Here is a 143,877-nt window from a genome sequence, read left to right as displayed (position 1 = left end):
ATTCTCAAGAGCAGATTCACAAGTTATTGGGGGTTGGGCCCCCTTTGGCAGGTAACCCTTATCAAAAACCCACCATTGTATTCTGAAGGAATGTTTGACATTGCATTTCAGCTCTGGGAGGCCTTGACTTTTGCGGACTGAGTCCCATGTTCCCTGTGGCTTTGAATGTATCTTGGTTTTCTCAATAAGAAAGAAGTATATGCAGTTTTACTACCAAATTTATTCCAGCTCTATGCCGTATCACCCTGCTCAGTAAAAATCCCAAACAACGAAAAGGAAAACACAATTTGCCTTAATTTCTGACACTGTAAAGATTGTTTGTTTTTAAGAACCAGTCTTCATGTTTAATTCTATTCTAAGAGAATCCTCAAAGTTGTGTTATTTAGATCCCCTATGCTGGTAGCTCTCACATTTGAGCCTACAGCAGAATCACCGGAAAACTGGTTAAAACACTGCCAGGATGGGTGAGGAGGATTTCTATTTCTAACAGGTTTCCAGGGGACGTGGATGCTGCTGGTGTGGAGACCACACTTTGAGAACCATCGACAGTCACTGAGGCTGGTTAGGAAGGCTCTGAGTAACCAACGATGGGCAAACTCCTGGACTGTGCCTTTGGAAAAGCACGAGCAGGTGGGGAAAGGGCTCTCACAGTTATTACGTGCAGGTAGAAGACACTGGCTGCACGTCTGCACTCCCTCCTCCCCGACTACATAATAGGTCACCTGAGGCAAGTCAGGGAAGTTCTCTAAGCCTCAATTTGACCTTAAAAAAATAATAGTAATATGCCCTTACTTAACCTTGCAAAGTTATTATTCCAATTAAGTAAGATAAACTGTGTGAGGCTGCTCAGTCAGCGGGAATAGCCATACAAATACAAATCGTTAAGAGCTTTGCTGCCAAGACTGATTATTTTTATAAGAGCTAAAGTGAAATTCTAGTCATCCTTCAAGGCTCAAAGGTTATCTTCCAGGGGCGCCCGGGTGGCTCAGTCGGTTAAGCGTCTGCCTTCAGCTCAGGTCATGATCAAGCCCCACACTGGGCTCTCTGCTCAGCAGGGAGCCTGCCTCTCCTCCCTCTGCCTGCCTCTCCCCCTACTTGTGCTCTCTCTCCCTCTCTGTCAAATAAATAAATAAAATCTTTAAAAAAAAAAAAAAAAAGGTTATCTCCTCAGGCACATGGTCCCTAATGCCCATGGAGAGAACTGATATCCTTTCCTCATCCAAACGCTCATGTTACCTGATTTATACCTCCCTTTTGATGATTTTTGTCAGGTGTAAAATGCAATGTTAAATGCCTGTCTCTCCCATATAAATTCTGAGCTCCCTGAAGATGTGGCACTTGGAATTTTTTACCTTTCTGTGCCCCAGACTCCAACTTCCTTCTTAGTACAGTGTTGTACACTCTTAAGCATTTAATATACTTGTTTGAACTAATAAATAAATGAGTGAAAAGCTTAAGATTACATATCCCTGATTTCAGATGAGATTGTGTCTACCTACATTCATCCAAACTCACCATCCAAATATATATATAAAATATATGTGCTAGATACAAAATTATGTGTGTGTACGTGTGTGTGTGTGTGTGTGTGTGTGTGTGTACATACACATATACACAAATACTAGAGTGAGCTCAAGAAACAGAAAACTGTGGGCATCATGGCTGGCCTGACCTGGGCTTCCAGATCCAGCATGGCTCCTCTCCTAGTTGCTACGGCTCAGGCACCCTCAAGGTAGACTTTTTGGAAGATGGAAGCAAGCTTGATAGTAAGCAACTCCCGTCCCCAAACCAGGTGATTGACCTCAACCAGGACCAGCTCTGGGCATTGGCCTTGCTATGCCGTGGGCATTGGCCTTGACCATGCAAGCCTAAGTGGGGTCAGAGAAACTAGAATTAGTGAGGACTATGGTTTTCAGCTGTCTTTGCCACTAGAATTCTGCAAATGCAGAACTCCACCCCACCCTCTTCTTGAGGATCTTGGTTATAAGAGAAGATTGAGTGGAAAGTGAAGATCAAAACACTGTAATTAACATGAAGCCCATCCAGGAGTTACCAGATGCCTCTGACTAAACCAGGAAGCTCCCACATCTTGTCAGCATATTGGCTTATAGAGAAGAAAAGCCTGATGAGGCCCTCCCATGAGCAAGTGTAGATGACTTGCCAATAACCTTGGCCTCAAACTCATTAGAGAACACCAGCTCAATTTACACAGTCCTGACATAATAGGGGTTGCTTCTTTCTCTCCATTTCTGGAAACATCTTCCCCTAGGCAGCATGTTTATCTGGAATGTTTGGCCTGGGGTTCAGAGGTTAGAGTCTGATGAAAACCTAGGCAATGCTGGCCACAGAAGTTTGAGAAGTAGGGGAGATAAGTCCTTCCAATGGCCCAGTCAGGAACCTTACCTGAAGGAAGCCACGGGTAGACCAAGAGGGGTAGACCAAGGGCCATAACAGTGGACAACAGAAGCACCTGCTCCTCATCCTTGCCCACAGAATTATGCAGGGGTAACCTCCACAGTCCTCCCTTCCACAAGGCTATGAACTATCCATATGCATAAGTCTTCTGTGGATTTGTTTTTTATGAGACTGTCTCTGACTTTTCAGCACACAAAGACCTAGCCATGGACAGCAGGGCCTAACACCTCTGGGACCCTGACCTGAGGACCTAGATGGCCTTCCTCCCTCTCACTCCCACTGCCATCCTGTTTAATGGCAACAATGAACAGAAACTACTTAAACAAAATTTACAAATCTGATTTACATTTTTTTATATTTTAATTAACCCCATTTTTATCACCTAAAGTTGAGCACTGCTGTGTTACTATTGTATAAATATTCCCAGAAATACATTTCCACATTTAAAAGACCAGAAAATTGAATACCTAGGAGGTAGCTAGGAGGGCTGTCATTTGTAACTGTCACTCGACCCTTCTAAATCCAGCAAGATAAATGAGTTATGGAGAATTTTCTTTATGTTCTGTACTTTCAGTATCTGTTCACCTAAAATAATTCTTGCTCTGTGCTGTAAAATATGAAGAAAGAAAATGTTCTGGTTATTTTTTTTTTAATTTAAATTTTGTTAGTTACCATACAGTATGTTCTAGTTATTTTTTCAAGTACATTTCTGGTAATATTTAGTATAAAAATCTCTATAAGATTCTCTCCCAAAAAAACGTGTTGACTGGGGCCCTGAGGGATTTTTTCAATCATCCTCAGTGTCCTGGGTCCTCTGACACTTGTCCAACTTTGGTAGATGCATTCCCTGCCGCCTTGTCTGCCATTTTACAGCCTTTAAGGAACTGGCCAGAGGGATGCACAAAGCCTTGTGGGTTGTCAGAGCCTTGATTTTTTTATTCTATGAAGTAATTTGAAAGTTGTTTCTTCAAACCAGCTAGAAAGCTATTTCTGAATGTGACCCAGATAAAAGAAGATAAAAGAGAGCACTTTGATGGTATCCATGAGAAGAAAACTCATCCAGTCCAAGGCACTTTTGATCAGCTACACCCTACTTGGCCCAGAAGAAATAAGGAAGAGAAATAAAATCATTAGAGATAGATAAAATGAGCGGCATTTTCTGGCATTTTGCCTGAGAGGAAAGCAAGCATTAGATAGCTACTTGATACTTTAACTGTTAGAGCATTTCTGGCTTTCCAAAGTCATTTTACATGTCTTATTTCTTTGTATTCTTCTAGGAAGAATGATTGTTATCATCCATGTTATTGTTGTCCAAATTGTTATTTCTGTTGCATGGAGACCAAGGTCGGGACCAGAAGAATCTGATAAATTACCTAGCGCACCTCGGAGCAAGTGGCTTCATCCTCAAGAACTCTTCTATTTGATGCTTCTGTTTTACACATTATGAAGTACGATTTTCCCCAGGTCCCTCTTAGTGAGCTCAACTAAAGATGGAACATGATTGGAAAGGGAGGAACATAAAGGACTGGGCAAGAAATGGGGTGTAAGGAGAGCAGAACAATGGTTCAGCATGCGGGCTATGAACAGCAGTGACCCAAGCATGGCAGAGGCCGTCACGTGGAGCCAGATCAGCCCATGAACCTCACAGCCAGCTGGACAGGGGATGGTCAGGTTGTCTAGATCTAGCCAGGAGATTCTAAGAAACATGGGGTTTGCTGGGAAATGGTGATATACCACTCACTGTGCATCCATTTGTGGTCCCCCACCCAGACTAGGGTATATTAGTGAAAACTCTTTTGGTGACAGACAGAAATTTTTCATCATTATAGAACATTTTGGACAGTGCTGGTTTAGACCATGTTTGCAATTATCTAGGCAGTAGATGATAACAGGGCTTGAAGGCAGTAGGGTGACTCAGAGCTAAGTCATAGCACTTGCTCATAAGAGAGTAAGTAGCTAAAAAGAAACTACGTAGTGAACACTGGAGGGACATCTTTCCCTTTTGCAGACAGTGCAATTCTAATTCAAAAGTCCTTTTACAATCTCTGCATTGCTGGTGCCCATCCACTCCTTAAAGATCTTAGAAGGTCATCTGGCCATCCCGACAGGGAGGGAGAAGGGATAAGGGGCTCCTCAAGGAAGGAAAAGGAAGGAAGACTCTGCTCTTGCACCTGCCTCAGGATGTGAACCTTTCCCCCCAAAGCCTTGCGTTTTCTTCTCTCAGAATGAGGGTGAATGGTAGAAAGGCTCCATTACCCACTTACTGGGAGTCTGGTTTGGAGACCACAAAGAGGTGCTTGCTGGCATAGCACCAGCCTTTTTTTTTTTTTTTTTTTTTCATGAAACCCTATATTTCTTAGACTCTTCTGGCTAGATCTTCACAACCCAACCATCCTGTGGAATATAACATCTCTCCTTAAATCCTAGTTGCCTTTCCCATATGATTTTAACTCAGCTCAGGAAACTCTTTGGCCTACGAGATCTAAGCAAGTGCCAAGACACCAGAGCCAAAACCCATGATGGTCTGTGACATGACTATGAAGGGTGGAGTCAGAAGGAAGCAGGATGGTACTGAAATAAATAACTAAATAAAAATACGTAGCTATCCAGGTGTGAATGATTAGAAACAGAAGATTCAGTCAACAAATCAGAGTCCAGGACCAAGCATGGAACATGGGAAAAAAACGGTATGGGCAGCCTAGATGCAAGGTGGGCAACCAAACAGAGAGCCCAGGACCCCTACACAACGGAGCCAGGGTCCAGTATGTCAGGGTTGTCATCTGCCCACAGTGCCTCTTCTATGTCTGTGGCCACACTGCCCTTTGGCCATAACAACTGATCACCTCCTGGGCCCAGTACAACCAGTCAGTGATACCAGAAACTACATCGGGGGTTTCTCTTTGCTCCCCGCATCTCCTCTCCGATTCCACCATAGCCATGTTCCTTCAAGAGTACATAGCCCAAACTCCTAGATTATTTGGCCACCTCATCTACTTGGAATATAGCTGAAAGTCAAGTCTGAGAAAATATAACCACACACAACCAAAATAATAAACAACCAAAATAATAGTGTTAACATTAGCTCACTCTACTTATGGGACTAGTCTTCAATCTCTCACTCAGAGTTCATCAATCTTACTCTACACCGTACAGTAACAAGCTCACCTGTCTGAATTACCAGTCCAGAGCAAACAGGAAGCAAAACATCAGGAGAGAAAATCCAGCGTTATAAAAAGCCAACAGGAGGTCAACTCGAAAAACGCAAGTTGAGGCCATTAGCCGATCATTAAACTGTTCCACTTCACAACAGTAGCTCCTGGTAATTAATGCACAAAATGACAAAACTACCTCCAGTTTTTTCTGCCCACATCACAGATTTGGCATACATAGTCATTCAGAGATTACAGATACTGGCTTATATGCTAAGCTATATCTCTGTTTTGTTTTGTGTTTGGTTATGTTAATCTCGAAGACAGGAAGAATAAGCTGCTTGGTTCCATCAAGATCTAGAGGGGACGGAAGCTCCAACACTGCATATGGAGACGTCCTGAGCTACATTCTGTGAAACGAGGCCCCAGCCACAGAGAGCGGGATCCACAGCACCTGGGGGCTGCGGGGAGGGAGGTGTGGGCAGTTACTGTTTAATAGGTGTAGAATTCTACACAAGATGATGAAAAAATTCTGGAAATGGATAGCAGTGATGGTTGCACAGCATTAGAATATAATTAATGCCACCAAATTTTATACTTAGAATAGTCAAAGTGGTAAATTTAATGCTATGCATATTTTACCACAATAAAATTAATTAATTAAAGATAAAATAGTGGCCCGGCCAATGGGCTAGAGACGGAGGTGGGGGAAGAAAGAAACCTCCAGGGAGGAGACCTGCAAGGCACGATCTCTACCATGCAGTTTGAATGCTCCTTTCTGTACGGTAATTACTGCCTCTTCTCACTACATTTCCAGTGAAAGCCTGCCCTAAGCTGGGGAGCAAAAGTGGGCCGCTCTGGGGCTGTCACGTAACAGAGTACAGTGGTCACCTGGGGAAACCGTAAAGAGATACTGACCAGCAGAGCCTCTTTGCACAGGGGCCAGAACACAGGCTGAAGCTGCAGGTAGGAACAAAGGGCTGCGGAGGACACATGGGATTCCCTGGAACCTCATGGGAATGTTAAGGGAAAGGATTATTTCACAGGCTACACCCCCAGAGCCCCACAGGCCATGAGCCAGGGACTGAAACCTGCACTCACTGGCTAACATCCTAACCTCGTCCCTGGCTCCAGCATCTTCTCAGATCTTACCAGCTGGGGCCCCACTACCCGCCTCACTTGCAGTCTCTTGGAGATGCCCTGAACTTAAATCTAACGTTGCCCAGTTCTCCTGCAGCTGAAATATTCTGGTAACCTCCCTCCCCCAGCCATGCCCTCCCACTCATTCCCCAGCCCTTCTTGGGTCCTTACTTCCCTCACTCCTGGCATAGCCCCCAGAGCCAGCTTTGCCTGAGCCCTAAGAAGGGCCACAATGCTGCACAGTGGCTGTCACCTCTTCCTCAAACACTGAACACCTGTTGGTCCAGAACTCCATTTGATACGACCCTCTCAGCTCCGTTGCTCACCAAGGGCTCATGTGCACACTGGACCGTCCCGTGGCCCAGGTGTCACAGCCTTTCTCCGCTTGGTCCTGGAAGCTCTCTGGAACAGCATGGAGCTTACTGGTCCCTGGTACTACTCTCTGTGACCCCTCCTGGGTGTGGCTGAAGCCTCTAACACAGCCCTAGGTGCTGTTCCATCACTTTTCTTCCGACTTAGGTCCTAATGGATGCAGCCAACCACAAGGTGCCTGCATCAGTCGGGGTCCCTAAACTGAGAGGACACTTCCAACTTCAGACACTCTGTGAGCTGTTTGTTAGGACTATTTATGAAGGTGTAGGTGAGGGGTAGGCAACTCACAAGGAATAGAGTGATATCCCTAAGTCACCAACAGCCTCTGTCTCGCCCCTAGGCCTGGAAGGGTGAGGGAAGATGTGGTTAAAGGAACCCAAAGATGGGGTGGCTGAGATGCAAGGGGGGCTGCCAAGAGCGAAGACATTTGGCAGCCGATGGCAACCCCACATGGAGAGAAGAAATGTATACTGGCTTCCCTGTTCTTCCGCTCTCCTGTGGGGCTCCTCACCAACTGAACCCAATCAGTAGCTGGAGGGCAAGCAGCCCAGTGAGGTGGGACATGAAGGCTGGCTTCCCAGGGCACAGGCGAGTTGGGGGGGAAGGGTCCTGCCCGGTGCCCCTCCACTGGCACCTGACCACTACTCACCTGCATGGTTCTGGCTCCTATGGACCCAGAGGGCTTAGTGCCAGGTAGGAGGGGGACAGAAAAGTAGGGAAATCAATGCTTTGCAGAATCTCAAACCCAGATGTCTAGATACAAACCCAAAGGACAAAGGAAGGAAAGAAAGCAGATTAAAGATCCTGGCCACATTCCAATGTCCCCTCGTGGGCTTCAGCTCACTCTCTCATTCCTCACCCACTTACTCACTGGCTGACTCAAAAACCTAGCTAGCAACACATTTTTTAAAAATTAATCTATAAAGACATATATATGCAGTTTCTAGAAAAAGAAATACAAATGACTTACAAACCTGTGAATAGATGCTCAATCTCATTTATTATTTATGAATCGCCAAGGTACTATTTTTTTTAACCTCTCATACTGGCAAAGATTAACACATTTGATGATACACAATAGCTGCATGGTTATGAGGAAACCGTTGGAAGCAATACAAATTGGTGCAATTTCTTTGGAGGATCATAAATTTAAGATTTACATAGTGGTTAATTCAGTCATCTTACTTCCAGAAATGTATTCAATAGATACCCTCCCCCATGCAAGCAAAAAAATGAACAAAGATATTCACTGCAACATTGTATGAAAAGCAAGGGTTGGAAAAATCCTCATTGTTTACCAATATAGGAATGGCTAAATAAATGTTTGTACAGACAGTTGAACACTACATAACAGACATAAAAATAGGCACATGGGTGTGCTGGGAGGGGAAGGGAAGATCTCTAAGACAGAGTACTAGGTAAAAAGTAAAGGGCATAATTGTGGGTATGATATGGCCCTATCTGTGGAGGCTTTTGGGATTTGGGGGAATAGGGGTTGTTTTTTAGATGGAGCCAGAGTCAGTTGAAATAGGGTGCATGAAGAAAGTAAGTTAATTCTTTCCCACCACTTCTGCCTAAACTCACACAGTGGATTTCTTCTTACTCTGCTCTTCTCGAGCCACTACTAGATCATCGAAAAGCTACCAGTCACATTCACTTCTAAGGAAAACCTCATTTTGAAAATTTAACAATCCATTCAGTGTAAAACTTCTTGTCAGGCCCAGCTGGTTGTCTGCAGGTGGGTACTGTTGGGAGTGGGGGTGAATTTGATTATTTCCCTTCCCCCCATCTCACCTCTCCAAACCACCACTGGCTACAGCTACTGCATCCCAGGGATGCAGGGGAAGAGGGTCTAGAGTGAGAGGGTGGTTTCCACAGCCGGTACAGAGGCTCAGGAGCCAGTTTCTCTGAGTGTGACAGAGACAGAGCTTCCAGATGCTGGTTTTATAGAAAGCTGTTATGGGTTTTGATTTTTCTTTTTCTCCCCTCCTTTTTGGAGCATCTCTCACCGGGGACCCATGGGCGTGGAGCCCTTGAACAGGAGCTGCATCTTGTCTGGCTCCGGACAACCCTTCCCTCTCACAGACTCGTTCTGTTGGGATCACATAGTCCCACCAGAAAAGCCTCCAGGGTGGGAACCAAACAACCCCAGGCTGCTCCCCAAACACAGCTGTACCCCCAAAACATGCACCTTTGTCCCACAGCTACTGAAAATGCATCTCAACTGGAGCATAGCTACCCCTCTTCACTCAATGCCCTGGTAGACAGTTTCAAATTAGCCTTTGCACCATCTCCAGGGAGAAATAGGTACTACCTTTCTTTCTAATAAATGGCAGGCAATGGGTCCGGCTCCCTGGGAGATGGTCTTAAAGCCGTGCTCACTTGACCAAGCACACTGACAACACTCTCCAAAGAAATCTCTCAGCCTCTACACCTTATTGTCCAGAGGGAGAGTTGCTGAAGCAGCAACTTATGATCTTATGATCTCTTAGCATGACCTACAAAGGCAGTTAAACCACTGCAAACACAAGGCATCTATGGTGCTGTTGCAGGCTTCGGGGATCTCACTCAAAAGGGAGAAAGAGAGCCATTTCAAGATCTTTTTGCATGTGCATATACCCATGCATTTTTTTTTAAATGTTCTGAAAGGATTATACAATAAATAATCCACAGTAATCAACTGGGGGTGAATTAGGGGACCAGGATGAGAGGGAAATTTACATTTCATTGTATCTGCTTTTATATTTTTAATAATTTTTATGTTATTAAAAATTTAATAAATTTTATGCTGTTAAATATTACTTTTCAAACTAAACAAAAATCTAGTTGATACATTTTAAAATATGAAGGAGATTTATACACATCAAGATCAAAAAGACTCCTGTGATAAAATGGTAAGTGAAACACCAAACAGTTACAAAGTATATAGAAGAAATGATCTCATTTATAATAGCAGTCAAAGAGACAATATAAGACATGAGCAAAATCTGAAGGAAGCACACTTTCAAATTCTAGTGAGGGATATAAAAGAATAATTGAATAAATGGAAAAGTATATTCTGTTCTCAAAAGACTCAGTAATTTAAAGATGTCAGTTCTTCCTAAATTAAACTATAAATTTATATGATCTCAGTAAAAATGCCAATGGCTTTTGGGCTCAGACAAGCTGATTATAAAGTTCATATAAAAAATAACAGTGAAAGACAGACTAGGAAAACTCTTTTAGACCCAGCAGATAGCAGAACGTTTGATAGCGTCCTGGTAATTAAATCATTTGGGAGACTCCTGAGCAAATACAGCCATTGAAACACCACCAAAGGACAGTGAAATAGTAAACAAATGTGTAAACTGAAATCCAAAGAGAATGGTAGGAACAAGGGAAACTATAAACTGGGTAGGCCTTTATGGAGTAGAGGGAGTTAAAAATGAGAAGGGTTTGCCCCTACAGACCCTGGTAAAGCCTCAGGACACAGAGGAACAATTCCTGAGGAAAACGGAAATCAGGCAAAGGGCTGAAAACATGCAGCTTGGTTGAAAGTCTATTTACAGTAAGGTTAGCATCCCCTGGGTCCCTTCCCCAAGCCTGCCAAGATAAGGAATGTCCCTAATCTCCCACCAGATGCCATTGATTTATTCTCTAGGAAAACTGAAGTTAAAAATGAAAATGATTTTCATCTAGCTGAGCATCTAGTCTATACCCAGCAAAACTATCAAGTCAACATGAGGCTAGAATAAAGATATTTTAAGACATCCAAGGACTCAGGGAACTGAGGAAGTGCCCGTGATATTGTGATTTATGAGAAAATATGTGTTTTGTTTTTATCTCTGTTCCTGGCACAGAGTTCCTAAGACCCTTAGAATTTCCTGAATGAAAGCAGGATCTTTGTTCTAGTGAGGGCACTCTTGGTGAGCTGCTGCATGGGAGCTGGTCACCAGAAAGACAAAGCCATGATTAGAAGCTTGGAATTTCCAGCCCCATCCTCCTTCTCCAGAGGTGGGGGAGCTGGAAATAGAGTTAATAATTGATCAGGCCTATGTGAGAAGCCTGTGTAAAATCTCAATAGTAGGGGTTCTGAGACCTTCCAGGCAGGTAAACACACCGACATACAGGAGGGTGACACACAGGACCCTCCCAGACCGTGTCCCATGCATCTTTTCATCTAGCTGTTCATCTGCATACTTTATCATATCCTTTAATAAACAGGCAAACATAAGTGTTTCCCTGAGTTCTGTGAGCCACTCTAGCAACTTAGTCAGACCTGAGGACGGGTCATGGGGACCTCAGATTTATAGCTGATCATCGTCAGAAGCACAAGACCTGGGCTTGTGATTGGCATCTGAAGTAGGAGGCAGTTTGGTGGGACTGAGCCCCCAACCTGTGGGATTTGATGTGATTTCATGGTAGATAGTGTCAGAATAGGAGGACACCCACCTGGTGCTGGAGAATTTCTTGACAGTACCTCACACACACCTCCCCGTGTGGGACATGAGAAGGGCTCTGAGTGTGCTAGTGTGTGAGAGGGAAGAAGACACATGCAGGGGGAAGGACTGAGGATTTTCCTCAAACAGGGCCTCTCAGGCTTTCCTGAGCATGGGAACGACCTGATCATCTTATTAAACTGTACGTTCTGATTCAGAAGGTCTAAGAGTCCACATTCTTATCAGATCCTGGTGATATTGGTGCTGCGGGTCCCTGGACCATATTTTAACAAGAGACCACAGTAGCAGTAGTACCAAAGCATGGCCAAGGGACTTCAGGGATCCCTCAGAGCATTTTAGGAATCACTGAGGTCTTTGTTTTTCCAGCTACATCTGTGTTGAGACCAGATTTTCTTCAGATGCTTCAACTATGAGCATCTAGCTGTCTTCTACCAAGCCAGACATCAAAGAAATTTTCAAAAACTATAAAACAAGGGCTCTCTTCTCAGTAATCGTTGTTTTTTAAAAAACTATATTTTCATAAAGAATGTTCTTATATTAGTTATGCAGTGTTTTTTATCACTGTTATTTTGAAATGAACTAATGAACATTTTAAAGATCTCTCTGTGGGCACCTGAATGGCTCAGTTGTTAAGTATCTGCCTTTGGCTCAGGTCACAATCCCGGGGTTTTGGCTTAGGTCATGATCCCTGGGTCCTGGGATCAAGTCCTGCAATGGCCTCCTTGATCAACAGGGAGCCCGATTCTCCCTCTGTCTATGGCTCCCCCTGCTTGTGCGCTCTCTCTTTCTCTGACAAATAAAATCTTTTTTAAAAATAAAAATAAAGATCTCTCAGCTTTAGCTTCTAACATGGTAAATATTGATAGGCATAACCACACTGATGAATGTTCTTTTGGGTCCCCAATAAGTGTTAAGAGTATCAAAGTCTCCTGAGAACACTACATCTGAGAACAGCTACACTACAGAATACGTTCTAGGAGGAAGACAAGAGCTCTAGGAAATGGGGACCCCAACACAAGGAAGATGAGAGGAAGCCCATGGCATTTTTTACATGATGAGAGCTGTACTACATTTTTCTTGCTGATGTACCAAATTACCACAACTTTCATGGCTTAAAGTAACACAAGTTCGTTATCGCCCAGTTCTTACAGAAGTCCGAGCACAGTGTGGCTTAGCTGGCTCTCTGCTCAGATCCTCATAGGCCAAAACCAAAACACTGCAGGATGAGTTTCTTTCTGGAGGGACTCTGCTTCCAAGCTTACTGAAGCTGTTGGCAGAGTTCAGTTCCATCTGGTTGCAGAACTGAGGCCCCTGGCTCCTTAGGCTCAGTCTCAGCTTCCAGACCACCCTCCAGAGACCATTCCTTGGCTCCTGGCTTCCCTCCCTCACCTTGAGAGCCTGCAACAGCAAGGCAAATCCGTCACGCTTCTAATCTCTTTGCCCTCCCTGTGGCCCATCTTTCCTGCCACATCTCTTTCTCTGCCCCCCCTCTTCCGTTTTTTTTTAAGATTTTATTTATTTGCCAGCCAGAGAGAGGAAGAGAGAGAGAGAGAGAGAACAAGCGGGGGAAACAGCAGGCAGAGGGAAAGGTAGAAGCCGACTCTCCACTGAGCAGGGAACCCGATGCAGGATCCTGACTTGAGCTGAAGGCAGATGCTTACCCAACTAAGCCACCCAAGTGGCTTTTAAGGGCTCATGTGGCTACATTGGGTCCACCAGGATAATCTCCTTATGTTAAGGTCAGCCGATTAGTGACCTTAATAATACCTGCGAAGTCTCCCTACCTTGAGTTGTATTTGCCTGAATAACCTGTGCATGGGAATCTTGGGGACCGTCTTTACAGTTCTGCCTACCACAACAGTGAAGGGAAAGTTCCAGATGACATCAGGTAGCTGGTCTAGGCCCCAACGTTTCCAGATTGGAACAGGAAGACAGAGAAATATAAAATAAAGAAACAGATATGTTTGAGCATATGAAAAATTTTAAAGAAAGTCATGGTATATAGATGTTACAGTGTCTGGATAAACTTAGTAAGAAACTTGTAGACAGCTAGGCAAATGAAAAACCAAAATGCTTATTACTACAAAAGAAAATGAGGAATTCAAAAAGAAAAGAGGCTCAAGCATCACAAACCTCTTGGCGTGGCAGTGAACAATTTTTGCACACTCATAATACTATAAGCACTGTCTATTGACTTAACAACAACAAAAATATATAATTATGATGGGAGAGAAAGAATGGGAAAAGGTAGAAAGGACGTCAATTGATACATTCTTAAAAATTGTTTAGAAATATGGAAATAAATACTAAAGAGAGAAACTAGAATCACTGTGGGTGGCTGTCTCTGAGGAACAGAGCTGGAAGGGCGTGGATGGGCACGGCTGTTTCTCATTAGAAGTCTATCCCTACCCTCCACTCTTCACCCTACTCTGAGACCTACTCTGAGCCCCAGGAAGCTGGCCTTGCTGTTCTTTGCCCCTAATTCTGCTTGAACTCAGCCAGTGGGAGTAACTGCAGAGATAAAAGTTTGGAAGGAGGGCAGAGGATCCTGCAAACTCCCTGCTCTGAAGGGTGTTTCTGAGCAAAGGATGCAATTTCTCCGCCAAGCTTTGGCTCTCACCAGCTCTCATGAAATGTCCCCTCCCCTACCCCCTTCAGGCCTAGGGATGGTGACAGTTTCTCAAAGACCCTTGTGTCATTTAATCCTGCCCATACCTCTGAAAACTGTCCCTTTACTAAAGTCTCTTGAACTTCCTGAGGGCCTTTGTTTTCCACCAGGACCTGACTGATATGAACACTATATTATGTGACTTTTTAAAATTTTGTAGATGACCACATAATATTCTAAAAAAACAAAAACAAAAACAAAAAAATGGGCCGTTTTTTTTTAAAATGCCAAAGTCATGAATAACAAACCTGAAGATCTGACACAGATCGAAAAAGACAAAAGAGGCATGAAAACTAGATAAAAGGAATGATCCTGGATTGCATCTGGATGAGAAAAAATGATGATGAAAATTACCTTACAGGACATTACTAAGACGACTGACAGAATTTAAATAAATCCATAGATCAGATAATACCATTGCAGCAATGTTAAACTTCCTGATGTTTGTCATTGTCTCCCGGGAGGTATCGTGTCTGCAATCTACTCTTGAATGGCTCCCAATAAAAATTATACAATACTAACATGTAATAAAGAGAGTGATTAAGCAAATGCGAGTCCAGATGAAGGGAATATAGTTCTTTGTACTAACCTTGCAACTCGAGTCTGAAGTCACTTCAGAATGTAAACTTCCAAAAACATAGATGGGTTCTTTTCACAAAAGTTTTAAATACACAATTTGGAACTAGTACACAAATAGATGGGTCAGTGGAACAGCACAGAGAATCCGCAAATACACCTATCTATCCAAACACGTATGAGAGGTCACACATTTAAAGGGCGGCATTTCAAAACACCGTGTGCTGAGGGTGGGGATGGGGATGGATAATTTTTTACATGGCATCTGGAAAACCGAGTAGCCATCCCGAAAAAAAGTAATGATGGCTCCCAAGTCCCTCGATGGACCAAATGCCAGATGGATCAAAAACTCAGGCACTAAAAGAAGACAGAAACTACTAGAAGAAAAACCACGAGAGGAGAAGACGTAGCGGGAGGCAGAGGCCACCTTCCTAGGAGACAGCGTGCAGACGCCTGCAGTTCCCGTGCCTTCGCAGCCGGCAGCCGGCTCCCACCAAGCCACAGTCAGTGCCCTGTCAGGGCGTCTGCACAGAGAATGAGGGAGTGGAAGAGCAGAGAGAGGCAGCATTTCGTGGTAGGGGCAGCTCCAGCAGCAGTGAGAGGCGCTATTGGAGGCGGTCGGGCCCAGTGGAGGAGTCGTGGCTCAGGGGACAGCCACTTGTCCCCAACAGATCTGCCCTGTGGGGGTCTCTGACTGTGATGCTAGTCATCCAGCTTCCCATTCTTCCCACTTCTCCATGCTTGCTTCTTCAGCCTCTCATCAATTCTATGACCTACTTGACATTAAATTCCTTTTCTGTTTAAAATCACTCCATTTTATTTCTGTTGCTTAACAACTTAGAACGTTAATGGCACACACACACACACACACTTATAAATGGTGTTTGTTCCATATATATATCCTACAGATCACAGCTGTACTATATTATATGGTTTGGTTTTTCCCTTTTCCGCCTTAAGATTACATCTGCATGAACGAGCATGCATACAAAATTGGCAGGCGAGCACAGCAAACCGGCCACAGTGACCCCTGCGGGGATGGGGAGCTCAGTGGTGGAGCTGGACTAAAGGGAATGAGACTTTTGAAATGATCTTCTGTGTTGTTAAGGGTTTTGTTTTGTTTTTTTTTTTATCGTAATCATAGATTTACATACGCTTTTTTAAACTATAAATATTTTAACACAATTTTTTCAAACAAATCTTTTACCTGTCTCACACCAGAGCCAGAGTGGGGGCACTGAGGCCAGAACAGAGTGGCAGGCAGACGCCATCCCCCCTCACAGAGCAGGCCATCTAACGGGAACACAGGCAGGGCACCAAGCACTGATTCCAACAGTGTGATGAGCCTTAAGATGGGGAGAGATGGGCCCTGTGAGAGCCATAGAGGAAGGGCACCCACTGTCACCTAGAGGGAAGCCAGGAAAAGTTTCCCAGCCATCCACGTGGGGCCAGCAAACAGAGAGAAGAGGATGAGCAGAAATGTACAGCAGGTAGAGGGAACAGCACCCACCGAGCCACAGAGACCACAGCTCCCTCAGGAAATGAGGAGGCTGGAGCCAAGGAGGGCAAGGAGGAGCACAGAGGGACAGGCAAGGTGGATCAGCCCAAAAACCTCATGACGACCTTGTAAAGTCTACGTAAGCAGCTCGGACCCTACCCTGAGGGCCAATAGTCACAGAGGCTTCCGAGCAGAAGAGCTGGTCAGACCTGGCCTTTGGCATGATCAGCCCTAGGATTTCCCCTCCAGTTTACATCCGCCGTAACAATTCTTATTATCAGTGGAGCACACCTTCAGTTTCCTCTTGTCTTCCAGAATACTGGGCAGGCTTTTCATTTTTTTCTTTTTTTTTTAGATTTTATTTATTTAATTGACACACAGAGGTCACAAGCAGGCAGAGAGAGACAGGCAGAGAGAGAGGAAGGGAAGCAGGCTCCCCACCGAGCAGAGCCCGACGCGGGGCTTGATCCCAGGACCCTGGGATCGTGACCTGAGCCGAAGACAGAGGCTTTAACCCACTGAGCCACCCAGGTGCCCCTGGGCAGGCTTTTCTTAGTGTCACCTGGAGGAGGACAATGCAACCATCCCAGCCTGTAACCCCTGGCTCCCCCTGCCAGCCTCAACAGGCACCTGCCTCAGGGCTGATTATACCATCATTCCTGAACCACTAGCTATATAAAGTGATGAAATCAAACCTCAGATAAATCTAGGCCCTTTCCAGAAGCTTAACACAGAGGAAGCCCCTTGTGAAATCCTCTGAGGGGAGGGCTGTTCGGCCACTCAGGGCCCCGTAGGCTGCATTCCTGAACCTTAGGGCACACCACCATCAATACCTCACTCATCCTTTAAAAAAAAAAAATATACATGTATGTGTGTATACACACATACATGTATTTTATATATATATATAATATATATGTGTATTATATATGTATATATATACACATGTATATATACATATATACACATGTATATATACATATATACATATACACATATACATATATATACATACATATACACACATATATATACATATGTGTGTGTGTGTGTGTGTGTGTGTATATATATATATATATATATATATATATATATATATATATATAAAATTTATCTTACAGAGTGAGAAAGAGATATCACGAGCAGGGGAGGAGAGGTAGGGGGAGAAGCGGTCTCCCCGCTGAGCAAGGAGCCCAATGAGGACTCAATCCCAGGACCCTAGGGGATCATCACCTGGGCTGAAGGCAGACACTTGATGACTGAGCCACCTAGGCACCCTCACTCATCCTTATTAGCACAAATACTGATATGCTGGCACCTGCTGGCATATTTGCTCTCCTCTCCGATCTCCCAGTGCCACCCTGGCTTAGGGTTTCCTCTTGTCCTATGTCTAAGTGTCTGCTAATAGGCCACAGTCTATGTCGTATGCTCTGAGCTTGAGGGTTTCCCATGACAATGAGCTCTTCAGGATTTTCTCTCCCCAACTCAGTTATGTCTGGCATTTTTCTCTATTAGGACACACTTCTGACTTACAGACCTTTTCACATTTACAAAATGCTTCATGAAATAACTGTGATTCATGTCATTCACAGTTAAGGATGACAATTAGGTGAAAAAACAATTTGGTTTCTTGCTTTTAGCTGCACCATACAGCAATAGTGGCATGAGGAGGAACCCCAAAATTATCCCTAAGATTTTCAGCCAGCAATCACCTGGTGAGTATTTTACTATTCCAAAGCACCAAAGGCTCAACGTTTCTTTTTGTAGGTAAGGCAAATAAGCAATGCAATTGCCCATCATTTTGAAATACAGTTTCACAGTTACTTGCTCTGAAAGGGCACATTTCTTTAAAATGCACTGAGAGTCTTTAGTAAGTTCATTCGTTTTAGTGTAATTTAAAAAGTCAAACTTTGATCTCTGCTTTGTGTCACTCTGACGTGACATCCCTGAGATGAGGACAGATGATTTCTACAACTCTCTCTGCCCAGAGGAGGCCTGGTCAGTCTCCATTTATCATCTCTAATAAGGTAGAGATGTGCTAATTAGCAGCGCCTCAAGAAAACACCATGAAATGATGGGCGCAGACACATTTGAAAAAGCATGTCTTTCTCCACTCACTGTACTAGACTCAATTAGGGAGCAGAAAGCAAAAGGAGCTTGTTGTCTGTCTTGGGTAACAGCTCCCTGGCATCTCCAAAGAGGTCCTTCACATTGACATTAATAAGCTTAGTGAGGATGTCTCAAGCTAAGAAACCTGGGATCGTCAGCACATCAAAATGAACCTTTTCCTCAGAAGCAGACTCTCATTAATGAAGCTTGATGGTGATATGGAGACACATCTGTTTATGGTATTTCCCTCACGTGTGCTTGGTGGAGCCCTCATTTCTTATTTAGAGCTTTTGTTACCATAGGTGAGCAACGTTCAGAATAAAAACGGCTTCACTGCTCAGTAGCATTGCTGAAGACGCTAGTTGGCGAAAGCTTTCGTAACAATGTCTAGTGTTGACTTAGTACTATGTGCCCCACAATGCTGAGGGCTTTACTGCAACAATTTTGTGACCCTCCTTACGGAATAGTGACTGTTATTGTCACTGAGGCTTAAAAACGTTATTGTGCCCACAGTTCCACAGTTTAGAGTTCCAGGGAGAAGATGCTGTGGCTGAGACTTCTGGCTATTTACATGAAGTAAAATATAAAATTTATACTCCTAAAGCCAATATTACGCTATGTGTTAACCAACTATAATTTAAACAAAAACTTGAAACAAAATAAATTTTTAAAGTAAAAAAATTACGATTAGGTTTAGCTCCACATTTCAACTGCTCAGTGGCTACTGTGGCAGGTGGCTACATTACAACCACCTGGATGGACAGAGAACATTTCCATCACCACAGCAAGTTCTCTTGGACAGTACAACATAGAAGGCAATACAAAACAGTAAGATGGAAGGAGCCCAGATCCCACAGTGACCCCACAGACAATGGGAGTTGGATGGGACTACAGTGCTGAAAGGCACCTGATGGGACAGGCTGACACAACTTATCAGTGGGACCGTAGGACTCTGAGCACTGGCTAAGTTTCCAGCTAACCCTACCTAGCAACTGGTCTCTGGAACTCCTTCCTCTCTTCCATAACTAACCACTGCCCTCTACTGACTGGTACACTATTCTTCATATATTTGATCAGATCTAGTTGAGTTTTGGAGCATTTCAGCCTCTGAAATGTTTGACTTAGAGGTTCTACCTTCAAGGGGCAATGTTCCTAGTTTATGTCCAAATTCCTGGGGCGATCTACCATCGCTCACATACTGGAGCTTATCATTATGAGAAAAGGGCTTTGATCTTACACTTCTATGCAGAGCCTCACACTTGTTTCCATCACATTTTACCAGATCTTGCAAACAGGAACAACATGTTTCTGAGGTTCAAGCAACCTGCAGTCAAAGAGCAGCGAGAATTCTGTATTGCGATGGATACACTGCTTAGAAAGAGTCTGGAGGCTTCTGGGCCAGAATCCATAGGAAAAGTGTAATGATCATTTCTTAGGAAACTCAGAGTTAATCCCTAAAATTGTCACAGCCTCAACCTGATCTAGCAGAACAGAACATATCCAGGAAGTCGTGGTCTAAGGGTGGCTGCCTTCACCAAGGGTTCGGGGAGTCAGCCTCCCCCTGCTGCTTACAGCCCAGGAATGCAGGAGCCTCTGAACTCCTAGGCCACCTGAAGGCTTTATGACAGCATTCCAAACCACTTTTTACCAGACATGGCTACTTTATAAATGATGAATCAGTTCAACCATGAGAGGCCCATGAACCAGGCACCAAGCATTATGAGGATTGTACAGACAAGGAGTGTTGATACACTAGAGATCACACTGAGTAGATTCAACCAACAGCTTTGCTGACAGTTATCACTGAGGTCCTCCTTTGGTTTTGAATCTTTCTCCACACCATTGTGCCCAGTCCTTTCCTTGATGACCTTCACCAGATGACCTACAAAATCTGGTACTCCCCTCTTACTTCTTAAAGAGTGGTGGTTATTTTCCTTGACTTCCTTTCTAATCCAGACTTTCTACATTCATACTTTACTGCCCTCTGCCCTCCTGTAGATCTGTGGACAAATGGTAGGAAGGAAATTACTTGGGGAAATTTATTTGAAAAAACTAAGAGATTCTTGGGGCTCCACCCTCTGAGATTCTAATTTATTAGCCTGGAGTAGCAAGGTCCAGAAATGGGCATTTCAAACAATGGCCACAGATGAATCTGAAAAATGGTCAAGTGTTTCAGTTGGTTTCCTGGTGCTCTCCTTAACCACTACTTTCCAAGTACTTTGCCTCCCTCTTGCTAGATCACCCAGACCTTCCCTTAAAAACCAAAATTTAGCCAGGATCTAAGTGGGGGAGGCTGGGAGTTATTGTTTAATGGCTACAGCTGCAGTTTCAGAAGATGAAAAATGTTCTGGAGATGGATGACAGTGATGATTGCACAATAATGTGAATGTACTTGATGCCATAGAACTGTACACTTAAAAATAATTAAAAAAGCAAATGTTAGGTTATGTATGTTTTACCATAATTTAAAAGATAAAAGTAAAGGAATGGGTACTTCTACATGCTATAACATAAACAAACCCTGAAAACATTACCTAAGTGAAAGACACCAGATACATAATACAACAGATCTTGTGATTCCATTAATATGAAATTAACTGTGGTAGTAGTTGCACATATCTGTGAATACACTAAAATACACTAAAAACTATTGAAATGTACACTTTAAATGGGTGAACTGTATAGTATGTGCATTATATCTCAATAAAGCTATTAAAATTTAACTGATTTTAATCTAGGATCACATTTATTTAAACTTCTGAAAACCTTAAGTGACATCCCATAAATTCTGAAATCACATTCTGGTGACATATTGGGAAAAAGCATATAAATCAAAGGACTGGGGTTTAGAACAGCTGGCAAGAAAGATCAGATGGTCTGTGGGCATGGTGGCTCTCCAGTCATCATGGCAAGGACAAAGGCAAGATTATAAAACACACTAGGTTGAAACTGATCAGAGACCTTTATTATGGTCCTCATCATTCATTAGGCAACCTACACAAATCATTTTCTTTTCCTCTGCCTCAAAAGAGGCTGCATCCAAGCCTGAAATGGAAGACATAGTAGTGGAAGACCTTGTAAAGAAAAGCTAACAGGTGAGACCTCTGTTTATCCCAGTTTAGATGATGGTAGAACAGGAAAAGCACGTAAGTACAATATTCCAAACAGTCTGTTCTTCAAGGCAGAGGCCTGCAGGAGAGGGGCTGGCCAGAGGATGCAGGTGAAAGCTCACAAAACTGCCGAGCTCAGCCATCAATCCAAAGTTCCTAAAAACAAAAACAAAAATAAAAACAAAAAAAACAAAGAGCAACAAATAAAGCAAGGTGCCTCAAGAACTGGGTAAGTTTAACAGACTGGGCAAAGTTCAAGGGGAAACTGCATTGGTACCAGCAGTTCTCTAAGACCAAAATACTCATTTTGAGGAAGAGCCATTCAAAAGATCTCAGAGGATAAACATGTCACTATGGAAATTGGGCAGCTGGGAATTAAGCACACTGGTCCAGAGAGTTAGAATTAGAGGTAGGGAAAGGGCAAAGAAGTTGCCATGTTAGTTAATGAGCACTTGAGAATTCCATACAAAGCATGATACAAAATAAAAATGAGATTAAGTTTTCTAAGCAAAAAGTTTATAATCTTCTGAGAAAGTTCCAGATCAAGATGGGAGACTGAGCCCACAAGTTTGTATGTCCTCCCATCCAAGATTCCATTCAAAAGAAAATAAGGTTTTAAAAAGTATAAATAATAATGGGGTCTATCAGCAATTAAGAGATTTCATCAAAAAGCTGAATAACAGAAATCTGATTGAAGTATGTTTATAAATAGAGCAGGGAAAAAACATAAGCCTAGAATGAATAGAAGGAGCAGCAGAGGTGGGAGCCCATCTGCCCAAGAGACTCATGGACAGTCTCCAGGCAGACACAGACACCAGGAACGACAGAAAGCAGCACAGACTAGGAAGGATTAATGACTTAAGGGCCGACATGAGAAATAGTTGGCCCCACTTCCCTACATCCCTTCCAGCCTGTAGCACTACCAGAAGGACAAACATTTAAAGCTAAATGGAAAAAAAATCAGATGGCTCTCTTCCAATAAACTAAATAAATTATCTGCAGAACTGGAGAAGCCTCTGAAATGCTACTGTCCCATAGTAAGGCATTCAGGGCCCCAGCATAACATCTGGTCCCACCTCTGCCCACCCTCAAGTCCCAGTGCCAAGCAAAAAAAAAAAAAACCACCTTCCCATGTATATACAGCTTCCAAACAGCCTTCTTACTCCCTCAATCCTAAACAGAATGAAAATTACTGGGCAAACTGCAAAATGAAAGGAAAAACTAAAATTCATTTAAAAAAAAAAACCTAGAATAAAACAGATAATGCAGAGAAAAGAACATATAAGAAAACAAAGCAAAAATACCTCTAAGTTAAAAAAAAAAAAGAAACAGCTTCTTCTTGTGATAAAGGCCAAGTTCCCGCTAAAATCAAATGATAAAGCTGACTGAAATAAAATCCTTCAAGCACTGAAAGCATCAATAAAAGTGAAATCCAAGATCTAGAGAAAGCAAGAACACAAAGTAAACCCAGCCTACAAATCTGCTTTTACCCTGAGGTCATTTGCAGTCCAAAAGCCAGAGCTGAGAAATGTTAGCTGAGTCAAATCTAAGATTCTGCCCAAGTGGGAAGGTCAGATTTTTTAAAAAGTGCAGTCCCAAAAGGTTATACCCCCAGAGTAAAGCTAGATTAGAATTAAATCAGCCCCCTCACAGACTTACAGTCAGGGTTCACATGTATTTATTAACACAGTGAACCAAGAATCCTCAAGTCTTGGATTAGGATTAAAGAGATCCTGAATTTGGATTAAGGAGATCCTGAATTTACACACTCCCCTAGGTGCCTTGCAGCAGCAACTGAAAATCTTTGGAGAAACATTTCATCATACAGGCCTCAAACTAGCCAACAAATAATTTTTTCAATTACAATGACCAACACACCAAGATAACTAAGTATAAAGAGGAAAAAAGACCATGAAGCAGTATCAAAAGGAACAAGTCAGGAAAAAAAAAAAATAAGCAGCCTCAAGAGACTGTGGATATTAAACTGGACAGAGACTATAAAACAACTGTATTTACTTTGCTTAAAGAAAAAAAAAGACAAGCTTCAAAACATCTGGAGTGAATACAGTAACAAGGGACAAAATAGATTTGAAAAAAAAAAGCAAATGGAATTCACAGAACTGAAGATACAAAAACAAAAGCAAACTAAGAAATCAATAGGAAAATTTAAAGGAGACAAGACCATGAGAGAAAGAATTAAGCTAGATCAGAAAAAAAAAAACTACACAGAATGCAGCATGGAGAGGCAAAATTATGACTGTGCTTTAATATACATTCGATGGGAATCCTAATGAGAAAGAAGAAAGAACAAAGCAGAGCCATTATCTGAAAAGATACTAGCTGACACTTCTCCAAAACAGATAAAAGATATTAATCTATAGATTTAAGAAGCCTAAGCAGACCAGAAAGGGTAATATGCACATAGATACATCCAAGAGAAACTACAGAGAAATCAAAGACAAATACAAAATCTTAAAAGTAACCAAAAAATGGGGCTCCTGGGTGGCTCAGTTGGTTAAGCATCTGCCTTCGGCTCAGGTCATGATCCTGGAGACCCAGGATTGAGAAGTCTGCTTCTCCCTCTGACCTTCTCCCCTCTCCTCTCATGCTCTCTCTGTCTCTCTCACACACACTCTCTCTCTCTCAAATAAATAAATAAAATCTTTAAAAGTTACAAAAAAGGACAAATTAGCTTCAAAAGATTAACAGATTAACAGTGATTTCTCAACAGAAACAATGGAAGCCAAAAAATAGAATGAGAGCTTCAACATGATAAATAACTTTCCACCTAAAATTCTATATTCAGCAAGACACCTTTTTTAAAGACTTTATTTAATTTATTTATTTATTTGACAGATAGAGATCACAAGTAGGCAGAGAGGCAGGCAGAGGGAGAGGGGGAGGCAGGCAGAGGGAGAGGGGGAAGCAGGCTCCCCACCTGACCAACTGAGCCACTCAGGCACCCCAGCAAGATGCCTTTAACAATGAAAAAAAAAAAAAAAAAGGCTTTTTTATACCAACCCCCCACAAAAACACAGTCAGCTACCAGCAGACTCATACTAAAGGAGTTCTAAAGGATTTACTTCAGAAAGAAAGAAAACGATCACAAAGGGAGAAACAGAAATATAAAAGGGGCAAAGATAGTATAAATATGTGGATAAATTCATATATCCTTGCCTGTACAATACAGCAGTAACAGTGCCTTATGTGGATTGACAAAAACAAAACAAAAATGCATGACAATAATAGCAAGTATGGGGAAGAAGGCCTTGTATAGAGTTAATAGTTCTAAGATCCTGTTTTCTTGAGGACAAGTATAAAGGTACTACCTTTGGGCTCTGATAAAATAAGAATGCATACAGTAACTGATAAAGTAACAATTAAAATAAAGTATATAATTTCCTCAGGGAGGAAAAAAATGAAATAATAAACTACACTTAAAAAGGGCAAAAATTTGGAAGAAAAAATGAAACGTATACGAGGACAAATAGGAAGACAAAATAATATGGTAGATTTAAACCCATATATATTAAAAAAAAACATATATATTGCTAATTACATTAAACATAAATGAACAAAGTGCTCCTGTTAAAGAAAAAAAGACTGTAAGCCTAAATTCTAAAAAATAACCCCATTATCTTCTATTTACAAACATGGACAGGTAAAAATAGAAAGATTAAAAAAAAATACATACTATGCAAATACTAACAAAGAAAGCTGGTAAGTTTTAAAAGTATTAGACAAGGTGCCTCAGTGGAGTAGGTAGCGTGTCAGTCTCATAAAAGTATTAGAAAAAGTACTCTTTAAGGCAAAAAGCACCATCAGAAGTAACAATGGTTAACTTATAAAAAGTCTCAAACACTTAACTACTAATAGCCTACTGTTGACCAGAAGTCTTACCAATAACATAGCCAATTACACATATCTTATACATTATATGTACTACATACTGTACTATTACAATAAAGTAACCTAGAAAAAAGAAAATATTAAGAAAATATGGGGAAAAATACATTTACAGTGCTATACTGTAAAAAAATCCCCACATATCCACACAGTTCAAACCTGTGCTGTTTGGGACACCTGGTTGGCTCAGTCAGTAGGGTATATGACTTTCTTCCTTTCTTCCTTCCTTCCTTCCTTTTTTTAAAGCATTTTATTTAGAGAAAGAGTGGGCAAGTGAGTGGGGGGCTGGGGGGAGTGGGATCTCAAGCCCCATGCAGGGCTCAGATCTTACAGCCCTGAGATCATGACCTGAATTGAAATCAAGAGTTGGGCACTTAATAGACTGAGCCACCCAGGCGCCCCAAACATGCGACTTAGCCCAACACTGGGCAAGGAGCCTACTTGAAAGAAAAAAAAAAAAAAAAAACAGTCCACTTGGGGCGCCTGGCTGGCTCAATCAAAAGAGCATGCACTTCTGAACTTGAGCTCATGAGTCTGAGTCCCATAGTGGGTATAGAGATTACTATAAAAAATAATAAAATTTAAAAAACAAAAAACCTATGCTGTTCAAGGGTCAGCTATATTATGAAGAACTTTATGCCAACAAATCTGAAAATTTAGATAAATGTAAAATTCCTAGAAAAAGCATAACTCAAGTGGGGGGAAACAGGACAGGACTGCCTCAAAAAATAAAATAAAAACAGAAAGATCCCAGTATCATCCAAAAAAATTTAATCAATCATAAATCTTCCCACAAGGAAAATTCTACCCCAGATGACTTCACTGGTGAATTCTACCATTCAGATAAGAAATAATGGGGTGCCTGAGTAGCTCAGCCAGTTAAGCATCTGCCTTCAGCTTAGGTCATGATCCCTGAGTCCTGGAAGCAAGCAGGCATCAGGCTCAGCAGGGAGTCTGATACACAGAAAACTCAACTGTAGTTTTACCAAAGACAAGAAAACTAAAAAAATTTTAGCATATAGGAGAATGACTTCATGATCTTGGGGCAGGGAAAAAAGTCTTAAACAGGAAACAAACAGCATTACCTATAAAGAAAAAACTAATACATTTGACTATGTTTAACTGAGAACTGATTTATCAACAGATACCCTAAAGGGTGAAAAGACAAGTCATAAACCTGGAAAAGATATTTGCTTCCCATATGATGAAAAAGATTCACATTCAGAAAAAATAAAAAACAAAAAGCATACACACATACACACACACATATAATCACAGATACAGTTATAAATCAGTAAGGAAAAAGACAAAATATCCAAGATAAAAATAAGACACCACCCCACCTCAGAAAAAGGACATGCATATGAAAAGATGTCACCAGTAATCAGGACAATGGAAAATAAAAGTACTATGCAATTATCATTAACATCCCTACCAGACTGGAAAAACTAAATACCAAGTGTTGGTGAGAATAAGGAGTAATGCGAATTATCATATACTCTAGGTAGAAATGTGAATCAGGTATGCAGGAAGTTCAGCAATATCTACAAAAGAGGGAGATATACATATACTATGTCCCAGCAATTTTATCCACACACACATGCACACACCCCTAAAGAAATATGTGTAAGAATGTTCATAGTCATGAGGGAAGAGAAGGCAAGCTGAGTACAAAGCATCAACAGTGCACTGTTAGTAACAGAAAAAAAAAGTTATCCAAATATCCACATTAAAGTGGTTCGACTGTAATACTGTCACACAATAGTATGTCACACAGCACAGAAAACAAGAGATATGTGCAACCACACAGATGATCTCATAAATGCATTAACCTAAAGAAAACAGCCCCAGGACAGAAGATGATCAATGAATACATACAGTGGTCTGGTTACATTTTTAGGAAGTTCAAAAAAATATTAAACCAAATCAACTGTTTAAGGATGCATGCATATGTGGTGAAACTATAAAGAAAATCAAGTAATTACCAAAAAGTTAGGATACTGTTATGTCAGGAAAGGGGATGGAAAGATCTGCCATGAAAAAAGAATATATATGGAGTTTCTGGGGGCTGACACTATTCTATCTCTTGACCTAGCTAGCGGTTGCAATGGTGTTCGTTTTGTTATTTATTGACTTTACATTTGTCATCTGTGTTCATAAGGAAAGGCTTAGAAAAAAATATACACATAGGGGCGCCTGGGTGGCTCAGTGGGTTAAGCCGCTGCCTTCGGCTCAGGTCATGATCTCCAGGTCCTGGGGTCGAGTCCCGCATCGGACTCTCTGCTCAGCAGGGAGCCTGCTTCCTCCTCTCTCTGCCTGTCTCTCTGCCTACTTGTGATCTCTTTCTGTCAAATAAATAAATAAAATCTTTTAAAAAAAAGAAAAAATATATACACACATAAACTCATCTGCATAAAATATCTGGAAAATTACACAAGAGACTAATAACAGTTGCCTGCAGGGAAGGCACCTCTATGAGAGATGAAAGGATAGAAGAGGTAAAGGAAGTTTTCCATGTTTGGAGAACTGTTCACAGTACTGTTTTTCAACTACTACACTCAACTGATATGTAAAGCATGGGAGATTTAGCTAGGATAACACGATACATTATCAGTCTTCACGATGTCAAAGTATAGTATAGATGACACCAAGTAAATAAAAGCTACAAGTTGGCTAAAAAATGTGAAAGGAAAGGATGGGTCCACTAATAGTCATACCTTCCAAAGTGGGGAGTTAACCAAAAAAAAAAAAAAGAAAAAAAAAAGATATTTTAGTATGTTATGTAAACTGTAAAAGTAATAAAGGAACTAAAAATAATGATATAACTTCCAAAAATCAGAAAGGAAGGATTTATGGAGCAGTATAGGTTACCTAAATCTTCATTTATCACAGCAAGAAGTTAATATATAACACCTGGAGTTGAAAAATCAAGGATAAATCATATTATTTAGAAATTTAAGTCACCATCTGAAAGCTAAAAACAAAAACAAGAGTGTGGAGCAGCAGCTGTCTTTCATTATAAGCCATTAGATAACTGATTTTCAAGCATGGATATATATTGCCTTGATAAAAAAAGAAAAAAATAATTTTCTACTTAGAGCATATACATCTAAGGACATGAGAACATTTACTTTACCAGGTACAAAATATAATACTGACTAAATCTGCAATGGCTAAAATGGCCAAAATTCAGATCTACTAATATAGGCAGAGCAGATGAATGTAATTACTGAGATTATTGGATCAGCAGATGAGTGAATACATCCACCACTCAGTAAGTAACCATTTATTAAAAATCCAAGCTAAGTACTATGCCATGGTAGAGACCAGAGTAGAAAACTACCTGAGATCTCTCCACTTCTATGCCTGGCACCTTCCAATTCATTATCCAGAGGTCTGCAGTGTTAAGTCTTTAAAATGCAAATCGGATTGTATATCCTTTGAAAAGCTGGTAATTAAAAATGAGGAGGTACAGTAGGCTCCGAACAAGTTTGGAGAACTGATGGGAAGTCAGTCACAAGAAGCTGCCTTCCTCAGGGAGGCAATTAACAAGTTCTTTTTAAGAAAAATGAGTAAGTAGGGACTCCTAGGAGCCTGCTTCTCCCTCTGCCTCTGCCTGTGCTCATTCTCTCTGACAAATAAATAAATAAAATCTTAAAAAAAAAAAAAAAAAAAAGAAAGAAAGAAAAATGAGTAACCAGAAAAGTGTTAAGAAAGATCTACAAATTGGGCGCCTGGGTGGCTCAGTGGGTTAAGCCTCTACCTTCGGCTCAGGTCATGATCTCAGGATTCCGGGATGAAGTCCCGCTTCCTCCTCTCAATCTCTCTCTCTCTCTCTGCCTACTTGTGATCTCTCTGTCAAATAAATAAATAAAATCTGTTTAAAAAAAAAAAAACAAAAATTGAAAGAATACTCAATAATCTAGACTTAAAGCTAGCCATGGGAATGTATCTTCAAACACATTTAAAAGAAATGTAACAAAAGAGTGAGAGGCCCAGGCTGATATACAGAACAAACGAGGAGAAATAGTGAAATAAATATATCCAGAAAGGATTCCTGAAGGTAATGAGGCTTTAAGGAGATAATGAGAATGCCCCGGTATTGTAAAGGTGAGAACGAACTAAAAGTGCATGGCTCTCTCATATTCAATCAGAATATGTGCCGGGAAAAATAAGCTGATCAGATTTAGGAATTATCAGAGAAACAGATATCCATCTGAGAAAAGATAGCTAAAATAAAGTATCTCAAAAATTTTTTACTTCAATGACGAGACTTAGTACATGAGTTAACACAAAGTTCTTAAGAACAGACAGAAGGCAATTACAATCTCCAGTGGCAAAATAATGACTTTATATAGATCGCTGAAGAAGAAAAAAGAGCAAGAAGCAACCCTTTAAATGTTGGCAATTGTTTCTGATCTCTAGCATTATGGTGAAGGGAAGATTATATATAGCATTATATGAGGGGAATGGTGATCAAAGTAAGAATCTTCTTAATCCACCTAACCCCACCAGGATCTTTATATACCCTCTCTTTTTTTGTAATTAGCAATTTTCAGGGAAAAGTTCTAGCTACCCATGAGAATCAGAATTGCTAAGTCTCACTAGATTTAACATTAGTTTTTCCCAACTTAATAGAAAATAGACAGAAAGAATTATCCCTAAGAAGAACCAGGTAGTTTTATGAGGTTTTGAACTCAGATCACGGGGCATGGAAGAGACAGGTGGAAATGGTTACCAACTGACAAAGAACTCACCTTCCAGAAAAGCAAATTCATCCACAGCCTCTATTGCATTATCTGAAACACAGAGTAAAAGGACACTTGACTAATTCTGGTCATTTGGACATCAACCCCTTTAAAAAGCCACAACCCACATAAAAAAAGGGCATGACGCTTTATGCAAATAAGGGCATTTATAAATTTTGTCCCTTGCTGTCATGAGGTCCATTTCTACTCCACCACCAAATCTTACATATCAGCTGTCTCTCTATAAAAGTAGGAAAACTCTAGGTAAACCCTGTTGCGTGGGGGGAACCTTTTTGCTCTGAAAGCCATCAAAGAAGAATCTAGCAAAATAGAAGGGAAAGCAGGATTAAGGTATACGAAAGCTTACACAGGCACAGGGGTTACCAACTAAAGAGACAGAAATCAAACTCCCGGCTTCTAGGGGAAAAAGAAGTGCCCAGCCTGGTACAACATGGCAAAAGGTACAAAGCGGTCTAGTTAGCTTTAGCAACACTTAGACTCCCTTCATTACCTACCCCACCACCTCTCCTGCCACTCAAAAGCATAGGGACTCTAAAAGCTAGGTCTTTCTCTCACTGTGGCAGTCCAACAGAAGACATCAGAGGGAGAGACCTCTGACCTTACAGTGATGGCTTCTCCAGCAGTGAGAGGGAAACCTGCCCCAGCCCTCCTTTCTTTGCCCCCAGAGACTGAATACTGCAGTGACACTCTACCCAAATCTCTCCTCTGGAGGGTTTTCCTTTTTCCTTGTTGAGCACAGCAGTAGGCATCTTTTGCAATGGTCTCCACAAACAGTTCCTATGAGGGGAACAAGGAGAATTGAATCAATGGGTTCTAGCACAATTCTGGTGAGCACTTCTATTTGAGTGGTGGGAAGGGAGTAAGGGCGGCTCTGGAGAGGTTTTCAGTCCGGGACTTCATGAGCGTCTATTATTCCCTTTCCCCCTAACGTGGTAGCCCAAGACACGTCCCCCCCTCGCCTACAGATCCCCACTCCTTCACTTGACACTCTTACAAGTTAAGTTAGACGCTTGAAATGCAACTTGAAGTCGTTGTGCAAACCCCTTATGACGAGGCAGGTCTGTCACGTCTTTCTCCTAGTCTTCCCTCCGACGCTTCGTCTCGGAATCTGACCCGGCACCTTCCTCACCTCCTTACCCCCAGTCCAGACCCTCTCCTCCTTCCTCGCTTCCCCGCCTCCCCAAGTCGCCCCAGTCGCCGCTACGCCCCGCCCCGCGAAAGCTACCCGAGGCCCCGCCCCTGGCCTCCACTCCGCCCCGCAACCCCGTGTGGCCCCGACGCTCCCGCCGCACCGCGGCTCGTGCCAGAATGAAGATGGCTTCCTGTCCCGCGAGGGTTACGTCGGGGTCGGCCTTCACCAAAGCCTTCACTCGCGCTAAAGGCAGCCTCGAGAGACGAGCCCCGGGCGCGCTCGTCGGGGCTTGTGGCTGCGGAGCAGCCGCCTCCCCGCTGGGCCCCTCCTCCTCCCGGGGCGTCCCGCTCCCCGCCGCCGCCGCCGCCATCCGGGCCCCGAGCGTGCTGCGCGCGGCCGCCGACTGTGCGCGCGCAAGCGACGCCAGCCCCTTTCCCGCGCGCGCTGGGGGCCACGCCCCCAATGAGCGCGTGGCTCCGCCCTTTACGTGGCTGGTCGCTCCCGGGACTCCCGCAGGGCGGGGACCGGCTCAAGGCGTGGTGGCTCTGAGTGTACTGTGCCGTTAGGCTCGCGTGTACCTTTCTTCCCGGTCCTGGTGAGCGCGGTCAGGCCTAGTTGACCCCGGGCACCGTCCTTTAGTGACTGAATGTGATTGAGCCGAGCTAGTGCCTGGAGGAGCTCGTCGGTCTGGAGAAACCCAAGACCCGACCTTCAAGAGAGTCTCAGTCAAGTGATAAGCGAGTGACAGAGAGGACTGAGAAGGTCAGGGGCGCGTGCGAGGCCCGGGTGTCCCCGGGAGGTCCAGCGGGCGGAAAACAGGGTACCGAGAGGGGCGTGAAATCTGGACCAGTGCTGAAGAGAACAAGATGCCCTCGAAGGAGGTAGGACCTTGGCAAGCAGAGATCGAAGAATTTCAGTCCTGACAGGAAACCACAAATAAAAATCGTAGAGGTCACAAGCCGTCCACGCTTGTTCAGTCACGAGTTGCACCAGAGCGTTGGCTCTCAAACTTTGGGTTCGCAGGCTCCCTTTACGGTCTTAGAAATTACTGAGGACCCCGAAGAGCTTTGGTTTCTGTGGTTGTATCTGTATTTATTGTATTCGAAATTAAAAGTTTCAGAATTCAATTTACGATAACTAATATACGTTAACATAAATAACATTTTAAAACAGGCTTCCCCCCACCCCCAAAAAAAGTCTTTAATAGAAGACCACTGGTTTCTCCAGCTGCTTCTGTATGTTAACGTTAGCACTTATCCCATAGATCTGGAAATTCCTCTGCATGTTCTTGAGAAATGAGAATGAAAAGGGCAAATAACCTCTTAGAATTGTTAAGAAAATAGGTGTGACTTCACAGACACCTGAAAAGGGCCTTTAGAATACACTCCACCCCTGATTAGTCCCCACACCAAAGTCTGAACCGGACATAGAGGAACATTCATATTTGCAGTAACAGTTTTAATCTAAGTCAGTTCTAATAGCTCACATTTTTTAGCATTTTCTGTGTGCATGATTCATTCTTTTTCATGTGCTCCTACATTTATGTATTTATGTACTGAGTAACATTCTCTTAATACCCTTTTTGGAGTAGGTAATATTTTAACTTTGCAGTTGAGGAAGTTAAAAGACACACGAGGTGGTTAATTTACGCACAACAGAAGGCAGTCAAGCCAAAATGAGGTTGAATTAGATAATCTCTATCTCCATTCATCAATAATGTAGTAAACTCTACATGACTAAATTAGCAGAGGCTCCCCTAGAACAGAACAAGAGGCTTGGCCAAGATTAAAATATTCAGAAATGAGGTTGTGTCACTGAAAATTTCACCACAACCTCCTTTAGGACCTCAGTCCTGAATCCCCCTTCAGATAACATTTGTGGACACTCCTGCACAGGGAAAGCTCCACACAAAATTCCTAAAGGCACAACAGACAGATTCTTGTGTCCCCTTGCAGTGGAACACTAAATGGAGCAAAAGTCTAACAGTGTCAAAGTAGTTAAGTACTAATGGCTGTCTAAATTCCGAATTAACACAAAACACGAACACTGTGGGGACAGGAATTTGTTCAGACTTCCAGAAGGATTGAGTCAAACTGGCTTTCTGGGAGGATTCTCTTTAACCTCTTTTTCTTCCCAGTTTTCCCTGTTATCCATTTATTCCCTACCTTTCTTCCACTGCTCCTCTTCCCCTCTCTTCTCTCCCCCAGTTCCTACTTTTTTTTCCTCAGTAGTTGTGTATTTTACCACTTGGCCCAGCTCCATCTTCCTTACCCTGGTTTTACTATGACTAATAAAAAGAGGTTTATTTAGACCACACAGGAGTTCTTGACTATGAGCCATGAAAGGGACTAAGTCATGTTAAAAGGGGGAATCATGGGGCGCCCGGGTGGCCCAGTTGGGTAAGTGTCTGCCTTGGGCTCAGATCATGATCCCAGGATCACTTCCGTTTAGGAGATGGCAGTGATCTATCAGGCATATTACTTAACTAATTGATCAGGCAATTCCTGACTGACTAGTTTAAGATTCCATTTCAGGGAGAGCCAGAAGTGTCTTGGTCTGATGATGTAGGGCTTAGCAATAGTGACTCCATTTGGGGCCTGTTGTCTTGTTTTTAACAGTGTGTTAAAGAGCAAGATTCAACTGAGTAAATATAAAGGTCTTACTGGCTTTATTCAACAGTTCATGAATTGTGTAGCATCCAACCCAGCAGATAGACAGAAAGCTGCTCTGAAGAGCTGTACAAGTCAAGAGATTTTTATAGACAAAAGTGAGCAGGAATAAGGAAGTTTTACTGGACATCTGCTAATTGGTTAAAGCGGGGTTAGTTTCCCTATATGGAGCAAAGGGAAGTTTTAGAGCCTGGTTAGATAACTTATACTGATCAGGCAAGCATTGACTGGTTGACCTAAGTCTTCCTTTTTCTAGAAGAAACAAGCATGGAAACTAATTAAGTTTTGATTTGGTGACATGGGGTTTATCATGAGGAACTCCATCTTGAGCCTAATCTGGTTGCTTTAACAAATGTACATATACATATCTATATATATTTATGTGTGTCTGTGTACGCATTACACACACACACACACACACACACATATTTATAGGGTCAAATGTTAAATAAGCCATAGGGAAAACATAGGGAATGCTAAGGTAAATTTAAAAAAAAAAAACCATCGGACTGTTTAAAAGGGGAAAAAAGTGTCATGAACTGGGCTGTAGAAACCTCAGGATGCAGGAATCGCTTAAATACTTAAAAGTCAAAAAGAGAAAAGCATTCTCTTTCTCAGAAACAGAAAGCATATGGAGAAATAAAAGGAAAAGGTTTTTTTAGTCTTAAAAAGATACAAGAAAATTTTACCCTTAATTTGGTATTTAAAGAAATTGTTTCGGCAGTGGTTCTCAATCTTTCCCCTCCAACTTTGACTGAAATGATAAAAACCCATGCAGTCTATAAAACACTCCATAAGTGGGCTCCTTTTAACCTCTCCAGGCCCATTTCATACCACATCCCCTCCTGTTGTGTACCCAAGCCACAGATTTTGTTTCCAGCTCTACAGCACTTCTGCCATGAAAGCTTTATCTTACCTTCCTTCAGATTGCAAAAGCCTTCCATCACTAACTCACCCTCCCAGAGAAGAGGCTAAGTTGCTCAGACCACTGAGCACCTGTCTTTCATAGTATTGATCACAGGTTGCAATCCTGCATTTACTTTTATAATTATTTGATCAGTGTTTGGCTCTTCTCTTCCCCCCACACTCCTTAGACTGTAAGCTCATTAGGGGAGTGCCTCTGTCTACTTTTGTTCATTGACTTTATGGTACAGTGCCTGGCACTTAGTAGGTACTCAACAGGTATTTCATGAATGAATGAATCATTAACTGTAGCTCATCTGGAATTGCCATCCCCTAATGAAGCATGTCAGAACCTGGAGAGAGAATTGTTATTTGAAAGTATCTACCAAGAGTTTCTAGAACAGTTGACCCTTGAACAACGTGGGGCTTAGACGCACCAACACCCCTGCACAATTGAAAATCTACACAGACAGCACCTGTACACAACAGTGCTAAACTTGCCACCTACATCAATAATGTTTGCCTCAACTAGACTAGAGATTGTGAACCCATGTGCCTTCTTGGGCCAAGCTGATAATACAGATCAGAGCCCAGCAAGCTATAGACTGGAGGCCACTTTTTTAAGCCTGCTACTTTTTTTTTTTTTAAGTAAATAAAGGTGCTTGGAAATAGACCATAACCGTATGTATTTTCTGTATAACCTAAAGGTGACTGTAGCAGGGATTTAGCATTATGGAAAGAAAGGCACTCTGTCTCAGGATTGCCCTTACTGCCATTTATACTATTTTTATGTAATCTTGTGACCAAGAAGAATCAATCAATGAGCCAATTAATAACATGTGGCAATAAGATGAAAATTACAAATGAAGAAAGTAAGTAATTTAGCATAGTACAAAGATGGGATAAAGGGTCCCTGATAAGTTGCCCTCAAATACATATTTTGAACAAAGTAGGGTAAAACTACAAGAATAGAAGATAACGTGTGTGGCTATTGAGAAACTTGGTGGGACCTCCCTCAAGTATGTGTAAACTAAAGAAATAAAGTTATGCTCTTTGAGAGTTAAGTTCTACAGCTACATAGAACAGAACAGGTATAAAGTCATCTTAAGGAGAAAGAATAAGTCTGAAAATGTAAGCAAAGAAAAAGATAAAAAGGGCCATCAAAGCAAGGCTGGCTGGCCATGAAAGCATAGAAAAAGGAGCATCACAGTGGTGGACCTCAGCAGAGCCTTTTAAGAAATGCCCACTAGAGATGGGCCCTCAACTAATGTCTGTGAATATTCTGGTGTCATTGGTATGGCCATTCTTATAGTCAAAAATGGCAGTGTCAGGCTTTCCCAGCTTAATGCCATTATAAATTTGAATCATCTAACCTGCTCCCCTTGTTCAGATTCCATGCTCACTCACTAAGCAGCTTTCTGATAATTTGCCTTTCTCAGAGGTTTGTCTTCAGTGAAAGAATGTAGCCAGGGCACCTGGGTGTCTCAGTGGGATAACTTCCTTATTCCTGCTCACTTTCGTCTATAAAAATCTCTTGACTCGTCTCAGTGGGTTAAGCCTCTGCCTTTGGCTCAGGTCATGATCTCAGGGTCCTGGGATCGAGGCCCGAGTCGGGCTCTCTGCTCAGTGGGGAGCCTGCTTCCCCCCTCTCTCTCTGCTGCCTTTCTGCCTACTTGTGATATCTCTCTTTCTCTCTCTCTCTCTCTCTCTCTCTCTCTCAGATAAATAAATAAAATCTAAAAAAAAAAAAAAAAAAAAAAAAAAGAATGTGCTAGCCATGTGGCAAGACAAGTAATCCAGACACACAAGTGGTTCTGATCCTCTTGTGAATTGGTAAGTAGACATTCCGGCTTCATGCATCTGCTCTCTGAGCTTATTTAAGAAGAAAGCAATGAAATGGATCCCCATTCATGGTATGCTGACAGATCCAGTTTCTAAACGTACAGGATGGAGACCAGACTCTTGGCAGAGGGAATGCCACCATGTGAAGTACGGGGAGACGCCAAATCCTCATCCTTTTTTTTTTTTTTAAGGCACCTAGGAATGTGCATTTTTAAAAGATTTTATTCATTTATGTGACAGAGAGAGAGATCACAAGTAGGCAGAGAGGCAGGCAGAGAGAGAGAGAATCAGGCTCCGCTGAGCAGAGAGTCCGATTCGGGGCTCAATCCCAGGACCCTGGAGATCATGACCTGAGCCAAAGGCAGAGGCTCAACCCACTGAGCCACCTAGGCGTCCCCAAATCCTCAACCTCTGATAGCCCTTGACTGCCTTTCCAGTGAAATTCCACTAAGTTTCATATCTGTCTGCCTAACTCTGAGAGCATTGATTTACAGGGAAAGAACTAGATGCAGATTGGCAAATCTCTGATCCAGGTTAGAGAAAGGATGATAGGTGAATTCAAAGCATATATGACCATTTTCAATAACCAGCTACACTAACTCCTAATACAATTGGCACCGGAAGATGTTTTTTATCTTGGCCCATTTTTAGTTAATTTGGGTTAGTAAAATGCCATTTGTGTCTCTGGGTTGTGATTACTAAATATCTTTTCATATCTTTTAATTTTCTCCACCATATAATGACGACACTAACACTTCTCATCTCATTGATTTACTAATCATTCATTCAACAAATATTTATTGAGTGCCCACCATGTGAGAGGCACCATGCCAGGCACTGGTAATATTGGGGAAATAGAGGTGATGTTGGGGAAATCAATTTCTAATGGGGAAGACATAGTTTAAATCAGTTGGGTTGGTCTGCTTGGGCTGCTATAACCAAATAATGTAGATTGGTGGCTTTAACAACAGAAATTTACTTCTGGAGGCTGAGAAATTCAAAATCAAGGTGTCAGTTGATTTGGTTCCTAGGGAAAACTCTCTGCCTGGCTTGTAGACAACCACCTTTTCACTGTGTGTGATCTCTTCTTTGTGCATGCACACAGAGGGAGAGCTCTTTGGTATTTTGTCTTACCTATCAGATCAGGGCCCCACTCTTATGACTACAGTTTGTCCTTAATTATTTCTGTTAAAGACCCTATCTCCAAATATAGTCACCTCTCTAAAGACTCTCCTTCCAAAGAAGGTCACATTTTGAGGTACTAGGCTTTAGGGCTTCAGCATATAAGTTTGAGGAGGACACACATCATTAATGGCAACTGAATCAACCATGGCAACACCTTGAATTTTGATTTCAGATGTCTAGCCTTCAGACCCAGTTTATGGTACTTTGTTATGGCACAAAACTAATACACTAGTGTTCTAGAGTCCAACCGCAGTATCAATATCCTCTCTACCAATTTTACTCAAGTAAACAGAACTCCCAAAGGCCTGCTGATACACCAGCACTCTCAAAGTCCTCATGTGGATCAGCCTTCCTCTCCACCATGGCTGTTACTTCTTTGTTAATGCATTCCCCTTAATATCTATATGATAATCATCTCCTTGGGAACTAGGGATTAAATAAGACCCAAAGTTTTGAAAATTTAATGAAATCTTGGAGTATTTTTTTGTTCTTTATTTCTGAAGCTAAGATGGTACCAAGGAAAAAAGTAGAAATGAAAGCTTAATATAAAAAATTACTGATTATAATGGGCATTGACTATTAAGGATTAAAGACAACTAAAGAAGAGAAGAATTACAAGTATAGGGAGCAGCCACTACCCCCCAGAGCTGGGGCAGAAAACCCAATGATGGAATGAACATAGGAGAGCAAAAATCAAAACCTTGGTGAAGAGGGTATAGCACTCGCTGAGCAGTGAAGTCACCGAAGTGCCTGCTGGCGGACTTGCTGGCAAGTCACCGTCCGGGTGCTCTGAGAAGATGCTTTTGAAGAGGTGTTGCACACTGCCTGCCACTATGCCCTACACAAGCCTGCTCTGGAAAAAGCACACTGGAACCAGGAAATGCCACCTTTTCCCTCCAGTGCCCTCTACTGATGAAGCACAGCATCATGTCATCTGGCCACAGAGAAATATCCCAACATCACCAGCAAGCAATGAAGTTGGATTTCATTACCAAGAGGCAATGGACTGATAACAGCATGTTAACCCCGGTGAAATCGAATCCTATGCCTGTTCTACACTGACAGCCACCCATGCAGCTATGCGTGACAAGAGAAAACACCAACAACAAAAACCAAACTGACAGGTCTCACTAGTCTTGTCAGTCTCAAGAGTGTATCAGGGCAGCCAGCAATCCTACCACATTTCCCTGGCCTGCTCACCCACGCAGTGCTTCCTGTCTCCCACCTCTTCAAACACACATCACCTCACTGTCCACGTGCTCTCTCTGCTGATGATCTCACTTCCTATTTTATGGAGAAAATAGAAACACTGAGAAGAGAGCTTCTGCCCACTCACCACCACACACCTACACACCTGGCCACCCATGCACCCACATACTTTGCCTTCCTACCCACTACTATGCTAAGATGCCCAAGCCCCTCTTCACGGCCAACCCCATGACCTCTCTCCATGAGGTTGCCATCCCTTCTTGCCCACTCAAGGAAACTGCTCTTGCTCCTACAGCATCGACTTTTCCTCCCTCTGCTGAACGATGCCCATCAGCATACACCTAAAAAAAAAAAGGCATATTCTTCACCCCATGCCCCCTCTAACTTCTGCCTCATTTATTTGCCTCTTATTTACAGCAAAAGTTTTCTTAAAACTTAGTCTATATTCATTGTCTCCAATTTTTCTCTTCTCAGTCCCTCTTGCACTTACTGCAATGAGATACTTATCACCACCAGTCCACTGAGACCATTTTCAAGATCACCGATGACCCAGGACACCCCTGGTGGGCAGAACCCTGGAAAGATATTTTTTTCAGGGTTCTTGTCCACCTTAACAATTTGATTTTAAAATGCATTTCCAGGGGCGCCTGGGTGGCTCAGTGGATTAAGCCGCTGCCTTCGGCTCAGGTCATGATCTCAGGGTCCTGGGATCGAGTCCCGCATCGGGCTCTCTGCTCTGCAGGGAGTCTGCTTCCTCCTCTCCCTCTCTCTGCCTGCCTGTCTGCCTGCTTGTGATATCTGTCTGTCAAATAAATAAATAAAATCTTTAAAAAATAAATAAATTAAATAAAATGCATTTCCAAAAAAAATGTGTTTCAGAATTTGTGGGCCCATGTGAGATGTTGACATTTATCAATGAAGATTTAGAATCATCAGTAGCAAAGAGGGACTTACGTGTTTATTGTTCTATCACTCCACATGAAGATTCTTTATAGAGTCCAGGCACCAAGTACTTCTGTTCAGATGCAGGAAGCATCTCTTCTTGCTCTTTGGGCTAACATTCTATCTCTTGCAGCAAGAACTATTCACAAGGTCATGCTTTGAAACCTATTTGTATTGAAACAAGATGGTTTGGGGGTTGGGTTTTTTGTTTTGGGGTGGGGTTTTTTTGGTGGGTTTTTTTTGTTTTGTTTTGTTTTGTTTGGTGCCTCTGCAGTTCTCTAGTACTATTAATTTAGTGCTGATCGCATCATTAGTTATGACATTGCGCCATCCATCACAGCAACCATGCATGTTGGCCTCCAAAAACTCTATTGAAGGTTGTCTCTGTGCTTCACTGATGATGACCAAGAATGTAAGTCTTACCCAGAATGTGCAGAAAAATATGAATGATAATCCATTTTCTGATTATGTTAAATTTTCTGGTTGGAGTGTTATAGTGTTAGGAAAAAACATGTCTTCAAACATGTATTCTCTAATTCTTTAGGCCATAATCACATTACATGGTCAGAATATTATTACTTCTAGTCGTTGCCTGTATCCCTGCTTTCACACACCACTACCAACAGGGAGGAAAGGCAAGAAGACATGGAACGAGCAAGAAAAACAAGTCTCACTCATGTAAGGAATGTCCATTCCTTATTCAGCATAGCCTCAAGACAGACTTGGGAAAGCACAGCATGACCATATCAGTTGAAGGCAAGAGAGGACATCGGTTGGAAGAACCTACAGGTGTGGCAAAGCAACAGTCTTAGTATCCCTCAGAGGAGCTAATGCATAGCCACCCCTGAAGGCCTTCCTCAAAGGTGGTGTGAAGCCTGTAGGGGGTGACGACCTCAAGAGGCAAGGGAGTACACAGAGTAAAGGAAGCCTGCCACTATCCCACACCTTTGGGTGACATAAATCAGAGACAGCACTTAAACACAGACTTGTGTAAGCTGAGGCATGGGCCCACACACACGGCTCAAGTGCACATGTTGGACTTGAATTCACTCTGTGTCTTATGTGAGAGTCACCCTCAATCGGTGTGTCAGTGCCATTCTGGTGACCCACCCTAACACAATCCCACACCAGCGAGCAGAAGGAATCCCAGTGCCAGACTATCCTCCCAGACCAGGGTCTAGCTGAGAACCCTCCGATGACTCCACTGACACAAACCTGGAGTGCCTTGCCTAACAAGTTAACCCTGCACATAGAGTGCAGATTCAGAGAGTGCTCCAAAGGGGAGAAAACAAGGGTTGGGGTCCACACAGGTCCCTATATAAAGACAAGGGCTGCCATTTGTCTCTAGTCACCTGTGGGGTCTGCTATGACTAAACCATCTCTCCTGGAATCAGATATCAGAAAACCCCACATTATTTTTCCACTGCCATTTATGCCCTAGCTTCCTTCCAGGCATCTCCATTTTTGTTCTGGGCTTGACTGCACCCACAATTGCTTTAAGGCCCAGATACAGAATTTCTTATTTTCAAGAATTATTTTTTTATGGTCTTTGGAGAGACAGAAAAATTCACCAGGAAGTTTGTTTTTTCAAAGATGCAATACAGTCACAGAATTTCTTAGCTTTAGGGGATTTGAGACATTCATGAAATCATAGACATTCAGACCTGGAGGAGCCTTAGACCAAGTCTTTCTTTCTGAATTCACTCTTTCCAAGCCTCCTCTCATTGTTTCTGTAACATCCAGTGCTCTGATTTCCCTCTTATCTCTTTGTCCACTCTTCACTCTTTTTCAGGCTACTCTTTCTAGGACTAAATCCTCATACCCTTGCTCACTCTAGATCCCCAAGTGATCTCATCCAGACCCATGGCTTTAAATACCATCTATACGCTGCTGATGATTCCCAAATTTGTATTTCCAACCCCATACTCTCCACTGAGTTTCAAGCTCACATACCCAGCTGTCTGTTTATTGTTACTGGTATATTTCACAAACATCTCAAACTTTAGTACTTAAAATTAGACTCGAAATTTTACCTATCACCCCTATCAACAAGTCCCCCTGTCACTGCCCCGCAGTCTTCCAATCAAAGCCTCCATTACACACACAGATGCTCATGCCTGAAACCTGAGAGTCCTTCTTGCCTACTTTCCTTTTCCTCACTCTCACATCCAGTCTATTAAAAAAATTCTTTCCACCTTTCCCACCTTTTCTCAAGTGCATCTACTTATCTTCATCTCTAGTGCCAGTATTCTTAGTCCAAGCCATCATCCTCTCTCTGTTGGACCTCTCTAGCAATGTCCTAACTGGTTTTCCCTATTCCTGTATCACTTCAATCCATTCTCCATGTAACAACTGGAGGATCCTTCCTTTCAGGATGTGAATTTAAATATTAAATCTTTCAGTTGCTCCCACTGCACTTAGAATAAAACCTAAACTCCTACAGCTGGTTAATGTGGTTCTTTCCCTCTAACCTCATCCCATACATCATTCCCCCTTGCTCACTTGCTGGCCTTTCATTGCCTTGAACTCAACAAGCTTTTTTCTACACTAGGACCTCCTTCAATGCTCTTCTTCTAATTTCTTCTTTTAGTCATAGCTTGCCATAGTTTTAAACATATCCACAAATTCTTAGACTTTAACCTGTCAGAAGGTAGAGTCCAATTCTCCTCCCCCTTGAATATGGACTGGCCTTAGCCACGTGCTTCTATGAATAAAATGCTGTAGAATTGACTCTGTGTAAGCGCTAACACTAGGTCAAAAAAAGATGATACAGCTTCCAACCTAGTTCTCCCTTGGGAGGCTCCCTCTGGGAACTTGCCACCGTACTATGAAAAAGACAAGCAACCACATGGAGAGGTCACCTGCAGGTGTCTCAGTTGACAGCCCCAGCTGAGATCCCTGCCAACAGCCAGCATCAACTACTAGACATGTAAATGAGGATGCCTTCAGATGAGTCCCGTCCCTAGCTTCCAAGCTGCCCCAGCTGATGCTGGGTTGAACAGAGACACATTGTCCCGACCAACCCCTGGCTAAATTGTAGATTCATGAGAAAATAATTGCAGTCATTGTTTGAGCCACTAAGTTTTGTGGTGGTTTGTTACATAGCAGCGGACATCTGAAACATACCTAATAATATCCCTTCCTCCGAACTGTCCTCTGACCATCCTAAGTGCCCTTTGGCTCCATCCAGGACTAAAAAGTGATTATTAACCTCACTGCCTAGCCTGGGGCCAGACACACAGGAGGAGCTCAGTAAATATTTATGGTATGATTGGATGAGTGAGTAAATCCTCTTGTCACATTTGAAGTTATCTGTCATTGATAAGATAGAGGTTTGTTTAGTCTTTTGCAGGGTGGTGACAACAAACTTCAATTCAACTAGAGGAGAAGATCACCATGCATCATCATGCTGTCCCAGAACTGCTGTCCAGGACTGGGGGGCAGGTTCATGACCAGCACTCAGGGGCCTTAGATGACCACAAGTCATCTGGGTCTGGGGAGGTAGGTAGGGGTGTCCCAACGGTGCTAATCTTGATGTCAGTGCTGCAGACAGGATGCCTTATCTTTGTTGAGGATGCAAGGGACTATTCTTGTTTTCTGTCATGCCTGCCAGTACTTGTCTTTCTCAGAAGTGGGCCTATTATCAATTTGGGAGACAGAAGATGGGGGGAATGGAGGCAGAGAAGTTTCAGAGAATCATTCTTGCAGGAGAGGCTGCACTTCGGCAGAGCTGAAAATGACAACATGTCAGATGACTGAGTCTCAGGCTGGCTCCAGGGGGGCCCATTCATGGCTTTCTGCTCTGACGTGTGGTTTCCTTGGTGACAGGACGGCTGTCGGGGGCGGACGGCAGCTTCAGGGCCACCTGACTAGCTCTGATGCTAACAGGCTCTGACAGCTTTGATTGGGTTGAAAGGATTTAGGGTCCCTACTGGCTTTCTTAAATTAAACCTTCCCTCCTGGAGTGAGTTTGTTTATAAATGTTGCGTTGGATTAGGAGAATTTTCCTGTGAGCACAGAGCTCCTTTCCCATAGGGGTTGTCTTGTTGGGGCTGCTGGCAGTTCCTGAGGTCAGGCCCCTCAAAGCAGCCCAGCCAGGCAGGGATCTGCCCTGGTCAGCTTCCAGACCAGTGCCTCCAAGGGTGTGTACCAGGCACTCTCGGTTGGAGCCCAGGACCCACTCCAGTCATTTTAACAGAGGGAATTTAATCTAGGCAATAGGTGAGGCTGGTATTGGAGGCTGAAAAGGCAAAAAGAGACTATCAAGGTAGAGAAGGGCTTCTCAAAGGCGAGAGATGGGGGTTCCGGTCACTTAGAGGCTTGGAACAGGGGCCTGCAGAGCTGAGACCCTGACCCCCGATGAGGGGTGACTGCCTGGTATCTCTGACACTGGTGCTGGACTTGTGGAAACAGCTAGAAATGGGGACACATTGCCGTGAGAAGAAACGGTCCCAGCAAGGTGGAAGCTCATTGCTGGAGCGTTGCTCAGAGGACCAGAAAGCAGCAGGGAAGGAGCAGGCCTACTCACAGCCCCTCATGGACAGAGCTGCTTGCCACAGAGAACTGGTTTGCAGAGTCCCAGCCCTGGTGCCACAGAGTAGGGGATGGAAGGGTGAGTCTGAGCTGAGTGAGGTCAGCTTCATCACCCGCATGGAGAGGCTGAAGAAGAGTCATGGTGGGGAGCCAGATGGAAAACCTGGCCAGGAACATCCACACCTCCCCATTCACTGTGGAAACCATCTAACGTTTACCTAGCTCCTTGCACAGTACAGGCAGCTTTTTACATTATCTTTTCAAAGCTAGCTAATGGTAACTGCCGGTGTCTTCTGGCCCGGAGGAGAATTGAGACTGTCCCGTGGCCAGCATAGGTCCCTTTCCTCTCAGCCTTGACCCAGAGCTCTGACTCCCAGGGCCTGGAACACCTTGATGCCCCCTGACCTGCGCTCCCCTCATCTCGTGCACTCCCCAGATCTAGAAGTTTCCACCTCGTTCCTCTGGAGCAGGTGGACGTCCCCAGCCAGGACTGTCACCTACCCCCTAGCCCTGTTTCAGCTGGACTAGCTCCACAGCATTTGCTCCTCACATTGGCTTTCCAAGCCAGCTGACATTTGAAGAGGAGATTCTGCAGAAACAGCTTGGGAACCCTTACCCTAGAGGAGAATCCTTCAACTCACCAGCAAGACATACGTCCCATAGTCTCCTCTTCTGAGATGTTCTCTATCCCTACCAGCTTCAGGCATATGTCAGTTCCCATCTGTCCTCTATAGAGGCCAATTGTCCCCCCAAATCCCTTAAGAGTATTCTTTCAAAGGCATGTTGGTGGGTGGTCTGCTGAGTGCTCCGTCTGAGCCTATGGGTTGTGCAGTTTGTGTGAAGTATAGTCTGAAGTACTGTTTTTTTTGCCCATTTGTTGATTGGTGTGTTTTTCCTGAAGAAGCCTTTTAATCCACCCTAAAGGAAGAAAAGTGTAGGGAAGGGAGTTACTCAGTAAGAAGGAAGGAATAGTAATTTTCCTTTCCCTGACAGACCCCAGACCCACACCTGCCCCTAAAATTTGCAAAGCAATCTGCCTGCATTCCCATATTTTCCTTCTACCCCCAGCTCCACCCACATGCCTAAATTCTATCCAAAGCCTTGCTTAAAACAGATGGCCTTGGGGCACCTGGGTGGCTCAGTGGGTTGGGGCCTCTGCTTTCGGCTCAGGTCATGATCCCAGGATCCTGGGATCGAGCCCCGCCTCGGGCTCTCTGCTCAGCAGGGAGCCTGCTTCCTCCTCTCTCTCTGCCTGCCTCTCTGCCTACTTGTGATCTCTGTCAAATAAATAAATAAAATCTTTTAAAAAGAAAAAAAAAACAGCTGGCCTTGGTGGTCCCTGAGGCCCAGGTGAGCTCCCCACAGGCAGGACTGATGGGGGAAGAGGCCCCTACAGTTCTGGAAGAGGCTGGGGCATTTGAGCAGAGAGTTTTGGGTCCCAGGTACCCAAGGGATAGGACACTCAGAAAGGACTGACCCTGTTGGCATTGGCTTGGCCCTTGGACTTTTCCTGTGGGGAGGGATTGGCCCCCACCAGAGCCAAAACAGGGCTCCTGAAACAAAGGTCCAGGACTGCAGCCTGAGAAAACAGAAGAGGCTTCCCTGGACACAGTGGAGCCCAGGGGAGGGGTTGTCTGCTGCCAGCCTCCTTCCGAAGTCCCCACCCAAGCAAGCACTCCTCAGCCAGTGGGAGAAGCAACGGTCAAGGTATGGGCCAGAGCTCAGTCGCTCGGCAGAGGGGCAAGAGTAGCTGCGGCCATTTGCTGAGAAGCCTGGGGAAGCTCCCCTCGGGCCTGCACAGGCCCCCAGCATCCCAGGAACACATGTGAAGAAGGCGGGCTTACAGAGACGAACACTGGGCCCTGCCCTGTCTTGGCTGATGATAGGGGCAGTGCGGGGCTAGAGGGTGGCAGAGAGGAAGGGAAAGAGATACCTGGTTGCATATTAATTCTAGAAAAGCCCAAATATGATATTTCTTCATTTCGGTACACTTGCCAATTTTAGGCAACTTCCCCACTCTGCCCAACATCCCCACTCACCTACACTCAAGAGTTCTTGGGTCTACTGCTCTTTATTTTAATGCCCTTTATTTTAATACATTTCTTTAAATCTTTTCCTATGAAGAAATTCAGACAAAGGCAGAAGCAGATGAAGAATACAGTGAACCCCAATGGGCCCTTCACCAAGGCTCAGCCACCAACAGCTCGGAGTCGGTCTTGTTCGGTCCAAATTCCCACCTATGTTTCCCCTCCTGTATTATTATTTTTTAATATTCTTTTTTTTTAAGATTTTATTTGATGTGAGAGAGAGCACGAGCAGGCAGAGTGGTAGGCAGTGGTAGGCAGAGGTAGGCTCCCTAGCTGAGCACAGAGGTCGATGTGGGGCTCAATCCCAGGACCCTGGGATCATGACTTGAGCCAAAGGCAGCCGTTAAGTTAACCGACTGAGCCACCCAGGTGCCCCCTCCTGTATTTTCAGGCCAGCCCAAGTATCCTTGATTTCATCAATTAATGCTTCAGTGTATGTCTCCTAAAACTAATTCTTTAAAAAAAAAAAATAGAACCTCAATGCCTTTAGCACACCTAGACAAAGAAAAAACCACCTTAACATCATCCACTATGCAGTCAGTGGTCTCATTTCCGTGTTTCCTATATACCGCTCGTGGAGCTATGGGAAGGGCATGGCAGAGGACAATCCGTAATAGGACAGCAGTGGCCCCAGCTGTGGCCCAGACCAGGCAGGTGGCAAAGCCTCAAGTGGGGGAGGAGACTGTGAGAGATGTCCAGGGAGCGTGGGAACTATAGGCCACTGCGGAACAGAAGTGGACAGAGTCCTCCCCCGTTCCTTCCCAGCCCGATGGAAAGGAGAGGCTGGAAGAAGAGGGACGGGGCAAGAACCCCTCGTGAGAGGTGAATTCTTCCTGAATGCTGGGGAGCGTTCATTATCAGTAAATGGAAGTGTACACCCATCACCTCAGCAGGCTCTGGGGAGGAAATTGAATTTCCTCAGGAGGTAATCACTGCGCTGCGGTGGAGGGAGGGGCAGGAAGAAGAGCTGGATTCAGTGTGTGTGTAAGTGTCAGACCTAACGCTGCCCCTTTGGAGAGGGACACAGAAAGGGAAAAAGCATGCAGACTTTGTCCTCGTACCAACCGAGGCTTAACGCCTGCAGCTGCCAGTTACTAGCTGTGCGACATGAAGCAAGATCGCACGCAACCTTTCTGAGCCTATTCCCTCCTCTCTAAAGTGATAAAAAGGGGAACATAAAGGGCCCCTAAAGGGATAGATCCAGGAACACATGTGAAATGCCTCATCAACACTTAGCCAGAGTGAGCCCAGCTGCTTGGTTCTTTCTCAGCTTCTTTCTTCCCTTGACGTCTGGATTCAGTCACACGAGCAGCCGAGGAGACCAGGCTCTGAGAGGGCTCACTGTGACAGAGATTCTCAGTCTTTGTCTCCCATGCCATGCGGTCCAAATGGCTCTCACCCTGGTGGGAACTCCAGCCTTTCTCCTCCACTCAAGAAAGCCTTCCAGAATGCAAGTGAGGGGGAGAGAGGTTGTCTGGGACTGAAACATTATGGGATAGCTGAGGACGGCAGCAGTAGCCGGCCGATGGAGAGGGCAGGACAGATAGCAGCTCTGAGACACTAAGGGGGACCAGTCAGCCCTGCAAGCTCTGCGAAGGGGGAATCATGTTTATGACCTAGCATCACGGCTCCAGGACTGTGTGACTTGTGCAGTCTCACAGAGTCCCATGCTTGGAAGGGCTTGTACTTCATTTAATGCCTTGGTGTCACCATCTTGAACTTGTTAGAATTTTTTTTTTTTAAGATTTTATTTATTTGACAGACAGAGATCACAAGTAGGCAAAGGCAGGCAGAGAGAGAGGGGAAAGCAGGCTCTCCGCTGAGCAGAGAGCCCGATGTGGGTCTCGATCCCAGGACCCCAAGACCATGACCCGAGCCAAAGGCAGAGGCTTTAACCCACTGAGCCACCCAGGCGCCCCTGTTAGAATTTTTAACAAAGATTTAACAAACATTTTGCAGTGGGTCCCACAAATCATGCAGCCAGCCCTACCAGGCACCAACCTGCCAACTGTGTGGATTCCTGCAGCTCCCCAGTGAGGCAGAGAAAGCCGATCCCAGCTGAAGCAGCCTGGTGGACTTCGAGAGCAGGTGTTTACATGGAGACAGAAAAGTTGAGGGACCATCACAGGGTTCCAGTGACCACCTGTGGTGTGTCTAGGATGGGCAAGCAGCGGACTGATGCATTCAAAGAAAAGGAGAGACTAGAGTCTGCAGGTCTCACAGACAACACTAGCTGGGGTGGAAGTAGAAGTGTGATTGAGCCACAAGTGATTTTATTATTTACTGATAATAAAAACTATCCAGCTCTCAAGCTGGGGCATGAGGACTTCACAGGTGGAGCTCATGGCGTGGCTGTGCTGGGGCCTTGGAAAGCTGAGCTCAGTGGAGGCTGGGCAAGCCGCAGCTGTAGGTGATGGAGTCAGGATGGCAATGGGAAAATGTGAGGACAATGGAGGCAAGTTTTCCAGGATGAAACTGGAGAGGGGGCTGCCTGAGCCCCAACAGGTTTCTAGTACCAAGACTGATGGACAAAAAAAAAAAAAAAGAGGAAGACCAATATAGGAATGGGACACCAGAAAAAAAGCCAGGTGGGCTGCCTGGGAAGACAGTGAGAAGGCTGGCATCTCCATTCCCGCCACTGTCCTGGGCATCTAGTTGGCACACACACACACACACACACACACACACACACACCCCAACACTCTGGTCTCCCTTGACAGCCTGAGGCTCCTGAAAGGCAGATGCTTTCTCTCTTTCACCTGCTTATCCCCAAGGCAAGGGCAGGTACTTGGCATACGGCAGGTGCTAAATGAATGTAGCCTTGTTGGCTGGGCGCTAGATGGTTGGGCAGTTGGCCACACAGCTCAGCAGCCAGAGGGAAGCCATGTTGCAGAGTGGAAAGCCTGCACGTCCTGGCACCAGACGGCCTGGGGTCTATCCCTATCTCTGCTACTGGTTAAATGAGCAATCTTGGCTGAGTTCTTTAACCTCATAACCTGAGTTTCCTCGCTATAAAATGTCAATTTTATTTTTTCTGATCTTATAATGTGCCTTTGAATTAATATATGTAAAGCACTTAGAACAGTGCTTGACACCTAGTAAGTGTGCTGGACAAGTCATGCACTTGCTTTTATCACCATTATGACCGATAAATAACATTTTGTGTGTATGCGTGTCGCAGCTGGCAGCCAGCCGCCAGCAGAGATGGGACTCCTTCGCCTGCCAGCACCAGAGACTTAAACATCACTCAAGAGGCACCGGAAGGCGGCAGCCCTCCTCACCCCTCCCTAGTTAACCTTTCTAAAATATTTGCGAGGTCCAACTGCGTAGGCAGACAACGCACCAAAGTGGTGCGTCCACGCAGCCAAGGGCACCTGGCCCTGCGCCGCCGCGATACCCCGCCCCCCAACCCCACCCCAAGCGTCACCACCTCTGAGTGGCGGGCGCCACCTGGAGGCCACCTCATGATCTGCGGGGAACCCGCGGGCACTTGAAAATGTGGGGAATCCTTTCATTCTATTTTAACCTTTATTGAGCCACTCCTGTGTGGCTGCTGTGTGTTATACTGTGGTGACACGGGTAGGAATAAAGCTAACGTCTGGTCTTCCATGACATTTATGGATTGATGGAGACGACAGATCCTTGATAAATAATCCAGTGTGGAAAGTTAGGGCTGGGAAAGAAATGGATACAAAGGAGGGAATAACCAGAGCGCCTGGGTGGCTCAGTCCGTGAAGCCGAACTCTTGATTTCCACTCAGGTTTGATTTCAGGGTCCTGGGGTCAAGTACCAAGGTAGGGCTCCACACTGGAGGTGGAGTCTGCTTAAGATTTTCTCTCTGACCCCCCTTTCCCTGCTCAGGGTCTGTCGATGTCACTCTCAAAAAAAAAAAAAAAAAAGGAGTAACCAATCACCCAAGATATTTATTGGTGCCAGGTGCCTTTAAAGGCACTAAAAATAAAGAAAGAAACAAAACAGCTCCTACTCTTGAGGAGTTCATCACAGGTAGGACAGCCAGACAAACTTAGAGGGAGGGGACAGAATTAAGAATGAGCCAGCCTGGGATCAGAGGTGTCCAGAGGGAGGTCAGGGACATCCTCTAGGAAAACCTATTACTTAAGTTGAATTTTAAAGAACGGGCAGGATTTCTCCAGGTTGGTAGGTGGGGGCGGGGTATCTTTTGTGAAATAATGGAAGACAAAAAAAGAGACATACGTTGGAGAGTGGCAAGTTCTGTGTCTGAAATACAAGGAACATGGAAGCTGGGACACCGGGCTGGAGAAGGAGTTGGAGTCAGATGGTGAAGGACTCCGTTTGACGAGTGAAGAAATCTAGACCAGATCTGGAGGACAGCAGGGAGTCTCCCAGCATCCACAACAGAGACCTGTGCTTGCCCCAAGATGCAGAAGTGAAGGCAGGCGAGAATACTAGCAGCTCAAACTTTTAGGTGTCAGAGACAAGCTGAGTTCTTGGCACCCTCTACATGAGCCTGTGGGCTCAGTACTAACATTCCAATTTAACCAATGAAAAAAACAGGCAGCCCTTGAGCGCCGGCTACAGTGAAGCTAGGTTCAAACTCCTGGGCCAGCTGCAGACCTGGGCAACTCCGTGGACAGCAGGGCCAGCCACACCAGTGGGGCGAGGGCCAGAGCCAAGACCCGCTTCATGGGGGCCATCAGCAGTACAAAATGATTTGCAAGATGGAGAATAGGAAAGCGCTGTGAACCAGATTGTTAGGAAAAGTTCACTTTTGAGATGATCAATTGTCAGACCTGAAAAAAACCTTATGGCTCATCCAGAACAACCCTATTCTGCCGCCAGTTTGGGCCCAGATTCAAGCCCCACGAAGTCCATACCAGATCTCTGCCTCCTACCCCCGAGTCGAGCCCCTCAGAAAGCACAAGCCCTGCAGGTTCCCAAGTGCAGGCCTCTGCCGGATCTCAGCCTTGTGTCTACTTCATCCAATGGCCCCTCTCAACTACATGAACACTTTTTTTTTTTTTTTGAGAGAGAGAGTGAGCATCTGCATGTGAGGGGGCACTCAGTGTGGAGCCAGTTGGGGGCTCAGTCCCACCACCTTGAGGTCATGCCCTGAGCCAAAATCAAGAATTGGTTGTTTAACTGACTGAGCCACCCAGGTGCCCCCCCCCAAATTATTTTTTTTAATCTTTCTTTCTACTGAAGGAAACATGTATGTGTTCCCAAAACATGCAGAGGTACTGTAATGTCTTCCATCTAAAATGTTCTTTTAATTTTTAAAATCCCATTGACCCCAAATCTCTCCCACGGCCACCATTCTATTACATCAATCCTCTTCAAAGGAATTAATTACCCTCCGACTACACTCTCTCTCAAGCCTTTCTTGAACCCACTTCAATCAGTTTCATTCCTGTAATGTCCCCCAAATTGCTCTCGCAGAGGTCACTAATCTCTCCCCGGCGCACTCTCAAGTCAGTGGAGAGTTCTCATCTTAGCGAACTGTCAGCAGCATTCAACACTGCTCTATGTCTTTACTCGGTGCCTTCAAGCTGTCTACGCTTTTCCCCACCTGCACCCACTTCCTAGGGATCTGACCTGGCCTCCTGCTTACAACCCCCAAGTGTGTATTTCCAGCCTGACTTCTTCATGGAAATCAGACCCACGTTTCCAGCTGCTGATTTAACATCTGCACTTGGATGCCTGATGCCTGATACGATCTCAAACTGAGTGTGTCCAAAAACAAGCTCAGAATCCTTCCCCCCAAATCCATTCCTCCCCCACTCCCTCCTGTCTCAAGAAATGAAAAGCCCAATATTCCAGTTGCTCAGAACAAACCCTTCCCTCCTGTGATCTGAATCGTCAGGATAAATTAGGTTGTGCTGCAGTGGCCCAGAAGCCCCAGATCTCAGAGGCATCACACACAGATCTTTATTTTGTTGTTCGTGTCCAGCCTGAGCTGGTAGGAACTCTACCCATCATGATCACTTAGGGACCTGACCAAATAGCTCCACGTGATCTGAGGCAGGAGAAGGCATGTTGCAAGGTCTTGTTCTCACACTTACACGCCACACACATTCCTCTGCTCATATTCTGTTGTCCAAAGCAAGTATGGCCACCCCTAACTTAAAGGAGGGTGGAAAATGCAAACCTACTATGTGCCCCCCAAAAAGAAAGAGAACAACTGAAATCTCATGCACAGCTCCCACCATCCTCCACCTCTCTCTTCCCCACTCCATCTTTCACTTGGGCCATTGCAATAGCTTCTTTACTGGACTTTCTGCTTCCGCCCTTGGCCCCCTTGGCTGATTCTCCACATAGCATCTTAGTGATTCTTTTAACTGTGTCACCCCTCTTCTCAGACCCTTCCAATGTTTCCCATCTGAGGGAGGGTAACAGAGTCCTTACCATGAGTCATGAGGCTATATGTAAGCTGCCTGCCCTGTTCCCACTTCTCAAACCTAACCTCCCACAGCCTCCTCCTTTGATCGCTCTTTGGCCCCGTTGGGCCTGGGGGCTTCTGGGATACCGACCAAGCTCATCCTTAAGACCTTCACACCTGCTTGCTCCTTGCACCTAAAATGCTCTCACCAGGTAACCGTCTTTCTCCTTCAGATCTCTGCTCAAATGTCGCCTATTCATAGAGGCCTTCCCTGATCACGCTTAAAATCACAACCACACACACACAAACACAGACACACACACACCAGCAACACTCCCCATGCCCCACCCCAACGCTGCTTTATTTCTCTTCAAAGAACTTGTCACTGCCTGGCATGCTATGTATTTGGTTTAATCTGCTTAACATCTGTCTCCCCAACTAGAATATACGTTTTATACAAGCAACAATTCTGTTTTATCACCGCTGCATCTCCAGTGCCTGCAACATAAAACATGTTGAACTTGAGGACACGAGGCCCAAAGCTGATCACCGCAGAGCTTGAAATAAACTGTCCCTCTCCAGACCTTCTATCCACAGCTCTTCCCAGTATAACACGAAGTATCTTGAAAAGCCATAGTTGGGCCCAAATTCCCTAGGAAAATGAAGAGCTGCTCGTTTACCTGAATCAGAAGCCACACCAGGACGTGGGAAATCTCACTGTGCATGGAGAGCCCCTCCCCACGGGAAGTGTGTGTGAGCAGAGGCTGGGGGAGGCCACTCTGCTCCACCACATGTGGTGAGCCTTTTGTTTAGGGAGCCACGTGCGGACACCCAGAAGGCAGACTCAACCAGCGGTGACAGAACATTCATGATTGGCCCCTAAGGGTCTACCAGACCTATTATTATTCACATAATGGAACTAAAAGGAGACTTAATACAAGAACCCATAAGGGCCAGAGTTCCTCCAGTGTCCTCATCCCCAGCACCTGCCCTGGTCCCAGCTCCAACCCCAGCCTTCCCTCTGGCCTCCTCCTTAGCCCCAGAAGCAGCATGTGGACCTCCTGCACCCGCACAGCCCCGCCCTCCTGGCTCCTTCTGTAACACGGGGCCTGGCCAGGTCTCATCCCGGTGTCCTCCACCGCAGACAACAAGGAGCCTCATTGTAGGGGCACAGCCAGATTCATCTGGCTGCTGTTGGGAACCGTGCATACACGCTCGTGTCGGACTCAGAAGAAAGTGCTTTGCAGTGCCACCCAGTTCATGCAAGGAGAGGACTTGGCTAAGAATGTGTACACCTTACCCAAGAACATATCCCCAGATGCACCCAACCTGGGCTGATGCAGCGCCTCACAGAACGCTCTGCGCTGATCTGTGAGCCCTGCTCCGTGGGGGTGTTGGGGGGGTGGGCAGGGCAGGGAGCCGCATCCTCATGTCCTCACTGTGGATTCAACTCCAGAATGGCCGGGGGAGCATCAAGGCTACATCAGCACTTTCGCGGAGCCCCTGGGAAGGCCACAGGCTGATACTTAGGCTTCAGCCTGTGGAAGGTGTGTGTCCTAACACCCAATGCATCCGAGTCAGCCTGCTCAGGGGTGACCCCGAGCATCCTGCTGGTAATCGCCCCTCTCCCCCCATCATTACTGATTCCCTCTGTCTCTCCTGCATGATTCCCATCAGAACAGAAACATGCCGAAATTCCTCCTGCCTTGAAAACTCAACTGTCCACTGTTCCCTTGCAAAACTCTTCTAAAGATTCAAGCATGTTCACTGCCTCTGGTGCCCTCTGCCTTCTGGAATCCTCCCCATCCTCCCCACCCTCCCCTCAGCTGCTCTGGTCCAGGTCAGGGATGGCCTCCCTAGGCCAAATGACATGATCAGCAGCCACACCTGCTTTTCTGCCTCAGCATCCAGACCGCTCAGTTTTGGAAATCCTCAAGATTTAGTCAGTAACATCTCCTTTTTTTTTCTTTTTAAAGATTTTACTTATTTATTTGACAGGCAGAGATCACAAGTAGGCAAAGAGGCAGGCAGAGAGAGAGGAGGAAGCAGGCTCCCTGCCGAGCAGAAAGCCCGATGAAGGGCTCGATCCCAGGACCCTGAGATCATGACCTGGGCCGAAGGCAGAGGCTTTAACCCACTGAGCCACCCAGGCGCCCCTGTAACATCTCTTTTCCCTTATTTATATTCACTTTTAAAGTGATCTTACCTAGTTCTGTGATTTTAATACACATATAAATTTAGGACTCCTTGTTTTTTGTTTCCAACCTTAACACTCTGCTGAACTCCAGGCTCCCATACACAATGCTTCCGCATGCCTTCCTACCTCCCCCATCACACTCACCCCTCGCGCACCCCACTGGTCACACTGGCCCCTCTGTGGCTCCTCCGTAGCCCTTCCCCCACAGAGGCACGTGGCTCCCCTCTATTTGAAGCACTTTTTTTCCTTCCCTATGTAGAATAGCCACACTGCCCCCACACCATCATTCCGTCTCCCCTAACCCTGCTGTATTTTTCTTCACAGCACTAACCACATGTGACATCATAGATGTTAGGTGCTCGCTCTCTCTCTACAAGGATGGAAGGTAGGAGTCGGTTTATTTTGTCCACCGTTGTCTCCTCAGCATCAAAACAACAGTCCTCATGATCATTCAACCAGTATTGGATGAATGTGTGAATTAAGGCAAGGGAGAGGAGGAAACATCCGTGGGGGCAAGGTTGAGCCTCTGAGGTAACTGGCTGGTTGCGGAGTTCCAGGGCTCTAGGAGAAGGGTTGAGAGGTGGAAGGAGTGAAGGGTTAGACCAGAGAAAGAACCCGCAAACCTGTTGGAGCTGCGGGAGAGGGAAAGCCTCCAAGGAGAGAACACTAGCAGCAGCCATGACAGATGAAATCTGGGACGTCCCATGAGGGACACTTTCCCACTGACCCTAAGCAGAGAAGATGCTGGAGCTAATAGGTAGAAAATCTGGCCTGTCTGCAGTGGTCTCTGCCCAGCCGCAGTGAGCTTATGCAGGGAAGGGCCTGGGGACCTCTCTTTTAGCCTTTGGTGGCAGGGGTGTCATCCCTGATCTCACTCTGCCTGGTGAGGTGTTGCTAGTGAAAAAGAACACACAGCTCTCAACTGTCCCAGACTCTCTAATTAAAACATCCCTTCCTGGTCTTCCACAAAAATATCCCTCATTTGACCTCGAGACAAATCACAATTCAGCCCTGAGCCCTAAGCAAGAAAAGTTATCCCAGAGAACTGGAAGAAACAGTATTAGAAAGACAAAAGAAACAATGTGAGCCAGAGAAAAATAAGCACTCCCCTGTTCCCATAAACACAAGAGAGCAAGAAAACCCAGAAAACTCTGTGTTAGCGACAGGTCAAACAGAGCTGGCTTGGCCCTTGGAAGCAACCCAGCGAGAGGCCCGGGGCCACGCGGATGCGACTTTCTCCGAGTGCGTTTCTCCACAGCCAGCCTGCTCACTGCTCCCACCACAGCCTTCAGGTGGGAAATTTAAAGTATTGACTTACAAGAAACTTAACTGACTTTTGGTTTATTAAATTGTTGATTTACTGTTAAAGAACTGACTCTCAGACTGTCCAGGGTTGACCACTTGCCTTGGGAAGTCTGACTGTCTCTTTAAGATGACCATCTCTCTTCTGAGGCTACCTCTGCAGGGTGAGGACCTGCGGGATGGGGACCCAGAGGTACTGGGGTAATGGTGGAGCAAGGTGGAGATGGACAGAGCCCTGAATGCTCACACCAGACAAAGCCCTCTGCCAATCCTCCCTACAGCTCACTACCCTCATCCCTGCCTTCCTGACCATTCTCTGGAATGTTCAAGCCTTCTTAGCAATCTCTCCCTCCTTTTCTCTTTTCCTTCCCCTCCTCCTTTGAAACATTATCCATAAGGAAACAAAGAAAGCACGCACTATTTTAAAATAATCTGCTTATCTGGGGGGGGGGGTTGGGAACTACATGAAAAATACCCATCCAGTGTCTGAGGCTGGAGCAGCCTCCAGTCTTTAAGGTGAATTGCAGACCCAGAGCGGGGTTTGGGGACCAGGAGGACGAGGACCCAAACGCTGGGGCGGGCCCTTGGGCCCTTTGGGGGTGAAGGGTGTCGCCGTTCCCATACGTGACCACACGAGGGCGCTTCTGAGTCGGAGCTGCTGACAGCGCAGGGCTGGGCATGCTCAATGGGATGTAGGAGCCGCTTCCAGGGGCGCCAAAGCAGGGTCTGGACCAGCGTCTGCTGCTGAGTGAGATGGGTACTTGCTCAGGGGCCCCGGCAGGCTGGCAGGCACCAGTGCTTCTCCAACAGGTCACCTGGGCTTGGAAAGATGGGGGTCCCCTGGGTGCCCAGAACTGAAGGCCCTTTCTCAGGTGCTTGCGGGACTGTGTTGTCCCCAGGGACTGGGTAGGGGAAGGGCACCCCAATAATACCCGATATTGGCCATTTCATCCTCTCGGTGAGGTAAAGTTCAGAGCTAACTTCAAGTGCTGTACCATTTCTTGCATTCGAGCAATGGGAAGCAAATTCATACTTGCTTCATGTATAATGTACATAAACTGGATAATACACAGTCGCACACAGCCTCCCCACCCCCACCCCACCCCCACATCTCCACTCTCTGGACCATGGGAAAATGGACTGGGGGCAGCACCTGGGGCTTTGAGATGTGTAGAAACTGGCCCAAGAGAGGGTCACTTGATTTTACCAAAAGAAGGAGAAGCTGGTCCCGTGGGACCAAGATGAGGCATCCCAAGGTGAAGGCATTCCGGGCATGGCTGAGTAGAACAGGAAAATAGAAGCTCAGATGCCTACCAGTACACCCTCCCCAGTCCCCAGCGTCGGCAGACGGCCGCGGACCGTTCTGACATGTCCCACTGTTTATTAAAAAGGAAAACATTTAATAAAACAGAGAGCACGCGTTTGTCCCTCAGCAGGCCTGAAGCCCTGGGCCTGCCAAGGGTACGGATACCTGTTTATTTCCGCATTCCAAGCAGCGTCCTTCATGTCTGCTCTCCCTGGAAATGGGCTCGCAGCCTGGAAAACAGAGAACATGACGCAGAAAGCAATATGTTTATCACTAAGTAGAAGAAGGGGAAAGGCCACATCATCCCCTGATGTTGCGGTAAGGAAGGCCTCATCCCCCATGTGTGGGTGGGAGCATGCTTGCCCTGGAGGGCCCGGGTTTGTGAAGCTTCCAGCCACGCTGGCATCGGAGCCTGGCCCGTGGTGCCAGGATTGTCAGCTAACCACGCCAACAGCAGATGGAGCTTACAAATAACAGCACATAAACGTTCGAGCTGGGCAGGAGCTTTAAATCCCCTCATTTCACAGAGCAAGATGGCGGGCCAGGAAGGAGGAGTGAGTCATCCACCTGGTCTGCCGTGGCAAATGTCACCTGCTGGCCAGAGCAGTGCCCTTATCCACCGGGGAAGGGAGGGGTGCGTGTTAAACCTCTGACATCAATTTCAAGAACATTTGGAAACACAAACAAAAGCAACTGTTGTCCAAGAAGAAGAAAATAAAGGTCACCTGGGCTTCCACTGTCAACAGCTCAGAAAATCTGTAGAATATGTCCACTCTGGCTCAGTGTTTAACTTCCCATCTCTCTCTGTCCAGTTCTGTGTCCAACACCAGAGAAGACGGACTTTTCAGACACATATAGAAGGGTTACAGCACTGTCCATGTAGTATGTCACAAAGGACGACTTAATAATTCTGAAGATTCATTATCAAACAGACCATATTCTCAGACCATCATGCCCCCCAAATCAGAAATGAGTAACAGAGTGACAGTGTCAAAAACATACTACTGGAAACTAATATTGAATTTTTAAATGGGAATAAAAAGAAAACTTTTGCCAAATTGCTAATTACTTAGAATTCCAGTGCAGTGTTTCAAAATATGCGGGACTTAACATAGTAAATAGAGGGAAACGTAAATTTCAAAGACAAGCCAAACAACTCACTGAAAAAGTTGGAACAGGAGCAGCAAAGCAAGGTCAAGAAACAAGAAAGGAAGAAACATACAAGGGCAAACACTAATGAAGAGGAGAAGGAAAAAGAACAAAAATTAACAGAACTCATAAGCTAATTCTTTAATGAAATAAAATTCTGACAAGACTGATCAAGAAAAGGGATGAGAAACAGAAATGATACATTGAAATATACAAATATACAACGAAGGGGAGAACCAAGCACAGACACAACACAATATGTAAATAATGGAAGGACCCCTTTGAAGTAGTCCTGCTAAAATAGCAAATGTGCAAGGCGCCTGGGAGTCTCAGTCAGTTAAGAGCCTGACTTTTGATTTTGGCTCAGGTCATGATCCCAGGGTCATGAAATAGAGCCCCTCACTGGGCTCTGCATTCAGCAAGGAATCTACTTGAGAATCTTTCTCTCTCTCCCTCTACCCTTTGCCCCACTCAAGCTGTCTCTCTAATTAAATAAAATCTTTTTAAAAAATATCAAATGTATATCTGATCAAGAGTGGAGACTACACAGAGGTACCTGGATAGCTCAGCCGGTTAAATGCCTGCCTTCGGCTGAGGTCACGATCCCCAGGGTCCTGGGGTCAAGCTCAGTCCACATGGGGCTCCCTGCTCGGTGGGGAATCTGTTCCTCCCTCTCCCTTTGGTGGCCACTCTGCCTAATTGTGCTTTCTCTCTCGAATAAGTAAATAAAAATCTTAAAAGAAAAAAAAACAAACAAACAGAATAAAGCCTACCATAATTAATAATGTTTCTCTGCACCAATGGTTCTCAACTAGGACTGACTATACCTCCCTGGTAAGGTTGATAAATTTAACAAAATTTAAAAGGACCATCCATTAAATCTGAATTTCAGATAAGCAATAAATAGTATGTGGTCAAACATGTCCCACAGAATATTGGGGATAAAATACTAGGTCAGTATTTTATACTAGGTCAGTATTTTATGGGACAACCCCACCCCCGGAGGACATTTGGCAATGTCCGAAGCCATTTTGTCACAACTGGGGAAAGGGATGCTACTGGAGTCTGATGGGTATAGGCCAGGGATGCTGCGAACATCCCACAGGGCACAGGACAGCCCTCACAACGAAGGATCGCCAGCCCTAAATGTCAGTAGCATTGAGGCTGAAACACTCTGGGAAAACCAACCAGAAAATATAATAAAAATCAAGGACCCTGCACAGCAAGTATAAACTGTCTGGGGATTTTTAACAAAAGAATTCACAGAATCTCTATAGAGAAAACTCTGAAACTGAGAAAAGGCAGAAAAGATTACATGAATACACAGAGATGTTCTATGCCCTTGTGAACATGCAAAATGTCATTCTACTCCGAAAATCGCTACAGTTATTGTAACTCTAATCAAACTTGAAGCTGATTTTTCTTCAGAGATTTGGTAGACTTTTTCTAAAATTTACACGGAGTAATAATGGACCATGACTCACTAGAGTCTGAAAAAGAAAAGAGGAGAGACTTGCTTTGTTAGACACTAAGGCACCCTAGAAAGTCATGGTGTTAAGAAAGTCAGTTACTGGCTCAAGAACAAACAAGGGAGATCAGGGCAGAAAAAAGCAGAGCCAGACCCTGGCAAACTTCATATGTTTCTGAAACGCTGCTACAAAACAATGGGGAAGGACAGACTAACTCACCTGACTACATAAAAAAACCAAACCCATCCTCTCTCTCTGCCTGCCTCTCTGCCTAGTTGTGATTTCTGTCAAATAAAATATTAAAAAAAAAGAAAGAAAGAGAAGGAAAAAAAAAAAAAAGAAAAAGAAAAAGAAAGGGGCACCTGGGTGGCTCAGTGGGTTAGGGCCTCTGCCTTTGGCTCAGGTCATGATCCCAGGATCCTGGGATCGGGCCCCGCATCTGGCTTTCTGCTCCTCGGGGAGCCTGCTTCCTCCTCTCTCTCTGCCTGCCTCTCTGCCTAGTTATGATTTCTCTCTGTCAAATAAATATTAAAAAAACAAACAAACAAAACTGGACCTTACCCATTATATGGAAGGTGCACACGCACAGAGTTTACATTATCCCTTTTAAGTGAAAAGTTAACACTATAAAAAAAAAAGTAACACTATACCTAACAGTAACAAGACAATGTCAGTGGGCTAAGGATGAGAAAGGTCAAGCCATGTGAGTGGATTTGCTTACACCAAAAGAAAGGACTCCTAGTCAAGAAAGGATGCCCGTGGCACGAATAACAGACTAGGAGAAGCTAGTCATACCTAAGGCAACAACAGATTGAGTCCTACATCCAACAAGGGACTCTGGTCAATCAGCAAGGAAAAAGAACCCTGCTTACAAAGTCAGCAAAGAATGTCAACGGGCAGTGAACTGAAGACCTTAAAAGCTAAGAAACATCCAAAGAGATGCTCAAGCGTCTTGTAGAGAAATGTAAATTGGACCAACCATGCAATCTCACTTTACGCTCAGCACTTTAATAAAAATTAGGAAGCTGGATAATGCCCAGGGGCGCCAGAGATTCGCCGTTGGCGCCTGGGGGCAGCCTTTCAGGAGAGTCTGAAATGGGTCAGACGAAGGAAATGAACGATCTGTGATCCCGTTCTCCCGTTCCGCATACATGCCATGAGAGATCATCCAAAGATGATTAAGGGGACATGTGCAAAGACACTTGCCGCACGGATGTTTGTTCAGCCAGAGCGGGCCGAGCCACAACGTCCGTGCATCACTGGGAGCATGGGTGGGAACATGGCGCATGCGCACATGGGAGGTTGCGCTGTAGTGGGAAGGAATGGGTTAGAGGACCGCACAGCCGCAGCTGTGGGTCTTTAAAAGCGTGATGCTTAGCTTGAGGGAAAAAAAGACTTTCAGCCAGTAACATTCGTAAATTAAAAAGTATGCCCACAAAACAATATACGCTTCAGACACACAAGTAAGTTGCACATCACATCGATGCAGTAACAGGATTGCTGATCTTGAGTGGAGAAGGGGAAAGAGAAAGGAGGATAAAGGAGAATAAGATAAAAAAGCAAGAAGGATCCTTGCAAAGATTAAAAAATAAATGCGCTGAACTGAGGAGCATGAGTAATTCAGCTCTTGCACCTGGGGCCTAAGGAAAACAAAGTAACAGAAAAAAAGGCGCAATGGGCTTGACGGAAGCTGGAAAAGCTATTTCCCAGCTCCAAGGAACTTGGGTACAGACCATCCAGTTGCGTGAAGGAAATGGTTTTCCTAGTGGTGAGGGGCTCCCCCTCAACCCCCCCTATCAGGAGGCGGCTTCGGGAGCTGAGCAGAGCCCAAGGAAGGGGAACCGGCGAGCGCAGGTGTGCAATGCAGAGGGTCTCCCATGGCGGTGCCGGAATCCCAGAGGGGTGGGGGTCCGCTGTGGGGGTGTTGCGGCCATTACCACATATAGAGGCCTCATTCTAGCCCGCTGTCCAGCGAGGCAGAGGGGACATTCAGGGAAACATGATAATCCTCACAGGCCATATAATCTCTTTAATAAAACCAGGATGATAATGTGTTGTATAACATACTTTCAGCATGAAACAGCATGCTGTCAACACTCCCAAATTAAATGTTCTTCTAGAACATTGTCATGGTTTTAAGGGGTCCGTGCAAGTTACTTACTGCTTGCAGCCAGGGCTCACCTCCTCTGCTCGGTCTCCCTTTCCAGCTGGTTCCCTGCCAGGTTTGGCCAAGAGAGACACTGCAGAAAACTAGACGGGAGGGTTGTTTCTAACCACCCTTTTCCCCTGCTCTGTGGTTCCACCCTCTTCCCAGCTTTTGGCCTCTGGCCCAGCCACTGGGATAGAAAGACTTGATTCTTTGGTGTTGTTACTCTCTGGCTTCTCAGCTCATCACCTGTATAACCAAGCCCCTGTAGCAAAATCTGAAATAACAGGCATGGATTGTCTTCCTGACTGGACTCTAACAAAGGATGGGCAGACCCACTGGATGGGGTGCTCCTTTGTTATAAAGCACGTAATAGTCAATACCCTCAAAGCTGATTCTTGATCTCCATCTGTTTCCTCTGTACAAATTTCTAGAAAACTACACAAAACATGCCTTTGATGCCTGTTGCCTCTTCCCCTCCATCTAAATGGTTGTACCAGCTTGCACCCCACCAGTGCAGGAGATACTTCCATAATCTCATTGTCCAATGGGGCCATGACCGTGGGGGTCAGTAGGGTCTCATGTGGAAGGGATTGCCCAGGTTTGTATTATGTTTATTGGAGAGAAGGGAAAGGCAAGGAGAGGACAGAGGTACATGCTCTTCCAATGTTCTAAGCAGCGGCTTTCCATCCTGAATTTGAGTCGCGTACCTACAGAGACCAGCCAGAGCCCCGGAGGCCTCTGCTAACTTAGCTCAGCCAGACTCCTTCAATGATAGTCTCCTGTGCCTGCCACACTTCTTCCTGATGCTTGAAAGCTAGGGGCTCAAAAATGGCCTAGGAAAGGTCATCTATCCTCCAGCTCCACTGGAACTGAGTTCCTGGGAAGAGAAGTATCTGGGGTCAGGACAAGTCTTTGCCACATGCCTATCAAGCAAGCTTATTACCATTATCGAGACAGTCATGCATCGTTCAGACCAGGCAGGGAGTACTAATGGGCCCACACTCTTAAAAAAAAAAAAAAAAAAAAAAAAAAAATCCTCATGAACCACACGCTGGGTATTTTGAAAAATGTTAAAATTTATTAATAGTTAACATCACATAGTTAATTCAACTAGCTCTTTACTATACATGACAACACGTTTACTAGACTGAGTGCTCAAAGATTTGAGATTCAACACATCCCAACTAAAGACTGAGACTGTGTTTACACCAGGCAAAGCAGCAGCAGCAAGGAACGGTCACCTAACTGTGGGAACACAGACGTTCAAAATGCATTTTCCATTTTGGAAACCAACAATATATTTTGAATAGCCACACGCACACACACACAGCTCTACCTTTAAAAAAAAAAAAAAAAGGTGCAATTTCACAGACAGAGCCTAATTTTCAAGTTTAAAAGTTAAAATTCATCTCTACTTCTTGGGCGTTCTTTAGTGATACTCGGATCTAGACATTCTTAGTACAAGTATGATAAATGTGCAAAGTCGGGTGCTACTCAGCCCTGTTTTTGCTTCCTTGTTGTGATCCTTGACTCCTACTCAATAGTGTTCTAGGGCTATTCCCTCTTTACCGTGTAGTTGCAGTGTGAGGGTGTGCATATTTTAGGGAGGAAGTGGCCTTTGGGTTCAGAATTAACTGCACCCCTGAAAGGTAGAACGTGGAAGATCTCAGGCCACCCCACTCCCCTCACCCCCATCAACAGTTGGAAATAAACACTGTACAAAAACAGCTCAGCCTCCAGAAGTCCTCGGACAACGCTTCTTAGAAAAACATTTACAAAACACATCAGTTTTGCCGGGAGGGCACAAATCCGCCTTTAAAGGTGTTGTCCCTGAGGTTTTCTGCGTTTGATTGTTTCATTGTTTGGTTTTGGTTTGCTATTAACAGGGAGACAGAATTTTTAAAGAAATGCTCTTGGTGGCTTCCTTTATCTTCTCAGAGAGCTTAAAAATACTGACTGCCCTAAGAATAAACAATTCTTAAGCGAGCCTGTCTGAAAGGATTCCTGTCTGCTTTGGTTAAGAGCCCGTGTTCTGGTGCCCCAGGAAGGTCTACAGAGAGCAGCCAGTTGCTGCAGTTTCTTCATTCCATAGACCCAGCTTCCCTCACTGTGCCCTGCCATCCATGGTTTCCGGTCTGCAGGTTAAAAAGGAGCCGGGAAGGAGCTACTTGGCCATTCACTCACCCTGAAGGGGCTTCCCTTCTCTTCCCGCAGGCGAATGAGGTATTTCTAGTAACCTGTCAGTATCTTCACCTTCCATTCTCTAGTGACGCTCGTCTACTCCAGAGGCCAAGTCTGGAAAGACTCTGTGTTTATGTACATCACACACTGACATATAAATACATTACATAGAACGAATCATTACATACAGTGTCAAGGTAAAGGAACGGATGTACTTCATGAACTAAATAAATTTCAAACATAAATTAAAATGAAAGTAAGAGTTGTTTCCATTTCTGCAGGAAATATTTTTAAAAACAGACAAAAAGTCTCCCCTGCCCCCAAAGGTCCATTGCTCATGGATGACTCAGGAACCCACGTGTGGCCTTGGTGTTGCTTTCTCGGATTCAGGATGCTGTAATTCCAGAGATGAGCCTCTCCTGGAACTCACCAGGCACGTAAAGGAGGTTAAAGAGGGGGTGCCACGTGGCTATCCATGGATTCCCCATTGCTGGTCTTCTCTTACCCCTGCCCCTTCTGCCTGTGGGAGAATCAGGCTCAAGTGAGTGGCGGTCCCTCCAGATCTCAGAGGAGAAACATTATCGGCCTCTGAGCGGGGACTGCTCTTCACCTAGAAATACCGTGCTCAGAGTCCATGGGGAAGCCACCGTATCTTCTCATTAGTGTCCCCATCCTGCAGGATTAAGCAGGGATGTGGAATTTGGCCAGGGGGAGGACTAAAGGTTAAAATCTGTCTTGAGTTTTCAAAGAACCAGTAGGAACAGTTGTGACAAGTATAAACAAGTCCTTATTTCAAAACATACGGATCTTGGGAGGGCCAAGACTTGGGCACTAAACTCAACAGTGAGTATCCAGAGAGACCACACCCAGTCCCCTCTCTGCCAAGGAAATGCCCAGGGGCCCATCTAGGACACACGGGGTGACATTTTATAATTTAAAGCAGGGAAGACGGGGAACCAGAGGAAGTCCCTTCCGCCTCTACCGCTGGCCAGCATCGCGGATGCGGCAGGCCACAGCAGTGATGAGCGCTGCCCCCTTCCCGCTGCCGTCCTCTGACTCCAGGAAGGACACGTCACATTTCGGAGCCAGGTCCTTTACCGTCTCGTGCATCACTTGGGCAAAGCTGCAAACATGGGGAGGAAGACACAGGGGGAGAAAAGAACACCTCAGTCCTGATTGATGTATGTCCCCCAAGGTGAGATCCTAGGAAGTGATCCTGGAATTACTGAGGTGAGCAAAAGGATGATAGCTATCACGTATTAAACACTATTATTGTGTGTATCAGAAAACCACGGCTTCGAGCGGCTGGCAACATGCCCCAAGTCTATGTCACAGTGGGCCAAGTGGGAGCAGAGAGCCGCTGGGTGGCAACTGTCTGAGATTCTGGGGTTGTGTTCTTAAAATTCACCAGTGGAAGACAGGGTCAAGGGTCATGGGCACCACAGGTGTGCCCTATGGAAGTACATAGCCTGTCCACGAACTCTGGAAGACCAAGCCTCATGCATGTAATACTTGATTTTCCAGGAGTATGGACTCACGCAGACCCACATCTAATCCAAAATGCCATTAAAGATTAAAGGAGCAGGCTTAGGAGCTTGCTGTTGGCACATTATGGTGATCATCGAGCTTTCAGTATGGGATCAGAAAAAGAGACAGTCACCATGTCTCCCAACACAGCAGGATACCATACTGTTTGGTTTTCTGATTTGAACCTGTCGCGAGGAGAATTCCTGCCCTCTCTCCTTTTGGGACTGGCTTCTCCCCACAGCGTATAAGTTTTGAGATGCATCCACATGGAAGTATGGGATAGCAGTTTGTGAATTTTCCGGGCTGTGGAGCGTATCTTTGAATGAGTATGCTGCAGTTTTATTGTAAAGCTAATGGGTATTGGTTACGGCGATGCCTCGTCATCTATGGAACACACCTAGCATCAGGAGCTTGACTTCTGTCCCCCTCCCCACTCTCATCTGGGACGAAGATTCCCACTTACGAGGCACCGAACAACAAGAGAACGGGCTTGGAAAGGCAAGCTTCTCTCTGAGGCAACATTTCCATCAAGGAGTCTCTCTGTCCTCACTCCTTTCCACCTACTGCCCAGACCAGGGTAACAGCTCTATTCTTTTAACTTTGAGCAGGGAAGCTTCCAGGTGGGGGGAAGGGATTGGGGCAATTCTTGAATTCAGGATGATTTACTCAAAACATATGCAAATGAGTGGAAAAGGGAGATGGAAAGACAGGGGTAAGTGTAGAAAGAAAAGGGAATTCAGTGCTTCCACACTGGGGCTGGGAGGTTCAAGCGACACACTTTCTATCAAGAGCCAGACAGTAGGTACTTTCAGCCTTGTGGGTAACTACTCTGTCACCGTGGCGTGAAAGCAGCCAGAGACAACACAAATGTGCGTAGGCAGGGCCGAATTCCAATAAAACTTTATTTACAAAAAGTGTCATGGCTCTAGTCAGCCAGCCCCCATGCAAGACTGCAGAAAACACCCCACTCTGGAACTCCAGCATACCTTCCCGGAATGTTCTCAGGAGCACTGTTTGTAACGGACACAATCTAGAAATAACCCGATATCCATTAGCAGTAGTATACTCATTCAAAGGTATGCTCCACAGCCTGGAAAATTCACAAACTGCGATCCCACACCTCCAGGTGGATGCATCTCAAAACTATACATTCTGTGTTGGAGAAGCCAGTCCCGAAAGGAGAGATGCCCAGGGGGATTCCCCTCACAACTGGTTCAAATTTAAGGAAAACCAAACAGTACGGTGCAAACAGACATACAGGGAAAGGCAGCTAGGGACCGAGTCACCAGAGGACCTTCCCCCAGCAGGGGTCAGGGGTGTGATACTGAGTTCTACAAGCTGGGTGGTCAAACACAGGCCTACTTCTGGTTATTAACCTTTAAACTCAAGCGTCTATGCTATGAACACTCACTTGAACACTAGGCGGTTTGCTGTAAAATGGCGGGGGGGGGGGCGGTGTTAAGGAAAGAGCTGGACAGAGAGAGATATTGACGGGAGAGCATGGCGTGAGGTCAGGTACTCACTGGGGATGCAGCTTGTACAGGGTCCCGTCCACGCCCACGGTCACTTTGAGGGTGTCCAGCCCCCGGTTTTCTCGTATCTTGTCCACCACGGCGGCCATGCCTGCGCCACAGAGCTGGGCTGCCCGCCGAGCCACCACGATGCACACCTCCTTGACAATGATGCTGTCGTCACAGGTGCTCTCGAGCCCCAGGTGATGCAGGATGGCACGGACCTGCAGCAGTGCCAGGCAGTCACTGCAGAGGGGGCGGGTACAGCGAGCGGTCAGTCACATACATGAGTGGCTGGCAGCCCACACGCCAGGGGTCTGGCCTGGCAGCGGCCCCCACCAGGTGCCTCCTGTTCTTGAAGTCGGTCCAGAAACCAACACTCATCCCACTGGATGCCCTGGGTGTGACAGCAATGCCAAGACACAGCTCCTATTTCCACCTGGCCCACATGAGGCACAGCACTGCTCTCCACAGCTGGTACTCAAGAGAACAGTCAAAGTCTAGTGTTCCACTTGTTCGGCAAGAATAAAGGCAGTGCGTATGCCTGCAGTTGGTATTTTCAGCTGCAAAGCTCTTTCCTACCCATCTCCTCCATGTTGTTCCCGGGTCAAGAGGACAGGCACCCCCTACCTCCCAGCACAGATCCTCGCTCCAGCTCTACTCCCCCTCCCAGGGGGGGGTCTGATGGCAACTCGCACACACTCTTCATGAAACAAGACATGAATCAAATTGTAAGAATATACTTGTTATTCTATCAAGGGAACTGTCTTGGGAATCAGCCTCCTGCACGCAAACGGACACGCAGACGTGAACATATGCCTTCTCTTCACTGGTGCAGAAGCGCTATGGCCCCCAACCTGGCCGCCCGCCTGCCTCCTGCCTTCCCATGCACCAGAGAGTGATGCACAGCAGTCATTTGTGAAGGGCTCCGAAAGGCCCTGTTCTAATTTGCAGTGGTCCTTGCTGCCATTACTGGCCGCGAGGAGGGAGCCTATGTTCTAAAAAGCCACCGCACAGCCTGATTTCTGACCGCCGGGCACGCCAGCCCTCACTCGGCCCTGCTTCTCCCATCACCACGGCCATGGTCAGAAGCGCCCTCCTGGCAGGCACGAACGCTTTAACAAGCCACATCCTCTGTGCGTCCCCAATTTATTGCCGGTGCACAGGTTATCTTCCCACCTTTGAGAGTTGGCCTAAAACCCAACAATATTACTTTGCAAGGACTCCTGGCAACTCAGCAGGATTTCTCATGCTTAAAATGCCAACTATCCATGCGTTACTCAATAAACAGTACAGTATGACTGTCTCTGCAACCAAACTGACCTGTACTGTAATAGAAGCCATACCCCTGGTCTTACTTGGGGTCTGGAAACCCTTCGGCTTGCTGTCCCAGGAAAGGGAGGACAGAGGTCCCACCCAACCCTGAGCCCTAATTCTCACCTCTCAATCTGAGACAGGAACTTGGTCTCAAAGATCCCTCTTGTCTTGAGTCGTTCTGAGATGCGGCCACGGAAGAGGAGCCCACGCTTGGTGAAGTCGATGAGGATGTTTCGGACGATCTCACCCAGGTACATTCCGCTGATCATTTTCTCGAACCTGCAATGCCGGGAACATTCACGGAGGTTACGGAGGGGAGAGGGAGGCGCCCTGGGCATTAGCAAGGAGAAGGCATGCTGAATCCCTTGGGCGGGAAAGGACGTGCTGCTTGATTGGCTTGGGCAGGACAGCTGCTGTCTGCACACACTGACCCATGGCCTTTGGCAACACTGGCCACAGCGCCTGCCTGAGGCCCGTGGGGTTCCCTGGGATCGTTCCCATCTTCTGGGCTCACTCCCAGCCCCTCCCAGACATGTACCAGGACCCACACGCACTGGGGCACCCACCTCTGTCTGCCGGGGTTGAGGGAGAGCTCATCCACGGCCACATCAAATTCCGTGCGGAAGTCGTCGAGGCATCCGTTGTCCCCGAAGGCCCCCCACTCCATGTTGACACACATGCGGCCCTCCTCCCCCTCCACCAGCTCCACGTTCCGCATCTCCTCCATGTAGCAGGCGTTGCTGCCCGTGCCTGCCGATCACGAACACGTCAGCCCCTCAGCCGGCACCGCCCTCCGTCCACACGAGCCTGTGGGTCCCGAGCCAGGTCCTTACCTACGATGAGGCCGACTTCGCAGTGAGGGTCCTCATAGCCACAGGTCATCATCGTCCCAACCGTGTCATTCACCACAGCAACCACGTCCAGGTCAAACTCCTGAGGGGGCAAACGAACCCCAACATTTTCCTTCAGACGCTTGCAAGGGAAATTTGTGTGTATATGAAGTGTACTTTATACAGCATGGCTCGCTCTCTCTTTTCATTCGTGCCCCCTACGGGCTCAAGTGTCCCCTCCTCAGGGAGGTTCCCCGGTTGTGCTATTAAGAGTGCCCTTCTCCAGACCACTCACCCTGTCCTCACCCGACTTCCTTTCTTGTCCCGGGGCGACAGCCCCTGACATTAGCTCATGGGTTTGTTTATAGCTCAAGAGTTTGTTGTGGTCATTCCTGAGTCCCCAGTGCCAAGAGCAAGGCCTGACACACAGGGGACACTCAATCATCACTGAAGGATCACGTTCACTCTCCCCCTAACCCACACGCCTGCTCCCAGCGTCTCCCCACTTTCTGAACAAGGTCATTCTGGGCCTCGTCCCGCGCCTGTCCCACCTCTCGCCGGTGGATGGCCTCCTTCAGCAGCGTGACCACGTCCTCACCCTCGCAGCCCGAAGCCTTGAAGCCTTTAGTCCACTTGAGGAGGATGCTCTAAAAAAAAAAAAAGAAAATCACACAGGATCATAGAGGAGGATATCAGAGGACATGTGAGCCTTCCCCGCAGCCTGGCTGTGTCCCCGGTTCCCAACCTCACCACCAAGTAGTACGGTCCCCCCTTCAGTGACCAACGGTCTCCCCCACACGCAACGGCGCACCTGCCAGGCACGCATTCCATCATTTACTCCTCACAGCAAAGTGGTGAAATGTCATCATGAGGCCCCTTTTCTAGGCAACTACAACTCTGGGGTAAGCTGCCCAAGGCCCGAAGCCAAGGGTAAGGCCCAGGCACCCCAATTCCATGGGCCCCCAAGCACCACACCACTTCCCCAGCCATGGAGCCAAGCTCTATACCCGTTTCTTTCACTGGAAAAGCAGTTTGCTCTGTCATTGTCCTATACTTACATCAGAAGTCAGAGTATGTTTCTTAATTGTCAAACTCCCCGGGCATGAATGAGTGCCCTGACCCTAGCTGAGTGACAGCCAGGCTTCACACCACCCCAGGGAGGGACGTGCTCTCCTCTCCTCACAGACCACGGTAAGCCACTCGTCTCTAATGTGGCCGTCTGCTGTGTCGCAGGGCCTTCTGGGGAACAGATGGATACGTGGTGGTTTTACATGTGGGAGAACTGATTCGTGTTATCGTCCCCTGGCCCCTCTCTACTGCTGCAGCCCATCAGGAAACAGGCACTCAGGGTTCCTGGGGCCCTTACTGCAAGGCCAGAATCCATAAGCGGGCTGGAGCCTCACTATCCACCCACATCTGGGTTTCTCCAAGCCTTGCCTGGCCTCACCACGACCTTGGCATTTTACAGCCCAGGCAAGTTTGGAACCACAAGTCAGCCTGGCTGTGTCACACTGTGCTCCAATCCCAGGACTTCCGGAAAACAAGCTAACGTCCATCCCAGCCATGTCCGGCTTTGCACACCTACACCCTAGTGACGGTGTGCTCATCTCCACCTGACTGTCTTGCCTACAGATTAGCTCCGTGTCCCTAATGAAATTTTGTATTTGGCACTTTCAAGTTTACAGAATGATCAAATGACATTATGTCAGGTGGTCCTTTATAGTAACATACGCAGAGGCCTCTGCCACGGGGAGACATGCCCCAGGCCACCAGGTGGTTGAGGCAGCTTGAGGTGTCTGGGCCGTGGCACCTGCTGATTTTCCACTCAACAGGGTATCTTAGCAGAGCGGAACCCAGCTTACAGACAGATGGAATGACAGAGAGAACCCAGCTCCCACTTTATCTGCTCTTAATTTTTATAATGTTAAAGTATATACATGCTCCCTACAGAAACTTAGAACATATGGAATGAAACCTGATACAATGACCCAGAAACTTATCATTCGGGTAAAACAGTGAAGGTGTTCTTGGGTCACCTGATAAATACTTCAAAATACATACATGTTAGCATGAAAAGGAAGGCATGTTTATTTAAAAATATTTTGGTAGGAAAGTTTTATGAATTGCAGTTTTTGTGGGTTTTTATATTATAGAGACTACCTTTTTCTTAAAAAATTTGGGTCTTACCATCATTTTTTTCCCCCATCATTGAAATTTCTTTCTTTTTTTTTTTTTTAAGATTTTATTTATTTATTTGGCAGAGAGAGATCACAAGTAGGCAGAGAGGCAGGCAGAGAGAGAGGAGGAAGCAGGCTCCCTGCTGGGCAGAGAGCCCAATGTGGGACTCGATCCCAAGACCCTGAGATCATGACCTGAGCCGAAGGCAGAAACTTAACCCACTGAACCACCCAGGCGCCCCCATCATTGAAATTTCTTTAAAAAAAAAAAAAAAAAAAAAAGAACAACAACAACAAAACCAGTTATTGATACGAGACAGTGGATGGCTTGGAATTTGTTAACTATTTCCCAAGTGTCGAACAACTGGGTTTGTTCCTAATGTTTTCATTATAATAAGCAATGTTTCACTAAGTATCACGTATCTCCATGTTCCCTTTGGTAAACTGAGGCAAACAGAGACATTCCTATACAGTATATTTGAAAACTGTGAAAGAGAAGATCCTTAAAGTTCTTATAAGAAAAAAAAAAGCCCCACTCAATTCTTTTTTTTTTTCTTGTTTTGTCTCTATAGGGGATGGCAGATGCTAACTAAACTTTTTGTGGTGCTGGACTCCTTAAACCTCTATGGCGTGCATGTTACCAGCTCGATAAAACCAGTCAAGAACAAGAAAGTGAAAACCAACACTGCCCTAGGGACAGCAGACACACGATGACACAGGTGTTGGGAAATACTACACTAGGCAAGGTTTTTCATTGTTGGACACCCCCAAAGCCTTCAGCAGACTGGGGCACACGATGAATTCAGCTGAGGGGAAAAGGAGGAAGCACTTACAAAACTCAGCTGAGCAACATGGAGGCCCTATTCTAAAACCCTACACCAAATGCTGGCCTTTCTTCCCCGCCGGCCCAAGCTCCCTGTACCTGGGAGGTTTCCCACCTCCGTCCTCTCCTGCACATGGCCAGGCCTACCTGCCCTTCTTCCCCATCCACTCCTTCTTTGGACTTGGAAGACGATCCAAGTCTCCATGCTCACCGGGTATGTGCTCACGTTAACATCACACTGCCTGTCCTCGGAGCTCTGGCACCCCGTCGCTGCCCCGTTCCCACCAGCAGCTCATGCCTTCCCACCCTTGCTTACTTGCCCTCAGCACAGTTCGTGCCTCAGCCCCTAAAGCAGGGACCAGGCCTTGTGGACTCTGGCCACTCTGTCCATGTGTAAACATGTGTGCACGCTCCTGTTCTACAGGACCAATCGAGACGGGAACAACTGCTTAGACAACAGTATCCTAACATCTCGTACGCCGACTGTCCGCCCAGAACAAGCCCAAGCACAGTACTCAGCTCCCCTCTGTTCTCAACACACTGTGACCGGAACGGCAGAGCGCACAGCTCTCAGCCTGCCTGCTTCACTCACGCACGGCTGGCAGAAAAGGCATGAAAAGCAAAGCTACGACAAGAGAAACACCGGGGCATCTGAACGCCAGGAGGTGAATGAAAATATCCTGCAGGAGCTGGTGAGCTTCCCTGAGAACACAGACTCGGGGATCAGGAACCAGAACTGAAATCCTGGCTTGGCCACTCCCAAGCCTTCTGATCTGGGGCAAGACACCTGGCATCTCTGTAGACTGTTTTCCTTCCTGCAAGATGGGCATGCAAACACCTACCTACCTTATATGGTTGCCGTGAGCGTTAAATGAGGTGACACACATAGGGAGCCTAGCACCATGCCTGGCGTCAAATGCTGTAAAAACGTTTGTCCTCCGTATTTTGGTAAGCACCATCTTCATTTCCCCGAAGATGTGCCCTAAGTAATCTCCAAGCCCACCATGAGGCCGGCTGCCGTGACTGCTGGCTCATGCCCGTCTTTGCCTCCTCTCAACTCAACCTTCTCCCCAGTTCCAAACCCAGGCTGGGCTAGGGTCAATAAAGCCCAGAGGCCGGCGCCCCGGGAGACTCTGTTACCTCATCCAGGCTGTTCTGCTGGCAGGGGAAGGAGAAGGTGAAACCCAGAGGCAAGGACACGCCCTTCATGCCCATGTATTCCAGGAAGTCGGCGATGCACTGGACAATGTGGTCGAAGAGCTGCAGGGACAAGTGAGGCAGTGAGGGAGGGGCCCCAGCCAGGGTAGGCTGGCCCCCCCATAGCGCCTGGCCGCGAGCGCGGGGCTCCAATGGGGACAAACTCACGCTCAGGCACAAACCTGGGGGGAGGGGGGGAGACGAGGCCAGAGCCCCAGGCCCCCTGGCCTTCCCTGGGACCATGGCTGAGAGGAAGCACCGTCCTCCCGGGCGAGAATGGGTATCCACTGGGGTCCCCTCCCCGAGGGGACACACGCCTGGTCTCACCTCATCCCCTGTGCCGTGCATGACCTCCTGCGGGATAGAGTAGATCTTGTTGTGCATCTCCACGCCGCGCCGCTTTCCATTCCTCACACGCACCAGCAGGACCCGGAAATTGGTGCCCCCAAGGTCCAAAGCCAGGAAGTCACCTTTCTCTGAAAAATAAACAAACCCAGGAGGGTGACGGGCTGGACCGTCAGTATGTCAACACCACAGAGAGGGATGGTCTAAGGCCCTTTTCCCTAACACAGACCTCTCCTGTCAGCCCCAACCCACTCAGGGGAGATGGACTGTGTGTTCCACCGAACAGGAAAGAAAATAAGATCCCTGGGATGAGATCCTGCTGCCTCCGTAGTGGTCCTCAGATGAGGTCAGGTGGCCCCAGAAGTCACAGTGAGTTCCACAGGACACTGGAGATTGTGATCTGTGATACAGTACACTCAAAAATATCTAGGGGCACCTGGGTGGCTTAGTTGATTAATTGTCTGCCTTTGGCTCGGGTCATGATCCCAGGGTCCTGAGATCAAGCCCCGCATCAAGCTCCCTGCTCAGTGGAGTCTGCTTCTCCCTCTCTCAGCCCCTCCTCCCTGTTTGAGTTCTCTCTCATGCACATGCTCTCTCTCTCTAATAACCTTGAAAAAAAAAATCTAAATGTGTCATTCATGCTAAATCAAAGGCCACCTTCTCTTAGCTTCTAGAATAGAGAAGAAACAGCAGAGGTCAACTCTTCAAATGAAATAGAAAGGAAATCTTTTCACACAAGAAAACCCTCCTCTGTTGGGCAATCATAGTTAACGAGCTGCGTGCCTCACGCACACTCCTCCGGCAACCCTGAGGCAGCCCTGAGGAGGAGACACTGCCTTTCCCTCGAACAGAGGAGGGAGACCTGGCTGAGCTAGGCTGAGTCACTCCCTCTAGCCCACGGAGTCAGGAGAGGGTAGAGCAGGCACCGTGGCCTCGTCTCTGCCTGTCACCTGCACCAGCTATGTGACGCTGGCCTGCTCAAGGTTAGCTCTGGCTGCACTGGGAAAAGACCACCATTTCTTAATGTGCAGACCCAGACCATGGGTGAGCAGTATTTTCCTGTGAAGTGTTGGGCTGTAAACCTTTTAGGTCTCGTGAGGCACAGTCCCTGCTGTAACCACATGCTGTCACAGTAGCGCAGAGTGGCCATAACAGTATGTGAACAAACCAGCACAGCCGTATATTGGTCAAACTTTATTTAAAAACAAAACAAACAAACAAACAAAAAACTGGCAGTGGACCCAATTGAGCTCATGGGCCAACTGGCCCTGGAACCAAAATTCCTGGGTTCAAATCCCAGCTCTGCTGTTTTCCAGCCGTGGGAAACTATCATTTCTCTGTACCTCAGTTTTATGACAAATGTTATTAGTTTGTTAACAAAAATTAATTACGAGTCTGCTAACAGTTAAAGATGAAATAAATTACTTATGTGTGTAAAATGCTCACAGAAGCGTTTGACCCACTGTAGGCATTCAGTAAGTGTTTATCATTATTAAGCATTTTTCAGTTTGTAGCAGAGGAACGCCTGGGCTGAAATTCCTGAACACTGGAATTTTCTAGTACTGCAGCTAAAGAAACATATTCTGGTCCCAATACCCAGTGCTACGGCGAAGGGAGCCCTCCCGGGGCATCAACACCAACCAGGACGAAGGCCACCGCAGTGGGCTGGGTGGCAGCCCCGTAACCTACCTGTGCCGTCAGGCGTGGCACACACGTACGTGGGCAGCATCTTGACGGGAGCAAGGGCATGCGTCTCCTTGCTCAGACCACGCTGCATTTCCACGTTCATCCTCCTCTTGACCTCCAGCAGCTGCTCACGGCTCAGCTTCAGAGCCTCCAGCGTTTTCTGGCGGGCTCGGTGCTGGTCAGCCAGCCGGTAGGCCACCGCCGTCACCATGGCTGCCCCCTTGCCGCTGCCATCCTCCGAACGCAGGAAGCGGACATCGCAGTCTGGCACCAGGCGCCGCACTGCCTTGTGAAGACGCTTGGCGAAGCTGAGGGGAAGAGATGGGGGAGGAGGGAGGTCCGCGGTGAGGGTCAAAGGTACAAAGGGCTCACCGCCTCAGCCCCAAGGCCGGGAGGCACCTGCAGAAGCAGAGGTGGCCCTGAACATCCTCTCCCCACTTGCCCAATTTCGCACTCAACACCGCTCAAGCTCAGATGGCCATATAGGGCCACTGTGGCTGAAGGAAGGGGAACAGCCCAGTGCACACAGTCACATGAAGACCTCCCATCCCACACACCACGGCCCCTCCACCCAACACATCAGCCTCCGAAATCAGGGGATTCTGAGACCAGCTACAATTCATGCTCCAGTGCTCCTTTCATTAGATGCTGCCTGGGAGAACCCCAGAACAGAAAAAGGAGAAAAGAAACTTTGGTCTCTTCGGGCAGTTTCTGCCGACAATCCCCAAGGTGTCTGAACAGCTCAAGACAACAGGTGTGTCCAGCAAGAAATTCTCAGGTCGTGGCTGTGCTGAGCCACGGTCTCTGGGGCTTCACATTCCCAGGGTGGTCTGTGGGCAGCAGTACCCCGTACGAGCCCAGATACAGGGTCCCAGGCTGGACACTCCTAAATCAGAATCTGCCTCTTGACAAGAGCCCCAGGTGATTCACATGCACATTCAAGCCTCTGAAGCCCTGGACTAGAAGAGCAGGTGAGACCTTTGGCATCAACCGATTCAGATAATGCAAGCACACGAACTGGTGCTCATATCCACTGAAAAAGAGATAGTAAGTGGGCACAAAAGAGAGATCAAATCAATACCCAGGTCAGCCAGAAAGGCTTAGCCAGGGTGCCCTCTGGCTAAGAACACAGCACCTGAACTGACCACCCAGAAACATGAGGAGTCAAACAAGTAAGGAAACAAGGGAAACCTGAACTCCTCAGCAAGAGGGTGGCAGACAGAGCCCCATGGCCAGGAGAGCCCTGGCTAGAGCGCCAGTCATCGGGAGCCCTCAGAAATCACTCCTGCCCAGGAAAACTACCCTCGCAACCCCACACACCCTCAGTGCCATGGCCTATCTCCACGGCCCCAAAAGGCCAAATGGAGCTGGCCATGGCGTCACTAGGGTCTCTCGCAGGCCTGTTGGGGTCCCGGTGTGCTCTGGGGCCAGGGCACGCTGACTCACTGTGGGTGCTTCTTGTAGACGGAGCCATCCACCCCAATGGTGGAGCGCAGCCGCTCCTCGCCCTTGTTCTCCTTGATGCGCCGCAGCACGGCTGCCAGGGTCGCGGCACACAGGCTGGCCGAGCGCGTGGACACGATCTGGCAGATCCGGTGAGTGGCCACACAGTCCTCCTGTGTCGGGTCTAGGCCCAGCCGCACCAGCACCTCACGGGCCTTCCGGGTGCCATCCTTCTCCCTGGGAAAGAAAAGGACAGTGCATGGGCTCAAGTCCCACCCACTGGGGCCAGCGGGAGGGGGTCTATGAGCCGACAAGGAAACTGCTCAGCTCCAGCAAACACCACCACCCGGAGAGGACAGACATCCCGTTCGTGGCTCTGCCCATCGATGGGGAGGCAGAACAAGGGGAAAACACAACAGAACCAACAGGAGGCTCTTCTCCCAGACACACAGACACACACACACACAGTGCTCAGGAGCTTCTTTTTCCCAATGGGAAAAGCAGTATTTTTTATGTATATACTATGTAAGGACAATGTAAGGACAAGGCGCTGTTCTTATGGCTTCACACACCAAGCTCTGTGTGTGTGTGTGTGTGTGTGTTGAGAGAGAGAGAGAAAGAGAGAGGAAGAAAGAGAGAGAAAGACATGAAGAACGAGCTCTGTTTGTTCGTCTAGGGATAGAGCAAACACTGTCCCTGCTACCAGCCACGCCACTGGGGATCCCACCCCATTCTCTCACTATGAAGCAGTCAGCTCACCGCCTCTCCCCACAGAGCAGGCACTGCTTTAACCTACTCTATAGACTGTGCTAGTGTCTGCTGCCGTGAACTCCGCAGTCTTCTCAGGGGAGCTAAATGCCTCACAAGTATGCACTGTTCCATCCCATCGGGGTTTAATAAGCAGGCACAATTCCCTCAAGAGTTTCCACTTGAGGTCGCTGGAACAGTTTCATTGCTCTCTTTAGCACCAAAGTCCCCTCCTCTCCACCATCTGGTCCCTGAAACAAGGCGGCCTCCTCAAGCGACGAGTGGAACTCTCAAGAACAGGAAACCAGGCCCAACTCTTTGGATACTGTTAACTGAGAAACAGGGTTCAAGGCTATCCTTACTCCCACCCGTGCCACTCTGTGAAATGCAGGCCTCTGCTCTACCTACTGGAACTAAATGGGTAGATCTCAAGGCCATCCGAAGACCTATTCTTCTGTTAGAGAAGGAGGGGTCAGGACAGAGCCCTTTTGGAGAATCACCAACAGAGAAAGAAATGTCAGAGCTTCAGAAGAAAGTAGATGTGTCATCAAGGGACCCGCTGGGAGCCTCTGGCATCAAGCCAAGCCCCACCCATGCAGCACCAGGAGCCACTTGGGTAGCAGAGAAGGGTAGAGACTATCTGAAAAGTTTAAGTCAAGCCAGAGGCCTGCCATGACCCATGTTGCACAAGACCCTCTTGCTACCCAAATCTGAAGGGTCAAGGGCCAGTTCTTGTTCCTCATTCCCCAACGGCCCATCCGCCCTTCCAGAGACCCAGTGAACAGAGAGGGAGCTTACCCTTCAATATCTGAAACGTCTTTGGTCTCAAACTGGCCAGTGGCAAGAAGCCCTGGGCTGAGCTTCCCCCCGAAAAGCAGCTCTTCCTTGGCCATCTTTACCAGGATAAGCCTCACCAGTTCCCCCATGTACATCCCACTGATCATCTTCTCAAATCTGCAGGGATACAGACCAAACAATAAGGAATAGTCCTTGCTGTCAGTGAACTCCCAACTTCCCCATGAAGGCAACAGGCACGCAAGGGAAGCTGGGGCACAGCACAGTGCTAACTTGGGTGGCATTGCGGGGAGCCTCAATATTTATATCCAAGAGAAAAGGGCCAATATGGCCCAATTAGCAGCATGGGCCCAGCAACATCTCACACTGGCCTCCCTTTGCAAGGTCATTTGTGGATTTTTAGAAAAGCAGGTGCAAAAGACCCAGGGGCTTTCTAAAAGATTAGAAGGGCAGCCTGGGACAGACGAGAAGAAGTTCTGAACATCAGATGGTCCTGGGAATCTGGGAGTGGGACACGTTGGCAGTTTCTGAGCAGGCAGGTGACAAGAGAAAGGCATTAGTTCTAGAAAGGCTGTCCCCAGGCTGAGAGCTATCTGTATCAGTTAATTTATTTTTTCAACACTAGGTGATGCTGTTTTCTTTAGAAGCCAGTCTTTCTGGCTCAAAGGGTGTGATCCGAGAAACCGAATCTTCACTATTCTTTGTGGCCAAGAGGGCCCTTTCTTGGTACCTAAGGATATGGGGCCTAGAAAGGAGGCTCCCCCAGGGCCAGTGGACACTACCTAGGCTGGGCTTCAGCAAAGAAACCCAGGGGGATGGGGTGAAGGGATTACGATGTCGGCTGGTACACTCTACGAGAGAGGAAGCCAGGCCCTCCAGAAGAGACTCGTTCAAGACCTAAGGCCAGGTATGTCAGGACTGGAGCTCAGGGTAGAGCTGGCCAACTTGCTTGAGCAGAGGGTGCATGTAAAATGTCCAAGCACCAGCACAGGCAGGTGGTGCGGGGGGTCACCGGGCTTTACCCAGTAAGCAACTCGTGTGTCTGCCTCTCCTCTCCACCTTCTCCCAAACAGCCAGGGGACGGGTCCCGTGGGGCTTGGAAGTGCGGGTGGTTACAAAAGCTTCTATTCCCCAGTTTCTTAACCAAAACTTCGTTTCAGTCACCATTTAGGTAAATATTTATCTAGAAATACATCCAGAGGGGGGTAAAGGTTTCTCCTGGAGCCCAACAGTGACTCCAGGGCTACCACGGCTGACACGTCACAGTCTATGTCCTCTCAGCCCTTGATCTGCCTCAGGCTGAGCCAGCGGTGTGTTGCCAAGGCTGGGCTGGCAATTCTGTCTGCAGACACTTCGAAGGGCCTACAGCTCCTCTGAATGGCTTGGGTGTGCCTCCTTCTTGGAGGCAGACAGTGAATGAATGACTTTTCAGCCCATAAATTTTCACCAGCCATGGCGGACACAGCCAGTGTGTTCTCTGAAAGTTACAAGTAAGGGGACTTGTGCTTCGGCATGTGGGAAAAGCTGTTGACTTAAATAAACCATGCCTAGAAGCAGCAAGGACTCTCTCCCTGTAAAGAAAAAGACAGCCCATTGCTGAGCTGGCTTACAGAGTTGGGTTTTCCTCTCTGAGCAGAGATCAATGCCAGAAGCTTTCTTGCAATAGTCGTAGCAACGAGAAGACCAGAAGGGGCCTGAATTGCTCAAAACATTTTGTAATTCGGAGCTTACAGCAATCCCTGTTTCAAGATCTTTGATAGGGACATTGGGCCAACATTGGTGTGTAATAATGACAGCGAAATAATGTTTTGTAACCATCAGAAGTACCTAAAGTCAAGTCTAGCCAGGCTGGAGAGTATAACATTCAGGGTGCAAAACACTGGAGGCCCTCCTGGTCCAGTCCGTCCAGGAACCCTGGCTGGGCCACAGGTCCAGGGAAGCAGCCAAGGAGGCTCCTAAACCAGCTTTTCCAGAGGCCTTGAGTTTGCCTACAGCTGGGTCCAGCTCAGCTCACAGGCGGCTCTTCTAGAGTCAGAGCCTCAGCCCGTGTGGAGGAGGCCAAGTGTCATAGCCTAGTCCTATGCAGGGGTAGGGGCAGCAGCTAGGGAGACAGCTTTCCGGGACCCTAAGCTGGGCCATCCCAAGATGACTTCTCTTCTGTCTCTCACAAACTATTTCTAGAGACACATTGAGGGTGGAGGAGAGAGCAGGGCCAACACTCAGGAAATGACCTTCTAAAATGATGGCTCTGAAGGACAGAACCAAATTATTACCTATAATCTGGTTTGCCCACTTGTTTACTGGATTATAGAGCCCTCTCAGCAATTTATAGTGAGGACACATGTGAGGAACGCCACTCAAGGCACCAGGGGGTGCCTTGGCAACCTTTTGGGGACATAAAACTATAAAGCAATAGTGATAGCCACACCCGCCCCCACCCTGGTCAGCCCCCTGCTTGGTTCCTGAGCCCACCCCGACGAGCCCGCCGCACACAGGGGTTGCTGCTCACAGTTGCTTCCCGGGGTTCAGGGAGCCCATGTCGATCTCCTGATCAAACTCAGTGCGGAAGTCATCAAGTGCGCCGTCGTCCCCAAAGGCCCCCCATTCCATGTTGATACACATCCGCCCCTCGTCGCCCTCCACCATGTCAATGTGGCGCATCTCTTCCATGTAGCAGGCATTGCTGCCCGTGCCTGGCCGAGACAAGGGACTGCTAAGCATCCACCTGCACTGGCCTCTCCCCAGCACCCATCTCCCTCTTATTCCAGCATCCTGAGCCTGCCTCGAGAGGCTGGGATTCCTCAGTGCAGGCTCCTGAGGCACCCCAACATGATCCCATCCACAAGTACCCCCACCCACAGGTTCTGGCTCACCTCCACAGTGACTGTACCATCATCTTCTAACACGAAGTACAAAGAATCATGCAGTCTATGGAGCCCTCCTCCCTCTCCAGCCCACATCCCTATCCGTCAGGCAGCACCAGCCCCCACACCCAGTGTGCTCACTCACCTACAATGAGACCTATCTCGCAATTCTGGTCATCGTAACCACAGGTCATCATGGTCCCAACTGTATCATTCACCACGGCCACGATGTCAATATCAAAGTCCTGCAGGGATGCAAGAGGGGCTCTGGTCTCTACCATCACAGAAAGGTCACAGTTGTGAAGATGCAGAGAAAGAGCAGCAAGACACACAGCTCGGGTGCCTCAGGGCTACCCCTTCCTAACCCTACTTGGCGCCAAAGAAGGTTAGAGCTGGGAATCGGGTCCAGATCCCAGTCTGACAGCAGTGACTCACTCCCTACCCTGCCTGTCCTCTCCACGGAGGCCACCGGCCCTGCGGTCAAGTCTATTGACATCACTGCGTTCACAAGAACCCCTCTTGCCACTGTTGTCCCCTTCTCCCTCTTTCTCTTCTTCTTCTTCTTTTCTTTCTCTCCCTCCTTCCCTGTGACCAGGCCATGATCCCTGCCTCATTCCATCCTAATGCCAACATTATGCCAACTTTCTTATTTGAAAATGATAATCAGGTCTTCTTCAGGTTTAAACCTGAAGGATTTTTTGCTTGTACCAAGGCTGAGATTATTTATCCACCATGCTAATCTGAAGACCCCAAAGGCAAAAGGCAACTGGTTATTATCCACCATGATAATCTGAAGACCCCAGAGGCATCTCCTTACATATTAAGATCAGCAGTGTGTGTGGCAATCATTTCACAGTGTATGGATGCCAAGTCATTATGAGGCATGCCTTAAATTTTGCCCTATGTCAACTGTATCTCAGTAAAGCTGGGAAAAAGTTATTATTATTGGGTAAACCTAGCAGGGAAGAAAAAGAAAATCTCTCCTTCACGACTACAAAAAAGTTTTTATGTTCATTTGAGGACAGACTGGGAAAGATTTCGGAGTAGACCCAAAAGAATATAAAGAGCCTCCAGACTCCATGCTCCTGTCTCCCCATCCCTCTGCCTCCCCTACTTACCCCTCTCCTCTGGATGGCCTTCCGGATCAGAGTAACCACGTCTTTGCCTTCCACACCACTGGACTTGAACCCCTTGGTCCAGGAGACCAGGAAACTCTGAAAAAAGGACCCAGGAATGAATACTGATTCCTCACCAAACTCTGACCATACAACTCAAACAACCGTTAGTAAGTGGAGACTTCAATCACGGAGCTCAGCTAACCTACAACCGTGCTTAAAAATATTCATACTGCGGGACGCCTGGATGGCTCAGTTGGTTAAGCTGCTGCCTTCAGCTCAGGTCATGATCCCAGGGTGCTGGGATCGAGTCCCACATTGGGCTCCTTGCTGAGCGGGGAGCCTGCTTCCCCCTCTCTCTGCCTCTGCCTACCACCCTGCCTGCTTGTGCTCTGACAAATAAAACAAACAAACAAATAAATAAATAAATAAAATCTTAAAAAAAAAAATTTTTTTTTTAATTCAGATTGCCTCCTGACTAGCCTAGGAAAGAGAAATTGGGGCCCCCATCGAAGCCCCAGAAAGATTAAATGAATGATTCCTTCATGATCTACTGCCTCCAAGAAGTGAGGAGAAGAACACTCTTTAGAAACGCCATAATAAGAGACTCTCATCATGAACTCCCCAGTCATCGCTCTTCCAAGGAGCTGTATCATGATATTCTCCAACAAAGGAGTTCATACTTTCCTATTCACTGTCCCCTACAAGGGATATGGATAGCATACATACTGTCCTTTGAGGACAGGTGATGAAGACCCTCCCAAATACTTCTTCACCACGCCCCCCACACCTGCACACACTCACCCACAAGACACAACTCTCAATACCCAGACCTTGTCCATGCAACTATCAGAGTCGCCTCTAAAAACCACAGAAGCAGCTGGCTCAAAGTTCATCCCAGACCTCCCAGCCCAGACAATGAAGCAACAGAAGCGTCTGAAGAACTCAATCTTACCTCATCTAGTTTCGTTTGGACGCAGGGGAATGAGAAAGTAAAACCCAAGGGGAGCTTCTTGTCTTTGATTTGTAGCTTATCCATGAAGTTAGCCAGGCATTCCGCAATGTGGTCAAACAGCTAAGAGCACACGACACGGCAAGATGAGTGAGAAGGGAGAACAGCATGGAGATTAAGAGCATACCTAGACTTTAAGCTCAGAAAGGAATTAGTTGAATGTGTATAAGATATTTACCCCTCTGAAGTCTTAAATTTGCTCATCAGTAAAATGGGGGTAGATAACTGCACCTGCCCTCAGAGTTACCAAAGGATTAAATGAGTCAATGCATAGAAGGGCTTAACACTAGTTAGTGCTTATTAAATACTGTCTTCCACTCAAACCGTTTATCCAAACCACTATCAAAGTAACTCTGAGAGAGGCAGGGGAAATCATAGGTAAAGCTGATCAGAAGTCATCACATACCCTGGAACAGAACTCCCCTTGACATGAGTGCACTGCTGACTGGGGGCAGCCCATCTCACTGCCAAGAAGGATTCCAGCAGCCCTGTTAGCATTCTATGAATGAACTTAGAAGTAACTCTTATATTTTTCCTCCATGCTGGAAAAGTAATTTCCCATGAACATTTCAAAGAAGTTATCTTTTGTTTTCTAACTTCAAAATGAAACATCAAGTGAGTCCCTGAAGAGCACTAAGAATAAACAGCGTTTTGTGGATGGGCAGCCTTACAACTGTGACCATGCCAAGCAGGACCCACAGCTCCTAAGAAAAAGCTGTATTTACAATTATCCCAGCCTTTCAATCAGCCCCAAGGCCTCCAGTCCCATGGCTTCCTTCTTGCCTACTCAGCATTCTCAAAGAGAGGCAATGACCCCCACCCCCCCAGATGCTTACAGGATGAAGCAAAGGGCATTCTGGTACAAAAAGTAAGCAGAGGCCAAAGAGACCAAGTAGATGCCAAGAGCCAGGTTGACCAGTTGGCAAAAATTAAAAGCCAAGGAAGGGGTGGAAGGTGCATGAGAACATACCTTTTCCTCTCCAGACAGAAGCAAGAAGATTTCACTAAACCATGGGTTCCCAGGGGGCAACAAACATCACCACCATCATGTTACAAATGTAAATTCTAGGGCCAAACCCAAACCCACCGAATTAGAAGCTGTAGGGGTGGGGCCCTCCGGGTGATCCTGAAGCAGTGCTTTGAGAGCCACTGCACTAACTATGAAAGTATTTGCATTTACAAAGGAACTGAGAGGTTGGGGATGGTAGAGTAGACTGAGAGGCCCATTGGCTCCCCAGATGTCTGAGATATGCTTCCTGGGAGCAATCCAGGAAGACAAGGCCACCCCCATCTAGAAGGGGGCCAGCTCTAATTATTTCCTGCACTGATCATAACCCTGTCTGGCCACGTGCAAAATTAGCCTCAGAAGATGCTGAAACTCTCCATCTCTGAACCAAAACATTCTCAAGAGCGAAGACTGGGGCAACCCAAAGGCTCTTCTCGCCAACAGGATCACCAATGCATAAGGGCCAACTACCCTGAGCAGAAGCCAAGTATTTTAATATGTACATAAGGTTTCTAGACAGATACTCAGCAAGTTCTGTCCGTCTGTTGGAAAGCAGACAGGAGACAAAATTACAATACAACCCAATTCCTAGCACTTCCTTCTTGGTAGTCATGTCAAAATGATCTTTAGTAAAAATAGTATAAAATAGTAAAAATAGGAAGAAATAGTAAAAACAGGAAGTTGCAGAAGCTCTGCAAAGAGAGGAGGCCAGTCATCAGAGATGAAGGGAGAAAGAGCTTAAGAAGGTAAGAAGGGGGAAAGGCAAAATGGTTTCCCTCCTCCAGCCCCGAGGCACTGCTCCCTTTCCAACTGTGCTGCCAACAAGGAGAGGCAGTGAAGTACCACCAACTTACACAGTAGCCACTAGCCACCTGTGGTGATCTTAATCACTCAGAATCTTAAAAATGTAAGAGTCACTTCCTCAGTCACACCAGCCATATTTCAAGGGCTCAATGCCACCACTATCTAGCTAGTGGCTAACATATTTGCAAGGGGAAGATACACTGTGAGAAGTTCTCCGGGACAGTGCTCAGTTAGAAGAACCTACAGCTCTTTAAAAGCAGGGAAGAGGTGACCATCTGCTCCCTTAACTGGAAGATTATCTTCTCCTGTACTAGCTGATGATCTGAGGATAAGATACCAGGACAAAGAGCTAACACCTTCCTGTCATAAAAAAGCTCAAAGGGCACCATTTCATGAGGTTAGAAAAGGTTTCCTTTTCCTTATTGGTCTGAGAATGCTCACTCCCTTTCCCAGAAGATACACTTTAAACATCCAAAGTGGCTGCTATTATGATTTGAAATTCACTGCTCTCAAGCGGAAGTTCGTTTGCTAGAAGACAGATTTTATCCTGGGACCCACACTGCCCAAGTTCACAGATCTTCAGAAATCTCTGCAAGTTTAGGGCTTGGTGATTTGGTCTTGGTCTTAACTAAATGTTATGTTTAAAATCCATTTGTTTTCCACCAATTAAAAGATTGATACCTATGATCCAAAAGAAAAGGAAAATATGGAGGGGGAAGCACCAGTAATTCCACCATTAAAACCACCACCATAGGGGCGCCTGAGAGGCTGTTGGTAGATCATCTGCCTTCGGCTCAGGTCATGATCTCCGGGTCCTGGGACCGAGCCCCGCATCAGGCTCCCTGCTCAACACAGAGTCTGCTTCTCCCTCTCCCTCTGCCCCTACAACCCGCTCATGCTCTCTCTAATAAATAAAATCTTTAAAAAAATAAAATAAAACGGCCACTATGAATTTCTTCCAGTTTTTTGACCAACTGTTTTCTGCTTTTAAGCAGAGTATGCTTTCAATTCTTTCGAGTGAAATAAACACCTATATTTTCTTCTAGTTTTTTTTTAATATTATTTATTTATTTGAAAGAGAGAGAGAATGAGAGCGAGCACAAGTAGGTAGAAGAGCAAAGGGAGAGGGGAGAAGCAGACTCCCTGCTGAGCAGAGAGCCCAAAGTGGGGCTTGATCCCAGGACCCTGGGATCATGACCTGAGCCGAAGGCAGACGCTTAACCGACTGAGCCACCCAGGCATCCCTTTTCTTCTAGTTTCATGTTTCATTTTTATATAGCATTTTTCCATTTATTCAAAGTCTTTGAACCATCACAATAGCTTTAGTTTCCTCCAAGTGGGTCTTTTTTTTTTTTTTAATTTGTACTAAAGCATTGTTTGTGGATACTGGAGCTAAGTGACCAACCCCATAGAGCTAAAATTTGTCCAGCCCCAGCATGAAAACAAGGAAAGCAGGTTTCCCCTCAGAGCTGTCCCCTGGGACAAATAAAGAGTCTAACAGCAGTTTCTCCCTCAACAAATTCTCTTCATTATCTGAAATTCCCTTCTGTGGGCACCTGGGTGGCTCAGCGGGTTAAAGCCTCGCCTTCAGCTCAGGTCATGATCTCAGGGTCCTCGGATGGAGCCCTGCATCGGGCTCTCTGCTCTGCAGAGGGTCTGCTTCCTCCTCTCTCTCTCTCTCTCTCTGCCTGCCTCTCTGCCTACATGTGATCTCTGTCTGTCAAATAAATAAATAAAATCTTAAAAAAAAAAAAAAAAAGATTTATGAAATTCCCTTCTGAAGTGGGGGTCCAGTAGAGTGGGAAGAACAGTAGAACAGGAATAAGAAGGCTCTGCTCCTTCTACACCCTAAGGTCTAAAAGGTAACCACCCTGGGAGGGCATCTTACTGGATTTCATGTTCTCTATTCACTCTTCCATTGAGTATATGCTGGAAAGAAAATCAGCAGGGGGGGATCCAAGACTCCCATACTGCCTAATTCCAGGAAGTACCACTCACGTGGACCACATACATCACACAGCCTACCAACAGGACGGAGCCCCGGAGAATTGGGACAACACCTCAGTGTGGCTTTGTGTTGTGACTCTGCCCTTCCCACCCCTATGATCTAAGGCCAAGTCATTCACTCAGGGTTTCAAAACCTAATTCGACATCTGTAAAGTACGTTAACAGAGGCACTCAGCTTCATAGGGCCCGGGGGGGGGGGGGGCAGGTAAGAAGAAGAAATGTACACATAGCCTTTGCTCAGCCTGTCACACAACAGGGCATCACGGTCAGCTCCTGACGGTCCCTCATCCACTCCAATGCGTGAATTACTTTCTGGGCAGGGTGGGCTGGTGTCCCCTGCGGTCCAACTGTGCTGTAAGCCCAGGAGGAGAAAGGCCGGGGGACTTTGATTCCCAGTAAGGGTCACTGCCCCACGCACAGGAAGAGCTCAATACATGTTTGGAGATTATCACAGTCCAATTCCATCCTTTCTCCTTTTTCTCCTGGCTACTACTGAGAGGATTCTCAGTATGTGGACTTCACATTTCTTCTCTTATTCACTCCTTTCACTGTTTAGATGCTCCAGAAGCCACAGGACACGAGGATGACGAAATACGATTCGGAGCAATGTGGAAGCATGCGGTGCCCACTCCAGTACCAGCTAGGGCGGATACCCCAAAGCCAGATTTTGATGTTTTCTCAAGAGGCTTCCATCCCTGTGCACAAAATCTCTTTTGTCGTAGACAGGCAAGAAGAGAGAGCAAATAACCATAAAGATAAAGGGCCAAGTTCCATCGCCCTGTGATGCGATGGTAACAAGTGTGAGACCAAGAGGGCTACAGAATGACCACAGGGGCAGACCTGACTCTGTGTGTTCTGCCTCGCCACTCGATGGCACCAATAACAACCACAAGTGTCCAGTAGGGTGCGTTGGGCCTCCCGACAGCAGGCTTTCATCAATTACCAGCCCGTGCAAGCAGACCTCCAAAGTCATGGCAATCAAAACACCACCCACCGCGGCCCATCCAGACTCCGGGGTCTCACACGCATGCTCTCCGCGCTTTAGTCTGTGTGCACCTCTCCTGATGCAGGTGCCTCACTCCACCTCCAGGCACAGAAAGGGATCACCAGGCAGAGAAGAGGACAGAGAATCTGGGCCTCAGACAGGGTCTCCTCCTTCCAGACCAGAGGAAGAGCAGCGTCTGCGCCTGTGGGGCCCAGAGCCCAAGCAGCCACTCTGGGGGTAGCGTCCTACCTGGGTGCCACTGCCTCGCATGAGGTCCTCGGGGATGGCATAGATCTGGTTCTCCATCTCGACCTTCTGGAGCCCATTGTCTGTTACTCTTACCCGAAGCACACGGAAGTTTGTCCCTCCGAGGTCCAGAGCCAGGAACTCTCCGTGTTCTGCAGAGAGACGAGGGACCGCTGTGAGTTCAGGAAAGAGAAGATCCTCAGAGAGCCCAAGACTAAAAACCCACGAGTCCCTCCATAAACACTGGTCATCTCCCAGTGATAGGTAGCCAGTGGGTCTTACTTTTTATCACAGACATTTAGGTATGGTCTGATCCTTTTTCTTCATGCTGAGCACTTTTATATTACTTTTAGAATTCACACAATAATGACACAGTCTTACACCCAAGTATGGGGTACCCAGCCTCTCACCAAACTACTATTTCAGGGGCTTTCAGCCAAGTCCCCATCAAGCTCAAGAGGCCTACCAGGCCCTATCCCAGGAGGTCACACCTCAGCTTTGTTCTTCATGCTCCCAGGACACCCAGCACACTGTTATAGGCCTGTGGGCCTCTGGGCTTTCAGCCAAATCGGGGTCCCCATACAAAATTTACTTTTTTTTTTTTCTTTTGAAGATTTTATTTGTTTGACAGAGAGAGACACAGCAAGACAGAGAACACAAGCAAAGGGAGTGGGAGAGGGAGAACCAGGCTTCCTGCAGAGTGGGGAGCCTGATGCGGAGCTCGATGCAGGATCCCGGGATCATGACCTGAGCCAAAGGCAGACGCTTAACAACTAAGCCACCCAGGTACTCCCAAAATTTACTTTTAATGTCTGCATACAGTGATCGCAATGTCCTGTGGCAGGATAAGAGGGTCACATGATAAAGTGAATGAATACAATCAGCTGTAACTTAGGAGGCCTAGCAAATCGGCCAACCAGGTGCCCCCCCAAAAGATCCCAGGCTTATTACAATGTGAGAAAATGCTGACCCAAAAGTATGCAAGAGTCAGGCCACTCAGCTGTTCCACTCAGACAGGCCCCAGAGCTGGGGTACAGGGAGACTCCACAAACACAAGTGGGTCAGGATCTTCAGGTGTCCACCAGGAAGGCACAGTCCCTTCTCCCCAGGAAACAAGCAGCGTAGACAGAAAACGTCCAGATTCTACACAATAATACAGCTGGCTGCAGGGACGTGCTCCACTGTATGGCACAGAATAGAAATGCTGAAGAGATGCAGGGGCCGGCGACAGCTCGGGGAGGTGGGTGCACCATCTCGGCAGCCTCCCTCTGCCAGCAGGGGCTCCACCCTCTTCAACGGCCCTGATGCACATCTTCTTGAAAAATACAGTGTTACTTTCTGGGGAATTCACGTACAGGCATGTTTGCCAACACTCAGCCCATTTCCCACCGGGTGACCGGCCACTGAAGTGAGGCAGCATGGGCTAGTGGGGCAGCGGTGCGCTCTGACCGGAATGAGCCAACAGGGGTCCCTTCTGTGCCCAGGCCCTGGGAGGAGCAGGAACTGCTCGGCCCTGAGAAAAAAATACTCCTACCCAGCTCCCTGAGGGCACTACCCACAGCCTCTACAGTCCGAAGGGGCAGCCTGGGGGAGAGGGATGTCATTCAACCAAGATTCCATGGGACTTGCCTCTACACATGTGCCCATCTGGCAGGAGCCAACACGCACAGCCTGGGTCTGGAGCCCACGTTACCTTGTCAGCTATCCGGCCACGTTCTGGCCGTGGCAAGTTCCTGAGGCTCGGCCATCTCACCTCTGAAGTGGGGGCATCATGACTCAAGTGGTTGTGGGGAGGCAAAAAGCTAGAGAATGTGCCCCAACTACCCAACACAGTCCCGAGAACTTAGTTTGGGGCATACTCTGTAGGTTCAGGAAACGTTCCATCCAGGCATCCACACATGGCCCAGTGCCACACTGGAGTCCTCTGGGCTCTCTGTTAGGGCTGCCTCTCGGGCTGAAAAGCAACATCACCCTCACCAGCGGGGACTGAAGAGACCTAAGAAAAGCCATTGGCATCTGCCCCCCGCCCCCACCCCGTGACTACAGCATTTCCCCCTCAGGGGCACTAATTTCCTGTCCTCTCCCTGGCATCTGGAAAGTCTCCCAACCCCACTGTGCTCGACAGCCGGGACACCCTCAACCCCTCCGGGGGTGATTCTGCCCTTCTCGTGGCCATGGGCAACTTTTCCAGGCACTCCAGTTCCGAGCCTCCCCTGGTGGTGGGAACCCAGCCAGACTGCAGGAAAAGCTATGTGGTGGTTGTCATGGGGGATGAAAAGGAAAATCAAAGACGAACTGCCTGCATCAGCACTCTGGGGCCTAGGACGCGGGCGATGCGCTGAATCGGCGGCCACGGGGGTCATGACTCAAGGCCAGCCCAGCCTCCGTTCCCAGGAAGGAATGTCATCCCTTGCTTTCTTTTCAGACTCTGCCGGAACAGACATTCCTCTTGGCATGCCTCCTCCCCGGCACCCCCGTTCTGCAAACACACACGATCACAATTACCACAGCCTAGGGCTGGATTCCTTCCAGGTCTAGTATCTCTGAGGCAGACCCAGCACCATGACTTCTAGAGCAAATACGAAGGTGACCCCCCTTCCCCCACCCCGGACACTGGACAGATCCTTCTAGTGCCCAGCCCCACACCGTGCACAAGAGGCCCCTGCAGAGCCGGGGTGAAGAGCTGGGCCTTCAGCAACAGGCAGACAGGTTTTGATCTGAATTCCAGCTCAGCTGCTTCACTACTTATGCGGCCTTGGAGCACGTCACCTCCCCTGTAGAACAGGGCCCATAGTACGGACTTCTCCCAGGGGTCATGAGGCTGGCACAAAATACAGAACATGCTGTGTGTGAATATGAAGGCTCACAGTAAGCCGTCAGTAAACGACTGCTGTCATCACTCTTCCTATGCCCCTTTGGTTGATCGTGTAGTTCTCCTCAGCCCCTCCAATCCCCACTTACACCTACTCATGGCACAAGTCCCACATCTACTATGAACTTTCCAGAACATTCCAGAAGCCCAGGGCAGACAGCATGGGTGTGTGTGATGGGGCGTGAAGGAACATCACATTTATGGGCCTGGGACTACCAAACTGGACAGGTGGGAGCAAGGCTCTGGGGCAGAAAAACGTGCTTATGGTAGGTTTCTTAAGAAAGTGCACAGGCCATGTGACATGGCCATGAGGACCTAGGAAGATCCAGAGAGATCATTCTGCTGAATGATGGCTGCTATCTGAGGCAACACATTAAGAAAACATCTATTGCATTTGCTCACTGATGGTTCATTTGTTAAGCAAAATGTCTGAGTACCAACTGATTAATAACATGAGACCATCAGGCCAGAGGCAAGGTCTCCTTCACTGCTGAGCATGTCTGGAAAGCAATTAAACTTTCTAAAAGTAGCCTCTGGCTACAAACCACCTGCTACAAACATCTGATTTCTTAAGAAGCTCAAACAATACAAAAGTGGGGAAAATTAAAAGCAAATATCCTTTTTCTCCATACCCCAAAAGTAATCATTATTAATGCTTCTCAGGTGTCCTTAGGTACATTTATTTTATAAAGACACAGAGGCTGTTAACAGATACCCTCAGAGAAAAGGGATTGGAATTGCTGGTTCTTAGAATGTATGCTTTTAATTTGAAGACACTGCCTTTTAAAAGTTCATGCCTAAAAGTGCTCAACGATTTCCACACAAACCAACGTCTGAGTTTTGTTCTCACCAAGGTCTCTTGTTATGTGGCAATTAATCTTGGCCAACCTCCTTGGTCAATGTGGTATCTCATTTTTTAAACTGGGTTTCCTTCTACTGTGTAAGGTTATATATTTTGAATTATCTGTTGTTGACTGGCCTTTTTGAATTCCTTGTTCTGTGAAATTTCCTATTCACATCTTTTGCCTTTTTAAAAAATACATTCAGGGACACCTGGGTGGCTCAGTTGGTTAAGCGTCTGCCTTAGGCTTGGTGGGGAGCCGACTTCTTCGCTTGTGCTCTCTCTCTCTGGCAAATAAATAAAATTCTTAAAAAATATATATATTCCTTATTTTCTTAATAACCTAAAAGAACTCTTTGCATATTAAAGAAAACAGTTTTATTGGTGGTATAATTACAATTATTTTTTCCAGTCCCATGTCTGTCTTTTCACTTTATTTGTGGTATTTTTGCCATGCAGAGAAACACTTAATTTTTATGTTGTCAAAATATTTATGGTTTCTGGGTTTTATGTTAAATCTGTACAAATTCTAAGGATTACATGAGCTTGCCATCTTTCCTAACTCTCCCCAGTTCCTCCTGAATGTAGCTACCACCACTGCTAAAGTGAAGGAAGCAAAGTTTGAAAGTGTATCGGAAAGACCAAATTCATCTTCTATTTTCTTTTTTGTTGTTTAAGCCCCCACTCCCGCCCTGCCTCTCCCTTGGGGAAGGTACCCCACTAGGGACACCCAGCTGCTCACTGCACAGCCGCCATTTTGGGCAAATTGACCCAGATAGGCGGCCGGCTCCTCCCTTCATAAAATTCAGCTGCAGAGGATGTAGGCATCCGTCCGGCTACCTCTCACATGCCAAGCAAGTACTCTACCAGCTCCCATTTTCTACTTTTTAATGGGACTTCTTTGGAAAACAAAGCCTAGCACCCTGTCTTCATCTCTCTCATCCCTGGGACAGAACTCAGACTTCAACACTGGCATCTGGATTACTGTGGTGATAAAACAATGGAAAGACAGAGGCAGGTGTGAGGGAGGTTTAGTTTTTGAGGGCCCGACATGTAGGGGATTTTAACGGAAGAAAAACATTTGTTAAGTGATGGTCACTTTGTTTATAAGCTTTATCTCATCCATCTTCAGGAGCCCTATGGGGCATCATAATAGCCATTTTCCAGACGAAAAAACCGAGACTCGGGTCAAGTAACTGAACTCAAGATCCAAGTTCAGGTCTGGTTCTCCAGCAAAGTTTTCTCCTTGACGAGCAAGGAGGCTCCTCATGGGAAAGTTGTAAATCCTCAAATAAGGAATTCTTCATGAATAACTCCAAGAGCATAAAGCCCAGAGGTCACCAGCAGCCTCCAAGCTGGCCTGGGTGGCAGAGGAAGTGACACTGTGGTTTAAAGTTCAGTCATTTGATTTAAGGTCACAAAGGGGTAAGTGACTGCTGGGTTTCATGAACACACGTCCATCTGACCCCAAAGCCCGTGCCTGTCCCACCGCACCACACCCATCTCTCTTGTTCCTGGAAGCTGAGGAGGGCCTGGCATAGAATGAGGCACATAAGCAATAAAGTGGTGAAAAGGAAAGCCAAGATGCCCTAATCTTTATCAGTAACTGCAGTCCGTCCCTCCCTCCCCCAGGTCTACGGGAGGGTGAAGGGCTCTCCAACGTTAGTGGGTGGTAGCAGACACACACCCGCTGCATGGAGGTGACATTCCCCCACCCCCCGTCCCCCCGGAGCCCAGGACCCTCTAAAGCTTGTTGATACAGTCTTTACTGATGGCTACAAATCGCTGCCATCTCTCAATCACATGGGACCTCTGTTCCCACCAAGCCCTCTCCGGCAAAGGTCCTCCTCATTAAAAGCATCCCCCCCAAAACCAGGTAAGAGAAGGGGTACCGACGCTCTTCCACAAGAAAGCAAGGACTCGAGCCAGCACTGCCAGCCCACGGTGATGAGAACTGGCAACGGGAGCATCTGGTCGTGCCGCCCTCCATCCAATTGCCCAACAGTCAAGATCCAAGTTGCTCATCTGGCGGAGTGTGTGCGCTGACTCATTTCCCACCCTGAACTACCATTCTGCCCACTTTCAGTGAGGCTCTTATCAAACACTTAAGGTCAGCAAGATAAAAGGGTTTCAGTTTCCCCTGGGAACTCACCTGTCTGGGTGGGGGGTGGGGGGGAGGCTGTGGAGGACTAGTAATGCATCAGACCAGCTGCCTGAACAGGACAGTCACCGTCATGTTCTTGGATGAGACCTCAGGAATGGGTCCCGAGCAGGCCATAACTTCAGCATTGTTAGTAACAGAGGTGGCCTGCACCTGGCAAGGTCTGCGCAATTTTTGAGGAAGGAGAGGTGAGGGCCAGCTGGATTTTCCAACAGGATCTATTTTACATCATTAGGTACTTGTCACTAATTAAAATAGCTCACCACCTGTTCCTCCCATCAGGCCCTTGGAGCACTGTGTCTACCAGGGCTGGACTTGCAAACAGGTTGCGTCTGGTTTTGTATTTTTAAGCAGCAGTGCCCTTTGTCAAAGGCAACTATGTTCAGAAGGGGCAGCAAACTGCCCGTCCAGGGTTGGAGCCAGAGCCTTTTCAGAACATACTCTAGAAACCCCTCTTTGAACAAGAGGCTTTTAGGCAGTGTTCCCAGGGTTCTCGGGACCAGTGCAGGTGGCAAGGTCTGATCTTTATGGGTTAAGGAAGGCCAGTTAAGGCACAGCCTCACCTCCCACCTCCACACTTCGAAGTTTGTATCTTTCCCTTACTGTTATTGTCTTAGATATGGGGTTCCATATAAGATTTCATTTTGTTTACAGTTGGGAATGGGGTAAAAAAAAAAAAAAAGTTTTAAAAGTCACTATTTTAAGAGTCAGACCCAGAATCTATTCTAGGACCTGCCAACAAAATACTTCCCATTCTGCAATCAGCTATTTCAACAGTGAGCAGCACTGAACACGGTACTAAAAGCTTCTCCACTATCGGGTGCTATCCGCAAACCCAGTCCCTGACCAGAAGGTGAGAAGGGGAGCAGTGAGATGCACTGTGACAAGCCCGTGACAGAAGGAATGACTTGCTCTGCTGGGACAAGCAAAGGTTCTAGCCAGGTCCGAATGATGGTATGAAGTTGCCGGACAGGGAAAAGGGGACACAGGTAAGGGTGTGGAAGTTCACAGAATGTTCAGGGAATGACACGTCAGGAGTGGCTACAGTGTAAGGCTCCTACCACATGTAGCAAATACCAATGCTGAGGACTCTGGATTTTATGCACAGGGTCAGCTTTGTTTTCGAGAGGGCTTTGGTAGCCCTGCGGACCATGGGTCTAGCACTAGGGACACCAGTGAGGAGGATGTTGAGATATAGTCGGGCCAAGCAGGGTTCTGGGGCCATGTACAGTGGTCAGTCACCCAAGTCTGTCCAAGACTGACATGCAGCTTCCAGTGCTAAAACTGAGAGAACCCCAGGCATACCAGGATGGCTGGTCACCCCAGGACCTTGCTAGATCCAGCCATAAAGGACATCACCTCTTATCACCTAATGCCAGAGGCATGCAGCCTTGAACTTTGAGATAGGTCAAAGACCCACATCCCATACTGTCACATCCAGTTCCTATGTGGCCCTTTAATAATTCAATGCCCCCAAAGGGACTAGCTCCTGCCTGCTGTACCACAGCAGGAACATTTCCAGGGGCCCCAGATGACTCCACTGAACAGTCCAATCTTCCCCGCTGTAGCTCTAGGTTGGAGAGCTTGTTTATGCTCTGCTTTTCAAGTGCCTGCTAGGCTAGCACACAGCCAAGAGAATGCTTGCTCTAAGACTTTATGGCCCAGACTCCAATTAAAAGGACTCAAAAGAGCAATCTGCATGTCTTAGACAGGTAAGCCAGCAAAACTACCTTTGGCAGGCCCAGGTTTTGAGGCCCGTATTTCCCATGTACCTGGAACCACCACAGCTACTACCACACCTGGTGGCCTCTTTTTAAGCTCTAGGATCCCAGCTACTCCATTAGAAGGCAAAGCAAGCAGGTCTCCACTCAATAGCTCAGAAATAAAGTCACTCCATGTCATTAAAAGTGTCAAATCACAGTGAATGCGTGTGTCTAGTACAGTCAAAGAACAGGGTAATCGGCTCTTCTACGATCTTCTACGACGTTGGTCTCCTAATCATCTTAAGCGATAGGATACCAAATGCCAAAATGGAAAACTAGAGAAAAACAGAGGCTGCTCCAATCGAAAGAAGGGAGCTGGAACACAACCAACACATTACGTACCCCCAAAGCTCCCAACACACACACCATCGGAAAGCATCATGCTGGGGTTCTGATACTGAAGAAGTGTTTCTTAAGCTCAAAAAACGCTCCAGTCACAGAAGTGTTACATTCCCCCCACAGATGCGAAACCACTCTTCAAAGGATTAAAACATGTTTTAATCCGCTGGGTGTGTTCAGATTTTCAGGCAGGCCCACCAGGAGTTCAAGTCCTGTTTCAGGACATATTAGCTGTACAATGTCAGGTAAATTACTAGAAATGTCGGGTTTCATCATCTGTTTAGAGGAGATAGTAATGACCTCTCTAGCCAGTACCTCCCCTCCACTGCCCACCAAATAGGGACACAAACATGCGTGTGTGTGTTGGCCAAGAGTCAATGCAATGAATATGTAAGGTGTTTGGCACAATGCCTGCTATGTGTAAATGTTTAATAAACTACTGCTCTATGGAAACCACTTATCGATACAATCTTTGGTTTATACTGTCGACGCCATATAAATCCACTAACTTGTTTGTGTGCTGGTTACTGATCAGTCCTCACTGCACGCCTGTTGATATAATGCTGAGCAACCAAGATAAGGGTTCCTTTCGGGTATACTCGCCTCCGTGCAACTTCCCGGCAGCCTCGTCTCTCTCTATCACATTGTGTGCTTACATTACATGACTGGGTACCATTCTGTCATCATTGAACTGTGGAAGCCTTATCTCCCCAAGGACAATTTTCACTCTTTGAAGGTGGGGTACAAGGCAGTTTCAGCATACTGCTGCCCCAAAGGACCAGCCTTGGTGGGGACTCTACGGAACCAAACCCAAGAAACAGGCCTGAGTTACTGGCCGAAGAATGCATGCATTGTGCTAGCGGGCGGCAGGGGGCAAGGGGAGGGGGGCAGGAGGCAGAGAAGAATAAATCGCTTGGCTAGTGGTGTGGCTAAGCACCTGCGCATTGACACTCGGTGGGCGGGCTTAAAATCAAACACTTCCATTAGCTCACCATGTGACTCTGGGCAAGTTGCCTCATCAAACAAATCTAGTTTTTCTATAAAATGGGTTTCCTAGGGCGCCTGGGTGGCTCAGTGGGTTAAGCCGCTGCCTTCGGCTCAGGTCATGATCTCAGAGTCCTGGGATCGAGTCCCGCATCTCTGCTCAGCAGAGAGCCTGCTTCCCTCTCTCTCTCTCTCTGGCTGCCTCTCCGTCTACTTGTGATTTCTCTCTGTCAAATTAATAAATAAAATCTTTAAAAAAAAAAAAAATAAAATAAAATAAAATAAAATGGGTTTCCTAGTGCCTACCACTGGGTCACGATCCAAATTAATGAGATTGCTCAAAGTCAGTGCTCAGCATGGCAGCTTGCCATTTGGTAAGCCTACAGCCTGTCATTGTCACCACCATCTCATCACCCCCTGCTCTCTCGGCAGTTCAGTCTTGCTGGACGATATAGTCACCTGGGAAAATAACTCCCAATTCAGGGAAGTGGGAAAGGAGCAAATGATTGATACAGTAAAGCCTTCAACTCACTGGGCCTTACAAGGCATCTTTATAGCTAAACAATCTTGGTGCAAAAAGAGGATAACAAAGACCGCACAAAGACACTTCACTTCTGGAACTTGCATCTGGGATATGAGCAGATTCTCAGCTGGGTTGTACTTGAGCTTCTTATTTTAATGGTACCAAGCCAACCCCTATCTGGGATGCATTTAAAAAGATGATAACCCAGGGGCGCCTGGGTGGCTCAGTGGGTTAAAGCCTATGCCTTCGGCTCAGGTCATGATCTCAAGGTCCTGGGATCGAGTCCCGCATGGGACTCTCTGCTCAGCAGGGAGCCTGCTTCCTCCTCTCTCTCTCTGCCTGTCTCTCTGCCTACTTGTGATCTTTCTCTGTTGAATAAATAAACAAAATCTTTAAAAAAAGATGATAACCCAATCTGCTCTGGAAACTTTTTCAGCAATAGGAGTGGATGTAAATTATGAATCCTCTGGCCACGGAGTCAGGACGCCCCGTGCTTAAGGCCTAACCTCTTCACCTCTTCACCTCTGCCATTCACTGGCCATGTGTGACCTTGGCAGTCACCCACTGCCTTTGGCGTTGGTTGTCTTATTTTTAAATTGGAAGTCTCTCTTGGAGAGTTTGCATGGGGACTAAACAGATTATGTAAATCGCCTAGCAGATACTGTGGGTGCCCATTAAATGGTATCAATTATTCCCAAGTTTTTACTCTGCAGATAGAACAGTTCTGTTCTCCGAAAGCCGGATGGATCCCTGGGATGCACGTGGTAAGCCTGCTGACAGGACTGGGGCTAGCACCATGATCACACACCCAGCTATGGCTTAGGGCAGGGCTGCCTACGGAGAGCCATCACAGAGCCCAGAGATGGCGGGGTTCCTGGCAGATACAAACACATGCTTTCTTTATTCAACTCTGCACTGAAAACAAACAAACAAACAAAAAAGCAAAACAAAACAAACAAACAAACAAAAAAAAACGAGAGAAGGTTGAGGAAGGGTACAGACAACAAATACTGGTGAGGATGAGGGGCAGGTGTCAGTCTCACACTGTTGGTGGGAGCATACCAGGTGGTGGGTATTATAGAGGGCACGGATTGCATGGAGCACGGGGTGTGGTGCAAAAATAATGAATACTGTTATGCTGGAAATAAAAAAAAAAAAATTAAAAAAAAATATATAAAACAGAATGGTTTGATCACCTTGGGAAAAAAGTCTGGCAGTTTCTTGTAATAAAATACCCACCAAGCTTTATGAGCCAGAAAGTCCACTCCTACTTGTTTACCCCAGAAAACAAAGGCATGAGTCCACAAAGAGGCTTGTGCAAAGATGGCTATGGCAGCTTTAGTCCTAATGGGCAAAAACTGGAAAGAGCCCAGGTGTCCCTCAATATGCACCCCACATAGGCTTCCAAACATACCATGAAATCAGCAACCAAAGGGAATGAACTACTGATAAACACAACCTAGATAAAGCCCATGGTATCATACGTAGATGAAGACTTGCATAAAGAGTAAATACCAGATGACTAGATTTATGGAAAGCTGTTCAACAGGCAAGACTCATGCACATGGAAAATTTAAAAGTGATTGCTTCTGGCAGTCAGGGTCAGGACTGCCTGGGGAAGGGGCACAAGGGAACTTTCTAGGCTGGTGGTAATGTCCTCTCTCTTGATGGGGGTTGTATTAAATATATACACTGTTATTAAAACTGTACGTATCTGTCAGCTCATTGGATGATACTTACAATTTGTCATCTCACTGTATGTAAATTTTATATTAGAAAGAAAACAAATATTGACATCTAGTGAGTAAAGTACACACTGAAATTGTGGGGCTGAAATAAACTGATTTCTGTAATTTACTCTGCAGATGCACCAAATAAAACAAGATAGACTGATGGGTAGAAGCGTGGATGAGAATGGTAAAGTAAATCTGGTAAAATATCAATGTAAGAGAATCTAGACAGTCTGTATATAGATGTCCGTTATACAATTCTTTCAACTTTTTAAAACTGGGGGGTGGGGGAGGCAGAGGAAGGGGGAGGATTTTTTTATATACCCTGACGGCCATCTGAGTAAGATATTCTTGGCCCATCTACATGTATTTCATTTTTCTCTGGGCCAATGACATTTCTGTACAAAGATGGTCCACACGATCTATGAAGTGTGGCTATTTTAGAATCAGCTCCTCTGGGTTTGGTGTCCACTTTCGTTCCTTTCCTTCTCCCACAGACCTCAAACCACTACATGGAGGTTCATTTCCCTTCAGTAGAATGGAGACCTGCATCATCAATGGCCAGCCTAAAGCTTCCTGAAGTCTCTCCCACACTTTCCACCAGGACTTTCATTACCATTGGCCAGCTGGGGCCCATAGAAGTAAGAGTTAGAACCTGGTCCTCGCTCCCAAATGCAGGGGTTCTGGTGATAGGGATGAACCCTCCAAAAGGAAGGACCCAGAAGCCTTACCCACCCTGCCTCAGTGAACTTGGTGCTGGCCATGGCTCTTGCAAAGGTGAGTGATGGCTGCACAGGTCTTCATTTATAGAACACGTGGGAAGGTCACATATTTGCTTTTCCCTTAATTCTAGGTCCTCCAGTCCCCTAATGGTACAAATGAGGAAACTGAGGATCCAGGCATACATGAACTGCTTGAAGGCCCACAGCTTGACTTCAACCCCATTTAAAATAGAATTCAGATCCTCACCCCACTCAACACTGCCCTGGAAACACCTCCCCGCCCCTCACCCCCAGAGGAAGACAATTTTACAAACACCCATCTAGGACAAAAATGGGGGACAAGCTTTTAAGGCAGCATCGCTCACACTGCATGCTGAAAAAAAAACCCTCAGGGGCTCCTGACCAGCAGCTTTTTTAAAGGAATAGACAGCAATATCCGACTGCACCACATATAAGAATAGACATTGGTCCCTGCAACTTGTTTCAGCTCTGTATAAATATTTATACATGGGTGCTGCTTGGTGTAAGCACGCAGTCCAGAAAAGCTAGAAAGCCACTGATTTAAAGATTAGGTCCCTCTAGATCAGAGATTTAGATCATAATTTTAATTTCCCAGTTTCAAAAAGGGAACGCTGGAAAGGAATGCTCTGAGGAAGGCCATCATGGAAAAGGCATCACTTGAGCAAAGACCCCCTTGCCCCCTCCTTCAATGGGAGAGACACATCACCACCAGTAGCAGCAACAGAACCCAGGCTGTGGCCTGGGCAGGGAAGCCGGTGATGCACCACAGACTGTCTGGGGAGAGGCAGAGATCCCTATACATGACTGACCCACGGTCTCTCTTCCAGGCAATCTACTGCAGTGCCAATATCAAAGCCGAATTTTCATTTCAGATCGGCTTTATCTACTGAAGGGTGGATCCTTATCGCCACAGTCCGTAACTCAGAGCTACAACTCACAAAATATAGAACCGAAAGCCTTGACGTTGTCCATTCGAAATTACATCCCCTCATGTTCCCCTCCCCAGGTTCAGTCTCCTTTCTTGATTTTCCAATGGCAATTCCTATCATTCATGTTGGATATATATTCCAGTTGAGATCCCAATAATTTTACGATGTGTGTGTGTCCATAAGCAATGCCCAGCATCGTTTGAGGGATCTGAAGTTACATCCAGCTACTAGGAGGTACCAGTCCCTCCTCCAGGTGTATCCTTATTAATACCCACACATTTATGTAACACTGCTACATTGTATCCCTCCACAGGGATAGTCCATAAACTGTTTCCAATATGCTGTCATTATAAGCAACAATGTTATAAGGCGTGGAAAAGGCATCATTTGAGCAAAGACCACCCCCACCCCAGGCCAGACTGTTCCTTCTGAACATTCTTAAACATGCCTCGTAGGTTCATAAGGAATCTGTTCAAGTTACGATACAGCTGGAGACTGCATTCCTGAGTTAACATATATGCACACCTTCCACTTTACTAGTTACTGCCAACCTCACAGACCAGGAAAACTGCAACTAATAGTTCAGTGTGTGTCCCTGAGACTTTGTATTCCTTTATGCACATATAAATACATGAGTTTATACCGTATGAATATGTGTAAATCGATCCCATGCTTTATAATGGCTTGCAGAGGACCATTTTCTGCACAAACTGACCAGTGCCAAGCTGATGGACATTAAGGGTTTTGCCCTCATCACAAAACGTCAAAGAATTTTTTTGGTGCATAAGTGAACAGCACGCTGGTTCCAGTACCCACGTACAGCAGACTGAGACTGCCAGATCCACCTCTTCATTGTACAGAGGAGTAAATGCTGAGTCCCAGAGAGCCAGGGTGAGGAGCTGGCCCCAGGACCCCAGCAGGAGAGAAACGACAGGGCTGAGCACTGGAGTTCCTACACTTGGGGCACTTGCTCCACTTAAGGGAATAAAGCATTCCAGTACACGTTATTCCTTTTACACACCATCCCCATTTACCCTGTCGAATTCGATATTAGCAAGAGCTACTCTGTGCATCACCAAAGTCAGGTAAAATCTCCCTGTGGAAGTCCAGCAGAAAGTCTTGCCCCAGACCCTTCTGCCCGAGAATGCTGCAAGGGAGGGTCAGCCTCTGGCTCCCACCTCAGTCCCGGTGGCTCATGGGCACACAGGCTAAATGCCACTTTCATCTCCACCTTGGGACACAAGACAGGTTCCCAAGACTCCAGTCTGAGGTCACGGAAGAAGACCCCATGACATGGCACAGTAATCAGTGCAAACTCTTATAAGGCACAGGCCAGTAAGTGTCCAGGTCTCCAATCTCAGGAAAGCAGTGAGAAGGTTCAAAGCTGGTCCCATACCTTTGTATTTGTATTTGTATTCACAAATGTATTCACCTGCTGAAGCCGGACATCTGGCCCCACATTTCAAACACTTTCAGCTGCGCTCGGGCCGTGTGACTGGCGCTGAGCGCACAGCCTCACGCGTGCACGCACACACATAATGGACCGGCGGCAGTCCTGATGCCCGACCTTTGGCATATATGAGTCTGAATCCTGACTCAGCTTCTCATTAGCTGTGTGACCTTAGGCAAGTATCAGACCATCCAAGCTTCAAATTCCTCCTCTTAAAAAAATACAGATAAAATGTGTCCCTCTCTTACATGGTTTTACAAAAAGGAAATGAGTGACCACACATGGGTGCTCAGCAAAGTTCTTAGACAGTCAAAATGTAGTAGACACTTGAGGTACTTGCCTAGTGGTGGTGCCTGAAATAAAACAATGTCCCTGGCCCTAAAGAGCCAGTAAATTTATCAGAATGTCAAATAAAAACAATAGAAGCGGGTGTGGCTGCCAGTCAGAGGGAGCAGCTGGTACAGACAACAGTGCTGATCTGGAGGGCATATGAGGGATACCCAGGGATCGGGGCTGGCCGCTCACCTCAGGGAACTTAGTGCTGGGCTGACACACACACACACTCGGAGGAACCCCGAACCCGGCCACCCCTGCAGCACTGGGTTCAGGCTGAGTCCCAAGGCAAATATATAATATTTTCCAAATTGTTGAAAGAACCAAAGTCTCATTAGACAAACCAGGTCCCTGGAGGCTCTCAGGCAGGTTAGCCTCAAGGAGCCTGTGCTTGCTGGCTCTCCCCTTGGGCTCTTTCCCTACAGTCCCCATGCGGGTGGCTATCCCACACTGCTCCCCCGTTGGGCTCCAGGTACCTCACATGTACCGATGAACAGGCACTGACACGGCCCCATTCTGTCCCTTGTTGGAGGATGCGGTCGCCTCTGGACAGCAGGACTCAGCATCCTAGCACCCACTCGAGCACATCCCTCGGGCCTCGCCCTGTCTCTACCAGCAGCCCCGTCACTCCGTCGCACACGGCAGATGCTGCCGCTGATGTTACCCAGACAGTTCTGCCCACACCCCTACACTGTTACTCCCCTGTGCTGACTGAAGAAAGACCCACTGTTCTAGGTGTGCGTGCAAGGCTCTCTGGCCCACTTCCAGCTCCACCACCCCCTTTACTCCGGTTTGATTAAACTACCTGCTGGGTGGCACTCCACAAAATACAGGGTCTGCATCCAGCCAGAGAAGGGGATGAAACCAAGCGTGACAGATTCTCGTGCACACCCTCAGAGCCTTTAATACCCAGAGAGGCACTGTGGCTCTTCACATTCTCCCAAGCGTATATGGGCTTCAAGTACTTTTTTTTTTTCCACAGAGTTCCAGAAACACATTAAGGACAATCTGTACCATACTGTTTTTCCAGCAAGGCTGTGGAATGTGCCACGTAGAATGAATGCCCTGGCCTCTGGCTGTGACCACCTCAGACATGCCTGATCTTCCTCACCATGACTGTGCAATCTCAGTGGGACTGCGAGCTCCCAAACTGAGCCGATCAGCCTGTCTCAGCACAGGGACAGGAGAAAAATGGGTGGCAGCAATGTCTCGGCAGGGCTGACAAAAACTTACTTCTACCCTGACTGCCACAGTTGCCTGCTTTCCAGTCTTCCTGATTACCTCTCCCCATCAACTTCATTAAATTTCCTGTATGCTTCAGGGGCACCTGGGTGGCTCAGTGGGTTAAGCCTCTGCCTTCAGCTCAGGTCATGATAGTGTCCTGGGATCGAGCCCCGCATGGGGCTCTCTGCTCGGCGGTGAGCCTGCTTCCTCCTCTCTCTGCCTGCCTCTCTGCCTACTTGTGATCTCTCTCTCTGTCAAATAAATAAATAAAATCTTTAAAAAAAAAAAAAATTCCTGTATGCTTCAACCAGCCAGGGCTGGTTTCTGAGGTATGAAACCAAAGAACCTTTGCTGATACATTGTTCTTTCAGTCCCAAAAGAAAAGCCACCCAAATCTCCCCTAGGCGATGGAGTGCCCAAAGCCATCCCCCCAGGGGCAGCACCTGTCCCATCTGGAGTAGACCTCACAAAGGTGGGCAGCATTTTCACCGAAGCCGTGGGGTGGGTGGTGGCTCCAAGCCCTTTCTCCATCTCCTTGCGGAACCGCTTAGAGATCTCCAGAAGGTTCTCATCGGAAAGACGCATGTGGTAGAGATACTGGTCGACCTGCAAAGAGCGGGAGGGAGGAGGGGAACAAGAGTTAGAGACTGGGACGTTCACACAGTGTGGTGTGCATCTACGTCATGGAACATCCCTCAGCCCTTCAAAAGGATAAAACCTGTTATGCACAGAAGGTTATTATTCAAGACCACTTAACTGGAATCTATTTGACAAGGTATCTTTAAAAATAAGAAAGAACTAAACTGAAAGATAAGATGAGAAAAATAGGTTTAACTTTACTTCTGAAGAGTGGTAAAGATGAGGAAAGGCACATGAGGGAAGAGGGAGAGTTCTTTCCAGAAAAGCTGAGTTTAAGGGTCTCTGACAATGTTCTAGGAACTGGCATTTATCTGACCCTCCTTGTTCTGCACACACCTCGAGGCCAGTGGCAGCTCCTTCCTCTTGCCTCACTTACACAATCCTCAAGTCGGCCAGCCGTTCCCTCTCCCAACCATTTTCCACCCCCAGCCAGACTCCAACCATTCCCCTGCTTTAAAAAAACCTTTCAGAGGCTTCCCATTAGAACCAAACCTGAAACCCTTCCAAGGCCCCACATGATCTCCGCAGCACCCCCACCCTCCTGGGGCTCACTGTATGTATTTCTTAGTGTCTAAATCATAAGCACAGAGGGTTAGAAGAACTGTGTGTTATCTGTTCATCCCTGCATCCCCCGGCAGGTGAGGACACAGACTAGAACTTCTACATAAGTAACAACTCAAGCTCTCCTCTCCTCAGAGGCAGAGCCAACTCCCCTAAATTTATATCAACTTTCCCCAGATTTACTACCACCAATCAAAGAAGCGCTAGAAGTCCCTCTCACACCATTTCCTTCTTGGAAGCTCCCATCTGCCTTGGCTGTGGACATTCCCAGTCTTTTCCTATCAGGAAGAAGTCTGACAGAATCCCTACCATGAGGCACGTAAGTTTCCACAACACCCGTTCTCGGCAGCGCTGTCAGGGACAGGTGACGCTGCTGACCACAGCAGGATAGGGGTCGACAATCAGGAACCTCAGCCCAGGCCCCAACTATCCCCTCAAGGCTAAGGGTCACAGTCCTCCCAGCTTCATCAGCAAACTGTGTGACTCCAAGCAACCCTGCTCTCCCCAGCCCTGAAACAGGGGTCCCCAGTGGCCAAGCTGGCTGAGGATCACTGCCTGGTATTGCTGTAGGAAACAAGGAAATTTCCTGCCTGCTCCCTGCCCCTGCTCAATTTTGACAAAAATGCACACATTTTTTATAATTAAGAGTTCCCAGACAAATGTGGTTGTTAGCAGTACAGCCTATTCTATTTTCCAGCCTTTTTAGTCAGAACTTCTTAAATTTCTTTCTTTTTTTTAAAACCAAACCTGCAGCCTAAGATTTCCAGAGGAAGGGCACAAGGTGCTTAATCCTTTAAGAAAAGAACCAACCCAGGGCGCCTGGGTGGCTCAGTGGGCTAAGCCTCTGCCTTCGGCTCAGGTCATGATCCCAGGGTCCTGGGATTGGGCCCCGCCTTGGGCTCTCTGCTCAGCGGGGAGCCTACTTCCTCCTCTCTCTCTCTCTCTGCCTCTCTGACTACTTGTGATCTCTGTCTGTCAAATAAATAAAGAAAATCTTTAAAAAAAAAAAAAAAAAGAAAGGAAAGAAAAAGAACCAACCAGTTTGGTCAACAGAGACAGTCCTCTTACACCTTCCTCTGTTCCAGGCTGTATCCTAACTCCCTAGGCAATCGAGGGTACATCCTTCTCTTGGGGCCTCTTTCTTCCCCTGTGGAATAAGGAGATCAGCCCCTCTTGGGTCATTTCAAATATCCCACTCAGGACTCATCTTTGATCACTCTTCTAAAATCCCAAAAGCTCAAAGATCAGAGTCTGGAGTAAAATGCTGAAAAGAGTAAAATGCAAGCGAGTCGAACGACAGTCCCTGGTGTGTCAGCCCAGCCCGCTCTACAATTACCACGTGGTTAAAATACCACACTGAGACGCGACCCTCGCATGCACACGGTGAAACAGAACAGGGCAGGCGTGGAGAATGGTATAGGTCTTCAGCCACTTCTCCTGTCCACCCCTCATCCCAGCCAACAGAAGGACCAGGTTTGTCATGCGGGGTTTCAAGTTTGCAGAAATGAGGAATTCCCAGAACTGGTCTGTGGCCAGCATTTACTGCAAACCAGAGTGCCTAAGTCCATCAGTCTAAATCAGGAAGAACCCAATCATCCTTTCTGTTTCCTGACCTCACCCCTCGCGTAGCTCATTTGCCTTGAGTGCACCACCGTCTGCTGCAACCTCTCAGGGCTGTGTGGACACCAGCCATGGTGGGCAACAGTAGTAACAGTAAACCCTTATGTGGCACAGACACTGCTCTCAAGGCCTCACAGCCATTAATTCATCACATCCTCACAACAACCCTGGGAGAGGCAAGTAAGTAGTGTTATCTCCATTCTACTGAGAGGGGGGAGGCGACATGCCCAGTCAGAGCTGCAAAGGGGCAAGCTGGGAGTGGACTGGGCAGCCCGGCTTGTCCACTCTGCTAGTTGAATGCCCCCTTCCACTGGCCAACAGTGGGGTCTCCATAGGCCAAAGGGCACCGTGGTGCATTCAGGCTGGCCATCCCCACGGAAAAGCCAGGTTCTATTCCAGTCATCCCCCGGGGTCAAAAGGGCAGGCCAACGGCAGAGCACAGTGTTCAGTGACAGAGGAAAACAATAATGATGATTGTTACCGTAGCTCAACATGTACCAAGTATTTCTTACCTGCCAGACACCATCCTGTGACTTTACTGCCTTCATCTCCATTGTCCTTTTGTAAAACTTCTATATCCCTGCTTACAAGCTACTCGATGTGAAGGGACAGAGCTAGGATGCAGACTGGGTGCTTGGGACCATCATCTTCCCTTCACCTGTCTCATGAGCCCTCCTGGTGTGGGTGTGTGGTGCCTTGTGATTTCTTAAGGGACCCCAGGGCCTTGATTTCCTCTCTAACACAGGAGACTAAGAGAAATGATATGGGACAGCTTTGAAAAATGCAACCAGAGCACCTTGGCCCAAATTTCCCTTCTTTCACAGCATGATGATGTGGCCGCCCTGAGTTTATTAGGGAAGGGCTGCTTAATCGTGGAATGTCACAGCTTCCTTAAACACACCGTGGGGCCCACCCAGCCTTGGCAGGCACTGCGGTGTTGCACGAAGGGTGGCCAAAGGAAGCAGAAGCCGGAAACAAGCAGTAGTCTCCGTACAAAGACAATTTTCCTAGACTGACTGGGAAGGAAATGAATATACTTTGCAGAACCCTGCCAACTTTCACCCACGGTGTAGCCAGAGGGAGGGAGCACCAGGCCCAAAGTCATGGGACAAAGTCATTCAAGAGATATCAAATACAGGCAAGGGTAGTACAACCACAACTAATAAATACTCACCTTTAAAAATGCCCTCGTCATGTTCAAAGAGTCCCACCGCAGAGAGCATTCGAGTATGTGTAGTTTGCCTCTCTCACCCCAACGGCCCATCAGGCCTTGGTCTAAACACTTCTAAGCATGACACACTCAGTACTCATGAGTTGGTTAGCTACTACTATTGGTCAGCTCTAGTTGTTAGAAAATTTGTCCTCTAAGATGAGTCTGCTTTCTGGTAACTTCTGTCTAGTCTCCATTCTGCCATTTGGGTAAGAGTTCCTAAACCTGCCTGCACGCCAGCATTACTGACATGAGGACCTTTTTAGAAACAAAAAGAAGCCCAAAGATCCCTACTAGACTGACTAACTGACCAACCTTTGGCCCTGCGTGCTCAAACACCTTCGCCTCTCCTGCAGCTCGTAGCCCCCAGGCCAATCACGTGATAACGGTGGGCTGGGCTCTGGCCAAACATGGCCTAAGGTCATTTTTACCACTTTTCCACCCAGAGGCTTTGAAAGTCAGCAGTGAAGACAGGAGGCTAAGTGTGAAATAAACCTGTGCTGATCCTGGGGGGCTGGGAATTGGAAAGAGTAAACCCTGTTCTTGTTGGAAACACTTAGGTCACTGGAAACTATCAAAGCAGAATCAGTCAGGTCAGCCCTCATTTCACAGCTAGCATTCGTCAAGTGCAGGCTGGGCCATCAGGAAAACCAGTGTCCGAGTCCTGGCTGTGGCATCTGGACAGGTGTGTAACACTGCACCAGTCACTCTGATGGAGATCCAGTCTCCTCCCTATAAAACGGGATGACCGGCCCCACACAGCTGTCACTGGAATAAATGGGGAACACAGAGATCTATCTATCTACTCCTTCTCTTTTTCTCCTACAGTCCCCCGCCTGGCAAGTGGCACCCTTAAACGGCCAATGACATTTCTTAACCCCATTCTAGTCACATCCAGGGTTAACAAAACCCTGTTTCCCCAAATTGTTCCTTCTCTTTCTGTGTTGAGTGTGCAGCCGACCACACTGAGCTGTTTCTCTTTAAATTCCTAACAGGGAAAAACAAAAAACAAAAAAAAAACAATCCTATCAGGGAGAGGGAGGGAATGGGAGGGGCTTTCCAAGCTGGGGAAACAGAGGCATGCTGGAAGCAAGGCCCAGTTGAGGTATAGAAGGCCACATGCCTGCCTAAAGGCAAGCATGTGTGTGAAAGAGAAAGAGATAGTAGTTTTAAATGACAGCTCTTTAGCAATCTTGAGATTAGAACTTCCTCATTGGGCAATTTTGGTCTTTCTTCCCATATAACACGCAAGCCCAACACGCCTGTTTCCTCTAGAGAACTTGAGTAGAGATGGGAGAAGTTCGAAAGAGGAATTAACCCCATCCTCTTTATGAAATAAAACAACACCCGAAATGAGAAGTCTGTGTCCACACTTAAGTGTCCACATTTTCCCCCAGACTAGCACTAGAAGGAGGGGAACTTACGCAAAGAATGGAGAGAACAGGTCACCCTCACACAGATCGACTTAAAAGTGTGCAGTGGCTTGGGTGGGCAAGACACAGCCTGGCCACATATGGATGGGGAGACCCTGAAAAGAAGGACCTGGAAGTAACCGGAAAGGGACCTCAGAAAAACAAGAGGCCTGGAGGCAGCCTAAACCAAGGTCACCCAGTTGAGGTTACAATCTGGATCCCCCAGACACCTTCCTGTATTGTCAAGAACAAGAAAGGACAGTCTTCCTGCTGGTCTACAAGGACCCATGTAATCTTACAGGCCAATCCCAACTGAACGCCTGTGGCCACCACTGAGATCCTAAGGCCACCCTGTCTGGTCCCAGAGGGAAACTGGTCCTGACTGAGCTATTCTGATCCAGAAGAGAACAATATTCCAGTTTGGGTTTTGTTTTGTTTTGTTTTGTTTATTTGACAGAGAGAGACCACCAGTGGGCAGAGAGGCAGGCAGAGAGAAAAGAAGGGAAGCAGGCTCCCCGCTTAGTAGAGAGCCAGATGCGGGGCTCGATCCCAGGATCCTGAGATCATGACCCGAGCCGAAGGCAGAGGCTTAACCCGCTGAGCCACCCAGGCGCCCCAAACAATATTCCAGTTTTGACGGTTATATAAAGTACTGCAAATCCCACCTTGAATACCTTAAGAGGTTTCAAAGAAAAGGGTAGAAGAAACCTCAAATTTCAATACCTATAAGATCTGCAGCATTCAACCCCAGAATCTTTGGCCATTGCTGCAACCCCAGCTTCTCCCACTGAAAGCCAATTATATGCAAAGCACTACAGTGTACAGAGCAGGATTTTAAAAGAAATCAATTCTGGGGGCTCAGTCGGTTAAGCACTTAACTCCTGATTTGGGCTCAGGTCATGATCTCAGAGTCCTGAGATCAAGCACCCCCGTCCGGTTCCATGCTGAGCATGGACTCTGCTTAAGAGTCTCTCTCTCCCTCTACCCCTCCCTCGCCTCCATTTGTGCTTTGCCTTTGCTCTTGCTCTCTCTTGCTCTCAAATAAATCAATCACTTCTAGAAATGGATGGATCGTAATGATGTTGTATACCGTGTATACGTACTTAATGTCATTGAACTGTACATCACACACACACAGAAATAATCTTTTTAAGAACTCTAGATTCCTGTTCTCTAGGACTTTACCAGGCAGCACAGAACTCAACTCATATTGTAGACCCCATGAATGTCTCTGAATTGAATGGAGGGATGGATCTCAGTAGATTACAAAGGCAAACACCCTGCGCAGGGGTCCATGGAAGTGTTAGGTGTACGTGGCCCATGAGACCAGCAGGCAGGGGAGACCATGTGTTCTGGGCTAAGAACATACATATCCAACGTACATGTCAGCTAGAGTGTAGAGGTATCATGTGAAAGGGCTCAGAAGATGTGGGCCAGGATCCTGAAAGGGTATTATGAATTCCAGGACCAGAATTCAGAAGACTGCAATGTCCTCGGATGAGTCTTATTTCAACCGACCGTTTATCATCACTGGATCATGGGAAGGAAGGAGCATGAAGATCACCTCACTATGTAAAGTCACTGTGCTGTTTACCCACCAGTTAATTCCCTGTAGGGTTTGGCACCAGGAGAGAATCTGACCACCCAGAGTCACCGCTTCCTGCTACGGGCCAACAAAATTCAAATCCCTGACTCTAGGAGAGCTGTCCTTTTTGCCTGGACTGTCAGGGAGCTCTGAGCTCGGTTCTCAGCTCCAGTGACCTATACCTAGTCTAAGTGCATTGGTTGTCCCTCCTGCCAGTCCCTTTTACCGAAAGCTGAGCTCCATCACCTAATCCTTTTAGAAAGGTGACGAAAGAACTAATACGGGATCAAGCAACTGCCCATCAGTCATCCCCTACAGGACATATCCTCTTGAACAGAAGATGGAATTCCAGCGAACAAACGGCTAAGAAAGCAACGCCACAAGCACGTAAGCATCAGGGCCAAGGTCACAAGGACACCCTGAAGTGCCACTGGACTCTCCCCATGCTTTGTGTATTTCTCACAGAAGACCTAGAACCTTCTCTCCAGAAAGTGCTGGATGCACAGCAGATAATTTCTACCTTTTAGCTCCTTCCTGACCCCGCGCAGACTGTCTGAATTTCAGCTTCCCTAGCACATGGGTCCTGTCCCAAAGATATAATCAGGTCATGTATACAGACAGGAGACAAAGGCTCCAGGGCTCCAACCTAACTTCCTCCTAAGAAATTTAGGAAAGACCACACCCTCTTGCAGGGCTTTCACTGGTCTGTGTGTGCTTTACTAGGACCAGTCAAAACAGGGGAGGGTGGGGGGGGGGGGCGGGGGCGGGGATACTCTACCACAGCAATTAGGAAGACACCACCTAGGGGCGCCTGGGTGACTCAGTCAGCTGAGCCTCTGCCTTCTGCTCAGGTCATGATCCCAGGGGGTTCTGGGATCGAGTCCTGCATTGGGCTCCCAGCTCAGCAGGAATCCTGCTTCTCCCTCTGCTCGCTGCTCCCCCAGCTTGTTCTCTCTCTCTCTCTCTCTCACACACAAATAAATAAAATCTTAAAAAAAAAAAAAAAAAGGCACCACCTACCATCACATACAGCCACATACAACAGATGAATCTCACAATATATAGCTGGGCAAAAGCAGTCAGACACAAGAGGAGACGTATCTTACGAGTCCGTTCATGCGAAGCAGAAACAGACCCCTGCTGACAGAAGGTGGGATAGTGGTTCCACTTTGGGCCGCTAATGTTGTTACTGGATCTGGGTGGTGTGGTTACCTGGTCTTTTCAGTTTCCTGTGTAGATTGTAGTTCCATTTTAAAACATAAGAAGGAAAAAGGGCTAGGCGCCTGGGTAGCTCAGTGGGTTAAGCCGCTGCCTTCGGCTCGGGTCATGATCTCAGGGTCCTGGGATCGAGTCCCGCATCGGGTTCTCTGCTCCGCTGGGAGCCTGCTTCCTCCTCTCTCTCTCTCTGCCTGCCTCTCTGCCTACTTGTGATCTCTCTGTGTCAAATGAATAAATAAAATCTTTAAAAAAAAAAAAAAAAAAAAAGAAGGAAAAAGGGCAAAGCCCTAACTAGGCCCTGGTCTACCCACTCCACATGGTCAGAGTGGCCAAGGAGCTCAAAGAAGTGTATAAGAGGTCAAACCAGAGGGAAGACCCATGATCTAAATAAACACATCCATACACAGCCTTCCAGTGACTCTATCCGATGACACGGGCTGACAACTTCGTTTTCAGAAAAATTTCTTATTTTTGCATTATTCCTTTGCCAGCGTCAGCTCAAAATCTTTGACGAGGACACCAAGCCTTAGAGAAGCTTCCCCAAACCACAGGCCAGGTCCCCGGCATGACCCCCTACATCCGGGGGTGAGCTGAGTGCCCGAACCTGGGGCACAGGTGTGCCCGAACTGGGAAAGCCAGGTAACTACCATCGGTGACCTCATTAATAATACCGCCTTCACAGACTTCTGGGAGGACCAAGGCTGAGCAAAGAGCATCAAGTTTATCCTGTCATGGTGCCAAGCCCAGGCCAGATGTTTCTGATTTAAAAAAAAAAAAGGAAAAGAAAGTGAAAGAAAAGAAAAAGATAAACTGAGGAGGGCAAGACACAGCAGATCCTCGATTCTGTAAGGCTCCTTCCTCTGAAAGGCAGCTGCCCAAAAGTAACAGATCTGCCACAACACTCTCCTCAGATGGGACCAGGAAGGAAGGAGCCCGCCGGGGCCACCAGGCTACCTCAAGGAGATTCAAGCTGCAAGCTGACGCACCATGCCCTCACCAGCCCCAGTGAGCCTGGGGCGCCTGGGAAGTGTGAAGCTGACCTAGGAGGCCGACAGGCCACTCCCCCAGGATCCTGTTGCACCTTGGTGAGTCATAGGCTTTCCAGTTCTTCCAGTTCTTGCCTCAGCTGCCTGGAGTTGCAGCCAGACCGACCTCAGGCAGCAGCACCCGCCAGGGGTCCAGAAGATGGGCATCTGGGACATGGGTCTTGGGAGCCTCTTATACTCAGACATTCTGGGCCGGATAGGGGGCAGCTGTGCAATCCTATGCCTCAGACGTATATGACCCCGGCACAGTTCACTGACCCAAAATGGACTTGAGTGCTAAACGGAGTGGGCCCAGGCCAGGGGCTGAGGGCACCAGGGGAAAGGAGAGCCCAGTCTTTGCCTGCAAGGGGCACAGTCTACTGGTAGGAGGCAAATACGTCAGCAAGTAATTACAAACTGAGGGGAAGAGCAGAGAGGCAGTTTCTTTCACAGTAATAAAATACAGATTTATAATCACTGAAATCACGCAGGCATCAATACAATTCTCAGGAGCGTCTCAGAAAGGTTGCATGTGCGTGTATGCTAACCCCACACCTACAATGTTATCCTCTGGCCTAACAAACTCCCACTTTGCCCTTCAGGGGCCAGCACAAATGGCCTCTCCCAAATTCCCAGCTGCCAACATACTTTTGACACCTTCTGTCTCCTGCCCTCGCTGGTCCCAGAGGACTAAAGACACCAACTACGTACATGCTCCCAAATTTACGTCTGTGGTGTCAGCAGTTATCTCAGTAATGAGAGTAGGTGCTCAAGGCCTAGGTCATGGTCACTTATAAGGGGCTACGGGTGTGCCGAAGGGGTGGGAGAGTAACCGGGGTGAAGGGGAGAGCTGGCCATTCCAGAATGCCCAGGAGCTCAGAGCCTGACCCTGTTCTTCAGGCCTGAGCCCTCACTGCACATGACCTTGGCGGCAGCAGGGTTTTCTCTCCAGCTGTGTGACTGTCCTATTTGGTCACCCAGGTCCCCTAAGGGTCTGACTCTGCCTCCCCGAACAGCCCCATGCCAGGGGATCAGAGTATACCCCCTGAGCCTCCTGAGCCTCCAGCACAGGGATAGCTGATTTCCCCACTCCCGCCTGCTGCCAAGCGTCCACCCGCCATACCAAACCCCCGCACATCTGGCCCTCGGCCCCACATCAGCCCCAGACCTTCCCAGTCGGCCCCCCCCCACCCCACCACCACCCCACCAGAAGCAGGACAGCCCATACATCCCAATTTGCCCAGGACAATCTCAGTTTACGCTGAGGTAGCAGCCCAAGTATTAAGAGTGTCCCCTTTTATTCTCAAAAAAGTGGCCCAGTTTGGACAAATTACAGGGTTACTCTAGGTTCAGACCACAAAGCAAATCCTGCCTTTGTTCTTAGGGAGCCCACACCTGACTGATGAGAAGAGCTCATGCCGCACAGTTGGTGCCAAAAGGGAAATAGGGACCAAGAAACTGGGTTCCTGCTCTGGGGCTTGCCCTATATAAACCTGGGCTGGTCACTTAGTACACAGCACCTGGTTTCCTCATCTATAAAATGGAAGGACTGGAATTAGATAATCCAAAGGTCCCTTCCCAACTGACACCTGACTCACAGCCCCATGAAAATGAAATACAAGTGGCCTGTCTCTAGTTGTTGCAGGCAGCCCCATGCTGGGATTAAGGACCTGGGTTCTGGGGTCAGACTGAATTCAGGCTTGCTGCCTTTGACCAAGGTACTGTCCCTTTCTATGCCTTAGTGTCTTCATCTGAATAATAGCTAATAATGTCTACCAGGGAGGGCTGCTGAAGGATGGCCTGAGTTAGAGAGTATACACGGAGCCCAGCACTTAGTAGTGCTGGTTAAAGAGCTTGAGAAATTGCAGAATGGGGGATGGAACTGATGAGACATGGCTAGAAGGCTTCATGGCAAGGGGTTGAGAAAAATGTGGAAGGAAGCAGGAAGCAGGAGAAGGAAGTCTCTCAAATGGGAAAAAGGAAAAGTGGCAGCTTCGTGTGCCCTCTGTTAACTCTGATGGCCTATCTGGCTCCATTCCTTTATCAGACAGTATGGAGATGCCAGAAGGAAGAGTCTAGGAGTAAGGTTTTTCAAGAACAACAGGGACCGGGCGCCTGGGTGGCTCAGTGGGTTAAGCCGCTGCCTTCGGCTCAGGTCATGATCTCAGGGTCCTGGGATCGAGTCCCGCATCAGGCTTTCTGCTCAGCAGGGAGCCTGCTTCCCTCTCTCTCTGCCTGCCTCTCTGTCTACTGTGATCTCTGTCTGTCAAATAAACAAATAAAATCTTTAAAAAAAAAAAAAAAAAGAACAACAGGGACCGACCACACCTCTCAGGTAGAACCACTGAGCTAAGGAGAGGAAAGTCAGGAAGGCCGGCTGGGAGGCACCAAGGGCCAGATTCTCGGCCCTGACTCACTCTTAAGTTAACTCCAAGGTTTTGACCAAGGTCCTTCCAAGTAAGGAAGGTCAGGCTATTGCTTAGAGACCCACAGACAAAGCGCAAAAAGTACAGCCACCCTAACAGAGAGCTGCATCTCAGGGAAACAAGGCTTCCCAACTGGGTTTGGATGAGGCAAAGCCTATACAGGGATGGGGGAAGGGAAGTGTCGGAGGGGCCACACTGGACAGCCCGGAGTCCATATGAGGGGCAAAGAGCTCTCTGCTGATACCCAAGACAGCCAGGGCCCCTTCTTCTGATCTGCCGAAAACTGTGGGAATTATGGTTTCCTTCAAACTCCAGGGGTCAGTGAGACCAAAACCTACCATGACCTGGTCCTGGGACTCAACAGCCCAGGATATCCCCCACCCCCAGTTGCCCCAGTGGAAAGGCAGAATCTGGGGCAGATGTGAGGAAGGCTAAGCAGGCATCTCACTGGCCAAATGCAGCGTAAGTGGCCTCAGCAATGCCCTGGGCGCCTTTGGTCTGTGGGAGAGGGACTGAAGAGGAGGGAGGACTAGGTTTCTACAGTGAAAAGGGCAGAACTACTGCTGTGATCAGTCACGCCTTCCACTGAGGATGCTTCAGCCTCTGGTACAATGATCGTGGCATCCCAGAGACACCCACCCCTCCCACCTCCAGTGGGGAGGCTACTTCCCACGGGACCCAAAGGAAAGCAAGTCAGAGAAAGAACTCAAGGATGGCCCTCCCAAGCCTAGGAAAAGAAACAGTTTCAGAAGACAGGGAGGGCAGTGAGGATGCTTCCTTACTCCTCAGCTTCAGGAACTTTCCATCCTTCTGCCCTCCCTGTCTTCTCCTCTAATGCGACATCAGACAGATGGAGACAATGTTCCAGAACCCATTATGTCCTACAAGCCCTTGGGGAAAAAGCAGGGCCCCTTTCATCTAAGAGTATAGTTACTATACGGATGTAGTTCTCCATGTACTAATATTTAATACATAAAGAGTTGACGACTACGTGTCAGGCAATGCTGTAAGAGCTTCACATATATTTACTCTTTAATCCCTACAGTAACCCTATTAAGGTGTTATCCAAAAACTGTCCAAGGCCTAGAAAGGTTAAATTAACTGACCCAAGTTCACAAAGCTGGTTATATAAGCCAGGATTCAAGGCCGGGAGACTGGCTCTCTCACTCACCCTACAACCTCTCCCAATGTGACCACTGGACTGGCCCTCAGTGAGGATCACGGGCCCCTGTCCTGTCCCCAGCGCCAGTGGCTCCTGGACCCACATTCTGCCAGCTCCCCCGCCTGCGGTGTTCAGAAATCTGACGGAAGCCTGGCCTCCATGGCAATCCCAGCAACAACCAGGGGAAGATTCTCCTGGGGACAGCTGAGCCAACTTCCCTCCCACTCACTACCTGCCCTGGTAACCCAGGTACCCCACCCTTCGGCCAGGGGGCACAGACATCTGCTGACTGCAGTGGTCTGCGACTTCATCTCAAATGCATCTTTTGTTCAAGAACACGTGCTACCGTGACTGTCCCAGGACCTGGCACGCTATGAGCTGAGAGCCAAGGTCCTAGTTACAGCTACTATTAACTAGCTGGGTGAGCAGGAACAATGCGCCATAAAACTGAAGGGCGGGATGAACTGTGTTCTTTCTTCTGATGCAGTTTCTCAACCTACAGATACTTGGGGCCAAAAAAGTCTTTGCTGCACGGTGGCTGTCCTGGGCACTGTAAGACGGCGTATCTCCTTTGCCTCTACCTACTTGAGGCAGCAATCTAACATCCACACCCACCCAAATGGTGACAGACAGAAAGTTCTCCAGACATTACCAAATCCACTGGAGGGCAAAATTGCTAGCAGTTGAAAACTACAGCTCAAAAGTAGTAGCAACCAAAACAAACAAAACAAAACAGAATACAGGTTTTGCCCCTACAGACTGAGATAGGGTGGGAATTCTGGCTCTTTATTATAGGGTTGGGCTACAGACAGCCCCTCATAAAGGATCACAGGGCCCAAGATGCCAAGAGTGGTGAGGCTGGAAGACCTGCTTCAGGAATGAGCAGCAACAGCCCCTCCAGCGCAAGGAAGCAAGGCCTATGACCCCTGACCTGCGATATTAAGACGCAGGCAAAGAACTCTGGGATCTAATCTGCTCTCCACCCCCACCCCTCCCCACCCCCACCCCCCCACTGCTTTGGAAAGGGAAAGCCAGACAACACAGTGCTGGAAAACAAACCAAACTTGCTGACTTCACAACTCAACAATGATAATGAGGAACCGTTATCAGGAGTCGTCTTTGAAAGAAATATCTGAACAAAGGAAGTCAGTTTTCTGGGGTTCCTGAGATCTTTTAGTGTATCAGATCTCCTTAGTCTGACTGCCAGGTTTTGAGAAAACGGTTGTGGTTTGTGTTGTTTTGATTTCCCCTGGAAAAGGGCCCCTAACTGCCCTCCAACTCCTCAGGGTGCTGGAAATGGTCATCTTTGAAAAGTGATGTTTTAAAAAAAAGAAAGAAAAAGAAAGAAAGAGAAAAAAGTTGGCTCTGAGGAGCCTCAAGGGAATTTTAATTAATTTGATGGTAAAGAAAAGTACTTCCCTAGCACTCTCTGAAATCGAAATTTGGTGATAAAAAAAAAAAAAAAAAAAAAAAGATGGTTAACAAAAGCTACAAAATATTCCTACTACCATCAGCTGCTTCTGGGCAGGGAAGGGACAGTATTAGGATGCTAAGTCTTATGTACACATTGAACAAATGAGAAACTGTACCTGTCCATGTCCACTGAGTCGGTCAAAAATAATCTTAGTAAGGTTGTGATCAGTAGCTAACTCTTGGTACTTTAACCCTTACCAGAAGATTCATGGCACATCACAGGTACTCAAGGCATACCAAGCACGGCTCCCTTAAGGTCTGCCACTCCTCACTGTCTCTTGACTACTTACTGCCTTATCTCACCAGACAACTGGAAGGTGTCTTGGTTTCAGTTTCCCACATCATAGCCAGAGGACCTGGTACCCACACTAAGCTCTCAAAAAACATTAAAACTCTTATCTTTCTTGACTCTCGGGGGCTTTGCTGAATTTTTGGCTTCCAAGATACTCCCTGCCCCCTCCCAAGTCCAGAGTTGAAATCCACCCCTCACTGAACAGGGACAGGAGCCCAAGCAAGCTATCTCTGTTCCATAACCGGAGTGAGAGTATGTCACCAGTCCATGCATGTTAAAAAAAACATTGGCCAACGGCTAAAGGAAGGGATGCATACCTCATTTGACTTTTATGGTTAGAACAGATTAAAAAACAAAAAACAAAAATACCCCACTATCTCTCCACCCAGAGGAGAGCCTTGATTGCTAGAAGAGAGGAAACTCCCTCACCCTCCCTATGTCACCCCGAAACCCTCCCTCCCTTGCTCCTCAGAATCGGCCTCAGGATCAGGATCAGCCTCCGGCCTTTATGAAAGTAGAGTCTAAGGCCAGAAACTGTGGCTACAAAGGTGAGCAGCCAGAACTCTCCCTGCCCCAAGGAAGGAACCGGAATTGAAAACTACCAAGTCTGATGTATGGTGGGACTACAAAAATGCCATGATAGGGCACCTGGGTGGCTCAGTCGGTTAAGCACCTGCCTTTGGCTCAGGTCATGGTCCCAGAGTCCTGGGATCAAGCCCTGCGTGGGGTTAGTTCCCTGCTCAGTGGAGAGTCTGCTTCTCCCTCTGCCTCTTCCCCTCCCCCTACTCATGCTGTTGTTTCTCTCAAATCTTGAAAAAGAAAAACAAGAAAAAAAAATTGGTCATGAGAACTCCCATTTAAAAAAAAAAAAAGCCATGATAGGGCAAAGGTGCTTTGTGTGAAGAGCATGGCATTTAACGAATGGTGATGCAAGTCCTCAGGGAATGAGGTAGAGAACATGGAGGGGTCAACAGGCCTTCAGTATGCAGTGTTAAGAAAGGGTTCTGAAATGTTCTAGTCTCGCTCCAGAAAGAGACTGGAAACAGAAAAACCCTAGGAGGCCTCTGAATTAAGCCAGACAGGTTGACAAATGTGTAGCGATCAGAAAGGAAAGTCAATGAAATGAGTCCAGAGCTCCCAGCCAGAAGAGCCACAGAGTACTGGTGCCATTAATGTAAGCAAGAGAAGAGCTAGTTGCATTTCTGGGCATGCTGGGTGACGGTGCTGCCAACATCCCAGAATGAATGCAGACAAGGGCCAGGATGGAGTCCACTTTTGTTCCCAGAAGCAGGTGAGCATGGTCAAGAGCATGGGGCTCTCGAGCCTGACAGCAAGACTTCAATTCCCAGCTCTTACAACAAGAGCCAGTGACCTTGGACAAGTTACTGTGCCTTTGTTCCTACCAGTAAGACAGCAATGCTGATAATAACTGCTTCTGCTTTGTCTAACTGTTGCAAACATAAGCTAACAAACATAAAGAACTTCAACCAGGGCCTGGCACACAGTAAATGCCGATGTGTTTGCTCTCAAGTTTCAAAGTGTCAATCAGCAAATGTGAGCAAATAACTCTTACTCTCCTGCTAATGGTACAAAACACTGGACTTGTGCATCAGAAGACAAGTTGGGGGGAGTGAGGGGGCTAGTTGTGGCTAAGTGCATCTAAGTTTTCCATGCCTCAGACTACAACCCAGAATAGGCAAGATAATGGGGATTTCAGAAGAGTCCAAATCCAGACCTTTTCAAAAGACTCTCTAAAATTAAACTCAAACTTCACCCTTCTCTAATTCATCCTTGTAGCAGAACTGGAAAAGAGGCTTCCAGGGATATTGGGATGTCTCACTCAGCTGAGAGTCTTCATCTCAGGGTCATGAGTTCAAACCCCACATTGGGTTTCACACTGGGTATGCAGTGGAGTCTACCTAAAAAGAAGAAAAGATACTTCCAAAATATTCTCTGATTCTCTTCCTACTTGCTAAAGAATGGTAGGTGGAATCAAACCCCTTTGCTCACCTAAGCCTGGAGGCCAAGTCCCAGGTTCTGACACCAGGTAAATTAAAGGCCTGACTCTATTCTGCCCCCATCGGTGATTTAGAGGAAATACACCCAGAGTCCACCCAGACCTTCACAGGCTAAAATGAAGCTCCAAGTGTATGTAAGGGCCGCCTACAAAAAAGACAAGGCTACATTACCCGGCTTTATCCTCAGAACTCCTTAAAGTGGACAAGGCTGCTGCTGTCACTCCTGTTTTACAAAAAGAAACCAACAGTCCAAAGAGGCAAAGTGACTTGTTCAGGGTCCTGTGGTTAATAAATCACAAAACAGATTAGAACTCATTTCCAGATACCCTGGCTTATGCTCTCTCCACCCTGGGACCAAAGTGATGACTCCCAACCATACCTAGACAGTCCGAGTCTTAGCCTCCTTCCTCTGGATTAGGGGAGAGTAATTTAGTAAAGGAATTAAAATGTCCTGGAGTGATACACAACCAAGACCTCCCCTGGATTAATAATCCTACAATTTCCTACTTTAGGATTTGCCAAGGGATGACTCTTCCCCAAGGGTTAACTCACTTCTTGGGCAGAGAAGCCTAAAGAAGTTGCCAAGATCCTGCCGGCTCACAGACACATTCTTAAACTGAATTCAAGCGCAGAGCCGAGCCACATCCCAGGAATGAGAGAGCAACAGTCCTTTATACGCAGAGTAAATGAACTCAAAACCAGCGGCCCTCTCCCCCCTCCTCCAGTCTGAGGCTAAGTACTGCCATGTTTTATTTGGGGGTTCATCTGCTACGGCTCTGAAAAACACCACGAAGGTAACCCACCACCCTCTCCTTTGCTCTCAGAATCCCCAGAAGGGGAGTACGAGCAGGTCGCATCACCCAACAATTATGTCAAGACACTACCCCAAATGTGTTCCCTCTAAGACACAGAAATTTCAAGTATGTAATTAAGCAACGCTGCCACGGCCTCACAGCTCTGGACACTCCCACTCTCCCTCAACCCCTCCCTTCTTCTCAAGTCCTAGCTGAGGTCCAGGGTCAGGTGCCAACCCTGAAATCCCGTCTATTTCAGAAACCAGTGCTCGGCAGAGTGATAGCGCCTCAGGCCCAGCCCCACCCCCACCCCATACCCGGAGGCACCTAGAGCTTGGCTCCCGGCGGGGCCCGAAGCTCTTTCTTATGTAAATGACCTAGCCCGAGAGCACTGGCGGGGGCGGGGGGCTGCCGACAGCGAGGTGGGCAGACCTGTCGGAGTCTCGGACAGGAAAAAGCTTGTTTGCCTACCGAAAACTTTTCAAAGACAGCAAAGCGGGAAGCGGGGGTAGACTGGGGGATCCTTCGTGTAACTTTTAGGAGCACCAGAAGTATTAACCAAAGTTCGCCCCCTACTTGGAGGCTGGCGCCGGGTACTCAGGGCCCGGCCGCCCCGGGGCACGTCTGTGGGTAAATGTACGCCCCTCGCGGGGCCTCAGTTCCGGGCGCCTCAGTTCCGGGGAGGGGGCACGGCGGGCGGAGTTTCTCGGCTGCTGTCCCGGATCCTTCTCCGATCGGCCTCTCCCCAAGCGCACCTCCGCGAGGCCCTGAGGAACGCCGAGGGGAACCGCACGTCCCCAGAACGCCATCCTTTGGCACAGGAGACCCCGCGCAGTCCCACGTGGCAGCAGAGCCTCCCCCCACCAGCCACGATTCTCCCCCCACGTGCTCTGGCCGGAACTCCGGCAGCGAGAGAGGGGTTCCTCCCACGTGGGACCCGCAGTCTCAGACTACGTGCCGGGAGACCCGCCCCTCCAGTGGTAGAAAAAAAAAAAAAAAAAAAGCGCGAGCGCGCGCAGGGTGGCTGGAAGGCAGAGAGCCGCGCGGTGCGCGAGCCCAGGCGCCTCGCACGCGCGCACACGCCTGCCCGTGCCTAGCGGACGTGGCTCCTCGCGCCCAGGAGTTTCCCGGCAGCCCTGACTTTTTCCGCGTCCTCGACCCCGAATGGAGAGGAAGTGGTTCCCCGCAGGGTCAAGGAGGAGAGTCCCGGCCGGCCGGGACCCCAGAGTGAGGGCCGGGGACCACACAACTTTGTCAAAAGCGAGCCAGCCGCCCCTGCAAGCGCTTACTTACCTTCTGCACCTGGTCATGGTTGAGCTCCGTGAAGAAGTAGGCGAGCAGATGCGAGGCGATCATCCTGCCGCGGCCCGACGGCGCCGAGTTGGGAAACCGAGGTTGGAGCGCGTGCGGGGGACAGCGCGGTCCGACCGCTTTGTATCTGGGCTTGGGGGCCCGGCCGGGAGCAGTGAATCCGGACGGCACAAAAAGAAGGCGATGGCACGCCCAGCTAGAAAGTCTAGGGTCTCTGTAAACAGGTTTGGGGAGTCCTGATTGCTAGAAGGCGCCCAAAAATCACTGCTGGCGACGTGTCGGGTTGCCCCACCGCCAAGGCGCTAACTTCGCCAGAGGATCAGTAAAGGCTCAACTTGGGAAGAATCTCGGTCCGGTCTCACTTGGGCGAGCGGATCTCTACGGCTCACACGCGCGCTGCTCTGGCCCACGGAGCTTCTCCGCTTGATGACACCGCGGCGGTAGCGGCGGCCGGGGACTCCTGCTCTGGAGTTTCGTGCAACAATGTGGCTTATTGAGGGGCTGCCGGCTCGCGGGCCTCCCGGTCAGTGACGCGCGCACGCCCATTGGCTGCACGGGGAGGGTGTGTGTGCCCACGGGCCGCCCGCCGCCGCGGCGCAGCCAATCCGTGCGCACGGCCCGCGGGCGCGGCCCCTCCGACACCCGAGCCGGGAAACTGGAGGGGCGCGCCCGGGGCAGGGGGCGGGGCCGGGCGGCTGGGATGGGACGTGTGGTCCGTGGCTAGAGGCTGGGGCGGAAAGGCGCATGAGCCACCGCCGCGTCAGGCTTAGCTATGGGTGGGGGGCGCGTGATCACAGACCCGGCGTGTGGGACGACTGGAAAGACGGGTCACCCGACCGGCACGTGCCTTGTGCGGGGGACAGGGACACCGTCTGGTATCTTGGAGTCATGTGAGGGGCCCCCAATGCTGGGTCACATTTCTGAAACATCTTAGTCCTCACCTGTCGTGGCCCAGTGAAGCAAAATTGAGGCGCCACGGTAGCTACTGCTTGCCCTATACCAGACATCACAAAACGGATAGGGTGTGGGTTTTACTAACCTCGTTTTACAGATGAGGAACTCGAGGCACGGGCCGTTAAGAGACTTGCCCAGAGTCCCATAGCTATATGGCAGATGGGGGAAGGAACCCGCACACCTGTCTGACTTTAAGCCCAATTCTTTTTCCCTATTTTCCTATTGTACCGTTCTAAGAGCCTGGGGAAGTAAAGGGCAGGAAAGGAGGTTTATCCGTAGGACGGACGCGTGGGTGAGACGGGTAGGGTGATAAGTGTGTACTGGAATGATCCTGGACATATGTGGGGTGAGGTGGTTTACAGATGCTGAGAGGAGGGGGAGGTCCCGCCACAGCTAATGTCTGGCACCAGACTGAGTTGGTATATGAGTGGCAGCTGGCAAGATTGAAATACAGACTGATGCAGGCAGGGGACTGGTGCTTATGGAAAGGAGCAAGCCTGGGGTTGGAGAGGTCACCGGGGAGGGAAGATGAAAGGCTTTGTGTTCTACTGAGGAGCTTCTCCTCTCATAAACAGTCGGGTGCTATCTGCACTGTATACATTATTATAGTATTATGTAAGTAATATATGTTCATGTCTGGAATATACAGACAAAATAAAAAACATCCATGATCCAGCCTCTCAGCAAAACTTCTTGAAAGCTACGTACCCTTCCCAACTATACATTCACGCCTCTCTTTCCCTGTACTCCAGTCAGGCCTGCGTCCCAAACTGCATTTGCCACACTCACCATAATGTCTTAACCTGTGGCCCAATCCCGTGTTCTTACCCCCTTTCCACCCTGTCTTACTCCACTTCTGGTGATGCCCACACACAGTTGACCACATCCTGCGTCTGGAAACACCTTCCTCAGTGGGAACTGGGGAAGCTCCACCCTTCTGGTGTCCCTAGGCTCCTCGGACCCTGTTTTCTTGACCTGCAAATGCAGGAGTACACCCGGGCTGTCCTCCACCCTCGGATCTGGTTATGCTCTCTCCCAGAGTGATCCCTCCCAGCCTCATGACTCCTTGCGGGTAATGCACAGATGGAAATCTACAGCAAGGACCTCTCTAGGAGCTCCAGACTCAATTCTCCAGCAACCATTTGTCATCGCCACTGAATGACTAGCGTCTCACACTCAACATGTCCAAAGCCAAACGCAACTTTTCTTCCCTAATCTATCCCTTCCCAGTTGTCTCAGCAAATGACATCACCACCCACCCTAAGTCATCCTTAATTCCTTCGGGCCACTCACCCTCATTACCAATCAGTCCATCAGCAAGCCATCTATCTGACCCATAAAATAAATCCTGTAAGTGACCACTTCTCTCCATGTCCTTGGACGGCTTGGACACAAGCTGCCAGCAACTCGGCCAGAGCCAATACCACATCAGCCTACCTTGCCTCTGCCTTCCATTCATGCCTTCTCTCCCTCCCTCACTCCAAGCCATCTATCTAATGGTTTCTAATCCTACCATAAAATTCAAAATCCTGACAATGATATGCTATAGCCTTTGCTGGCATTCATCCCGTCCCATACTACTTTCCCCAGTACCCTGCTTGGCATTCACACGGGCATGCTGTCCTCAAAAATGCCAAACTTGTTTCCCATGCAAGGGCCTTTACTCTTTGTTTTTCTTCTGTCTAGAATATCCTTCTCCAGATCTGTGTCCCGCTGACTCAGCTTAAATATCAACTCTTCTTCAGAGGACTTTCTTCTGATCAGTTTAATCTCAAGTGGTTCCTCTAGTCACTCTCAGATGACCCTGATCGACTTCCTACTGACTTTCCTATTGTTCTTTCTCTCCTTGCTAGACTGTGAGCTCTGAGAAGGTAAGATCTGTATCTGTTTTGTTCCCTCATACATGCAGTGCTTAGAATGGTGTCCAGCAAACAGTGGGCACACAATAAATATTTGTTGAATATCTAAATGAGTAGGAGAAATTTTAGAAATACCCATGGTTTGGGATGCCTGGGTGACTCGATTGGTTAAGCCTCTGCCTTTGGCTCAGGTCATTGATCCCAGGGATCTGGGACTAAGTCCCACATCGGGCTCCTCACTCAGTGGGGAGTCTGCTTCTCCCTCTGCTTGCTCCTGCTGCTTGTGCTCTCTCTCTCCCTCTAACAAATAAAAATCTTTAAAAAAAAAAAAGAAATAACTATTGTTTGTGTTTTGTATAATCACACACACACACACAGAAAGAGTTCATAGTTTCATGTATTATTTGTCTAATCTTATCCACCTCTAGATCTTTCCTAGTTCACACCCAACATCTCTCATCTGATTGAAAACAGCTGGGCTTCCCTCTTTAGATAAACACCATAGATATATAGGTTTAGATATCCAACAGAGCTTCTTAGAGAAGGGATGTGATCAGATTTGTTTTTTTAGGTCAATAGCTGTGCTCCAGGGTGGGGGTGGGGGGATTAGAGACCAGATACAGAAAGAGGCCTAAGCTGCCAGGTAGGACCAAGGCCTGAACCAAGGTGGGGGTGAGACAAGGTGTCAGGCTACAGGTTTAGAGGTTTTAAAGTCAGGTAGAATTGACCCCCTGGGCTAGGAGTGAGCTGTCAAGAGGAGGTTGCCTGCTACCTGGAAATACTTGGAAGTCCAGCACTATAAAACCTGTTGGCCCCAAGGCTTAGTAGGTTAAGCATCTTTTAGCTCAAGTCATGATATCGGGGTCATGGGATCAAGTCCCACGCTGGGCTCCCCACTCAGCAGGAAGCCTGCTTCTCCCTCTGCCTGCTCTCCCCGCTTATATGCATTCTCTCCTCTCTCTCTTTCTCTCTTTCTCTGACAAATAAATAAATAAAATCTTTAAAAAAAAAAAATTCCTGTTGGCCCTAGGAGGGTGGGACCAAACCCCATGGGTCATGTCGGCTATGATCCCTTTTCTGTACACTGACTTTAGAGCCTCTTCCCACTCCCCTCTCTGGTCCCATTTCATATAAACCCCATAACAATCACAAAGTGACTTAAGTACACATAATGTCTTCTGTAGGCCCCAGTTCCAGGAAGTAGGGTAGATATTGTTATAAGCCCCAATTTATACATGACAAACTAAGACTAAGTTACACACAAGGCTGAGACTTGTGTCTTGGGTCTTCTACTTTTCTAGCTCTAAATGCCATGCCTGGAGTGTATGACTTCTTGACTCTCAGATCTCTCTCTCTCTATTTCTTACACACACACACACACACACACACACATTTAAGAATAACGAGAAACCGGGCACTGGCTCAGTGGGTTAAGCCTCTGCTTTCAGCTCAGGTCATGGTCTCAGGGTCCTGGGATTGAGCCCCACATCAGGCTCTCTGCTCAGCAGGGAGCCTGCTTCCTCCTCTCTCTCTGCCTGCCTCTCTGCCTGCTTGTGATCTCTCTCTCTCTGTGTCAAATAAGTAAATAAAATCTTAAAAAAAAAAAAAAAGAAGAATGAGACACCCGTGTCATTTACCCTCAAAGCCCCAAGAGAGAAATTAATCAGCGAATATTTATTAAGCAAACCCTTACAATGTTCAGGACAATCTGTTCGGTGCTGTAAAAATTATAAAAGAAACACAAGATGTGGTTCTTGTCCCCCTGAGGGATTAATTGTTTAATCAGAGGTACAAAGCCAACACATAAAACAATTATGGAAGAATGGAAAAGTCTATCACTGAGAGTCAAACGTGTGTGTTTCTGTGTGATGGAGTTTCAGAGGAAGAGACAGAGCCGCAGGCCAGAGTGGGCCAAGGGTGGTCTGATAGATATAAATGTCAGCTTTTTCACAGGCTGGCTCTGGCCTTACATAGGACAGACCCGAACCTGGCCATCGGCTTTTAGGCAGCTGTCCTGGGAAGAGACGGGGCAAAAGACCTCTATCTCCCAAATATTCCTTTCTCTAATTAGGATTTCTTAAGTTTGAAGCAAGTTATAAGTGATGGGATTACATAGATTTTAAGAGGGAGGGTGGGCCTTCCCTGAATGTAAATACTTAAGACTCCTGACACTGTGTTATCTTTAACACTGGGTCCTAAAGACCTCCACGATCTCTCATCTTTCAATCACAATATGTGAATTTGGGAGAGTGGGGGGAGGTGGTATTGAAAGTAGTTAAAATAGAAAAATGGAAGCCACAAGATACACAACCTCATTTTATCTGTCAGGTTTGCAAAAAGAACCTATTCAAGATAGTTTAAGCAGAAAAAGAGTTAATGGAGGACTATTTAGTCTCTTTCAAAATCTTTAGGATGGCCAGAGAATCAGGCTGACAGGCTTGCCACTCAAGAGCGATGGCCAAGTGATGCTGTCAAACTCTGCCAGTGGAAATGCCGTTGCTCTGGCCGTTGGGCTCAGGTGTCTCGCCCACATTGCTGATGCTGGACGCAAGATTAGCCAGGACAAGCCACAGCCACCTCTGACAATTGGATATCTGTCTCTCAGCGTCCTTGCTAGAAGGAATTCCACACAGCACCTCCTTTATCGTGTTTGCATCCAAACTGACATCTCGCAGCTGGTTGCTGGAGCTTAGGCATGTGCCCATGCCCTAGTCGCAAGGGAAGCTGGAAAAGCAACCCCAGGAGTCAGGAGTTGTAACTGGGAAAACTGGGCTACAGGAGCCCAAAGCTTGGCAAACATCCACCACACCCAGCAGTCACTGAATAGGCTACATAGTGAAGTTTAAAGGGCCCTTAGACAAATTGGCTTCCTTAAAACCCAAAATATATCAAAAGCATTAAAAAGCATGGTGGCGGGGCGCCTGGGTGGCTCAGTGGGTTAGGCCGCTGCCTTCGGCTCAGGTCATGATCTCAGGGTCCTGGGATCGAGTCCTGCATCGGGCTCTCTGCTCAGCAGGGAGCCTGCTTCCTCCTCTCTCTCTGCCTGCCTCTCTGCCTACTTGTGATCTCTCTCTGTCAAATAAATAAATAAAATCTTAAAAAAAAAAAAAAAAAAGCATGGTGGCACGCTGAGACTCGCATGGGAGCACCATGTGGTCTTCCGCCTCTGTGAGCTCCAGTTTCCTTATCTGCAAAGTGGAAATCACGAGATGGAATCTAGTTCAGGACCCAGTAATAGTAGATCCTGAATACCAGTTTCCTAAACTCATCACTCACAACATCAAGCTTTCTATGCAGTAAGAACTCGATGATTTTTAAAAATTCCAGATGTCAGAAATAGTGAATGCAGAGTCTCAGGGACATGGGAGACTGCCATGTTCCAGATGACATGCAGTGCTCTGGTCTAGAGAGCCACTGTCAGTGGGGAATGGCAGGAGGAAGGTTGGGCAGGTAGGCAAGAGGGTTCAGCAAAAAGGCAAGTATTAGCACCACGTCTGCACCTGGGGTAGAAGCAACGTGGAGGACAGATTGGTGGGGAGTAAGACCAGAGTCCTGGGGCAAGATGCGGGGGAAAGATTCTACAAGGTTTCTGGCAAAAGGTCACAGAAGTGAAAAAAGTGAGAAAGGTAAGAGGTAGCTCAAGCAGAACATGCGAGATGATGAAATGAAATGGGAGGGGTGAGGACAGGAAAGACTAAGCCGGTGATTTTCACCCTTGGCAGATTTTGGGAAGAGTGGTGTGCTGAGGTGTGGAGGCCGTTGGCCCTGGGTACAGACAGCAAGGGGTACCTTGCCATAGCGAATGTATAAATAATAGTAAAACCTTTTGTCAGTTTGGGTTTTTATTATCATCATGGGCTGGCAATTCTAAACAATGGCCTTGACAAAGAATGCTTTCCTGGATTACAGCTCAGGGCCCTCTCTGCATGCCCACTTCCCACCCTGCTGTAGCCACTCTATTAGAATCATCTAGAAAAGGCACCTGGGAGGCTCAGTTGGTTAAGGGTCTGCCTTCAGCTCAGGTCATGATCCCGGGGTCCTGGGATCCAGCCCAACATCGGGCTCCCTGCTCCCCGGGGATTCTGCCTCTCCCTCATCCCCTGCTGCTCCCCCTGTTTGTGCTGTCTCTGTGGGACAGATAAATAAATAAAATCTTAAAAAAAAAAAAAAAAGAGGAATCATTTAGAGAACTTTTACAAATCCTGATGCCATATAAACAATCAACAGATGTTAATGGCATCTTTTCTTCCGTTGTAATAGTGAACAGGAAGACAAAATGTCTAGGAATTTAAATAAACGGACAAGGAACTTGGGAGGCTGACTAGTACAAGGAGGGAGGTGCACCATGGCTTCACGGAACTTCATTTTGTCTTATGTAAACTTATAAACTTTAAATACGACCCAACTGAAAATAATGAATTTTTTAAAATAAACAGGCTGATTATAACATTCATATGGAAACGTAAACAAGACTTTCCTCCCAAATTCTGGAAACCACAGGAAGAAGCTTGTTCATTAGCTTTTTCTAATGTCAGAGCGGTGAAGTCTTTTCTGAGAGAGACAAAAATCTAAATGTCCTAAGAGAAGAGATCCATGTCCCTGCTCAGCAGGGAGTCTGCTTCTCCCTCTGTCCCTCCTCCCCTCATGGTTGCACTCTCTCTCTCTCTCTCTCTAAAGAATAAAAAAAATCTTTTAAAAAGAGAGAGAGAGAAGACCCTTAAAAGAGTATCCATAATGTAAAATCAAAAGTCAACCTAGACAAAAATACAGATCAGACATAAAAGGCTCATTTTTCTATTATATAAAGAGCTTCTTCAAATTAATAAGAAAAGGAAATAAAAAACCCTTGGGTAAAGAACACAGAGAGTTCACAGGAAGGGAGCAAATGGCTATTTAATATATGAAAAAATTATTAACGTTACTCAGAATGGGGAAAATGCGCCTATAAAAGATACTGATAGGCCATTTCTCACACATCAGGTTGGCACAAATCAAACAATGATAATACACCTTACCATGAAGAACGAGGGTGCTCTTTCTCCCAGCGTATTGGGTTTTTTTAAAACATTTTATTTATTTCCTTGAGAGGGAGCAAGCACAGGAGAGGGAAAAGCAGACTCCCCGCTGAGTGGGGAGCCCCATGTGGGCTTGATCCCAGAGACCCTGGGATCATGACCCGTGCCAATGGCAGATGCTTAACCGGCAGAGCCACCCAGGCGCCCCCTCCTAGCATATCATGGATGAAGAAACACAGCCTCCAGAAGGTCCGCATGACACTCTCCATAAATCCCAAGTACACTGGCCCATTGACTCGGAGAGCCCATTTTTTTTTTTTTTTAAGATTTTATTTATTTATTTGACAGACAGAGATCACAAGTAGGCAGAGAGGTAGGCACAGAGAAGGGGGAGCAGGCTCCCTGCTGAGCAGAGCCCAATGTGGGGCTCGATCCCAGGACCCACCCCACTGAGCCACCCAGACTCCCCTCGGAGAGCCCATTTTTCTACAGATAAGCCTACAAATGCTGTGTGAGGTGATTCCCTGGGGCATCCATTGTCAAAGCAAGGCTGGGGCCAACTTAAATCCTATCGCTTGGGGACTGGTTAGGTAGAGTAAGGCATATCCATACCATGGAACATCTTGGCTGTGTATAAAAAAGGAGAAGACACTCTCAAAGTATAAGCATAGAACAATCTGTAAGGTACAGTGAAGTCAAAAGTGTTAGATGTAGAAAGTATGCATACAAAGAATGCATACAAAGAATTTTTGTATGCATACAAAGAATGCATCCTGTCAAATAAAAAGGAACTGAAAATAAAATAAACATATACCCACACAGAATTATAAACTATCCTCTAGGTGGAAACTGAGTGACAGGAAGACAGGTACCTGTACCAAGTACGAATATAATCTATTCACAAAAAAACAGGATGAAGTTAAGAGAAGAATCTACTGGTGTAAAGGTAGGGGAGGAAAGGAGACTAAAGGGACCCCGTGAAAAAGTGCTTTTCTGCTCCTTTTCCTGATTCTGTTCTTGCGAGGACCTACACCCCTCCCGTCCCCCGCCGTACACACGCCTCATGAAACAGGTAATATGGGTCCTCCTTGTACAGGTTAAGGAGTTAATGATTTCTTTGGAGTTTTCCAGCACAAGACAGCACATCTTAAGGGGTGACCAGGTGAGGCCATCAGGAACATTTTCTAAGACCTCTAACTCACCAAGACCCCTGGTTCCGGGGCAGAAGTGACATGGAGGACACCTCAATGCTCGTCTACGTTCCTGGACACCTGAGAACGCATCTGCATCAAACTACAATCCTCCATAAAAACCCTAGACCCAGGGCACCTGGGTGGCTCAATGGGTTAAAGCCTTTGCCTTGGCTCAGGTCATGATCTCGGTGTCCCGGGATTGAGCCCCGCATCGGGCTCTCTGCTCAGTGAGGAGCCTGTTTCCTTCTCTCTCTCTGCCTACCTCTCTGCCTACTTGTGACCTCTCTCTCTTTTTGTGTCAAATAAATAAACAAAATCTTAAAAAAAAAAAAAAAAAATCCACACACACACAACCCAGACCCCACGCAAACACCAGACACGCTTTTCTTTCTTTTCAGAGTATCCCGGATGCTCTGTCTGTATCTGCTTTCTCTGTGTCTCAGTAAACTCTGCTCTCACTTCCTCTTGGCTCAAGTTTGATTTCTACCCTGCATGAAGCCAAAACCGGACCCTCTTGGCTGGGGCTGCGGGCACACCGTCCTACCCACCCCCACCCAGTTGCTCCAACCCAGCCAGCCTGCTGCAAAGGCAACACAATAAGAGTAAAAAGGACACGGGGACACCTGAATCCACCAAAAAAATTTTAAAATCTTGAGTTAAAAGAAAAAAAAAAAGGATACCCAGGTCACACCCCAGTCCAATTATACCAGGATGGGCGTGGGTAGGGCCCAGGCATCGCTATTTTTAAAGCTCCCGAGGTGATTCCACTGTGCAGCCAAAAGTAGAGACCATGGCTGTAGCAAGACTCTGGGCTCTTGGTCGGGGTAAATTTGCATCTTGGTCAGGGTTAATCTGTATCCAAGTCTGACTCCTCCACTCACTAACCCTATCCCTTTGCACTTACTTCTCTGATCTTTGTAACCATTCCTGGTCAGGGCTATCTAGTCCTTCTCTTCTTAGCTGCCTCATTCTTCCCCTCTAGACAGTAGGTGCTCAGTTTTCTTATCAACTTGCCAAGAACCCAAGTAAACTCCTGACCTCCTGTCACTTCGATGATGAGAAATGTATTACTTTTAATTAAGAGGGCACCTGTCCTGGTCCGAATGGGCAAGGACGCTGCCTCTCTCTCTGCCAGTTTGATGGTTTTAGGTGCAAGGAACAGAACACTCAGGCTCCAACAAAAAAGTATTTGTTCTTTCAAATAAAAAGCCACCCAAGGGTGGGCTGAGCTTCCTGGGAGCGTCAGCTCCTCCTTCTCTGAGGAGCTCCGGGCTTCCTGAGTTGGCTTCATCTTCATGCTGGTAGTGAGACGAATACAACATTGCCTGCATTTCAGCTACAAACTGCAAAATCCAGAGAAAGGGAAAGGAACTGCTTCCTCCCAGGTCTCTCTCTCTCTTTTTAAAGGATTATTTTATTTATAAGAGAGAGAAGAGAGCACGCACATGAGCCGGGGGAGGGGCAGAGAAAGTGGGAGAAGCAGACTCCCCGCTGAGCAGGGAGCCCAATGGGAATGGGGGTTCCACATGGGACTCTATCCCAAGACCCTGGCCTGATGACCTGAGCAGAAGACAGCCACTTAACCAACTGAGCCATCCAGGTGCCCCCTGGGTCTCTTTTTTTTTTTTTTTTTTAAAGATTTTATTTATTTATTTGACAGAGAGAAATCACAAGTAGATGGAGAGGCAGGCAGAGAGAGAGAGAGGGAAGCAGGCTCCCTGCTGAGCAGAGAGCCCGATGCGGGCCTCGATCCCAGGACCCTGAGATCATGACCTGAGCCGAAGGCAGCGGCTTAACCCACTGAGCCACCCAGGCGCCCTGGGTCTCTTTTTTATAAGGAAGAAAACATTTCCTCAAACCCTCCTGCAGTTTTTCTTCCTGCCCCTAATCTCATTAGCCAAATGGTCACATATCCATTCTTCTGCCAGCTATCTAGAAAGAAGAATGGATTATCATGGTTGGCTTACACCCATGGCTTGGAGCCGTGTACTTTTCCTCCCAGGATACATTTGACAATATCTGGAGACACTTCGAGTTGTTTCCATGGTAGCTGGGGTTCTACTGGCAGAAATGCTGCTCAACATCCTGTCCTACACACAACAGCCCCGACAACATAGAATTCCCTGGGCTCAGTGTCAATAGTGTCAAGACTGAGACACCCTGCCTGAGACTAATCAGGGTCCACCCGACAGCTGAAGACAGGGTCACCTTCTCTTAGTCACGTGATGGCTAAAAGAGCAGAGTTTTTACACAGAGAAGAACTGACCAAACTTCCCTACATCATAGGTGTTGGGCTCCTGTACCAATTTCCTGCAGAGTAATCCAAATGGAGAATTTCAAAATCAGTGGTCTAATCACAATTAATTATATGGATCTACAGTTCTAGAACCCAATGAGGTTAATATTCTTTTTAAAATTTTTCTATTGAGATATAACTGACATAAAACATTATATTAGTTTCAGACGTACAACATAATGATCCAATATTTGTGTACATCAAAAATAATGATCACCCCAATAAGTTAACATCTATCACCACACAATTTTTCCTTTGTGATGAGAACTTTTTAATATCTACTCTCTTAGCAACCTCCAAATATACAATATTATTAACTATACTCACCATGCTGTATATTACATCCCATGATATTTATTTTATAACTGGAAGTTTGTACCTTTTGACTTCCTTCACCTATTTCATCCACTTCCGTAACCCCTAACATTCTTGATTTAATATGCATATTTCTGCAGAACTAGAAGGCGAGGCACTCAAGATGGCCACAGGACATTTGCTCACTGGTCAATCGAAGAGCATTACAAATGTGCTCACTAAATCTTTTCAAAGAGGGAGGTATGACTTTACTATTGGTAGAATTTTAGCAATCAGGGAAAATGTGAGGTTGGCTGCTTCTACTTGCAACATTGGCTGGTATCTCAAGGAGACATGGGAGTTCAGGGAGTCAAGATTAAAGTATCAGCTGAAACACCCAGAAGAACAATATATCCCTGTTCTTTGTTTTTTGCTGAGACAGTTATTTACCCAATATCTCTCCGGCCTGAAAACAAAACCATTCATTACAAAGACCAACTTTTCAGAGCAAAGAGCAGGGTTAACATGCCATCCCAATAACTGCATATGTCTGTGTAGATTTCTGATTCCTACACTTCTGGAAATCTCAAGAACTAACTCATGCCCATGGAACAGGCACAGATTCCTGGTGTATCAGGACTCAGCCACCCTCCAGTGGATGGCAGCAGGCTTGCATGCCAACAGAACTGTCCCAGAGTTCTTTTCTGAAACTTAAAGGCAGATTCATTCACTCACACCCCTATAAGTTAGTCACTACATGTGGTAATCATTAGTTCTAGTCACCAAATATTTCTCGTTTTCCCTCAGGTTCATGGTAGGATTGCACATCCTGTCCCTTTAAATTCAGAGGTGGTCATGTGAATTGCTTTGTTTAATGAATACTCCAGCAAGTGCACACACAAAAATTGAGCTTTAGGGGCTCCTGGGTGACTCAGTTGGTTAAGTGTCTGCCTTGGCTTGGGTCATGATCCCAGAGTCCTGGGATGGAGTCCCGCATCGCATCGGGCTCCCTGCCCGGTGGGGAGCCTGCTTCTCCCTCTCTCTCTACCCCACCCCCGGCTTGTACACACTCTTTCTCCCTCTCTTAAATAAATAAATAATTTTTTTAAAAAAATTGAGCTCTGACTATCATGGAAGCATAGACAGACAGTCTCCATCATCCTAGATCCCTAGGTAAGGAGGACATGGAGCAGGGTCCACACCAACCCGTAATGAACAAGTAGTATAAGCCAGAAACCACCATTTAAGCCACTTAGATTTGGGGTCATCTGTTGCAATAGTAGAGACTGTTATATCCTGACTGACACAGTTCCCAAAATGATAACTCACCTCCCGTCTTTTGTGCCCTCCATCTCCTCCCTGTATTTCTCCAGTCTGATCTTCTACTTCTCTTTTCACATCCCAACACAGTGAGTCTTCTGGAGCCCCAATTTTGCACCAAACAAACTCCCTTGCATCCTTGGCTTCTCCATAGAAGGTGTCCTTCACCTTTGGGCCTTACCTGACCCTGGCTCTCCTCTAGAGGCTTCTCCTCTCTCACATCTCAGACCCGAGGGTTGGGAGGTGATATTGGTAGTCCCAATGCCAACGTTGCTTTTACCCTTGAGTAAAAGTTCCACTCCTTTTAGGACTCCTGGTCTCTAGCTGGGTCACCCCAGGCCTTTCACGTTTGACGGACATCCTGGTCACTCCTCTTCCACTGCCCTCTTGGGCACTTGGATCATAGTTCTCTTCTCTTCTCCAAGTCCTGCAGAATCCTGGGAGGCTTCAGTTAGCCTATGGACAACTACCAAACACCCTAACCTCGTAGCTTCCTGACTTTTCCAAGTGCGGCAGTCTCCACCTTGTTTGTGCTCTGGGCACATTCTCTGAGGTTACATTGTAAATTCTGTCTCCACTCAGAACGGCTTCCCTTTAGCCGTTGAAGCTGTGATGACCCACCATGGGGGGACAATGAGTTGGCTCAGTAGGTTGAGCTGCACTGGACACTAAGCAACCTTCCACTTGCCAAACCATGTCCTAGAGCAGAGGTTCTCAAATTTTAATGATTTATTCTAATCACCTGGGGATCTGGTTAAAAGTCAGACTCTGCTGAAGCAGATCTGGTGTGAGACCCGAGTGTCTACATTTCTAACCAGTTTCCAGGTGATGGCTGTGCCTTGAGAGCTCACTTTTAGTCACAGGGAGTGAAATATCCCTGAGATGGGGCTGTCCTGTACTTCCCAGTCTTCCTTGGAAAGAGCCGGCCACCACCTCTTTGAGCTGTCATCACTTCCCATGGAACCCACCCAACAATGGGAGACCTGTCTCAAGAAGTCCACACCAAATGGTGAGCTCTGCCTGTAGTCTTCCATTTTGACTTTTAATTTTTTAAAGGATCCCAGATGCAAAGGGTTCACTGATGTTCACTGCATAGCACACTCTCATCAGCCCATGAAATGTCCCTCCACTTGTGGTTTATTTCTTTTTTGCAACCCTTCAACCCTGATACCCATACCTCTTTCCTCCCCAGCCCTTGTCATAGGTCAGCACACTAATATGTTTGGTATAGGTCCTTAAATATGCCTGCATTCAACCTTGTAAAATGAGTTTTATATGTTTACGCTTTTAAATTAGGTAAATGACGAGCAATTTAAAAAGAAAAAAAAAAACTTAAGAGACCTTCCGTATGCGGTCTTGTTGTATAGCTCTTCCTGATGAGGTGGCTGATATTTATGTCCCCCTTACTTATACAGGAAAACAATGCACCCCTTATTATTTGAACCAGCCCTGGCAAGTCTGTCTCTTGCAACCAAAATGACCTAAGGAACACTTTGCTTCCTGGAGGTGGTTGTGAGGCTTAACTGAGAACAGAATGTGGTGTCAGACTTCCCAGACCCATGGATCCTTAATGTCAGATCCTCTTTTGTTGTAGTTGGCAAAGGGCTGAATGAAGAGTGATTTAGGCCAGGATTAAGGATTCAGTCTCCATATGGCCCAGTTAGCTCTGCCAGATACCAAGAGCACCCCTAACACTAGCCTAAAATATCATTGCAACCCCTTTGACATAAAGATAGAAGTAAAAAGGTTTAAAACATGCGGCCAGACTTGATTAGACAGACAAGCCAGTGAGCAAAGTAAAAAGTCCAGAAACAGACCCAGAGACATACAAGGGTTTAGTTTATGCTAAAGGTGGTTTTTCAAATCAGCAAGGAAAAGATGGATTAACTCGTAAACATTGGAACATCAGGGTGGCCATCTGGAAAGACAAATTAACTTGGATTCCTAACTTACTGCTTATAATAAAATAAATTCCAGATGAAGCAGAGAATAATATGTTAAAAAATTAAATTATTAAAAAAATTATTAAAAATTAAATTACTAGAAAAGTTTTAAACTAATTTCCAAATAAAGCTTTTCTAAGCACCACACCAAAACCCAGATACCTCAAAAGAAAGATGAATTTAGGTACATTAAAATTTTGTAATTCCTCAAGACAAATCCACCATAAACAAATGTTCTTAAAACATAAGTAGCCTATATAGGTCAATAAGAGAAAGATCATTGTCCCATTTGAAGAAAAAGGGGGGGGGGGTGCGGGAATATGAAGAGTTCATAGGAAAAAAATACATAAATGCTCTAAGTATATGAAAAAATACTTGAGATCGGGGCCCCTGGGTGGCTCAGTTGGTTAAGCAACTGCCTTCGGCTCAGGTCATGATCCCAGCATCCTGGCATCGAGCCCCATGTCAGATTCCTTCCTCAGGAGGGAGCCTGCTTCTCCCTCTCCCTCTGCCTGCTACTCTGCCTGCTTGCACTCTCTCTCCGTCATAACAACAACAACAACAACAAAACTAACCTAAAAAATACTTCAGATCACTTATAAAATGAAAAAGGCTAATAAAAATTACAATAAAAATGTATTTTTCAGCTCACAGTTTGACAACATTGAAAGATTTAGAAACCACACTGACAAAGATGTGTGAAAATAGGCACTCTCATAAATTTCTCCAGAGGATAATTTGACAATATCTACCAAAGTAAAAATAAGGGCATCTGGGTGGCCGAGTTGGTTAAGCACCCCACTCTTGGTTTCAGCTCAGGTCACGATCTTAGGGTTGTGAGATTGAACCCCCCTCCAGCTCCTCATTCAGCAGGGAGTCTGCTTGGGATTCTCTCTCCCCCTCCTCTGCCCCGCCCTCCCTCTCCCACCTCAGGTGTGTTCTCTCTCTCTCTCTCTCCGCGTGTCAAATAAATAATTCTTTAAAAAATATTAAAAACAAACATAGCCTTTGACTTTTAGGAATGTATTCACAAACATACTTGAATATGTGTGAATTACATGTGTCATTTTATTACCATAAATTATGATTTGTCCAAGTAATGGAACACCATACAGCTATAAAAAGTTGTGAAGCTTTTGGATTACTAACGCGGAACACGTCATTTAGAGAAAAGAGCAAGATACAGAACCACGTCGAGTAGGGGGAGGAGGAGAGTGAAAACACGGGCCTGCTTGCAAGTGCAAGGAAGATCTTCGGAAGGTGATGAAAGCGACTTTGAGGGAAAGAGGGAGCAGCTGGCATGGGAGCGAAACTTCATGTTTCATGTTTGCCTTTTGTACGAATTGAGTTTTATAGCATGGACCCCATTATGAAATGTAATATAAAATCTAAGTAATAGTAAATATCTCAAATGCTACCGGTTTTTCCTGCAGAAATCTTGGTGCCCACTGAGTTTTGGTTCTCATTTCTGTGGACTGTATAAACAAATAAAAAAAAAGGAAGCTTAAAAAAGGGAAGTAGAAAGAAAGTCTCTGGAGAGGGTCTGTTTTGATTCTGCCGTCTGGGTGCTCTAGGTATTTGGTGATGAAGTAATGCCTGCTTTCTCAAACCAGGAGCAGGAGAAGCGGCTCTTCCTTCCTCCTTCCTTGCCTCCCTCCCTCCCAGGAGGAGGGTGCACACGGACACAGAGAGTGGACGCCAGGTTGTGAACCTGACAGACGGACCGAGGAGAGCGGGTGCTGACTGGTGGGGAAAGGCAGGCAGCAGGGGCTCTCTAGACCAAAGGGAGAGACAGGAGCCCACACGCTGCTGATTTAGCAACAAATCAAGGGCCAGAATGCCTGGGACCCCTCTGGAACACAGTTGACCAAAAAGAAAGGGAAGCCTTCTGGGCCTGGAGAAGGGAGCACAAAAGAAATAGATAGATAGATGAATAGCAGAGGCAGAAGCCAGGGGGTTGGAAAGGCAAAGAATATCAGGGTTTGGAGTGGGGATGTAAGGACTAGGGGAGAGGCAGGGGTTCAGTGCAACTGAGGCAGGGACTCCTGATCTCTCTTCATTTTTCTGTGTGTGGGTGATCAAGTCGGGAGATAAGGCCTTCCACTAGCACTGCAGGGCTTGATCTCACATTCAGGATAATGACAGCGGGTTAATATTTAGCCCCACTTGGAAACCGATCAGCACAGTTCTTAGAGCTTTCACAGATGGGCCTCTAAGAGCAGCACCAAGTGTACATGCCCTCAAGCTTCAAAATTCTCTGGGTACTGGTACCATGTTGCTGCTCGGGTCGTCTTTAGCCAGCCCTCTATCACCCTGCTTCCCTTGCCCCATAGATTTGCATTCATTCATTCAACCGGACCTACAACACCAAGCACTGTACCAAGCCCAGAAACACAGTGGTTTACATGACACACCTCCATGGAGCTTATAGTTTAGGGAGGAAACAGACAGTTGAAAAGCTAAACCGAAATAAGTGTGTAATACAAATTACGACACGTGCTATGAGCAAAAAAGAAAATGTATTCTGAGAGTGAGAAGCTGGCAGCCCAGTTTAGATCGTGTGGTCAGGAAAGAGGGCTGCCTCGATGCATAGCTCTAGGGGACATTGCCCATGGAAAACACTGTGCACGGCATGCCAGAGGTCAGCCAGGCAGAGTGGGGCCAAGGAGCCTTCCAGGAGAGGGAAAGGCATGCTCACAGACATGAGAATAGGAAATATTTGGGCAAGGACAGGCCACTGCAAGAAGTAAAAAGGAGGGGCAGCATAGAGGAAGGGAGGCATGAGATGAAGCCCAGATTCATGGGGAATATAGGAGACCATGAGAGGAAAGTGGGATTTTCATTCTAAGCTGAGTGGGAAGACTCTAGAGAGCACTAAGCAGGTGGGTGACATGGTCCAAGGTATAAATGCTTACAAGCCACTCAGGCTTCCCTCTGGGACATGGGCTGGAAAAGAGCAGGAGAAGAACTGTCAGGAGAAAGAACCAGTTTGGAGGCCACTGAGTCCACCGGGCCAGAAATGAAGGTGGTTTGGCAAGAGATGACAGCTGCAGAAAGAGAGAGACCAGGGGATGGAGTGGAAAAAAGTTCTAGAGATGGAAGACAGAACACTTGCTGGTAGGGTGAATGACTCCAGGTTTCTGGCTTCAGCAAATGGGTAGTTCCATTTATTGAGACAGGGGAACATGGGGAAGAATGGGTTAGTGAATAGATCCAGAGTTCCATAAGCTGAAATGCTTACAGTAAGTAAGGAGACAGACTTTATGAGCTTGTGTTCATATCAGAGATCTGGTTGGAGACACAATATGGGCAGCGTAAGATTGTATTCAAAGCCTTGTGAAAGTCTGGATCCTCTAGTGAGGGAGTGTGCACAAGGGAGGGAGTGTGCCTTATTTTCTAACGTGTTTGAAAGTTCTTCAGGGTCTCCCATATATTGCAGATCACACCCTATGAAGTTTATCGGGAGCAGCTGAGAACAGTTCTTCACCTCTGCCTTCAGCATGCAGACAGCTAGAGCACAATGCCTCACTTCCCAGCATCTCTGCTCATTCACATGTGGGAATCCTTCATTTATTCTCTACCTCTGATTCTGGGTCTAGTCACACATTAATTAAAAGGCCTCTTAATTGTCTTAGGACACAATGATGTCACAGTGCAAAGTTTCAAGCATGGATTGGAAACAGCAATGAGGGTACAAGAGAGTGTAAGGGCTTGCGGGATCTGTTCATCCTTAACTATTTCTCCCAGGTTCCAATGGATCCTGGACTGGGACGCCCAGCCTGGTTCTGGAAGAACTGAAACACCCAGAGCTTTGCTTACTAAGGGTACGCCAGCATCTCTCTTTGGCTCTGACGTTCTTCAATAGAGAGGATTTGTTTGGGCTTATTGTCCCAGCCAACGTGGGTCCTCTGCACTGGGTTAAGTTTTTCTCCCGGCCGCCTTCCATGGGTTGAGCTCCATCATGTCCAATCTATACCAGTTTCCTTTAGTATGGGTGATGATCCCCATTTCAGGCAGTCACTGTGATGGAAATGAGGGCCGTCGCACTCCTGGTGCAGGCTTGGACCCCTGCAACAAATACAGCCTCTATTTGAGCCCGCTGGCCTCTGAAGGGGCTGGGGGTACAGACCCTTTTAGAGCATTGGCTTAAAGTAACTACAGTTCCTGGTCCCAAAGTCACAGCTGTTGCTACAATTCTTCCTCATCTGAAGGTGCCGATGTGTGAACCTTCAGTCTGGTAAGGTTATAAAGTGACATGAGGAAGGATCATTGGAAGGCAGGCAGGCAGGGACAAGACCCACCCCGCTCCCCAACAGGAAAACCATCCTTAAAAGGATTTTACCCTGCCCTGAAAGAAGCCCTTCCCCCTTTCCCATATGATAGACAGGTAACAAAAATCTGATAGAATGATGGGCACAGGGAGGGTTAATCAGATTAAAAGTTGATTAAAAACCCCTAGCCAGGGGCACCTGGGTGGCTCAGTGGGTTAAGTCTCTGCCTTCGGCTCAGGTCATGATCTCAGGGTCCTGAGATCAAGCCCCACATCGGGCTTTCCGCTCAGCGGGGAGCCTGTTCCCCCCCTCTCTCTCTGCCTGCCTCTCTGCCTGCCTCTCTGCCTACTTGTGATCTCTCTCTGTCAAATAAATGAATAAAATCTTAAAAAAAAAAAAAAACCCTAGCCATAGATACTACAGGGGCAACTCCTTCAAGTCCCCACCCTCCCCGGGAGCTTTGTACTATCACTTTGCTACCATTAATAAACCTTGTGTTGCTGCCCACCACCCTGTGTGGTCTATGTCTTCATTCTTCAAGCAGCATGACCAAGAACCACAGGCAATGACAGAGAAAAATATCCTGCAATGCCAAGACTGGTGGTTTACAAGAACCTTCAATGGCCTCATAAACTCTTTCCCTGGGGTATGAGCTTGCTCTATTTTACAACTCCTATCTGCCAAGTTCTACATGCATTTTATTTCTTTCAAACTTGAGAAAACTCTGTAGGAAAGTTTCTAAACATTCCTCAAACACTTCTTAATTATGGGCTCAGCCTTTGGGTCCAAGTAAATTAAGACTGATCCAGTTTCACAAAATCTCAATCTAGTCAGGAACTGGGGAGCTCTGAAGCAAAGCAATCAAGGTAGCTTGAAGACCCAAGTGGTGAAGG

At 47.1% G+C, this 143,877-nt stretch overlaps 2 protein-coding genes and 1 long non-coding RNA gene across 5 annotated transcripts; all 3 read right to left on the bottom strand.

Moving 5' to 3' along the window:
• Positions 1–21,309: 21,309 nt before the first annotated feature.
• On the bottom strand, positions 21,310–31,723 carry POLE4 (DNA polymerase epsilon 4, accessory subunit). Of its 2 annotated transcripts, XM_032352579.1 has the most exons (5): positions 31,444–31,723; positions 30,844–30,928; positions 30,140–30,181; positions 27,368–27,412; positions 21,310–21,632 (listed from the first exon to the last, which is right to left on the bottom strand). In XM_032352579.1, the coding sequence occupies exons 1-4, from the start codon at positions 31,651–31,653 to the stop codon at positions 27,375–27,377; spliced, it is 375 nt and encodes a 124-aa protein (XP_032208470.1). In that variant the 5' UTR covers positions 31,654–31,723; the 3' UTR covers positions 21,310–21,632; positions 27,368–27,374. The 2 variants fall into 2 exon arrangements, with proteins under 2 accessions (XP_032208470.1, XP_032208472.1); XM_032352581.1 differs by lacking the exon at positions 27,368–27,412 and having other exon boundaries at positions 31,444–31,719.
• A 23,389-nt stretch (positions 31,724–55,112) lies between these two features.
• LOC116595806 lies at positions 55,113–59,040 on the bottom strand. Its single transcript, XR_004287861.1, has 3 exons — positions 58,542–59,040; positions 57,982–58,046; positions 55,113–57,787 (listed from the first exon to the last, which is right to left on the bottom strand). It is a non-coding gene; the product is annotated as an uncharacterized LOC116595806 (long non-coding RNA).
• A 4,599-nt stretch (positions 59,041–63,639) lies between these two features.
• Positions 63,640–124,378, bottom strand: HK2 (hexokinase 2). 2 transcript variants are annotated; one of them, XM_032352577.1, is made up of 18 exons: positions 123,822–124,378; positions 105,537–105,699; positions 89,205–89,353; positions 84,097–84,216; positions 83,145–83,240; positions 82,172–82,271; positions 81,672–81,855; positions 79,166–79,321; positions 77,624–77,857; positions 76,181–76,485; positions 74,474–74,622; positions 74,090–74,209; positions 70,501–70,596; positions 69,953–70,052; positions 69,686–69,869; positions 69,243–69,398; positions 67,815–68,048; positions 63,640–65,887 (listed from the first exon to the last, which is right to left on the bottom strand). In XM_032352577.1, exons 1-18 carry the CDS (start codon positions 123,882–123,884, stop codon positions 65,743–65,745), a joined length of 2,754 nt encoding a protein of 917 aa, XP_032208468.1. In that variant the 5' UTR covers positions 123,885–124,378; the 3' UTR covers positions 63,640–65,742. The 2 variants fall into 2 exon arrangements, with proteins under 2 accessions (XP_032208468.1, XP_032208469.1); XM_032352578.1 differs by lacking the exons at positions 79,166–79,321; positions 81,672–81,855; positions 82,172–82,271; ... (3 more) ...; positions 105,537–105,699; positions 123,822–124,378 and adding an exon at positions 78,417–79,117.
• Between the last annotated feature and the right edge of the window lie 19,499 nt (positions 124,379–143,877).

The sequence above is a fragment of the Mustela erminea genome, chromosome 7, assembly GCF_009829155.1.
Source record: "Mustela erminea isolate mMusErm1 chromosome 7, mMusErm1.Pri, whole genome shotgun sequence".
Lineage (NCBI taxonomy): Eukaryota > Metazoa > Chordata > Mammalia > Carnivora > Mustelidae > Mustela > Mustela erminea.
This window is presented reverse-complemented; position numbering and strand designations above follow the sequence as displayed.

Coding starts and splice junctions, on each gene's coding strand:
- POLE4 (XM_032352579.1), bottom strand. CDS start 31,653: ATGGCGGCGGCGGCGGCGGGGAGCGGGACGCCCCGGGAGGAGGAGGGG. Junction 30,929..31,443: donor TCATTCTGGCACGAGCCGCG/GTGCGGCGGGAG, acceptor TTCCCCTCATAG/GAACTGTTTGTGGAGACCAT. Junction 30,182..30,843: donor CCTCCAGAGGAGAGATTTGG/GTAGAGTGTCAC, acceptor TCTGTGTTTCAG/ATAATGCAATAGAGGCTGTG.
- HK2 (XM_032352577.1), bottom strand. CDS start 123,884: ATGATCGCCTCGCATCTGCTCGCCTACTTCTTCACGGAGCTCAACCAT. Junction 89,354..105,536: donor GTCTACTCCAGATGGGACAG/GTGCTGCCCCTG, acceptor GTCTCTCTGCAG/AACACGGAGAGTTCCTGGCT. Junction 70,053..70,500: donor AGGCCATCCACCGGCGAGAG/GTGGGACAGGCG, acceptor TTGCCCCCTCAG/GAGTTTGACCTGGACGTGGT.